We start from the raw sequence: 103,413 nt of genomic DNA on the forward strand, positions 1-103,413 counted from the left end.
TTTTTATAGCAACTTTCACATCCTCAGGGTTTATCAAAGCCAGTGAATTACTTTTTAAAAAACTATTAAGTAGACAAGTGTAGCAGCTCACCAATAGCATGTGACATAATATGCTTTTGGTGGTGTTGGTTAAGGATGAATGTTGGACAGTACACCAAGAAAACTCCCTGCTCCTCTTCAAAAATGTGGCATGAAATCTTCTACATCTGCCTAAAGAGGTACATGGGCATTGGTCAAACACTTCATCCAAAAAGACCTTCAACAACGCAGCACTTGGTCAGGACTATACTGAAATATCAATCTAGATTGATAAGGGTACTATAATTAACCTCAGTGCTTCTGAGTCAGGGAAGGAAGCTGAAAGGGTTCATATATCTTTTTATGTATATATGTTTGTACGTATATATTTATATATATGTGTGTGTATGTATCTATATATATTTATATATATGTATGTATATATGAAGTCAGATGAGGGCAGGGTTGTGGATAAAATGCAATTTATCCGCAGTCAAGACTCACTTATAAAAATATTTCAAAAAGATTCTAAAATAACATATGCCCAAACCTTTGACCTTCTGACTCAGAGGTGAGAATTCTATCACCATACCACACTGACATTTCTACTGAGCTCCAACACTAAAGGCTAAAATATTGGCAAGAGAACAAAAAGGAACCAAAGCAGAGACCAGAGATCTTGCTGCATCGCTTTGCCAGCAATTCAGCATTAATACAAAAGTTTTGGTGACTGTCCTGGGCACTGCATCTATGGTGGCCTCAGAAAGAGTGCAGTGCAGATTCACTGGAATGTTACCAGAGCTCCAAGGGTTGGATCATGAGGGGATTACATAAGGTAAGTTTGTATTCTCTGGATGTAGAAAGGCATGGGGTAATTTGATTGAGGTTTTTAACATTTTGAAAGGTGTTGATGATAATAGTTTGAGAGAAACTTCTTTCACTGGTGGACTGTCTAGAACAATTAGGTCATTCAGGAGAGATGTTTGGAGGCACTTCTCCATGCAAAGGACCGTAGAAGTGTGGAATTCTCTCCCACAAAAAGCAGTAGTTGCTCACTCAATTAATAATTTTAAATTTGAAATAAATAGATTTTTGCTACCCTAGTGTGTGAGGAAACTGATCCAGGCTAATGATCTGGGCACATGGGTTCAAGTCCCACCACAGCAGCTGGTGAAAGTGAGTTTCAATTAATAAATATGGAACTGAAAGCTGGTGACTATCATCGATTGTTGTAAAAACCCATCTGGTTCATTAGTGTCCTTTAGGGAAGGAAATCTGCCATCCTTATCTGGTCTGGCCTATATGTGACTCCAGACCCACAACAATGCAGTTGACCTTTAACTGCCCTCTGAATTGGCCTAGCATGTCATTCATTCAAGGGTAACTAGGAATAAGCAACAAATTCTGGCCTTGCCAGCAATGCCCACATTCCATGAAAGAATGATTTTTTAAAAAGGCTGTTGTAGAGAAAAGATTAACCCTAGTGATGGCTGCTGAGTTTGTGTGTAAGGAGCTTTGTCACAATGATGTCACCCACTGAGTGGAGATGAGTGTGAAGCATCTCACAGAGTAGCTCCAGATATGTCTTGGTCTTATTTAACCATTGTAAATAGTTAGCATGTAAATAAATATTTTTGCACAAAACACCAGTGCCTCCACCAAGATCTCTTCTAGAGTAAGAAGCCAACAAATCCCGAGATAAACCCTCAATAACACAGACAAGGGCCAGAATGCTGTGGAGGCGATGGGGGTGTCAGCCATCAGCTGGAGAGCTGGCAGGAGACTCGTGCTGCCTCCTTTAGGGAAGACCTGCCATATCCTGTTCCACTCAGGCATTTGGCAGGGATTAAGGACTCCAGGGGCAGCTCCTGATACAATATCCATCTGTGGCCTAGGATCATCACTGGATCCCAACCATTTCAACACTGTGACTGCAAGACAGAGGCTGGCTATCCCAGTTATGAGTTGCTTACCTCATGATACCCCAGAGCATCTTCCACCATCTACAAAATTCAAGTTGGGACTGGGATGCACACCATTTACCTGGGGGTGTGCAGCTGGAAGAGCATAGACGAAGCTCGACATCAATCCACTCAGTCAATGCCTTTGCTAGTGGACTCAATACCCACTTGCTACACCACCAGCACATTGTTGCTACAACATGTCCCATCTATAGGATGTACTACAGCCACTGATTTAGGTTATTTCAACAGCACCTCACAGTCCCATAATCTCTCTCACTGATTAGGGCAAGAGCATCAACCTCACAACAGCATAATTACCTCCACATTCCTCTCCATGTTACACACCACCTTGACTTGGTCATTTATTTCCACTCCTTCATTGTGAACAATTTGTAATTCCCTACCTAACACCATAATGAGAGCATCATCACGAGAGCTACAAGAGGTGACTCACCACTAACCTCTCAAGCTTACTGGAGTTGAGCAATAAATATAGCCTTGCTAATGTCACCCACACAAAGAGAAGAAACATTAAAAATGTGAACCCGTGGCAGATGTGAAGTAAACTACTTTCACTGATATCGAATAGTACACAAAGCTGGAGATAGCAAGCAAAAATATCTGGGTTTTTTTGTAAAATATATTTGTCAATTAACAGCTCCAGGGGTATACAATCTGTTTTGTGGATTAGCTGTGCTTCAGAATGTCTTTCTGTCCCTCCAAAGGCCTTTGGCACATCTTCTCAATTGCAAAGTTTCAATGGGCCTTGGATAACACCTAATAGTCTAACATGGCAGGTGACATGCCCATGCCGTATGTAGCAGAAGTCCACCAGCTTGGTAAGAGTTTCTTCATATGTGTTCAGGGTTCACATCACAAACAGATGTTAGGTCATTTGCTTATGCAACTATGGGGTTGCACACCAGTTTGAGGCCTCCTTTGAAAAATTGGATTATGTATGACTGCTGTGGTCAGTTTTTTCAGATGCTTGACAGGCAAACCAATCTTCCATAAAGGGAAAGGTAAAGTTTTAATTTCTTATTATTCACCTTATGGTGGAGCAAAGAGGACGCAAAGCATTGCTCCTGGTTCCACATTATTGCAGCCTCCAGGACTCTCCCAATCATCTTGGCCAGCTCCTGAGCCAACCAATCTTGGTGCCTCTCAAAACAGGACAGCTGCCTCTGGGGCCATGACTAGTGTTTGCTGCTTGCTGAATAACAAATAAGGCCAGTAGATTAATTTCCCAAGGTCCTGTGGCTGGCCTCTTTAGACATGTGCACTATGTGTTGTACATGGATTTTGCCCCTGCTGGGATCATGCCCAAGTCAACCGGTAGGCCTCTTATCACCCATATTAGTATTTATTTCTCTCCTATCACCTAATATAATTTTGTCTTTTGCATATCTCATTCTGTCCACCCATGCAGTTCTCAGGTCATTCCTTTTTCTTCTCCTATGTTTTTATTCTTCACATTATCTTGTTCTGCTTCTTTTTATATGCTATACATCAGTGATCTAGACACCTTGGTACAAAAACAGGCAGGAATTCTTCACTATTTCAATTTTTTTCAACTTTCAGGATGAGGGAGCCTCTTATATTCTTTGTTGTTAAGCCACACTGGGAACGCAACAAAGAATTAGTATTCTGCAACAAGTAATGTTGCCACAATCTTATGTCCAATCATAATGTAGTACAGGCACATTGAAGCAGCAGCCCACTGTGCCATCAGGCAAGTCCATGTTCAACACCGGCAGAAATCAAAAAATGTTATGAACCATTATCAACACCATTTACATCAAGTTCTATCACTGTCTCCAGAACACATTAAGTTTGGATAATGCAGCAAATGTTTCAGTGTGTAAACAGTTCCTACGGATATGTGCAGGCCCACACTTCTGTAAGATATACATCTCATACCTTCGGTACTCACATCCACTGTCAAATTCACTTACAAATGCTGTACCTTCAGTTTAAGTTACAAGTTTGTGCAGTATAACTAGTTGTTTTCATTTCATAGTCATAGAAAAGGCTTTTGAGTCCAGGGGTGGAATTTATGTTTTTGAAATGAAGTGCGGTGGCAAGCGGGTTCTGTGGCACATATCCCGCTTCTTGAAATGGTGGGAAATCGTGTCCGATTCTGTGCTTGGAGGTTCATTAATTATGCACAGGCAAGTATCTCATGAATGACCTGGTGGGTTGTGAGCTGATTCGTCCATCCCGCCATTACCTGGCGGGGTCGAAGGTCCCGTGCCATATTTGAAGCCAGCCGAGCCCACACATCTCACTCTCTCCAGTCCAGCTGTTTTCAGGAGACGTGTCGAGATGTCTGGTGACCACAGAAAGAAGGCAGCAAGCCACAAGAAGAAGGCTGCTCCCCACTTCTGCCCTGATACCCTCAAGCCATTGATACGAGGAGTGCAGGTGCATAGGGGTGTGCTCCAGAAAGCAAACCAGCCTCACCTCTCCAACCTAGGAGGCCATCGCTAAGGATATCAGTGCAGCTGGACATCGCAACCGCAACGTCATCCAGTGTATGAAGAGGATGAATGATCTCATCCACTCCACCAGTATAAGACATCCTTCAGCTCCCTCCAATATCAAACTCTCATTATCGCATCATGTAATCCAAGGGTTACTCTCTTCAGGGATCTCACACAACCATTAGCAGGTTACACATATCGCCACTGATTGTCTCACGGAAACTTTCACATCACAACCATCCAAGTTATGCTGCGCACATTCCACCCTCAGCCTCTTCTGGGGAGGGCTCACCACGCACAGGGGGCATGCACCTTTCCTAACCTAAGCTCCATCCCTTCTCATCACATGCCTTTCTATTGTCTTCACCCAGAGCAAGCTTGGCCACAACAGATAGGAAAGAGCGCAGACCAGGGAGGGATGGCTGATATTGTGACACTCATGGAATGTGAGGAGGATGCCGCCGAGATTGCTTTGGAGGACAGGGATCGCTCCTGTGGGGAAGGGGAGGTTGGACTGTCTCAGGAACCTAGTATGGATCACAGCTCCATTGGTTCATCACATCCTGACAATCACAGTGAGTGACATGCAATCTTATATTCCTCATGCTCATCTACTAAAACTCCATTGTCTATCTTATAGGCACCAGCAGATCAAGGCCCATAAGTCCTAGCCCCCAGACCATGTCCAAAGAGGAAGCTGAGAAAGAATTGTCACAGTGCACAACCCCACCCTCCACCAGTGCAGGTACACGCACCTCAGTGGGCCATAGTTCTGGATTAGGCTCAGGCTCACCCACTGGAGAAGATTTCACTGACATGTCCTCACGGCAGTCAGTGGCAGGGACAGTGCCAGGTCTCTGGCACTTGGAGGGCTGCTGGAGACCAGCCACCCGCTCAGTCCGAGTCAGATGATGAGCCTCTGTGAGTGGGTGCCAACTCAATGCTGGAGATGCAACAACACACAGCGGAACATCAGGCAGAAATTCGGCAGTCACTCAGCACGCTAGAGCAAAGGATGGGGGAGACCGTCCACATTCTGTCTGACATCGTGAGCGCCTCGAGGTCACCATGGGGAGGTTGGCAACCACCATGGATATCTTGGTCCAGCAGGTTTTGCTGGATTTGCGCTCGGCCCTGGACTCCATGGCAACGTACCCTGGTGGGTACCATCAATGTGTAGGTGAGAGGTGGATGAGGCACCTTGACCTCCTTCTAGGGGCACCTTCTCCTCATTGAGTCAGGGGGGCACCCTTGGGCACCAACAGAGAGGATGAGCATCAACCGGGCACCCTAGGGGCCTCCTCACAGGGTGCTCCAAGGGTGTCCAGTCACTCAGAGTCCCCTCTGCCTGTGACCCCCATCCAATCCTGCAACTCAGGCTGAGGAGGGTGCATCTGCCCCTGAGCAAGAGACCCTTATCAGGCTGGGGCCCTCCTGGCCTCAGGCCACGAGAGGATGTCCACAAAGGTCATCACAGACATCAGGACGTAGCAGTCAGCAGGCTGTCTTCACCTCTGCTGCAGATGTCGGGGCTGCACTCAAGCATAGCGCTAGAGTTAGGAAAGTTAAGAAACATTGAAATCACTTTTGGGTCACGGCTATGCTACCACTGTGAATATATTCCACTTTTGTAAATACATATGATGTTTGTGTGAATGGTCAACAGAAGACGTGATTATGTACATTTAAATCCTCTTATTTCAAAGTTTAGCCATCCTCCCACTCAGTGATAGTCTCCCTTTGTGAGATTCACATTCATGTGATGTCAACCTCACTGAAAATAGATTCCGTGCCCTTGTGTGATGAGAGGAAGATGTTAAAATCTTTATTGGGTGCATGTGATTTATGCCCTTTTAACCCTTCTTTCTCATGCTACACCATTGTGTGAGGGCAGCTCAGCAGCCTTGAGGGATTAGCAGCAGATATGTCTCCTCAGTGGTAGTGCCAAAGGACAAGACTTGGACAGGTGGAGGGGATCCCCAACCATGTCCTCATCTCACTGCACACTTTTGTTTCTCATTTATGTGGTGACGACTGCTTCAAGTAACTTTTCGCAGCTTTCTCGTTGTTGAGTGGACTCTCACTTCCCAGAGCAAGAACATACACAGGGCACTGCTCACCTTTTTAGAGATCATGGCCTAGTGAATCATGAGGCTAGAAGGTGCAAGTTTGAAAGCTGAACTAGCTCTCAATGTGACAGGTTGGACATCCCTTTCAATGCAATGGAAAGGCATTCAGGGCCAGGAGCAATGTGGCCACCTCCTGTAACCTTCACTTTACTCCACCTGAAATCTGGTAGTAATTAAAGAGTCATGGCACATCTCCCATGTCTTACTTCCTCTATGGCATCGTCACGTCAAACTGAACCTCATCACCTTCTTGAGGTTCCTGGGCCTCCTGATCTTCATCCTTAGAAGAGCTCTCATCCTGCTTCATTTCACCCTCTGGCAGTGCCAGGTTGTGAAGGGTGCAACACACAGCGATGATGCGTGAAACCCTATGAGTGTACGATAGTGTGCCACCTGAGTGGTCCAAACATCTGAAGCATTTCTTCAGAATGCCAATGGTCTGCTATGAGGGTCCATGTGGAGTTGTCAGCCTCTGAATAAATTTGAGGGTGACGCACCGGTGTCACCAGCCAGTGTTTCAGTAGGTAGCCCTTATTCCCAAGCAGCCATCCCTACAGAAGTTCAAAAATCTGAGGCACCTGGGAGTGACTCAGGATGTATGAGTCATGGCAACTCCCAGGGTACCTGGCACAAACATGCATTATGTGCTTCCGATTATCACACAGCAGTTCACATTGAGCAAATGGTAGCCTTTGCGGTTGATAAGTATTAGTGCCTGCTGCCATGGAGCTCTTAAAGCCACATGGGTACAGTCGATTGCACCCTGCACTCTTGGGAAGCCTGAGATGGCTGCAAAGCCATTGAATCTCACAGCCTGGCTACCTTCAGTGAGTGCAAACCTCCCATAATGATGTGCCTTGATGTATAGGGCATCTGTGACCTCTTTTATGCATCAATGTGTTGCGATGTGGTGGAGAGTGAGATGCCGCACAGGTCCCCTTTTGATCCCTGTAACGACCCGCAGACAAAGAAATTGGGCGCAACAGTCACCTTTAAGGTCACTGGCAGAGGATAGCTTTCCACTCCATGGGCCGTTAGGTCTTCACGAAGAATGTGCTCTACCAGAGCTCAGGACAAGCACAGACATATACAGAATTGTCTCTCTCACATTTGTAAATTGGCGAGTCTTCTTTGGTATATCCTAGGTCTGGCGAGTTGCCTCCATTATCAGGGTCTCTCCTCCTGACCCTCTTGTTCTTGCTTTGGCTCCCCTTGACCCTGGACCTCAGATGGGGCCTCCTCCTGGATCTGTGCTCGAGCATCACATTTCCATCCTTCTCCTCCTCCATTGCATTAGGACCCTCAAAAAGGCAGCTTTGGGCCCTGGATCCAAATTTGCTTTATCATTCTCTCTGAAAAGAAAGACTGAACATTACTGCGTCAACATAGTACAGCTCACAATCTGTCTCCAATAGCAACTGCAATGGTCCAGAGTGATTTCTGCCCTACTTGCATTGTCGCTGAATAAGCCTTGTATCTGAGGCGTTAACACACACATTGAGGTGACCAAGATGCCGTCCCTGAGACTTGACATCTGAATCCCTGAATGGTATGAGAAGGTTTGAATGACATGCGCTACCTAACCAAGCTCAGTATGCCAGATCAGAGATTGGAGCACTGAGTTGCTCATCATTAATACCTGGATGCCCTTTGGCCCATTATGAATGCCAATTCTGGAGAGCACATGGCAGTTCTCCATTGATGGGATGCCACATATGCTACACCTGTGCCTCCTTAACAGTTGCCTGCATTCCCAAATTTCACATTTCTATGTGTTAATGTTGAGATGCAGCGTCTGTGATGTAAAGCCGTAGACTCCCAAATATCCCTGTTACAATGCTGAAAAAGGCATAGTCCCAATGGCTATCTTCGCAAGGTCTTCCTCCTTTCTCTCAGCTCAGACTCCAGTTCACTCTTGTGACACCAAGTTAGATGATGCCCCCAGAAAAGGCACCTTACTCCAGCAATGTGCTCCTTCACACAGCCTCAGACCCCTCCTGTTCAGAATTGCTTCTATTTTTGATTTATAACTGTGCCATAACTCCAGTAGAGCAAGATGGTGGTTCTGCACTACTATTATGAGGCCAGCCTCGACGCTCTCTCTCTCTCACAATCCGCATCCCAGAAATCTACCTGGAACCTCACGGTGTGAAAGTAGAGCTCCTCCTGTTATTTCCAACCTCCCCCAGTAATACTGGATCCCATTGTTTTTGTGGTTGACGTTCACACCCCCCCCATCCCCACCTATTGACGTGCCTGTGCCCCATGTGGACCTCTACCCTCCCCAAATGGACGCTGTGTGTACGGTCATCTACCAAGGACAATACACCCTAGGACAACTTCACATACCTGCCCCTCCTTTATTATGTATTCCGCAAATACAGGCTGCAGATGCCTCCCACAACCATCGCCATACCATCTGCAGCACAGTACAGAGACAGACAAACCCATAGACAGCAACTGTGAAACAGCCCTGCGCACCAAGCTGAGCATTAATCCTATTGAACCCACAGCCCTTGCCCCTCTCTGGAGCGGGAGTACATTGTGCTCACCATGACTACTCCTGCAGCACGCCCGCTGCACCCCATTACTGTCTCAACTCTCTGACTCTTGACTGAGAGGTGCACAGGGTCCCAGGACTGCTTTCCAGAGCTGCTCTCCAGAGCCCCAGGAGTGTCTCCAATCTCTGATTCCTTTCCACAGAGCCCCAGGATGTCTCTACTCTCTCACTCCTGACTGTGCAAGCCCCAAAGGGCTTTGATTTTCACGGAGTTCCCCATTGCCCTCATGACTGAAGACTACCCTGTCTTCCTTCCCAACGCCCCCACCACCTTTTAAGTCTCCATGCAACCCCCTTGTGCTGCATTTTTCTATTCCAGAGTCTGCATGCTTCCCCTCCCATTCATACTGGTGGTATTCCATTCACCTCCTTGTTTGTCAGCATTGCAGTTTCTCCTGTTGGGCTCCAGCTTCCCATCCCTCAATCTCCCCCCTGACTGCCATCATTCCCCCTCTTCCCCCAACCACTTGCAAAGCCTTCCTGTCCCTCTGCCTTCCATCATATCCCCTCCCCCCACACCCTCTGCAAGGCCTCCTTTCCCCTTTGGCCCCTACGCCCCCCACAACCCCATCGAAATGCTGGCCTCTGAATGTTCAGTCCTGTAAGAGTAGTGCTACACAGTGGCATCCTTGACAACAGTGGCACCCACCCGGAGCAGACCAACCCTACAACCCGCCCTGTCGCAATACTGGTCTCTGTCTCACTGTTGAGCACTGCCTAACTACCACTGCACAATGGGTGTTCCTTGTGACTACAGAGGCAGCCACCTGGAGCAGACTAACCCTCCAGCAGTGTGGCGTTCCACTGGCATCGCAACGAGACCAGCGCAGTGGCAGGTAGGCTATGCATGTTGCTCACCTCGAAGTCACGAGCAAAGTGAGGTCCGGCCTGTGCATGCTACTCTTTTTCAAACGAGATTCATACCGACGTGATTTCCCACTGGCAGCGTGTGATTCTGGTGAGAAGCTAACTTAATGAACATTTATGAGATGGTAATAAATGCAAATGGCGTTCATACCACTACTCAGTGGGTACCCGGCCCGCCATTAACCCGCTATTGGGAGAATCGCGTCGGTGGGTTTCCGATTTTTTGGCCCCCGCCCACACAAAACCCGCCACAGGCAGGATGGGAAAGTTCCACTGTAGGTTTTTAAACTGGTAAAGGAATCGAATTACAGAACTTGTAAACTTTCAAATTACATGCATTAACTCAACTTAACTTATTCAGTGGTCTTGATCATAGACCTAAATTTAGAATTGTTGAGTTGTTGATCTTTTTCTCTCCCTTAAAAACGGTCAGCTTTTCCTTGCATTTTTTTTAAGGTTGCCATGTATCCTAGTAGATACAACTCTACAGCAAAACATAATTAGTCTTAAATTTGGTAATGAAGTGCCAATCTTATTCTGAGACCCCACACAATACTTTCTATAACTGACAGAAACATCACAATGGTGTAGGCATGCTTCCTATCTGAGGCTCAAGTTAAGATGTATTGTTGGCACTGAGTGGAAAGAACTTTATATGACATTACATTCAATCTTTACTGTAGTTCAGTAGGGAATTGATAAAGGTCTACCAAAATTGTATATTTTCATTGTCCCATCAAAGGAATATTATCTGAATCATTTCAAACATAAATGCATTGCCAGAAGTGATGTGAGGTATTACAAAAGTACTGTACTGCAGTTCAGGCAGGCCCTCAGAGGTTTCTGAAGAACAATAAGCCATGGAACACCAAATCAGAACTCCAAAAATATATTTTAATGTTTATATAACAAATTAAATACATTAGTGTTTATTCAAAACATCCTATACTGTATTTTCAGACCATTCAGAATAATTAACACTGGCCCATTTGCCATTTAAGTAGCAATTTCAAACAGTACAGACCAATAGGACAATCAACCATTCTCCCAGATATCCTCTGACCCTTGTAATGTTCTTTAAATTGACTTCCAAAAGGAAACATTAATATTAACATATTAGTTACATTAGAGTATGTGTACTGTCGATCACCACTTTACAATTTCTAACATTTTAAAAGGGTTATGACGGAGGCACAGTTTAAACTATGTTCTAACATACTTTTGGTTAACGGTCAAGACATATTAAAGACATTATTATAGCAACATCAGTACATTACAGGTCGAAGTTCAAGAGAACATTTCATGGCAACAATGTACAACACAGTTTTCAAATTAGTTGAATTGTACCATAGGGAATTGCTCTCAATTCCCTTTATGAGCTAATCTGCCACAACAACAGAATAATACTCTACAGCTATTCTCCAGTTAACTACAGGTAATATAAAATGATACTCGACTTTGACTAAAATGTAATATGCAGTTACCAAAGTCATTTATTGCACGCTTTGAACAGGAGTGCACGACCAGCTGTTGAATCTTCTGTAATAATCAGCATTATTTGTGTAATTATTGCAGTTTTATCTTGAGTTTTCTTTTTAATGCTGCATTTATAAAGATTCTTGGTCCATCTGTAGCAAAAGTACTACAGGGCTTTGGCTGCCTGCATGACCAGATTAAAATATCTGGGCTTTGATCAGTTAAATTCTCCATAACCAAAATGCAATATGACTTCAGACAGAAGACATACTGAACAAAAGAAAAATGCAGAAAAACAAGGCAAAGATAAACAGTTACAAATCTTCTTTAATGCAGACCTGAATCTCAGCGATATTTCTGCTGCTTCTAACAGAAAGGTGGCAAATGCAACTCTTTTGACTAAAATCTTTGTTCACTATTTCAGTCGTCCCCCATGAGATCCAAAGAATATTGAGATGCAGCAATGTTTAAAAAATGGATTAATAGTATAAACTATACAGTAACAAAAGTAAAACTAAATAAAAACATCAAAGAACAATGTATATAAACAGAAATAGCTAATAAGCAAGTGTGTTTTAACTAGAAAAGATTTAAGTTCTGATTTTTCCCACTAGTCTAAATAGGGATGTGGGAATTTTCTGTTATCTAGTCTCTCAATGAATTAAATAGAAATGAAGCCTTTAGACATTTATTGTATTTGAGGAAGTGGATAGACACTCCTCAGAAACCTAGTCAAACGTGTGCACCACTTCTGATATATGTGGATAACTTTAGCAATTGTGTTCAAAATACACAATATTTGGAGTGACCTTTCATGCATTTCATACCCTTCCCTTTCATTAGATTCAGGTTGAACAGCTGCATTTATCTTGTGGCCTATATTGGATCACCTCAACTAGATTAATTAATCGCAGTTTAATTCCTTGATCCAATTCCATCCCACATCCCTTATTAATGATAAATGAGCATGTTAAACTTACATAATCTTTGATATTACATGTGTACTGCACCCCACTTCAGATCTAAATGAAAGTATACAACCATCAAGAAGGGTTTATTAAGCTAGATGCTAGACTAGTTTCTAAAGAAACGCAATACATTAACTATCTCAAGCTGATGCCTATTAAAAAAAGTTTCATGTAATGTATTGTTATTAATTATTTTCAATACTGGGTACCATTTTCAATAGAGTTTTCTTTTCTTTGTGACCAATTCTTAAATAATGTTAAATAGATTAGTCATTAAGCAGTTTTCTCACTGCTAGGACCAGCTGCTCTTATAGTACTTATTGAACATAGCCAACAATAAACCATCAGGTTAGAAATTATTCAGTTTTCTGCTGAACTAACAAACCATTGTCCACAGTAACTTTGACAAAACAGAAACCACAATAATGGAACAGTTATGAGGCAACATTGGTCATTAAGGCTCTTGTTATGATGCTTGCTGATGCCATTTTGTGAAATAGGCAAATTTGGAAAAGGCTATCTAACATCCTCAGGCTCTATTTTGATAGGTTTCAATGCTTCATTCTTCTTTTCTGTGTGATTCAGGACCGTCTGACAAAACTCCTTCAAGGTGCCTATGTTTTCTGTTATACATAAAAAATAAATTAAGCAGTCTGGAGATAGATCAGTATTGATTATAGTATGCATTTCATACAAGAGATGGAGTCTGCTACCACTACCATTATCTCTGCAGATATCCTGATTGTAGCTTTTACCCATAAGCTGACATTTAAATGTTTGTGGCTTAACCACATTTAAAAACTCCCTTTTCTCCCCCCTCACACCACAAGTTATAGAAGGTGCATAAAATGTTACATTAACATAAATTGTTTATGCCATTATTTTTAGAAATGCCAATAAAATGAGCAGCATCTCATGTTCAAATTTAAATTCGCATCAGGTGGCCTTGGTCTTGATACTATTGAAATTGATTCAGTTTTGACAGAATTAAATATGCTGGTTATTGCTACAGTATTTTATATACATCAAAATTCTCTTTACTATATCCCAGAAATCCTGTGTGTTAGTGGAAAGATACATCACTTGTTGTCCCTTTTCTTCAATGTACTGAGGAAATATTACTTTTATATTACTGAAAGTATTACTTGCATTGATTTCCTGATCTGTTAATACCATTAGCAATTGGAGTTCATTCAAAGCTTCATTCACAAATTTGCTGGTGTGGCTGGGAGAACCAAGGCCTGTACAACCCAGCAGTGCTAAGAGCTCATTACTAATCTGAACAGGCAGCTGAGGAGTTGGCCAATCCATAGTTAGACCTAAGATGCCACCAAAATGAGGAATTACGGCAAAACCTTCACTCAAAAAGGTTTTGACAATAGCATTAGTTCACTTATAATACAGGGTTATCTTCAGTAGTACTTTTGACTATGGGACATAAAGGGTGTAGGATGCAGAATGCTACTGGTAGTCCCACTGGTGCCTTAGAAAAAAAAAGTTTTGATCTCAGTCAGCTCATTTGATGCAAGGGCGGGTGAGGTGTGTACATCTGCAGGTCCACGAAGTCAAGTTGTTTTGCATTTATTATGTTTCCAAACAGTAGCAATCAATTACAGAGTGAGTGGCATTGAAAGTCTGGGAGTAGGCTGCACACTTGTGCACAAGTCAGAGAATTGTATACGCTATGAGTAACACTTAAAATGCATAAGGCATTTTGGTAGCTGGCCATGAAAAACTGTGAGCCATAGTGCTACCTCTGTCAAGTAAGAAAATGCACAAACAACAAAATCCCACTCTTTCATTCTGAAGGGGCTTGACAGGGTAGACAGAGACATTGTTCCCCCTGGCTGGGGAAATCTATAACACAGGGACACAGTCTTAGGATAAAAGAAATGAGATGAGGAGAAATTTCTTCACTCAGAGGGCCGTGAATCTTTGGGTTCTCTATCCCAGAGGGTTATGGATGCTACATCATTGAATATATTCCAAGTTGTAATAGACAGATTTTTGGTCTCTCAGGGAATCAAGGGATGGGGAATAGGTGGAAAAGTGGAGCTGAGGCCAAAGATCAGCCATGATTGTATTGAATGGCAGAGCAGGTTCAAAAGGCATATGCTCTACTCCTGCTCCTATTTCTTATGTTATGTTCATTAAAAGGGATTTAATTAACAGGCCTCATCATCTTATTCACATTACCTGAACAGTGAGGCTCTCTTGGATTGCTTGAATAGAGTCTGCTTAATTCATTTGTCACTTGCTTAGCAAGCTGTAGATCTTCTCTTGATACCATTTGCTGCATTATTTGTCTACTCTGATGGTCAGAGATCCTGAGATTCAGTGGTTTTTCAGCTGAGGGCAAAAAATAGATAAAAATAGTGCAAATAAATACTTGCCGTTATTCGAATGTAAACATCATAAACATAAAAACAAAATACTGTGGATCCCAGAGATCAAAAATAAAAAGAAAATGCTAAAAATGCTCAGCAGATCAGACAGCTTCTGTGGAGAGAGTAAAACATTATTTATTTGAGCTTGAATTAGATCAAGGGTGATTTGATTGAGGGGCTTAAAATGTTAAAAGATTTGATAGTTTCTCCATATATAGCCTATTTCCTATAGTGGGGAAATCAAAGACAAAGAGACATAATCTTAAAATTAGAGCTAGACCATTCAGGAAGCACTGGTTTTACATAAAAGCTAGTAGAAATGTGTAAGATCTTCTCCCAAAAGACTGTGGGCAATTGGAGCTTTCAACATCGAGTGTTAGATTTTTGTTAGGTGAAGGCAGAAAGGGGATATGGGGGCAAAGGCAGATAAATGAAGTTGCGGTGCAGATCAGCCATAATCTAACAGAATGATAGAGCAGCTCAAGGGGCTGAATGGCCTAATCTTCTTTTTCCCAGAGTTGACATTAGGACGTTCTGATCAAGGGTCACCAACCTGAAGCATTGACTCTGTTTCTCCACAGATGTTGCCTCACCTATGCAGTCAGCTCACCCAGCTGTCCCTAACTGAAATAATGGGAGCAGAGGGTGGAACACAAAGCTAAATAAATTAGGATATTCACTTATGATGTGTGCAAGGCCCTGTTTTAATTTTAAGTTTCTATGTGCACTGATGGCAGTCTGTTGCACACACGTGTTGATGCCAAAATAACCAAGGAGCTCAGTACTCTAACTCCATTAGTTATCCATTACTGTACATTAGAGTGAGAATAGGAAGGTCTGAAAGCAGACTTTCACAATTTTTGGTGTGCCTTCCTAAAATGTTATGCCTGCAGCCACTTTCTTTGATGACACTAGAGGTTATAAAGTAGTATGGGATAGCACATTGCAACAAAATACATGCAGTGCAACAGAGTAGTGAGATGTAGGTCACACTTCAGAGTCTCCAGCTGTAATTCAATTACTGTTGCTTTTGGGAGTGGAGGCAATGAAGATAAATACTTTCCTCCAAGTGAAAAGGCAAAGGTCCTTGCAAAGTACATATGGGGTGGAAAAAAAAATCAAGATACACAGTTTGAGTGGCCACTAGGCAATATATCTACAGCAACAAATTTCATTTATGAAGCACTTTTAGAACAACACCCGAAAACATTGGGAACTGAGAAGGGAAAGGGCTAGAGTTAGAGAAAGTGGTTCATTGTCTAGATAACTGTCACTACTCTGCAGAATGGTAGAGCAATAAGGGGAATTTAACTGTGGTGAGGATGGTTGTGGTATGATGTGTAATGGTCATGGCAAATTTAGTTGTGGATAAAACAGGCCAGCCATGCACATGGATCTGCAACCCTCAGTCTTAAGGATGTAAAGAGGACAACTGTGCTGGGGAAACCATATAGGTCAGCTAACCACAAGTGACTTGGTGGGGTACAAGGACATCCAAGTCAGAACCAATCAAGCTTTAGATTTACAATGTAATGGTAGGCCAAAGACAGCCAAAGGACAAGGAGTTGAGAGGGTGTTAAAGGGAACTGAGGTTGAAGGATAGGTGGGTTGGAAATGGGCAGGAAAATATGGAAGGTGATCACAGATAGCCTAGCTAGTGCTTGAAGAAGAAAATGATCTCGAAGGAAAAGCCAAAAAGCAACATTGTGCAACTCTTAGCGGTTGCCAAGTCTCAAAGGTTATGATAGAGTGATATTCAGGGGTGCAACTTTGGCGCTGTGAGGAAAGGATCACCATCCACAAGTCTAGTTTCAGCAGAACTAGAATATCAAGAGATGTATTCAAGGTGAGGACATGGATGTGGAAGGCTTTGTTCATTTGGAATGAGTTTTCTGGACACAGAGCAGACTGGTAGCTGGAGACTCACTGAAGAGCTGAAGAAGAAAGTGGGGCAAGAAGGAATTTAATCAACCTAAAAAACAAACTGTACAAGGTGGTTGCCAGGAAAAGGAGATGAGACAGCTAGAATGTTCTGGAAGGGAAAATAATTGTTGTCAGTGAACGCAGCACACGATATCCAAGATGGAGCAGAAGGGCACAATGGGAACACGGAGGAAAGACTCATGTAGCAGCAGGTAAGTTTTGGAGCGGAATATGCAAATGAGCTGGTCATCCACAAGACTAAGCTGTCAACCCACTTTCTGACATGTCTTGGGTGCTAAAATATTATGTTTGTCTGAGATCTGAACTGTAGTTTCGGAGCTGAAGCTGTGAAAAGCTTCCATAAAATGTGCTGAAACAATCAATTTGCGGGCTGGCCACTTAAAAGTGGTTTCTAGTTTAAATCCTGAATAATACAGTGGTAGACATTATTACGACTCTCCAAAAAACATTCAACTATTTTCTCTCATTTGTCCCCTCCTTCGAATATGATCTCATACACAAGGCTGAGTGTCTACGTGATCGGTTCGTAAACTTTCATTTTCTTCTTCTTTTCCCCATTTAAAAAATGCCAGCTAGGAAACATGTGCAAAATGGCCTGTTATTTTCTTTCCCTTCTCTTCTGCATAAAATAATTCCAGTGCTTTGTGTAATTGCACAGCCTGTTGAACTGGATCTAATTTCATTCATCATCAAGATTGCTCCCAGCATGGCAAATGGTTTGGCTACACTGTACTGAGAAATTATTCTATTATATTCAAAGTGTACCTAACATTTTATTATTAGGCTTAGTATGAATAGAAAGAGAAGCCTGTTGTGAGGCCACAGGATTCCTATTAGACAGGTTGATGGTACAGGATATGTCCACACATTAGTTAATATAGACATGAATGAATGTATGTACGTATCTCTCTCCTCCATATTTTTTTTCTGCAAACCATTATAATAGAGCTGATGCCCTGATAATCTAATATGCCAATTAGATTTTGTACCTTGTCCATCCATAGTTTCTTCTGCAGGAGGGCTTCTGGAATTCTGCTCTTCAGAATACAGCCTGCAAGCTGTGGCAGATGGATGCCTCTCAGACATTTGTAACATGTCCTGACCTGTTTGTTCACGCACAAGCATTATGTATTTAGCTGCTATTGCTTCAAGTTGGACCTGAAAAGTGCAATGATATTTTAATATATTCCCTTTGATTTGAACAGCATTGCTTTAAAAAATAATCCGTCTCATTGAGAGACTGTCTTAACCAACTCCCACAATTTCTTCAAAACACTATTTGAAATTTTTATATCCACCATTTTATCCCTGAAGTGGAGAAATTTCTAATTCCCAAAATATGTAATGTTAAACATTTTAAAATTACATAATCCACAATAACATGATCAGATTTATTATTTACCTTGAGCCTTCTGGCTTACGTTCAGGCAGGTATATTTTTAAAAACTTACCTTGTATTTCCATTTTATGGCCTACAGATCTGGTATTCCCGAGTGCAGCTGCCTGTGTCAGTGAGAATTGAAAAAATCTGGTCTAGCAGTTGCAATAGCTTTTTGTTGGCATTGCCCCAAGGGCTATCATTATGTCATTGGCTGCTTTCCACAACCTATCATTACCTCAGTAGGGGGTTGTAAGTTCACAACTCAAAGAGGTTATTAAAGGATTAGCTATCTTTGATGTGGGGTATGACTCCAACTTTTTTTTTAAACAAGGGATTAAGTACTGAGGGAATTTAAATGTTTTGAATTGTTTTTCATGAATGGGAGTGCTTTTTTTATAACTATTGTAAAGGCTGTAATAGATATTTAGAACTTAATTTTATTTCAAAATTCGAGTCAATGTTTCAAGTCGGTGATTTTAGTCCTCACGATGGTCATCAAGCTGAAACTTGAAGCTCTGTTTTTCTCTTTTGCCTGACCTGTTGAGTGTTTCCAGTACTTTCTGGTTTGGTTAAAAATCCATCCAATTATTCTAATTTTTAAAATATAAACTGCACAACTAAATTAAAGCCCTTCAAATCAGGTGCAGATAAGGAATTTATTTTTACTGCCAATACAACCAGATATATTTTTGGACCACTCCCCCTATAACATTAGATGGAAAGTATTCATAAACTTTTTTTCTGCTTAATGATGCAATACACCACAATTTTCAACTGATCCATTTAACACTTAAATTTGAAAAGAAAACAATTATAATGATATAAATAGATGCTGTTTCCTTAATAGACTTCCGTTATAGGTCAACAGATAATAAATGTTAATTCAGAATTGTCCACTGATTTCTTCCATTTACATGTATTGTTGATTAAACAAAATATTTAAATGTTAATTACTCAATTCTGTTTGCTCATCAGAGGAACTGAGCAATAAATATCATTACAAACTCTCAAACAATACAAGAAACAAATATTCTGGCTCACCACGGGTGCCTGCCTTTTCCTCAAAGTTTTTTTTAATGTATTGTTCCTATTTTCAGACTGTGATCCTGGAGGGCAATTCTGTACATTGAGCCCCAATGCATTTCATGTTATGATTATACAGGTTCAACCACCCAGTCTATTGTGAGATCAAATTCAAATCACAAAGGTGTTAGGAGGCACCAGGCAAAGACCAAACATTTCATCACACTAGATGGGGCATTCCTACCTTCTCTTGCATGCCTCTTTACAACCAGTTAACAGCTACATTGGCAGAATCATATAACTGCACATAGATATAGCACAGCAGAAGGCCATTCAGCCTTTTGCATCTGTGCTGGCTCTTTGAAAGAGCTTTCAATTAATCCCACCACCTGGCTCTGTCCCATAATGGAGTAATTCCCTTTTGAAATTTACTATTGAATCTGCTCCCACCTCCTTTCAGGTAGTGAATATTTTTATTCATTTATGGGATGTGAGCGTTGCTGGCTCGGCTGGCATTTATTACCTATCCCTAATTACCCTCGAGAAGGTGGTGGTGAGCTGCCTTCTTGAACCCCTGCAGTTCCTGTGATTTAGGTACACCCAGAGTGCTGTTAGGAAGGGAGCTCCAGGATTTTGACCCAGTGACAGTGAAGGAATGGCAATATATTCCTAAGGATGGTGAGTGGCTTGGAGGGTAACTTCCAGAAGGTGGAGTTCCCATGTATCTGCTGCCCTTGTTCTTCTAGATGGTAGCAGTCATGGGTTTGGAAGGTGCTGCCTAAGGAGCCTTGGTGAGTTTCTGCAGTGCATCTTGTACATGGTACATAGTGGTGCCACTGTTCGTCGATGGTGGAAGGAGTGAATGTTTGTGGAAGGGGTGCCAATCAAGTCGGCTTCTTTGTCCTGGGTGGTATCAAGTTTCTTCAGTGTTGTTGGAGCTGCACCCAACCAGGCAAGTAGAGAGTATTCCATCACACTCTTGACTTGTGCCTTGTAGATTGTTTGGGGAGTCTGGAGGTGAGTTACTCGCCGCAGGACTCCTAGCCTCTGATTTGCTCTTGTAGCCACAGTATTTATATGGCTAGTCCAGATCAGTTTCTGGTCAATGGTAATCCCCAGGATGTTGACCGTGGGGGATTCAGCAATGGTAACACCACTGAATGTCAAGGGAGATGGTTAAAATCTGTCTTGTTGGAGATGGTCATTGCCTGGCACGTGTGTGGCACAAATGTTACTTGCCACTTATTAGCCCAAGCCTGAATGGTGTCCAGGTTGCATACGGACACTGCTTCAGTATCTGAGTTGTAAACAGTGTGCGCATATCCCCACTTCTGACCTTACGATGGAGGGAAGGTCATTGATGAAGCAGATGAAGATGGTTAGGCCTAGGACACTACCCTGAGGAACTCCTGCAGCGAAGTCCTGGGGCTAAGATTGACGTCCAACAACTACCACCGTCGTCAATTGTGTTAGATATGACTTCAACCAGTGGAGTTTTCCCCCGATGCCCTTCACCTTCAGTTTTGCTAGGGCTTCAAATTCATCTGCATTAAATTTCATCTATTATGTATCTGCCCATTTTATCAGTCTGTCTATGTCCTCCAGAAGTCTGTTACTATCCTCCTCAGAGTTTTCGTGTCACATTGAAATTATGCCCAAGTTCCTTGTTTTTATATCAAAAAGAGCTGTGGTTTCAACAACAACCCTTGAGGAACACAACTGCACACTTCTCTCCAGTCTGAAAAAGCTTCACTGGTACATTCTGCTTTGTTTCTTAGGTAATTACGTATCCACACAACTACTCTCCCTTTAATGTCACTGGCTTCTATTTTGCCAAAAAGTCTATTAAATTGCACTTCAGCAAACGTCTTTTGGAAGTCCATATACACATTGACCGGAATACCTTAATCAACCATCTCCATTACTTCTAAGCATTCGATCAAGTTTTTCAAACACAATTTCTTTTCATAAGTGTGTGCTGGCTTTCATTTATTAACACATATCTTTCCAAGTGGCAATTAAATTTGTCCCAGATGTGTGTGTTATAAAATACTTATGGATTCGCTTTTATGGTTACCCACAAAACTATTTTCATCCACTCACTTTGTCCCTTTTATCTCCCTTTTCAATTCTGTCCTGCACTTTTTGTATTCAGCTTGGTTCTCTCCTGAATTATGAACATTTATCATAAACATTCCTTTTCCTGTTTCATTTAAATTTCCATGAGGTATAAATTTGTAATGGGCAGTGGCACAAAACGGACAATTTCTGATCTGCCTCCCGTTATACATAGTGCCAGATATACAGTTCCATTGCAGTTGATACTGCCTGGGATGAATTTCTACCCCTTAATCTTTTGTCATCCAGGCGTACTAACTTTCAATGCCTTTGCTTTCCTCTTGATGGGAATGCATCTAGCCTGAACCTCATTTATGTCCTCTTTGAAGGCCTCCCATTGCTTATTTACTATTTTATTTGCCAATCTGTGGTTCTAATCCACCTGGCCCAGCTGCCTATTCAATTCTCAGAAACTTGCCCTTTTTCAGTTCAGAATTTTCACATTTGATTTTTCCTTCTTTTCCATAACTATTCTAAACCTACTGATCATGACCACTGTTTCCCAAATGCTCTCCCACTGATTCATGCTTCACTTGCCTCATTTCATTCCTCAAAATTAGATCCGATAGTGCTTTCTTTCTCATTAGCCTGAAAACATACCAAGAGTTTTCTTGTGGCGATTTCAGAGATTCCACTTCCTCATTTTCCTTTTTCCCAGTTTTTATTAGGATAACTGAAGTCCATCATCATTACTCTGCAATTCTTGCATCGTTCTATAATTTGCCTGTAAATTTGCTCCTCTATCTCCTTTCCACTATTTGGTGGCCTTTAGTATACACCCAGCAGCATGATAGCTCTACTAACCAAATAGATTTGGTCTTTGAACCCTCAAGTACATCATCGCTTTCTCATGCTTGATTAATGCTGCCACCCACGTCTCCCCCACCAATATTTTGCATCTTTCCTGAATACAACTGCAGTCAGGAATATTAATGGCCCAGGAAGCTGCTCAATTGTATCTCAAAGGCAATCAGCAACATGCAAGAAACGCTGGTCTTGCCAGCAATGTCCACATCCCATTAGTGAATTTTTTAAAATACTAGCCGTTAGGACAAAGAACAGAACCTACTCCTTAATTCCTGAAACTCTGTAGGACATTTTCTTACCTATGCTATTGGCTTTAACATTGACCACATCTTGTGAAAGCCTGCAAGTAGGCCCCAGCCCTCACCTGAACTTTACATGGTCCCAGGAAAGCTGAATTTAGGGAGAGAGTGAATAGGGGAGGGGGAGGAAATAAAAAAGCATAAATCTTCTGAAAAAAACCTCTCTCTAACTTAATTTCTTCCTCAATTCCCTGTCCATCACAACCTGGTATTTTGACTGTTACTAAGGGCTGTGTGATTCCTGTATACCTACTTCGGGAAGCTGCTCTATCTATTCTTTGATAAGAGGACATGAAAGTTGCACAAAACATGGGCTGGTGAGATAGTCCCACCAAAAGGAACACTTACAGAGGCAGTTGTGAGTGAAAGAAAGAGCATGGATGTGAAGATCTTCTCTTAGGCAGCTGATCGCAAGAAATAGAAGTGCAAAACATGCTTATGGACAAGACAGTAAGTTCAAGAAAGTAATCAGGGACAAAACACATCAAAAGGTTGAAACCGTTCCACAGAGGTATGTAACTTGCAATTTGATTTTTTTAGTTGCAACATTTTTGTGTGACAATGGAAGCAGCAGTTTGCAACGCATCACATATTAGGCATGTCATCGCCCTCAGCAACCTAAAGATATGACTCATGTGAATCATTAAAAGAGTCTGACATTTTAAATATCAGCCTAACAGATTTTCATGCTTTTCCTATTAAATGCAACATAAACCAATTCCTCTGATAGTAAACTAAGTGGAGTGGTCAGGTGTCACCAAGTGCCAGAAGTGCCAGAATGTGAACGTCAGAGCTGTTTTTGTAAACACCTTCTACAACAATTTAATTTTCAAAACAGTTAGATAGGTTCCACAATAAAACTAGGCATTTGAATTGGGATGGACAGAATCTTGCATTTTCTGCCAGACTAACAGCAATACACCACAGAAAATCTACAGCTCATATTTGTGTTACCCGATTAGCCAGTGACCAACCTAAATACTGTAGCAAGGACCAGACATGATGCATGCTTGTCCAGCAATTAGATGCAGCAAGTTATCAACCTCGGCCATGTTACTGGGGTAAAATACAGACAGAAACTAGATATTTCTCACAAGAAGCGTGAAGGAGATAGTGTGTGGCAAGTGACCCAACCACTCACGCATTCCTATTGATACAGCATGTACTGATAATTTCAGTCACAGATAAAGGCTTGAATTTCCACTCCTAAGTTGGGTAGCAGGAGTCGGGAAATTTCCTAGCCCGCTGCACCCACCCTCACTTAAAAGTGCCCAGAATGGCAGGATTTTTGTTTGGGGGAGTGGGGGTGCGGCGGGGGGTTTGTGGGGTGGGGGGTTTGGGAAGGTTGTGGTGACAGGTTCAGATTGGAGTCAGGTCCACTGTCCCCAGATGCAGATCAATGGCAGCTAAAGGGGCTCCTGAGTGCCAAGGCAGGCTGTTTAAAAGGCCCACCTCAGAGTTTTCTGGGACTTTATCCCAGATGTTTCTTAAACATTAGGAACATTAGGACCTCTAGTACTCACCCCTCACCCAATTGCCCCTCACACCCTCCCATGCCAACCCATGCCCCCCACCAACTCCCAAAGCCCTTCATACCCTTCATGCCAACCCAAGCCTCCACCCACCCACAATGGCCCTCATACCCTCATGCCAACCCATGCCTCCCCACCCACCCCCAATGCCAACCCCTAGCTCCCCACACACCCCCATGGCTCCTTATAACCATTATGCCAACTTAATGCCAACTCATCACTCCATCCATTCCCATGCCTGTTACAGCCCCATGCCAACTTAGCACCAACCTATGCCAACTCACCCTGTACCCACCAAGGGCAGGCCTCAGGTGTCAAGCTGAGATGAAATAAAGTTCCAAATATCTATTACAAAGTTCACTATATTTTTGAAGTGTCATTCATGAAAGCCCATTTAAAACATTTAAATTCCCTCAAGTATTTAATCCCTTATCAAAACAAATAGACTTGTGTTCATTATCCCACATCAAAGGCAGATAATCCTTTTCTAACCTCTTTTAACTGCCAAAGTCTGAACTTACGACACCCTCTGTGATAATGATAGGTCGTGGAAAGCAGCCAAGCACTACTAATGCTATAATGACACCACTTATGGTTATGTCAACAGTCTAACATCCTACAGTTACCTTAACCAGTGGCCCAGCTGATGAGCTTTTGTGACCATTCCCTGGGACAGATTTAGTTATTTCTTGGCTCGATCAATTATGACATCATCCCATGCAAAAAAAAAATGCCCTGCCCAGGTTTCCTCTTCCAATGGTATCTGCTGAACTCATCACAGAGTTCAAATCGCCCTGCTGAGTTTGGTTTTCCCCCATGTAGGTGTCATATTCCAGTGCCATTCCCCTCATTGCCACCCCCAGTGAAAATAGGGAACTCTCATCCTCATTTTGGAAGGTGCCCAAAGTCCTAATACTCCGCGAAGATCTAGGCAAATGTGTTTCAAAAGATGGCCTTGAAGTAAGTAAGTCATTATGGATGCAGGGGTCGGTCAAAAATAATTGTATTACAATGAGAGGTGAGCGATCTTTTCTAAATTAATTTTACAGAATAGCTTTTAAAAAATCTTTTTACTTCCTTTAAAACAGGAGCAACACATTTTGGTGAAATAGTTGATGGTATCATTAGAGAAGTAGAAATGCCAAAGAAATATAAACAAAGTATCTGTATTTAGCAGAAACACTTTGTAATTTTATTTTTCTTTAGAAAACTTTTTTAAAAATTGACTTTCTCTAGTCAAGTCTTAGCAGTTAATCGATCTTAAATTGTTAGGCCTAAACAACATACATTCACAAAATGCAGCTATTTAATAGCTACAGAATGCAAAATGTGGAAGCAGTTAAAGCTTCCCTGGAGAGCATGGTTTGCCAATCTCATCCATATTTGGAAGAGGAAACCTGGGCAGGGCATTTTTTTTTTGCATGGGATGATGTCATAATTGATCGAGCCAAGAAATAACTAAATCTGTCCCAGGGAATGGTCACAAAAGCTCATCAGCTGGGCCACTGGTTAAGGTAACTGTAGGATGTTCTTTTTAAAGAAAAAAAAATACATGGGATTCCAGAATTTTACCAGTACATTGGGAATCATATTTCAGGATTGCATATCAAAAAGAAAGAAAAACATGGATATGGAAACAAAATATTTGAGTGCATTGACAGCATATTCCGTTGCAAGTTGCTCCAAATCCACTGTCTGCATAATTCAGATTTATGCCATTGTTTCAGAACATTAGTTTGTTTGAGATCAGACCATGCAGCGCCAAGCCTCTCTGACTGGGTTTGTCTGCCTTTCAATAATAAAGGTGGAGTAACAATGAAGGGGCTTCAATACAGGTACTTCAACATTGCCACATCATTCAGTCCAGATTATGGGAACCCAGCTCACTTAAACTAGCAATGAATTGAAGCAGGTCTATGATGCTAACAGAATCTGATTCAGCACTGTAAACACAGGAGCTGACAGTCACTGCTTTATAATAATCTGAACTAAAGGAGCACCAGTGTGAGGTTGTAAGCAGAAACGAGTATCCTGGAATGGAATGTGTACTGAAACCTCCATAAATTACATTCATTTCTCAATAAATGTGTGACCCATTGAGTTAGTAAGCTCATGGGGGGTTAGTGTCCCATCGTCTTCAGAAACTTTGCAGCTTCAAGGCAAATATGTTTGAATGTAGTCGTGTTATTGGATGCATCTCATTCTTGTGGTCAGAGAAGTGTTATACATCATTATAGTGTCTGTACAGGCTTGTCAAATTAAGCCCAGTGTAGCAACAACCCCTTTTTGTCTAGTGCACATCCCCATTTTGCAGATAGACTTTATATTGGAACTAAATTTGGAAGCATTATGGCATGAATTGCCTTAGATTGTTGCTGCCTCAATCTCACACTTTCTTAATATAATTACCCACTTGTGTGTGTTTATGTGCAACAGATTTACACTTATGTTCCCTCGTGCTGGAAGAAACCAATGAAGTCTGATCAAGAATTGATTGTTACTTGATATGTTATTCACTGTGTTTAACAAAATTCAGCATTATGTGCACTTAGAGGGCACAGCCCATGTACATTGCAAAAATAGTGGTGTGAAGCCACATTTTATGTTATCACATAAACATGCAGACAATACTTGTGGATAGTAGCTTAGAAAATTAAATTGACTAGCACCACTCGCTCAGTCACCAAAATCATAAACCAGGCCTAGATTAGGCATCAGGCTTGATATGGGCACATCAAAAAGAACAAACATACATCTCTCTTAAGATTTAATTATTTAGATTGAAGTCAATGAAGCAAAATTCAGTTGGAGCTTAAATCTTTTGAAAACACATTCATTCCCCACGGAAACAGTTTTCCCTTGGTATTTTAACACATCCATATGCGGCGACATAACCTCACTCAGCAACGGCAGTGCATCTGACAAACAGCATTTTCCACTTTCTCGTTATAAATTTTCACAACATAGGACATTTCTAGAAATTTTAAGATAACAAGTGTGAAACAAAGGGCAGCACATTTTTTTTTCTGTAATTTTTTCCTTTTCCCATATAGGAGGCTGATTAATTCTTGACTTCACTGCTCAAATTCCACAACTGGTGCCATCTGTGATAATGAAATTCATATCCAGAGGGAGACATTGAAAATCTGCTATCACATCGATGTGGGTTTACTACAGATAGTCATTAACAGATCTTGAGCACTGCTGCTCAAATTATTTTAGAGCATCAGCCTATACATCTCAGTCACTAGTTAGTGTCACTAATTGTTCTCTGACTAATTTTTCTTCCTTCATTTTTTTCACACTCATCATTCTTACTCCAAATCACAGTATCTTGGTTCACCTTTTCTTTTGCAAAGGACTTCGAGATGCAGTTAGGGCTCTAGCTTTAAAGTAAAGCCTCAACATTTCTACTTTTGAACAATGGTAATATTATACTAAACCATAAAGCTTGTTTTGCCTTAAAGTATTTCTATGACTCAACCAACATTCATGGTATTTTGAGGGTGAAAGATTTAATCTTGACTAAAGTATGGCTGCAGAATGAACAAAGTAAGAATTTTTCTATTCTTGCCATATGATTCATTAGTGAGGGAAAAAAAAGGCCAATTTTTAATATATCTGCAGTTTGAAAAGGAAACCAGGTTGGGGAGTGACAGTTAACCCTGTGGAATGATACCCTGTTCATGTCATGCATAAGTCGGACATTCCAATTCATAACAGCCAAGGAGCTGCTAAGAAAAGCTATCTTGTTCTGCCATGCACATGATGTTGAAGTGTTGGAACACAGCCTGATTTATAATGAAATCCGTCATTAAATGATAGCAGAGCCATTCTTTTTTTAAAGACATATTATATATGGTATACATTCACATCGTGTCACAAGGCATCACAACTGTTTGCACTACACAAGGCTTGTATGGTGCATGTTAATTATGGGCTCATTTTTTATAGATTCTCAAATGTTACTGTCTGTGGCTTTCAGCAGCAAGATGATGCCTGGCACAGCCATCACAACCTGTATCATGGGAACAGTTCTACTTGCTGATTGCTCAGTCCCTTTGTAGGATGTACAATGTTTGCAGAAAGACATGTCATCATGATGAGGTAAACAAGTGGCGTAGATTTTCAAATAAAAAAGGACAAATAACTGAAATCAAAACTTGTGGTCTATGCCATTAAGGTCACCCTCACCCACTGCCTTGCAGAGGCAGTGCAGAGGTGTCAAATTGTATCAGGGCTTCACAAGAAAATCAAACCTGAAGGCTTTGTAATCACTTTCATGCTCCAAATGACGGTGTTCATGACATTTAGGAATATAAGAGAAAGCACTTAGTCACTAATGTTTTATATGGAAGTCAGTGTAGAGCCTTCAACATTGATTAATCGATCCACCGATGCATTCCATTGTTTAAAACATCTTCAATGAACAAAGATTTGCCAAATATTTACAAATTACATGATTTTAAAACTTTCCAATTCAGTACCTGAATATTACGAATCATGGCCTCATCACCTTTCATCTTGGCTAGAGCCATTTGCTCTTTTAATGTCTCTTGCCTCTGTTGCAAAATCTGTAGCGATTCTTGAACATGTACAGAACCATCCTGTAAAATGCAACATCAGTTAAGCACTTTACCATTACAAAGGGTTTTCACATGCACCAATTACAGTCAATCAGTAAAGGTAATAGCTCAGATTTTGTGAAAGGAATAAACCGGAGAGACTACCTTCTTAAAGAGTAAATCAGACAGCAATTTTCAACATCAGCAAATGCTTAGTTATACATGGAAATCAGGAAGTTGCTGTCCGATTTGCCTTGTTCCTCCACGAGCTTTGCTAGACTGGTACCTCACTGAAAGATTTGGCATTAAAATATATGAAGGATGTGAAGAAGCAATAAGACATTGAACATGCCAGAAAAGAGTTAAGCATGGTGCATTCAGGGTAAGTGAACTTTTAAATAGTGCGATGAGTCTTATTTACTGTCAAACACTTATCTGGAGCAGAAAATGTAATTTTGCAAATGCAGAGTCACTTTCCTTCAGAATAATTTTCCTTTCTTAATAATTCCTTCAGAATTTTAAAAATTAGAAATTTGCTTTTACTTTTCCCTTTGTCTTTTATCTCTCAATCAGATCTTTCTTTCACTTTCTGTAAGTGATTTTGTATTGAATTAAATATTCTAATTCATACTTCCTGGTATAGATCCTGTGTGTCTCAGTGAGGATTCTTCAATCTGAGTGGTTGAAGAGACAATATGTTGTGTTCCCTGCTTACACCACAAATTCCCATGATGAAAAGGATCTCTAGTAATCACAAATTGCAGCTCAAAGGCCCACATTAGCTCCAGAGAGCTATAAATAATCAGTTCCACAAAGCACAAGAAAAAGTCCAAATGGGATTTTACACATGTTAAAGAAGTACATTTTGGCTATAAATTCAGCATAGAGACATTTTGCAACCACTTTACACAAAAACTAGATTTCTTTCCCTTGCACTGTAAGAGGTCACATTCCTCTCCCTTAATGCAGGTCATTCAAACTGTGAACATGTCCAAAATAGTTGCCTGGAGTACTTCATGTTCAGCTCAGGATTCTGGAGAGGACACAAAGCAGTGGACATAACTGCCCTGGTGGAAAGCAAATTTTGTGACAGGTTACCAACAGAAGTTATGGAAAAATAACTCCTACCAAGAATCAGAAAAAACCAGTGAGCCAATCAAAATCACTCCTCCTGCAGTCCATATACAACCTAGCCCAGTGTAGATCTCCTATCTACCTTATTAGTCTCCCAAGGGCAATTTCTGCATAGATAATCCCTGATTCTGGCTCTCTAATTAGCCACTCATCTTAAAGTCTTCTTATATATCATGCTCTTATACAAGTAAGCTGTGCAATAGGGGTACACAAGATCATATTGCCTCTGCCCCTCACTCGCACCCCAGCCCTTTTGTGCAGCAAAATCTATGGGTCGAATCTTCTGAGGAGCGGCAATCACTTTTGGATTGCCACACTGCTCCTATTTACTTACCTCACACCGGAGCTTTGCATTTTTCACCCGGAATTCTGAACAGGGCCTCCTCAGAAAGTCCTGTTTTGCGAGCCCTTACTTGCAGTGCAGGATCACTGGGGGAAGCCAAGCCATGCCCCCTTTATACGGCATTAGCTGCCGCATTCCAGTAAGTTTCAAGGTCCCAAAGCCACGTTGAAAAGCTATGGAGAAAAGTCAAGTGGTGTAAGGTAAGTGGGTGAGGAGGTCGGGGAGAAAGTCGGGTGGTCGAGGCGGTGGGGTGGTCAGGTGAGGGCAGTTGGGGGGGGTCAGCAGGGAGTCCAGGTGTCGTAGCATAGTTACCCAGGAGTTAGAATTGGTTTTTATCCTTTAACCCAGGCTTGTCCAAGGCCCGGTCCACAAGTCGGATGCGGTACCCAAGGCATTTTCGTTGGTCGTTGGAGTCAATCGTCCAAGACTTCCCGGAGAGAGAGTTTTAAAAATGCTGAGAGCCTGCTCATCTAATCACAGGCTGGTTCCACCCTACATAGGCTCAGCAGTGGCTGCCTATCAGTAGCCAATGTAGGGTAAAACCACCTTGTGATTGGATGAGCGTCATGTCATCTGTTGCTAGGTAAGTTTTTAATATCTCCGTTTCTGGCCAGGGATCCCAGAGCAACAGGTAAGTTGACCAGGGAGCAGGTGCTCGGAGTGGGATTGGGGCTTGGAGCTGGCAGGTCGGGAGTGGGGTTGGGGCTTGGAGCTGGAAAGTCGGGAGTGGAGTTGGGGCTTGGAGCTGGCAGGTCCGGAGTGGGGTTGGGGCTTGGAGCTGGAATGTCGGGAGTGGGGTTGGGGCTTGGAGCTGGCAGGTCCGGAGTGGAGTTGGGGCTTGGAGCTGGCAGGTCGGGAGTGGAGTTGGGGCTTGGAGCTGGCAGGTCGGGAGTGGAGTTGGGGCTTGGAGCTGGCAGTTCTGGAGTGGAGTTGGGGCTTGGAGCTGGCAGGTCGGGAGTGGGGTTGGGACTTGGAGCTGGCAGGTCGGGAGTGGGGTTGGGACTTGGAGCTGGCAGGCTGGGTGGGGGTTTGCGTGGTGCTTGGATGCTCCGAGTTGCTTCAGACCTCCAAGTGAGACAAATTCTAAAATGTGGCCCTCTGAGCGAAAAGGTTGGACAAACCTGTTTTAAACTTTCCTGGGTAACTATTCAGGTAAGTGAGTCAGAACCATCTGAAATCTCCAACTCTAACTCAAAGTTTTGTAGGGCTCCAGACAGAGGGTCCAAACTTCCCAGACAATTCCCACATAGTCAGTGCACAGGGGCTTCTGAGGGGTCCCCCAGCGCATCTTGGGGTTACTTTTGGGGTATGACCACCTGGTGATCGGAAGTTCTGGCCCCCTGTGATTCTCACTTTATAATGTACAGCACCAATTCTTGTAAGGATCCTGCCAGGCTTCTCTGAACCCATCGCTGCCCTTTTCATAAGGTACCCAAAATGCAAACAAGACAACAATCTAAGCTAGGTTGACATAACTTTCTTCAAGGAGCTTCAATAAAGCCAAAACAGAGATCCTAGTATTTAATTAACTTTGCTGACAATTGCCCCACATTGTCTGCAAACTAAGAGAATGAACACCAGTAACAGGACAATAATTTTTGTTCCCAATGAAGAAAACAGCAGTTGCAGGTACAGAAGACTTTTGCATGAACAAATGGCTAGATCACCAATAGGAATATGGCAAAGGTGAATGACTTGACATTCTGCAGCCATAGCCTGGCAAAACAGGCTGCATGAGAACAGCAAAGTAAAATGGGCCTGCTCTGCATATTCCAAACAGTTCCAGTTCTAAACAGTATTAACATATGTAAACATAGACATGGATTACCGCAGTGTATCAAACAGAATAGGAATTTAAAGCTTGGCTGCTAAAATTTACTATTAGCATGACACTGATATTCAAAGTAGAAATGGAATTCTGCCCAGTGAGTGCATGGTTCTGGAAAGCATCCCTTTTAGCAACCCAGCCCTGAACTGCCAGGAACACAACAAGTTAAAAACAAGAGTCAATCCAGATATACGGACCTGTGACCTTTGTGTTATGAAGGAAACTTCCTAACATTCCACTACTGAGCCAATGAATCCTGAGAATCTCAAGAGCTTGTGAAATTAGAAGGCTGTCACTCTGCTATCTAATGTACTGCTACTACCATTGGTTTCTGATCACTTCTAAACCTTTATTTCACTGCTTGTGAATTCTCAGATTATTCAAGTTTGTTATTCAATGTACATCAGAAGAAAGTCCAGTTAAACTATTAAATGGAGGCACTATAGAAACAGGGTAACATTAAAGCTTTTCTGCTATTTTGTTCAGTTTTTCTACAAACAAAAATCAAAAACATGCAATACAACAGCTTTATATTGAATAAACTAGAAAATCACACTCTCATATCATGGTATGAGATGTACAGTTATATACTTAAGAGAAATAATAAAAGATGTCCTGCCCCACACACTCATCACCCATTGCTCCATGACTACACATTGGTTGCCTATCCTCCAATGCATTAAACTTAAAATACTTTTCTGGAAAGCACTCGATAGCCTTGTGCCACCCTATTTCTGCAGCCCGACTGAGTCTTATATCCTCTCCCACACCCTCTAACCTTTATATTCTTATCTAGTATGCTTCCTGCCACTCCTTTTGTCCACTTTTAGTGGCACATCCTTCAGCTAGCTTGACCCTACTATCTGTCACGCTCTCTGGAAACTCCTCTGTGTCTGCACCTCTCATTTGTGAAGCCCTCCTAATTTCTGCCTTCGTGGCTTGCCATCAATTCCCTTAGCTCCCTCCATCTATGAAATAATTGGGACATTTTAACATTAAATAACCTATGTTTGTAATATGTGGCAGTTAAAAAGTAGTAAGAAGTCATATGAATCTTAATGAGATTTTACCTCTAATGCTCCAGGATATTTTGATATATGTTGAAGAAAGGAAAGCTTTATTCTATTGCTTTGGTAAACTTCATCATAGTGAAAAGCAATGAATTGACACATGAAGATGTTCACATTGCTGTGGTATGATCACTGCACAGTTCAACATTTAGTTGTTAGAAAATAACACTTATCAATGTGTGTAAACTCTTGGATAGCATTCGACATCAACAACTGTCTTTTCAAACACTAACGCAACCTCGTATTTTTTTCTCTTAATTAACCACAGCCTATGGCAATTACACATGAAGCTACTTAAAAAAGATTTTTTTATACGTTGTCGACTGTGCCATTTTAACTGCATGTGCAACCTTTGCCCCAGTTATTGTACTCTATAGGATTTTTGATTTTATCAATTTGTACCCCACCCATGATCTTTGTGTAAGCCCCAACAGTATGAACTAATGCAAACAGAGTCCACATTCAGCACATTTGCACTCTGAAAAAATAATCACAGTTAATTACATTGGTAAAAGGACCATGATTTTGAAGAATGGAATTTTCCACTCAAAGAGCAAATTCCACTTCGTGCTTGGCCCATTTTGTACACTGGCAACATAGCTGTTGCCTTTTCAGAAAGAAAGTTTCTTTCCTTCACAAGCTGTATGCTTCAGTGCATTTGCTCCACTGTGCTACTCAGAAACTAGTGCGCATATCACATGAATGTTTGACACCTCCTGACATTATTTTAATGTGCCATCAAATTATGGTCAGAATCTGCACATATCATTCATTCCTAAGTGCCCCTTCCATGAATTTAAGGTATGAGAAACCTGCACACAAAATACTAAACCATTCATTACCTCCATTTTTATTCGTTTGGGAGACGATTCATCTTGTTCAGCACATCTAGACCTGCAGTTAAATACATACAAGCAGCTTTAAATAATCTAACAATGTGAAATGTTAAATGTCAGGTAAAGAAGAAAATAAAATACAAATTTCTAGAGTTTAAAAATGAAAGTCCTCACCTGGAGGTTTTATAGGTGTATTTGTAGGTTACTTCTCGGGAGACCTGTCGAGCTAACGTAAATAGTTCATCTCTCCGAGTGAGCAATGCGTTATCCTTTGTACAGAGTTGAGCAGCTGCTTCATTAACAGTTAGCTGTAAACAAATGACAAATGATGTGTTCGGGGCCACTTTAATGGATCAGCTGGTTGAAGAGTAAGTAGTGGGCCCATACTGAGCAGAAAGACTAAATCCCCAGTCCATAATGAGTCAGTTGGTCTCAGCTGGGGCTGTGGTAAAGGGCTCCTGCAACATCAATGGCTACTCTAAATAACTCATGGAGTGTTAAGCACTTTGAGATGTTTCTGAAAAACATGAAGCATTATATAAATGCAATCTAAGTTACAAACGGGGCAGGAAAAAATAATCACCAAAGGTCCCTTTCTGGATTGTTCTCCATTGAGCGCTTAGACTGGTTGAGAAAAGGGTAAGGCTGAGCTGCAATGCCCCTTTTGGGCAAATCGCCAGCCAACACTCAATTTCTAGGCTTACATACATCCACTTAGATGAAATAACATCTCATAGATGGCATGGTCAAGCAAGATTTCAATTCCATTTAGGATAATGAGAGAGAGGTGGCAAGAAAACTGCTGGCAAAAGAAAAGCATTAAGAAAAAGCTTTTCGACAGTGTTCAAAAAACCTCACCTTTTCACCATGAATTCGAATAAAAACAAACAGCATAAAACTAAAATTACGACCATATAGTCCCATAATGTAAAAGCAAAATATCGCAGTTGCTAGAAATTCTCAACAAGTCTGACAGTGTCTGTGGAGAGAGAAACAAAGTTAACATTTCAGACGCAAGGTCACTGGCCTGAAGCGTTAACTCTGTTTCTCTCTCCACAGATGCTGCCAGACCTGCTGAGTATTTCCAGCATTTTGCATTATTACTCAAATGATGTAACTTCAATTATATTTTCAAGGAAAGATGGCACAATGGTTAACAACACAGTATTTTCTGCAAGCATACATGTGTAAGTCATTGTGCAGTGGAAAATAGTCTTCCGAGGTTGGAACTGATGTATGTTATTGGGTAACAAACATGCTGGTTGCACCTCTACATTTGTTAGGATTCTTTTTACATTATAAGCAGTTCTTCAATTAAAACGTTGCTTTTAATAATGGGAAGAGAGGATCAAGACAATGAGTTCTTCAAAGTGTACTGCAGTTGAAATAGACTGAATACCTTATTAGGCTCAAGTAAATGAATGGTAAATTTTACATAAATGAAATTAAAATGTGCAATAGCTGTTTGTTAAAGTCAATAAATTTTTTAAAATAATTTTACACAGTCAATAGCCCAGATTTTGGTGCCTAAATGACAGCCAGTTTAACGGTGCCTGCGGTAAAGGAGTGAATCGTTCAGCTACTTGTGGTGAGGAAAAGATAAGTGATTTTCAAATCATCGCAAGTTAATGGACAATTTGCAAAGCTATAGTGAGGGCTTGATGCAAAAACAGCAACTTGCCCTCAACCTCCCAGTGAGTTTCATGAAATTGCTGCATTTGCGCATTAATTGATAATTAAACTCGCCACAGAAAGTTAAAGCTGCTATTTAACAGAGCAAGTATCTTTTTTTAAGACTAAGGAAATTTATATTCCAGGAACAGCGTTCAATCTCTTTATCCCAGAAAGGGAACAAAGTAAACTGTGGAGTCTCATTCCTACAGATGGTAAACTATTAAGAGATTTTTATTTTTATTACTTTTCCTTTCTTTCTTAATCCAATCTTTATTTTCCTCTTTCTATATTAGATGTCACAAGAATGTATCCTATTTCCTTCTTTGTTGTTCATTTCATTGGTTAAGGAGATAGACTATTGGCCCTGTTGTTCAATGTTCCAAATTTCCATTATGTTCTTCCTGCTGTAGCAGTTCACACTTCCAGCAACTTACAGGGCAAACATTTTTTGAGCTGAAGGGTGAGGGAAAATGCCCCCCTCCTCCAGCAAAATCTGGACCAATGATGAAAAACAACTTGCTTATAAGCTGTGTTCAAAGAAAGCTAAGTTTATTCTGGATAACAAAAATTCTTGAACATTTCTTAAATGTTTTCTTATCGATTCATTAATATTATATTGATAATTCTGCAAAAAGTGGAAAACGTTTCTTGACCTATTGTAATTTCTGCAGATTTTGTTGTAAAATGTGATTGGTTAACAAATATGAAGCCAACAAACACAATAATGCAACCCTGACCCCGAAAGTACTTTTGTTTACAATATACCGATATCCAATAAAATAGGCAAATTAGTGGGACTGATGTGGTTTTGACAAAACTATGGCTTTCTCATACCTGAGCACTTGTTAGGCCAGTACTAAAGTTTTTTTAGGCCAAAGTTAGCAGGGAATTCTATGCAATTTATCTTTTACACCACGTTCAGATTATTTTTATTGTTAATTACTCAGCCCAACTTTTATTGGAAAGTAAGCATAGAACACGAATGACTAAACTACTTGCTTTGCACATTCTTGTAACAGGTCTGAGTACCCAAGGCAGACAACACTCCCACCCACAATGAACATATGCACGAAGATCTGTCATTTCTAAACTAGGACGGGAGCTGAAATTCTGCCCACTTTCCAATACAGAAGTACATGCCTGGTCTGATTATTGTGGCGAAACACCAACATTAAAGAAGTCGTGGGCTCCACCTGTTTTACTGAAGGACTGCAGAATGCAAAATTCTGCAAAGGGAACATGTAAAAGAGTGGAGCATGAGATAGAGAAATTTCTGTACCTCGTGAAGTGTAAGATGCTTTCCATCCTTCCTTTTGGAATCAAACCGACCATATATTGCACTATATTTTCGGATCTCTTCTTCTTTGTGGGGGTCACCATCAGTCATGTCAAAGATATGGCTAATCATTTTTGCTAACTTCTTATTGGTTTTTAAAAATTCTTTTACTTCATTTCTGTCCGTTTTTGGAATGCCTTGAATCAAACGGTCAACAGATTCTGTAATTGCAATGACTGCAGCAGCATCAAGAATTTCACCATTTTCTTTTGGCGAAGATGGAGATGCAGGGTCAGCGGGGGAAAGACTCTGTTCACTCTCAGTAGTGGAATGTCCTTGCCAGAACCGTAGTTCACTGCATATTTGCAGTGGTGAATTCCCTGCCATGCCAGACTTGTTAGGTCCCACTCCCTGACCGCATATTGCAGCTAAACATTTTGGAAACTTCACAGGAGGATCCCGAAGGTTACTATTTCTTTCATTACTGTTAGAATTTGACCCAGGAAAAGCAGCTGAGCTCTCAGATATTTTGTACAGTGGGATGCTGCTGACTGGAAGAGAGTTCAGGGGTTGATTAAAGACAGAGGGATTTGTCACCCAGTCTCTCAAAGCTTTTTGCAACCTCCTGACATGCAGAGGTTTGCTAGCCATGCCAACCAGGGCCATGATCTCCAAGAATTCCTCCTCCCCTGCTTCACAGAGCTGCTGTACATCATCTCCCCCTTGCTGAATGAAAGCATCATAATAAGACAAGAGATTGGCTCGCTGTAGAATGCGATAGAGTTGCAGTTCACCAAGGGTCCTTGGTAAAGTAGTTGCCATGACCAAATGCAACACCTGTATTTAAAAAAAAAAATCAATTGAAGTTAAAAACCATTTGTAGAATAAATGTCAGACTTTGGCTGTTTACACAGTGAATTCTGAGTACATTCATACCACACTCCACCTCTGCTGTCTGTAGGTGGCACGATACAGGCTCCTCTTGTTTGGAACACAGACATTCTCCAACGATTACAGCCTGATAACTCGCACACAGTATCGTGGGATTACCCAAGTCTTAACTAAATGGCTTTTAATTTAATATTGTTCTTAATTTAAAGATATAATAGTAATATGCCCATTATATTGATCTGCACATGATATTTTCAGTATAAAAAATTCTACAACAGTATTTCTAATATGTTGCAATGAAAAATAACAAAGAAGAAATGGTAAGATTCCCTTCAAAGGAAAACTGAGTACTCCTTGGAAAAAAAATTAACTTTACTGTTTTTTGCCTTATTTTTATTAAAACAGTGTGTCGATGACAACAATATTGGCTGCAGTATTGAGCCAGGCACTGTGAGGGATTTGCATTTATCATAGCAAAGTCAACAAATCAGAAAGCTTCTGCACTCAGGCCATTTCAACTCTGTGTGGCAATTTAAAATCCTGTCACAAATTAAGCAACTCCCAGTGTTTCAACATGGTCTGTATGCAGGTGTGGTAACAAAAGCAAATAAATGATGCTGGTAACTCCAGGATCTGAGCGAGTGTCTGAACAGGTTGTAGCAGGGATACTGCAGGGAGTGTTAAACAGAGCAAAAAAGATATGAGCTCCCACCAAGTGGAAACATGTAGTTATCATCAAATTTCCATTTTTACATCCAAGAGGCCCAGTGATAAGTTATTGAGCTATTAAAGGATCAGTTAAATGCAACAGTTGCATTTCTCTGCTACTCAGTAAATATCAGCAATTGAACTTTAATATTTTTCATTATTTTTCTTGTGTGTCAAAAAAGGGAAAATGAACAAGCACATTATATAGGAACATAAGCAGATTATTCATCCTCGAGCCTGTACTCATCATCACCTTTCATATTTAAACACCAGTCAGCAGTGGAAATGAGTAGCAAAATGTAAATGTTAGTTTATTTATAAACCGTGGGAAGAGATACAATCGGAGTTTTACTTACAGAACTATAGACAAAAGATATATTATCTGCATTGTACTCATTTCTTTAAGATTCCTTCTCTAAAGTAAGAAACAACTAGGCTCACAACACTGGTCTGCTATTTTCTTCCTTCTCTCCGCCCTCCTAGGCAATTTGCATCAGCAAGTTGTCTCTGTCTTCTTCTACCAGATCTACAAATCCCTTACTATCCTACACTCTGATCTTACCAAAAGCTAAAGCGGATCAGTCTAGTTCAGTGGACATGCTCATCTCAGTACCCATATAAAGCCACACCAGAGGTATGCACTAGACATACACTCTATGATTTGCCAGATTACAGGAGTTCATATGAACAATGTTATGTCCAATAAAATATTTCAGCTGAAGAGATACACTTAAAGCATTTTGTGAATATATACATATTCTAGTTGGAGCTTGGGCCAAAACCAAAAATAATTCCAATTACTTAAGGAGTACCCCCCTTAAATAACTGATCTGTAGATTGGAAAACAGTGGAAGACAAAGTATAAACTTCTCTTTCAAAGAATCATGTAAAATACAGTTAACAACAGGAGTGCGTTGCAAGACTATAAGACACTAAAGTGGTAAGGTTCCTGTTGTCAATAGTTATAGCAGAATGTGCAGGAAGAAGCAATCCTTCATCTGAGTTACAAGCTCTATGTTAGAGCCCCGCTCCAGGACTTGATGGCCAAGGAACATGCATTCATAACACGGCCAAACAGGTTGAGTATCAACCAGCAAATCCTTCCAACAGACGCCAATGGTGGATGAGTAATGAGTAGTGAGTAATGGCAGGTGGTAAGAGCAGAAGAGATTCCTGGTCAGTCATGTGATGGAAAGAATGTTGGAGCCTCTATCATCACTATCCATTGCTCCAGACTACAACATGCATGTAAAAGTGCATGTTGCCACAGCAACCTGGACTCACTGAGTTAACTTTAACACATCACTGCCACATCAGCATACATGCTGAATAGAATTTCCTATCTTATCAGCATACATGCTGAATAGAATTTCCTATCTTATAAGGATACTGCATTTCTTCGGCTAAAAAAATCAACAGGATGGATTTCACCACCCAAAGACTTCAGGTATCAAACCAATAAAACAAAGTTTCAACAACTTTTAAAATTATTCAAATCCTTGATCATGTTGTAAACTCAAATATGCTCCCAGCCACTTTATAATGTACAGCATGAAAGCATCTGTCTGAACAGCTCCCCAGCAGCAGTGACTAGCCATCCAAATTGAGTGCAGCTTCCGGCTTGTCCTGCATGTATAACTATATCATACAGTAAATTCACTGTCTTGTTAAAATTAATAAAATGCAACTGATTTCCACCAGTTTTAAACTCCAATATAAATACCAAGTGCCACACTCCTCTCTGCTACTGAACATGCGCCAGCATATTACCTTAAACATTTTCATCCTCCTATCACCTTACTCTTTCCTAATCTGCAACCTCCATTTTATATTATTTTGACTGATGTCCTCTCTGCTGCTCGTAAAAAACCTTTAATTTACCATGCCCTGAATTCTGTAATACTCCATCCAGAAAACTCCTCCTCCTACTTCTGTCCCCACCTCTAAAAGCCTCTTTCTTTTGACCATGCTTTTAGCTAATTCCACATCCCAACTTCAGTTTGTTATCCATAAAGTATCTCAGCCACATGAAAAATACTGTAAAAAAGCAAGTTACTTTTGCTACAATTTACTCATTCAAAGAGCTCTCTTCTCCAGTTTTGATAAATGCTACCAATTTCTCTTATTCATGCCAATTTTGAGTTGAAACACTGGAGGTCAGATGCTTGTTTCCAACCAAAGTCAATTTTTATGGAGCACATTTTTCTGTGCAGGTTCTTCTATCTGTTCTCATAAAAAAAATGAGACCAGAGGAGAGGTTTATTTGGAAAATATATTATTCTTACAGAAGTGAGAACAGTTCATCAAAAAATCATACTAATCAATCAGTCTCCTGTGGTGTTGGACACAGGGACTCGACAAAGTGCAGACTTCAGGAGGCGTGGGGTTAAAGGTTGGGGATAATGGAACCAGGGTTGTAGATATATTCAGACAGATTTTGCTGCAGCAGGGATCTCATGGTGTCTGCTGTTAGTTAAACTTACCCCTGCACCCTTCAGCTTAAAAACACTTTGCTCACTAAGTTGCTGAAAGCATGAGTTGATAATGGTGCGGCAAAGGAAAGAGGGCTTCTGGGGCCCGAATAAACAGGACAATCAACAGAGTATCTTCCTTAAACATATTGGTAAAAGGATTGGTAAATAAACACAGGGGGAAGTGAGAGGGGGTGAATTAAAGGGGATGAATTCAATGTTAAAACATGTACAGAAAAAGCAATAAACTAAGGGGAAAATTCAATTGAGAGAAAGGAAAAAAATAACATTTTACATTTGTGGATTGTTATTAGGTAATTTTTAAAAAGGAATGGGATTCCACATTTCTAATGCTTTCAATGGTCCATTGGTAGTCATCAATGCTTACCACATTGTTTGAAGCAAAAGAGTACTTGCAGTTGTAAATTGCTAGCTTTAAATATCTGCACCAGACTTACACTGTGTGGAGTTGCTAATGTAAACACAGCAATTTCACAACAATGCAAAATATTGGGTTGAATTTTACGTCTCCTGGGGGCAGTTTTGCAAGTTCGGGGGATGGGGAGTGTAAAATTGGGCACCATGCCATAGGCACTGAATCCAGCCAAGCGGAGAGGGGGATGTGTGGGGGAGGCTCACCCCTGACATTTATGATGAGTGGGGGTCGAGTGGGGGTCGGGTGGGTGGGGCGGGGGCAGGAACACCGCCCCCTGTGTAAAATCCAACCTAGTGTCTCCACAAAGTTAACAGCAAAGCAGCACAATTTGGACGTCATGTTTTGGATATTGGCATTTCCCTTGTGCATTTTCCCCTTGCCTGAAGCTGCAGTACCATTTCTGCATAAATAATAGCAAGTACCATTAGCCTCACCATTATTTTTACAATAAAATCTGGTCTGGAATTTTAAAATATATTCAGTCCCCCATATTGAAGTAATATTTTGTGCCCTTATTTTTATATACTTTGATGTTATATTATTTATAGGGTTGTCAATTAATTGCAGTTAATTTCTGGTGATTAATACATTGACATTTGACATTTCTATCTCAGTAAATGTGAAAGTTATGGAAATATTACTGGGTTTCAAAAAAGAGATCTAATTTCCAAAACTTTGCTTTCAAACACCACCTAACCTTCCTCTTACGTTTTCAAATTTAAAATGACTTTGGTTTAGCAGAAGAAGAATCCTTTGGTGCACGACTTTGCTGTGACTGTTTCACAGCTGTTCAACTCTTAGTGGTGGGATGTGTAGGAATAGATGATAAGAAAATGAAAATAAAGGAGTCTGTCAGGGAGCACTAGAATTTGCCATTTGATTTTTTAAAATCCATTCCTAATTGTCCTTGGAAAGGTGGTGGTGAGCCACCTTATTGACAACTGAATGGCCTGCTAGGTCATTTCAGAGGTCAGTTAAGAGTCAATCATACTTGCTATGCTGTGGGTGGCAGGAAAGGCCAGGAGGTGGGGTGGTGTTATTCCAGGTTTGGTGAACAGATTAAAGGTGCAGGTTGAATTGCATATGGTAGGGTAAAGAGGCCAAATGTGGCAAATAAAGACATGGAGACATCCTTGTAAAAAAGTTAAAAACAAAAGTAGAAAGTAGGGCTATCAAACAATAAAAAATGTGATCATGGTTAATATGCTAACAATATTTAGCAGAAAGCACACAAAACGGAAATAAACTAAAGTATTATGGAATGAAGCACTAAAAGTGAAACATTTGGTTTATCCTTTAAAAACTTCTTGACAGTTCATTAGAGATAAAGACAGTTACTTGGACACAGTCAGAGTTCCAGTATCTTTCATGATAAATAATTCACTAGATGATATTTTCTATATAATTCCATGTAATATTAGCATCAGTAATAAAAGCTTGAATCAGATGGGCACAGTAAATGCATCAATTAAATGTGATTCAAACAAAGATTAATAGATTAAACATTTTAATCAGAGCATTAAATCACAATTATCTTTCTAATTGTTGGACAGCCCTTATTGCTCATTGTTCAATATTAAAACAAAACATTTGGGGGGCAGCGTTAATTCCAGCACAGAAATTACTTCTGGGCAGAGGTCAAGGCACTGGGAGGCACAAGGTTGAGGTGCGCCAACACAACCATTGATGAAAGAGCGTATTTAATGGCAAAAGTTATATCCACATAAGCATAAATGTGTAAAAAAAAGTGTCAAGTGGGTTTTGTGGACAGTAAGCATATGCAGATGAGTTTTGATTTTTAAAATCTAAAGATATTACGCACCTTTAGAAAACCACCTTTTTGGTTGGCATTAGATGTCACCTGCATTCTTTGTTGAAATAGGCATTAAGGAATTTGAGTGTGAGCATGTGACATCTAGTGTCAAAAAGCAGGACTTATACTGACTTTGTTGTAAGTACTATAATGATAAAACAACTAGCAAGAGGTAGAGGATAAGTTCTCCTCTCACCAGTTTGGAGTATTTATGCCAGTACTGAAACATGTACAGTGCTCAATATTAAGCTGCAGCTCAAGAACACTCATTTTCCTTTATTTTCTGGCTCATAAGCTGGAAATATGATAGACGAGGAGTAAAGGCATCAAAAATACATATTCATTTATTAATGTTAGTATTTTACACTTTTCTGTACTTTTTGCAACAGCATCATCTTTGATTTGCAACATAATAAAGCAATGCTGATTTTTTTTCTTCATTCTTTCATGGGATGTGGGTGTCACTGGCAAGGCCAGTATTTGTTGCCCATCCCCAATTTCCCTTGAACTGAGTGGCTTGCTGGGCCATTTCAGAGGACAGTTAAAAGCCAACCACATTGCTGTGGATCTGGAGTCACATGTAGGCCAGACCAGGTAAGGATGGCAGATTGCCTTCCGTAAAGGACATTAGTGAACCAGATGGGTTTTTACGACAATCAATGATAGTTTCATAGTCATCATTATTGAGACTAGCTTTATATTCCAGATTTATTAACTGAATTCAAATTCCACAAGCTGCCATGGTGGGATTTGAACCCACATCCCCAAAGCATTAGCCTGTATCTGGATTACTAGTCCACATTACGACTATGCCACTATCTCCCCCTGATGATCTCTGCATCATGCTCATTTTCTTCAAATTACACTGATGCCCACTACTACGTGTCCAGTGAACAATGACAGCTTCAATGACTAACTGCTATCTCTGTACCATGCTCCGAATAAGCGTGAAGGTCAAGAAACCTGGTAATCTAGTTATTTTGGTAAACCAATTTGCATCCCCTCCCTCTCCTGAAGACATGACAGCTCAGTCTAAGTCTGCCCTCACCCAAAATTCACAAGCACACATTTCAGCAGGGATAACTGGATAGCGAAGAGGAATGCAAATCTGCTGATTTCCCCTCCCTTGCCCAGGGACACTACAGGCTGATTCAAATACTCCCACTACCTCCAGTCCCCAGCTGACATCAGCAATTTCAGCACTATTAAATCAAGGTCCTTTTGGACTGTACAGCTCACTTTTATGATGTGTCATCATGTGCAAGGTAATTTTTGGTGCATATCAAAATGATGGTATAGTAGGCCATTCTGACTACTGTTTCTGTACCAATGCCACCTGTTCAAATGGAACTATCCACTCCAGTCCCATTTCTCTGAGAGATTTACAAACAAGTATTGTTGGCATTCACTACAATAAGCAGGCATATTCAGACCCAAATTGTGCAAGCAGTCTTCTCTCTCGCCACCCTACTTGGCGCACCAACCCCATTATGGTGTTATAATAATATTTGCAACACAGTTAAGGGGTGCTGGAAATTAATTGGTGATTTAAATACAGGTTAACCAACGTATGATTTCAAGTTATTGCAGCAACTGAAGAGGGCAGGGAATTAAGCTTCTTCTGCAAAATGACACTGAGCACCTGCCCACACACAAGCAGTGGCCAATGTGCATCTTCCGTCCTGAGCCGGACCTGTCTAAAGAGCGAGGCACAGCCTTCAGCCGCCGCTCCGATCATCTGCCTCTCCCACACTGTTTTTCTGAAGTCCAAATATTTTTCTGACCAATTTCAAACAAACCAAGGCTCAATTGGAAGAAACGTTCTACACAGATTTATTTATCCTCATCCTAGCTTTGTCCCATGAAGTGGGAAATGCGAAAGAAGCGGGGTTTAAAGCACCGACTAACTTCTGTGGTTTTGGGAAGAGTTATTTAAGAAAATTAAATGAAGAGCGAGAAATGTATGTGACATTATATGGTTTTGCAGTAGTAATGTAACTACTTTTAAACAAGTAGTGCGCAGATTGAACACACACCCACATGACAAATGTTAAATCTCACGCACACTGTAGTTAGTAAATAAAATGTTTGAATTAAAGATGATCCTGTCGATTCTGCCATCAAATTCCTTTTTTTCTCTCTCTCCCTCGCACTACTGCAGCTTTCACGCCTACTTGAGTCCATAGTATTGGAGCTCTTTGGGAATCACCCACACAAATACGAAATCCACCCTCTCCTTCCGGCATAAAGGACCGCACAAGCCGGGATTTGAAATAAAAAGTAAACTTCCTCGCCCCCCAGCAAAAAAAAAATACATCACCCCATCTCTGTCGGTGTATAATTAACATTATCTTGTGCATTAAGTACAAATGACAGAAAGAGCCCCATGTGCAGTGAGTTAACTGCAGAATGACGGCCGTACCTACCTGGTGCAGTGCGCGCTGCCGGCCTCCCTGAGCTTGTCTTCCGTCTCTCTCTCTCCTTTTCTCTCTCTCTCTCTCTCTCTTGTGTGTTATCCGGAGCAAAGTGAGAACTTTCTCTCTCTTTCTATGTTCCAGTCAGGACAGGACAGACAGGAGATGGGCTGCTTCACTCTGGCCGAGCCAATACTCCGGACGGGGGGGGGCGTGTGGGAGTCGGTGTGAGGGAGGCGGAGGAGACAACTCCTGGTCCGGACTCTACTGTTGCATTTGAACAGCAGGCGGACGCTGTCGCCTTGCCCGCAGCAGTCCAGATGCCTAACTTGCGCCCGGGTCTCGGGGGCTGTGATTTGGATGTTTTTTTTTCTCTCTCTCCTCTCTCTTTTCGCTCTCAACTTTCCCTTTGTGAGTGTGTGTGTGTATCTCTCTGTCAGCCTCCTCCCCCTCCGGCTTGTATGGGATATTCCGGTCTTGCTCATACTCACTCCCACACGGCCAGCGTGACGCAGATCCTAGCGTGGGAGGACGCGGGCCGTGGGAGGCTGGTGGAAGGAATACCAAACATAACTAGTGTAGCGACAAAATGCAATGGAGTCAGCTTGTTACCAGCTGAGCATGAGCTGCAGGGACTGCATGTCACTTCTATTTAAAAGTCTCCCTCTCTGTGAAAGTAAGGAAAACATATAGACGCTCTTTGCCGTGCGGTGTTCTCGCACGGTCGAGGAGGTCAGCCTGGTAACGGTGCACATGTGGTAACACCTCGCGCGCTGAGAGGAAGGTCTGCTCTCAAAAGATTTGGGGAGGGGAGGGGAGGTCCCCTAGTGATCGACTGACATAAAATGTGCAGTTGTGTGCTCATTAACTATTTCTACAGTTCCTTCCACAGGGGCAACTTTGAAACAGATGTCGGTGTCTTATGCCACGGTAAACACCCAAAGGACACAGCTGCGGGCAATGGGACCCTTAAAATGCAATGTATCCGGAGTTAGATTCGCCTTATCTTGACAGTACCATAATCCGAAGTTTGGAACAAGTTTTTATACGTGGTTTAATAGATATCCTGGGAATTCTGCAATGAATCCATCTCCAATTTACTCTGCTCCGAACTTGGTAGCGTAAAAGAGAAAATTGGCAATGTTCAGACGAATATTGTCACACAGTTCAGAAGCCATTGAGCGCATTTGTGTTACTCTAGCTTCTGCATTAACCAGCACAATGTGACTTAAGCCTTGTCAACCTCATGCAAGTGATTATCAAGATCTAGCTCTTTCTATATTGCATTACCTCCCTTTTTGCCATTTGACATATCACGGGCGAAGAACACATCACAGAAAATGGTGCTACAAATAAATATGACCAACCTTGTTCAGTTTCATAGCATTGGGGAAAACCACCTCCTCTTAGTACATGACTGCACAGACTTTTTAAAGCTTTTTTTAAACATAGAAAGTTGAAGCTAACTTGGCAAGCTCTCTGCAGTTGAAATCTGTGAGCCATAAATTAGTGCCAGCAATAGCATTTATTGGATATCTTGGTAAAAGTAAATAGTCAGCACTGTTTTAGATCTATTTGTGTAGTGGATTTGAATTGAGTTGGAGATGGTCCCTGATTTTAAATGTCACATTTATCTTATTTTGGCTGTTGATGAGGTTATGAAATGGTGGTCCCTCTCCCAATGTAACTATGCATCACAAAGCTGTTTCTCTATTATTGTAATTCTCTGGTTAGCAATTACTGTAGCTTCTCCAACTCAAGGGGGAAAACATACTAGATTTAATATATATTTAAGAGTTGAAAATGGGGAAAATAATGAGAGTTAAAATAGACAAATCACCAGAATCTGGTGGTTTCCACCCTGGGGTATTAAAATAAGCAAGGAAGGAAATTGTAAATACATTAGTCATGAATTTCCAAAACTCCCTTGATTCAGGAATCGTCCCTTTGGATTGAAAAATTACCAATTACCATTATTTAAGAAGGGTAGAAAACATAAATGTAGTAACTGAGGGTATAGCCTCTCCTACTGTCTTTCAGGAGTCATATGATTGTTCTTAGAAGCTCTGACCAATGAGCTCTAAGTGCGGGTAACCTGGGAGGGCGGGGTTTTCTCATCAAGGACCAGGTTCAAGTATATAGCATCTGAAAAGCTCTCTGTAATAAAGTTAATCTGTTTCACACCTTGCCTTGTGAATGCGAGTGCATCAAATATTAAGAAAAAAAGCAAAGAATACTCGCCAGTCATGCCACTCTTCGGCTGAATCAATCCTTATGATGCAACTAAGGAATACTGGAGCCATTATGTAGAGCGCCTTGGTTTTTATTTCGTAGCGAACAAAATTAACACAGAGGAGAGGCACTTTTGAGTGTAGCAAGACACAATCTTATCCACAGTCTGACGGCCCCAAGCCTGTCCAGTTCTAAGTCATGAATCAGAAGCTCTCTTGAAAACGCATTTTCAGCCAAAGCAATTCGTAATAATGCAGTGGTTTAAGCTTAATTCCAGTGTGAGGGCCTCGGGAGAGTCCATCGCAACCTATGTGGTGAAGTTGAAGCAGTTGACTGAACACTGCGACTTTGGAGACACACTAAATGATATGCTGCAGGACCGATTAGTTTATGGAGTTCACAACAACACCATTCAGCACCGTTTACTCACAGAAGTCAACATCGATTTGAAGCGCTCCATGGAAATAGCACTAGCCATGGAAAGTGCTGCAAGAGACTCGCAGGCTTTGCAACATGTACAACATGGTGTTCTTCGTGTGGAGTGGGAACCTACTGCCGAGCGTGGCACGAAAACCAGAGACACAGCAGCAAAGCAAGAGGCAATGTCCATTGTTAGTAACATGAAAAGGCCTAGTAGAAACATACTGCTCAATATTATTCAAGGAATAAACACTATTTCCTTGAAATCTGCCTGTTATAATTTCAGAATCCATCAGCATCCATCCATGAAAACAGGTATCTAACTACCAATCTGGTTACATGACAAAATCCTTGTTTAGGGTTCAAGTTTCAAAATAACATTATAACTGCTCCTTCTTTGAGTCTAAACTTGTGCAGTATCATGCCCACTGGAGTTGGACTATGTAGAAACTCTGAATAGGGTAGATTGTTATCTTCATCTTCATCTGTAGAATCCATGGTAATGTATTCTTTTAATTCACTTGACAGCTTTTCTAAAACTTTTTAATTCAAATCTAGTGAAAATCATTTTTAGCACAAAGCATAGTTTTAAAATAAAAAGTTGTATCAACTGATTGTCCCTGCCATTTTACCACACTTAACCAATTCCATCATCTCATCCACTCTTAATGCCACCTCTCCCATGCCATTCAAACCTTCCTCTGCCAAACCCACCCCTTTCCTTCCAACCCACTCTTGCCATCCCCAACAATCCCATCCTTCACAGGAACAATCTCTCCAACCCGGGTAACTTTGTTGTTAGGCCTCCTTTACCTTCCACTGTTTTTATTCTCCTCACCCCACCCCCAACCTCTCTACTGCCACCACCAACTGTTGACAGCTCAGCTGCACATGTGTCACGCACTGCAGTCCTCTGCATGCTCCACGTGCCTATTGTGCACCATTGTCCGCCAAATAAACCCACCGAGACTCGCCCCTTAAACTGACCAACTAAAGCAGTTGATTCAGACAAAAACTGACTATTATTATTATAGACAGCATAGCTGAAGGAGTAAAGACCAGATATGGGCTAAACGGATTAAATGACAAGGGCTGGTTGCATTGACTAGTTCTGTGCTGTCTTGAATATAGAAGATTAAGAGGTGACTTAATGATGTGTTTCTTTAAATTAATTCTTTCATGGGATGTGGGCCCTACTGACCAGGCCAGCATTTATTGCCCATCCCTAATTGCCCTCAAGAAGGATGCACTTGGGCAGGACAAACAAGGCACGGGAATACACGCTGAATGGTAGGAGCCTGGGAAGTACCGAGGATCAGAGGAACCTTGGTGTGCATGTCCAACGGTCCCTTAAGGTAGCGGGACAGGTAGATAAGGTGGTTAAGGAGGCATATGGGATGCTTGCTTTTATTAGCTGAGGCATGGAATCCGCATTATAGGAAGGATGTGATTGCACTAGAGAGAGTGTGGAGGAGATTTACCAGGATGTTGCCTGGGCTGGAAAGTTTTAGTTATGAGGAGAGATTAGATAGACTGGGGTTATTTTCCCTGGAGCAGAGGAGATTGAGGGGGAACATGAATGAGGTGTATTAAATTATGAGGGGCATAGATAGGGTAGACAGGAAGGAACTTTTCCCCTCGGTGGAGGGATCAATAACCAGGGGGCATAGATTTAAGATAAGGGGCAGGAAGTTTAGAGGGGATGTGAGGAAGAATCTTTTCACCCAGAGTGTGACGGGAATAAAGAACTCACTGCCTGAAAGGGTGGTAGAGGCAGAAACCCTCATAACATTTAAGAAGTATTTGGTTGTGCACTTGCGATGCCATGGCATACAAGGCTATGGACCTAGTGCTGGAAAATGGGATTAGAATAGTTAGGTACTTGTTTGACCGGCGCAGACTCAATGGCCTTTTTCTGTGCTGTAGACCTCTATGACTCTAGGGAGCTGCCTTCTTGAACCACCACAGTCCATGATGTTTAAAGGCATTGATAAGGTAGATAGACAGAAACTATTTTTTGTTTGGTGGGGTGTGTAGGAACAGAGGGGTAGTAACTTAAAGCTAGGCTGTCCAGGAGTGATACTTCACATAAGATTTTTCTCCCAAAAGGCTCTTGAGGATAGATGAATTAAAAATGTCAACACAGCTCGATAGATTTTTGTCAGGCAAGAGGCTTAGAGTTATGGAACCAAAAATGATAGGTGAAGTTAAGATACAGATCGGTCAAGATCTAACTGAAGAAGCTGAATAGTTTACTCCTGTACCTATTTGAACTTTGTTGTGCTCAGCTGAAGAAAATACTAGTAAATGAATCTAGACTATTATAAAGCATAAAAATACATTTTAAATATATCAAATTAAATGATTTAATCTGCTAATATGGAAGATTAGTACCACTACTGAGCATCAAATCCAGGCTAAACTGATAGAAAATGTTAGTTATCCTTCAATTTCATTGCTGAAAGGGAGTTATTGAAATAAATGTGGATAGTTTGTATCTAATTTGTATTAGGATGAATACACAGTACAAACTTTTCAAAATAAAGTGCTACATCTACAGACACATTGAGAGTCCAGAAAGTAGACTTGTGTAGGAATCTAAAATGTTTAGCTGGTAAAATAGTGAATGATCAACTGAAAAAAGGGTCATGACACATTGCTACTATTCATCTAATCTATGCTATATCAGAGCTGGGGATGTTTGATGCAGAGACTTGGTGGTAATATATTCCATGTCTCAATGTTTGTTTTAATTAATGCATACTTCAGCAACATCATCAATTAATTACAATCAAAGTGTAAAAGGGCAACTCATCAAACTGCAGAGCTTCCTCTTTGGTAGTGAAAAATCATGTCAAATGTTAAATTAAGTCAAGTATGCAATGTGACCATGTTGGACATTTTACTTTCAGTTGGCTGAAAAATAACTATTGGAGTAGGGTTTTATCTTCTCCAAAGCAATAATTATCTGGTAGGTTCTATTTCCAAAATGTAAGAGGGAAATTAAATTAAAATAAAAATGCAAGAGAAGGAATGGTGAAGAAACAGGTTAGGGGAACAAAGAGCATGAAGGGTGGGCAGGGATAAGCAGGGAAATTTTAAACTCCAAGGATGACTTGGTTGTGTCAAGTGGGAAGGTAAAAATATAAAATCTCAAATCCAAATCCACTTATGGTTTTAATGGAAACTGTTTGAGAGGTGGACACCGAACCTGCTCTCAGGAGTTGGGTAAGCCACTGAAACCTTTTAAGAAGTTTGTGTACCTTTAGTTTAGCAGTATTTTTAGTTTTAACTCATGGAAACTAGAATTGACCTACCTCATTAATCCCAGCACATAAAGGGAGGCAAGAAAGGCTAGATCCATCAGTTAAGTGATTTTACAGCACTACTTATGGGCCAAGAGGAGGAGTGCTTCATTCAGACCCAGCAAGGTTACCTGCATATGACCAGACCCTCAGGACTGGCTATACCCCATCCCCACAATGTGTACGCCAGCCTCTCCCCCGAACCACAATGTGAGGCTTACTTTTCATTTGCTCCCCAGCTGCTTTCCCACCTGACAGGCAGGCATGAAATCTGTTGAATTTTTTAAAAAAAGATGTCCTAGAGTTAAATTCTGTAGGATGTCTGAGAAATACCAAGCAGCCAAGCACCTTTGCCTCCACTCTGCCGCTCTTGACAGCCCCGAGGGGGCTAACATAATTTCTTTTTTAAAGTTAAAACATTTTTTGTGTTTATTTTGTAATGTTGGTTGGCTGCTTTACTGCAACATTATGTATTGATCTAACGTTATTGGCATGCAAGCTGGAACAGTTTTTTTTAAAAAGGGCCCAGGGCCCAGAGCCCATCCAGGAAGGCTAAATTTTTCTGGCACTTCTGGCAGTTCAAGAGTTAAAATAAAAAGTGTTATACCAGAAATGAATCAATTTTCTTTTATCTGACCCCTTACTTGCAGTAAGGAACTACTTGTTTTTTAAATACCCACCATAAACACTAACCACACTAAATAATGATCGACTAGTGTCTACTATAAGATTGGGAGTATATAAAAATGAGTAACCTGAACTTGTGACTTAGGGCTGAAGTTATGCTACAGAACGCTTACACCTATAGACAAACCTAAGGCCGAATTTGGAATTGATTAACCTTTTTCACTCGAATGCAGTAAAACAGGTTTCTTATAGATTTCTAGGAAATTTCATTTCGAGTTGAAGTAAAATCATTGCTGTCAGAGAACAGAAAGGATGCTTATTTTCATTAGGTGCTTCACCTAGCAGACATTCTACCAACTGAAATAAAGAGGTTTGGGTTACAGGTACACATGAGCTTGCAGTTTTCAGTTAAAAACCAAGCTGGTTAAAAACTTCAGCCATTAAATCACTGGGAACTCCAGTTTTGTAAAATATTTACGGCATATATTTGAATTCTAAGTGCAAGCTACAATTCAATATGGATTTGTAAAGAGCAGGTCATGCCTGATGAACTTGATTGAATTTCTTGAAGAGATTCATTCTTGAAGTAGTGGACCAGGGAATGTCTATTGATGTTAGTTATGGAATTCCAGAAGGTATTTGATAATGTCCCTCATAAGAGATTTAGCTAAAGTTGAAGTTCATAGACTGAAGGCAAATTATTGACCTAGTTAAGAAATTGGCTGAGCAGCAGGAGAGAGAGTTGGGATAATGGGCAGGTATTCCAATTGGCAGAATGTGACTAGGGGTGTCCTTTGAGGATCTCCAAGGGACCTCAAATATTCACTGTATTTATTAAAAACCTGGACGATGGAATAGAAAGCCACATGTCCAATATGTGGTAGACACAAAGATAGCAGTCTAGTTGGAAGCATAACCCTACAAAGAGATATTGATAGATTAATAAATGGACAAAACTAGAAAATGAACTTCAATGTAGGCAAATGTGAGGTCATACACTTTGTACCTAAAAAGAATAAAATAAGGCACTTTCTAAATGGCGAAAAGCAAAACATAGTAAAGGTCCAAAGAGACTTAGTGGATCCAAGTACATAGATCATTAAAATATCATGCATGAGTACAGAAAATAATATGAAATCTAGATCTAGAGGACTGGAATAAAATGAGGTAGGCGTCATGCTTCAGATGTACAAAACCATGGTTCAACCACTTCTGGGCCTGAATTTCACACTCCCCCACTGGCAGGTTTTCAGGCAGGTGGGAAAAATGAAATGAAGGAATGAGATTCCTTCTGGGTTCCCGTCCACCCCGACCTCACAGCAATTTCATGCTAGGGCGGGCAAGGCCTCAGATGGGACGTCCGCCCTTGCCCCAATTGAGGTACTTAAATGGCCTATTATTGGCTGCAGAGCCTCAATTTTTAGGCTGGCGGCAGGATTTACCTGGCATGGGGGAAGCCCAAAAATGAACAGGGTTAGCTCTTGGGCGGGAAGGGAGGGGAGCGTCACCTCCATCAGAAGCCACCTTTTGACTTTGGGCACCCCTCCCTTAAGGTCCAGTGGCCACTGAACCTCCCTCCTCCACCAGCCCCTCCCCTGACACCCCGATTGCCAACTTTGCACCCACCCTGCCCCCCCTAGCCCTTCCCTGCCCTCCACGTCCTGGGACTCCCTAAACTTGCTGTCCCCGTCCCGGTACTTAGGCTCAGGCATCTTCCTGAAGTTCCTCTTCTATCCACAGCAGCTCTTCTTGCTGCAGGAACCAGAGAGCTGCCAGCTAATCTGATTGGCTGGCAGCTCTCTAAGACGCGACTTCCTCTGGAATGAGGGGTGGAAGTCCGGCTGCAGCCAATCGACGCTCACTCGAGTGTGAAATGGCTGCAGGGCAGTCGGAGACTCTTCAGATGGCGGGAAGGGAAACATCGCCATCCAAAAGATTCAGGCCTTGGAATACTCTGAGCAGTTCTGGGAGGGAGTGCAGTTAGAGCTACCAGCATAAAACCTGGACTCCCATGATTAAATTACAAGGAGAGGATTGTAGTCATGGAATCTAGAAGATTAAGAGGTGATTTGATCAAAGTTTTCAAGATATTAAAGGAAACAGGTAAGGTAGATAGTTTTCTGCTAGTTAGCGGGGGGGGGGGGGGGGGGGGGTCTAGGACTAGGGGATGTAGTCTAATAATTAGGACCAGACCTTTCTGGAGTGAAATTAGGAAACATTTTCTACAAGCAAAGGGTAGAAGAAGTTTGGATCTCTCTTCCACAAATGACACCTAATGCTTGATCATTGTTAATTTTAATTCTGGTGTTTTTTTAACCAAAGGTAATAAGGGATATGAGGAAAAGGCACATATATGGATTTAGGTTGCAGATCAGCCATGATCTCACTAAATGCTGAGCAGAACAAGCCCAATGGCCTACTCCTGTTCCTATGTAATTATGTACTAACTTTGCTTCACCTAATTATAATTGCCTTACTGTATATGAGATTCCCAGAGATGTCCTGAAAGTTACTGGATTCGAAAAAGTGAATCTGTGATTATCTGAAAAGACATATATGTGGTTGTGGCATGTTACAATTGACTTGGGAGTTAGAGATGCTGTGGCATGTTGTAGTCTGGAGCTATGAATAATGATGTGAAAAGTTCCAAAGTTCTTTCCATCATATGGCTGAACAGGAATCTCTCCTGATAAAGGCAAAAAAACTGCAGATGTTTGAAAACTGAAATAAAAACAGAAAATGTTGGAAAAACTCAGCAGGTCTGGCAGCATCTGTGGAGAGAGAAACAGAGTTAACGTTTTGAGTCTAAATGACTCTTCTTCAGAGCTCTGTTTGGCCTCATTACGACGCACCTTCCTTGGCCATAAAGTCCTGGGTTGGCAATAACCTTTCAGCCAGCTATTGACAGAAAAAGAAATAAGGGCCAGAATTTTACATCCCATGTGTAGGGGTGCACCTGACCTATCCAGTTGTGAAACAGCGTGAGCTGACGTTGGGCGAGAGTCCCAACGTCATCGTGCACTCGCACAATATCTTGCTTGGCAGGCGTGCTTCCAACTGCCGCACGCGCCCGTCGACAATTAAGTGGGCAATTAAGCCCATTAAGGAGGCGATCGAAAGCGATTTTTTTTTGTGGCCCATTCACTTTTACGGTTGGTGGACGGGCTGATTGGCCAGGTGGCCTTTATCTTTTTACTCAAACCTCGATCCGGGGCGGGATTAAATCTTCATGGGGAAATAAAATAAAAAGAAATATTTGGGGATTGTTTTTTTATGAGGCATGCTTTCAGGTGCTTGATTGTGCTGCATGGACATTCTTTGAAGCACTTTTGTGCTTTCTTGTATTATTTGGAGGTCTGCAGCTCCCTGAGGCAGCTGACTGCCTTCAGGAAACTCACTGGAAGTGTTCACCAGCACCCGCAGTGACATCGGCGCCCGCCCTCTTCCTGCCCCCACCGGCAGTGCTGAGCCTTTCTCAGCGCGCGTTTCACACTGCCTGGCTGTTAATTGGCCAACCCATTTCCCATCTTCTCCTGCGCCCGCCAATCGCACGTGCCCAATGAGCAAAAAATTCAGGCCAAGGAGGTTAAAAAGGCCCCACATTAGGTAATATCAGATCAACCATCAATAACTCATGTTGGATGAGGATCAGTATTGTACTTTTCAAGATTCCACCAGATTCCATCTCCAACAAAAGTGAATTGTTTCAAACACTGATGCCTCTCAACCTGTGGAAAGCTTACCTCTTGGCTCTTTCAGCTGAAAATTTCTGGAATAGGCTGTTAATATGATTGCCATTTTGAGTTATTGCCTGAAAGGTTGGGCGGGATCACCCCAGATTTGCACTAGGTGCGGTACAAGGCGGGTAAAATGATGTTTTACCTGCTGGCTGTGATGATGGGTTTTCAAGCTGTATCGTCCCAAACCTGCCACATTATTTATGCATTCCTGGGAAACAAGCCATTTCCATGGCAGGTGGGATCTTATTTGCCTGCCTGCCATCACCTCTCCACTTCATCACGCAAGGCACCATATTCAAAGTCCAGCTGCGTGCACACATCTCAGTGCTTCTACTAAAGGGAAGATGTCCATGAAAGGCAAGAAGACGCAGCCCCCAGGTTTATTGACGTGTCACTAGAGTGCCTTTTGGCTCTACCCCTGCACTGGCTCCAGAATGGGCAGCGGTGTCACCAACCAGGCTTGGGAGGTGGTGACAGCGGTGTTCAGAGCCAATGCCCTTCAAAGGACAGCTCTTGCAGTGCTGCAAAAGGATGAATGATCTCCTCTGTTTCACCAGGGTAAGTCACTCTTCTCATCGCTCTCAACTCACACACTCACAAACCCATTCCACATCCACAGGGCTGTTCAAGAGATATCACCGTTCACTTTCTCATACCTACTGTCATTGTCCTTATCCCATCCATGGGACCACTCACCACCCACACATGCCACGCATACTTATCATTTGGCCTGGCAGATGTCCTGCTTACACTCTATCTATATTTATGTAGGACAAGCTGGCACACAAGAGGGAGAGGTCGCTGACTGGTGGTGGAATGCCCGAAATGAAGGTCCTCACAGACTTTGAAAACAGAGCTATCCAGCTGGCCAGTGAGGATCTGGACCGGTCCTGTGCTGACGGTGAGGTCAGCAGTGCTCTACCAAGTGAGGGCCCAGCAGTGCAACATCCATCAGACAACCATGCTGTGAGTGATGTGTCCTGTTTCACAGGTCACTGCCATGCACTAATTATCTCTCCTTGCTCTCACAGGCACATCTGGGAAACAGCCGACAGAGTCTATGACCCAGGGCTTCCAATCAAGCACCAAAGAAACTTCTGAAGAGGAACCTGGAGGAACCGTCCCTGAAGTCCCATCACAGCGCTCACCCACACCCTTCACCAACGCAGAGACACACACTTCGGTCGGACCGAGCTTTAGAATAGTCTCAGGATCACAATCTGGTGAGCACATCCCACTGCCTGATCCACAGCAGGTGGAGGCAGGGACTTCCCAGGTGTCTGGCACTCAGAGAACTGCTGGAGGCCAGAAATTTGCTGAGTCTGAGTCAGATGACGACCCTTGGACTCGGTCATGTCACAGTTGCTGGAGCTGCAAAGACAGGCTTGGGAACACCAGGAAGGGATGTCCACTGCACTCCTCAGATTGCAAGGCACGATGGAAGAGTCCATCCACCTTCAGGCTGAGGTGATAGCGCCAGCATGCCAAAGCACCAGGGTCAACATTGGTAGGTTGGAGACCTTGGCCGTGGAAACCTTGGTTCAGGACGTCGCTCCTGCCCTGCTGTGCGGGCTCAGCTCCATCGTTGATGCCAAGGTTTGCCTCCAGCAGTGTATACGCAAGAGGGATGCTGGGCAGTTCGGCCTCACTCCAGCTACCCCTTCTCCTCCAGTCAGCCAGAAGCCCTCAGGCACCCATAGGGAGGAGGATCAGCAGGTGCACATCCTGGGGCCATCAATCCAAGTGACTCCGGAAGTATCAGGCCCATCCGAATCCCCTCTTCCTTTGATCTCAGCAGCTCCAGCTCCACAGACTGAGGAGGGTGCCACTGCGGGACCCCAAAAGCAGGCCGAAGCCCTCCAGAGGACACCTGCCAGTGTCATCACAGGGCGTTGCAGTCAGCAGGCTGCCTCCACCTCTGCTTTGGATGTCCGGGAACACCGGCAGCAGGGTTAGGAAAGTTAAGGAAAATTAGTTGCACAGTCTTGGCATGAGTGTTAATCACTTGTACATACTATTCGCTATTGTCAATAAACTCCCAAGAATGTCTCCCTGCCTATGGCTCCTTGTTCTGATGAGCAGTGTTCTCATCACTCAGATTTTTGCACAAGATAAAGGCAGGTGTCTCAGTTCAGGGACTTTTCCCTGTGCTTTGTGCAGCCTTCAGACCAAAGTGATGGTCTGGCCTCACACTCTCTGGACATATCAGTGATGCCTGCACCTCGACGATGCTGGTCATTGCTGCCAGAATGTCGTGGGCAGGCACCACAGAGTTCCATCATTCTCTCTATGTGATCTCAGCACCTTTAAGGTGGGGTTGGCTCCCATCCCTTCATCATCCGTGACCAGTGACGCTGTGCTCTGAAGGGCTCAGGTGCTGAAGGCAGATGAAGGATCAGATGCTTCTAAAGCTTCATGGCTGCATCTCTATGATATGACCCTGATCACAGAGCATAAGTGAGCTGCCCTCAGCCAGGCAGGAGTCAGACATTCTCAGAGGCTATGTGAAGATCTATGGAGTGTCCTCACTGCATCTTGTCATCATCTTCCTGGAATTGAAAAGCTATTAGGACCTTTGCTGCGTCTCAATGACAGGGGCATTCTCACAGAGGGTATTCGCACTGCCATAAGCCAGACTGGAGTCAAAAGTTCACAGATGCAATGTGAGGTTCTATGGTGTCTCCATGGAGTGTCCTCACTGCATGTCGTCATCTTCCTCCACAAATCTAGCAGCTATGAGTGCCTCCCGAGCAAGCCTTCCTCATCTAGCCAGTACAAGGGCCTCATCCCCGGCATCGTTGCCTTCGAAGGCCTCCTCACCCTCACTCCCTCGGCATCCTCCTCATCAGAGGAGACCTCCAGATCCTCCAACTCCTCCTCAGCGAGCTCATCTCCCTGTTGCAGTGCCTTTCCCCTTTCAGTTACCCAAGAACTGCAGCCTAGCCAGGCAGTGAAGGAAGAGAAAGACTATGATGATGAAGAAACACAATGTCACTTGCCCTCAAACCCTCAGATACCAATTCAGACACTGACAATGTGTGTACTTTACAGGATAGTTTAGAGGCAGGATCTGCAAGTGTGAGACACCAACCAGGGGGAGGGGCAAGGGTAGCACAAGTGCCAGTTTGCTGAAGGATGAGGTCGCACACAAATTCTGCAGAGGACTCAGATGATAACTCCAAAAGTGTGGCCTACGGTAGAGAACTAATGGATATGCACAATGAAATGCCTGGTGCATTAGCAGGACTGCCAGAAAGCCTGCAGTCAACGTCGAGGAACATGAAAGAGACAGCACCAACCTGGCACAGGGCTTTGTGCAGAGCTCATCTGCTCCAGCATAGAAGCGGTGGCCAACTCCATGAGAATACTAACAGACGCAACCGTAAAGCTGCAGTTCTTGGGTATCTGAAAGGGGAAAGGCACTGCAACAGGGAGATGAGCTGGCTGAGGAGGAGTTGGAGGATCTGGAGGTCTGACAGGCAACTTTTCAGCTTCCATTGCAGCACAAGCAGAAACCACCCAACATCAGGTTGCTGCAGTTCAGACTGAAGTCATGCAAACTCAGGTGGAGGACATGGAGGCTCAAACTACAGCTATCATAGATGCAAGTACCATAGTTCAAAGAGGTTTGCAGGGTGTGCCAGCAGTCCTAGCAATCTGCCCTCGCATACAGTACTAGGATTGCTTCAGCATTGCCCAAGGAGAGTGGCATGGCACCTGTCACTCCACAGTGCCCTTGCTGTTGCTTTTCAGCCAGCCAGCCTAGATTGCTGTCATCATGCTGAGGTGATGCAGACCAAAGCTGGACCTTCTGGAGCCAGAGCTGATTGAACATACCCTGTAAATGACATCTTCAGTTTCCCCCACTGAAAATCAGCCTTTCACTTGCCATGCTGCAGCCAATACAGTAGCATTGCATTCAAGGACTAGGACAGGCAAAGGGCACACGGGAGACAGGCACTAAGGGAATACACAAGGGTGATTAGTTGACTTTTCAATGCAATATGGCAATGTTTTTATTTATAAATTTGGGTTGGGATGTTCTTTGTTTGTATTTGCATTGTGGCCAGGCAGATGCTTTTGGTCAGTGACAAAGGAAAGGTGAGTTGTGCAACTTTTGGTGATTGGAGAATTCGGGCTGCGTTCACCAGTATTGCAGTAGGATGAGTTGACTATGGACAGTCCGGATGGAAAGGGAATGTGTTGGTTGCTTCCTCCCTTCCTCCTCCTCCCCCTACTTTTCCTCTTCCTTATCCTCTTCCTCAGCTGGTGGTTATACAGCTGATGGCAAGAGCTATGCCCTTAAGATAGCTAGGTTTTGCAGCATGCAAGAGACCACAATGAATCTTGACACACACTCTGACAAATACTGCAGAGCTCCTCCAGAGTGGTCTGGTCTTAAACAAAAAGCATTGTTTAAGCACTCCAATTATCTGCTTGATCATATTCTATGTGGCAGCATGACATTTGTTATATGCATGTTGTCCACATGTGCATCAGTTGTGCACTGGAGTCAGCACATAGCCCTTGTCGCTTAGTAGCCACCCTCTGTTTTGTTATACACTCAAATGTAGTGCAGTAGACTGTTGCTGAATGAAGGCATAATATATGCCAGGGTATGGGGCATTGACCTCCATAATACACTGCATATGGTCACACCAATGGGGCATTGAGTGAGTGGAATCTCTTCTGGTTCTGGTTCATTTCAGAATTGAAATGCAGTGCCTGCAAAGAGAGATGTGCACAGTCAGTGGCACCATGGGGAAGCCTGCAAAGCCGCATGCTCACTCTGCTTACAATTTTCTGGCAAGCGAGACTGAAATGTAGTCAGGTTTCTTGGAATATAGAGTCTCCGCGAACTCCCCTGTGCAACAGTACACTGTAATCTGGAAGATGTTGCAAATGTTGCCTGCTGCAGCCTGGGTGGAGTTGGAGCAAAAGGTTCATGACCAAAGTCACCTTCACAAGTACTGACAATGCCATCCTTGACCTGTTCTGAGGTTACAGTTATGGCAGCAGCAGGTGGCAGATTTCAGCGAAGGCCTATTTAGGGAAGACAATACGTCTGACATGCTGTTGTTCACCAAGGTTCAGGACAATTGCTCCCTGGGCACCCTGATCGGATATGACCTTCTGCTAAGAGCCCTTCTCTCTTCCAACAGCTTGCCTATGTTGCCTCCACTTATTCTCCCTGTCATGATGTCACATGAATGTGAAAACTACTGCATCTATGCTAGGAGCAAGTGGTTTGCACAGAATCCTTGAAGGCAGGACTTCGTCATTCAGCATGTGTCACTCCACTATCTGTAGAGTTCAGCAACTTCAAACAACTCTGGAAACCAAACTCTTCTACAATCGCAGCAAGGGCCAGCATAAATCAATCAGGAAGTAACCTGAAAGTAGTTAATAAGCTCTTCAAATATTGCTGGTGGAAATTATTCCTAAACACATCTTAAGCTGTGCATGTTTAAGGGAGGACAATAGCTAGAGTTGAGCTCCAAAGTTGCAGGGCTGGCATCAAATCAGCTTTCCACTTTGATTATCACAACCTGAACACTTCCAGTGGATACTTCCTGCACACAGGCTAAACTTATTAAAGTGGCATCCAGTGCAGCCAGGACTATACGTGGGGCACTGTGCAGGCTAAAGATGCATTTTGAAGGTGGAACAGGCAAAATAAATGAGCATTACACAAACAAATTTTGTGGCCGAAGAGTTAGCCACATGAAGGCCAGTATGAGTTACAGGTGGGAGTTCCATTTCTGAAAGGAAACTAACAAATCTGTTGTCCTTTCCTATTTTAACTAGTGTCACAGTATGCAGCATCATTCCCGTCAGCTATTTTTGTTCCAGCTACTTCTCTTCCCATTTTTTCCCCTTGTTTTCTGACATTTTCTTTACTCAAAGCGGCAGTTCCTCTCATACCGAGCAGGATTACTATTGCAATAACACGTCAGCAGTCTCACAAATTGTCAGATTTATTAAATCCAATTTTGCAAGTTGCTATGGTGGGATTTGAACTCAAAACTTCTGTGTTGCTGGTCAACGCCAAACTACTACACCACTATAAACCATGAAGGTGACAGGTCTTTGTAATGCAGAGGAGCTCAGGTTGAATGCTCATTTCAGCGTTTATGTAGTAATTGATGTCACGCTTTCAGATAATGTCGGTGAAGGGCAGCATGTCAATAAGAAATAGGAGGGTTCAAAGGATAGATTCTTCAGGGTGGAAAGAGAAATTGCATGTTGCTAATTTCAATGCATCCCAATAACTGCAATGCCTTTTGTCCCACACTGCAGAAGCTGTAGCAATAGTGAAACATTGACAGAAATACTTGTTTTAGTGACCTAATTTGGTCTGATTCTAACCGCTATAATAAACTTTCAGTGAGCTACATAGATGTAGAATTTAGACTCCAATCGCCGGAGGTAAAGGACAATGTTATTTTCAGAAAAAAGCCAGGTTTGCTACAATGGTACCAGAGATGAAAGGCCTCAGTTATGTGGAGAGATAAGGGATACACTTCTTGGAGCAAAAAAGGTTAAGGGGAGATTGGTTAGAGGTGTTCAAAATCATGGAGAGATTTTATGGAATACATATGGAGAAACTGTTTCCAACAGAGTCAGTACCTCAAGGACAAATTTAATTGGCAAAAGAACCAAAGGTGAGACAGATGTGGGAAGGAAAGTTTACACAGTGAGTTGATATCATCTGGAATGACATCAGATTCAAAAATAATTTTGAAAATTGAGTTGGATAAATACTTGAAGTTGAAAAATTTGCAGGGTTATGGGAAAAGAGCAGGAGAGTGGGCCTAATTGAGTAATTGCTTTGAAGAGCTGGCACAGGCATGATGGGCTGAATAGCCTCCCTCTACCCTTATAGCTTGTTGCTCCTTTTGATTTGACTATCATGGTATGTTGTAAGTTTAATTGTGCTGATCTCATGACTTTACACACAGGCACTGGAGTATGCCCTCAGTTAATCAAATTAAATATAAAGTAATATAAATATAATCATGTACTTGCATTATGTTCTGAATGATCTTTGTGCAAGAGTTAACCAAATAATCACTCCCATAAAACGTTTTTGATTGAATGAAATACATATTGTTCTTGAATTAAGGTATTTCAGTTATAATGTACCTTTGATTTGAACTTGAAACCTATGCTGCATGTAGAACTATATTTCAGGATATGTATGTAATGCAAGTATGTATCCTATTTAAATATTCTCCAAAAAACAAATGCATGTGGAGCATAGCAAAATAATTAACAGGTAGATAGTGTTTTAATTAGCAACTGCTTGGTCATGATGGAGCATGACTCACCCAATGCAATCACAAATTTTAACTCCATCCTAGCTACTCGTTATTCTAATATGCACATATAAATAATATGTAATATTATGGAAATATTGCTAGTTCTGAACTGAAGTTGTATACTATGAATGACAGTTACAGGACATGTGTGCACAATAATCCTTTTTACTTTTGAGATGGGCAACATAATATATTTCATCACTCCTAAATGCTTAGGATCATCATTTAATGCTAAACCTTGGAGTTTAATTAATATTTGCATAACATGTTGAAGTTAAATCTCACCATGTATCAAATCAGACTTTAATATTTCTCATCAGTAGCAATTTCTGTTGAACAGTTCTTTTCACTGTTCTGATTATAACTGACCAGGAACAATTTGCTGCTGATGTGCTTTTTTCCCCTCTGTCACCATTAAATAAAAATTACAGTATAACGTAGAACCTGGGACAAACCTTACAAAATTTAACAAACTTTCCATGTGAGATTAGTCGAGATGACTGACACACTTCACTAAGATTTAATCTGCTTGCTATCTACTTCTGGTTCCCATAAGCACCTTTCCTTGTGAACTGCCGTGCAAACTATCGTACAGAACACTCAGAAAATTAAACTATCAAAGATAATAGACTTAAGAAAGTGACATCGCCATAGTTACCTCAGGACAGGCCGTCATAGAAGGTTAACTAAATATGGCTCATTAGTAAATCATTAGTAAACCATTAGCAAGGTGCAATTATCTAACGGTGATCATAATATGATTGAACCAAATGCTAGTTTTGAAAAGGAGGAATGCAAGACAGTTACCAAAGTCTGAATTTTACCATGAGGCTCAGGAACCTGACATCAGAACCAAATGGGATCCCCACTTGCTGGCAGCAGGACCAGTTCAGCAATATTCCTGGGCTCGCTGTCCAATTAAGAAGAATGGGTGGGATGTAGGTACTGCCGGCTCAAAATGGAGGCACCCTTGGAGGGGAAGTTTTATTTTAATATTCTGAATGGTCAAGGGGGAAGGCCCCACAGGAAGGAGGGGAAACCATCCAGATGGAGCATAAGGGCCACGGTGGATGCCTTTCCTCTCCACCGCTCCCCCTTTTGGGCAAGGAGTCTCTGGCTCCAATGGCCTTCAGGGCTGGCGCAGGGAGGCTGGCACAGGGAGGCCACCTCCATTAAGATGGTAGTTTCCCCATGCAGCAGGGAGGCTACCCTGCCACTGCCATCACCCTTAATAAGAGACAATTAATGAAATTGGTGTCTCCATGTGGTGGGCAGCTGAACTGGCTCCCAGCCCACCACTGCTCACATTTCCATGATGGCAGGAATGTGATGGGGAGTTGGCCTGGCTCCCTGTTATTTTATCAGCTCCCCTGCCCCCAAGCCTGCCACCCCAAGGGCCAGTAAAATTCTGCCTAAAGATTCCAGATTTTGGTGCAGCAACAATAACAGGAGATAGAGACTTACAGCACCAAACTGGTGAAATCTATTACTGAGTAAAACTACAGATGAATAGTGGGAGATGTTCAAAGAAAATTCAGCTTTTAATGCAGGACCAGTATATCCCCCTAAGGGACAATTGTGCTACTTAGCAAATAAAGCAGCCAAGGTTGACTAAAGAGGTGAGAGATGACATAAAAATTAAGAAAAGATCATACAAAAATGCAAAGAATAGTGCAAATTCAGAGGAGTGGGACAAATGCAAAGGAGGACTAAAAAGATAATTCTACAAAAAGGAATACATAAAGAAACTAGTGTAGGATATTCAGATGCTGTGGTAAATCAAGTACTGCGTATCTTTGAATGAAGTACCCTCCCCCTTCCCCCCTCCACCCCTCCTCAACCAGGAGCCCGCAAGCAAACTCAAAAGCATTTGCCTTGCGGGCTTCCTGTGTAACAACCTCCCCACCCAGCACTGGTAAGATGCACTTTAGTGGGCATTAATTGCCCATTTAAAGGTCTCAATTGCATCCTGGCGGGAAGGCCATCCTTGAGGCTTCCTGTCCTGACATAATCAGGTGGAGGCAGGAAGGCGGTGGTGTCCCCAACCGTACCCTCCAACCCCATAAAATGCCCCATCACCTCCAAACTCTTCCAGGGGGGAATTAAATTCCTTCCAGAGTGTAGGGATAATGGGTGTGTGTTTGAATTGAGAGGAAGTGACAAGTGGTGTCCCACAAGGATCTCTGCTGTGGCCTCAACTATTTACTGTTTATTAATGAATTAGATAACACAACTTGCAGCCAAATATCCAAGTTTGCCAATGATGTGAAGAGAAGTAATGTAGATGAGAGCATAAAAATAGAGACAGCAATAGTTTAAGCAAGGGGGGAAAACTGTGGCAGTGGATTTTAATGCATTATGGATGGTCAAAATGGAGGACTGCAAAAATTATAGGAGGACATTAAAGGACTTACAGAATGGGCAAATAATCGATAAATGAAGTTCAAGACAGATAAATGAATCACAAAAAGTTAGTATGCAGGTGCAGCAAGTAATTAAGATGGCTAATGGAATGCTATCCTTTACTACGAGAGGGATTAAACATAAAAGTAAGGATGTTATGCTTCAGTTATACAGGGCACTGGTGAGACCGCACCTTGAATACTCTGTGCAGTTTTGGTCTCCTTATTTAAGGAAGGATGTAAATGCATTGGAGGCGGTTCAAAGGAGGTTTACTAGATTGATACCTGGAATGAGTGGGTTATCTTATGAGGAAAGGTCGGACAGACTGGGCCTGTTTCCGCTGGAGTTTAGAAGAATGAGGAGTGATTTGATTGAAGTATACAAGATCCTGAATGGCCTTGACAAGGTGGACGTCGAAAGGATGTTTCCTCTTTTGAGTGAGTCCAGAACTATGGGGGGCAATATTTTAAAATTAGGTGTCGCCCTTTTAGAACAGAGATAAGGAGAATTTTTTTCTCTCAGAGGGTTGTGTGTATTTGGAACTCTCTGCTCAGAAGGTGGTGGAGGCGGGGTCATTGAATATTTTTAAGGCAGAGGTAGATAAATTCTTGTTAGGCAAGGGAATCAAAGATATCGGGGTTAGATGGGAATGTGGAAATCGAAACACAAGATGATCAGCCATGATCTTATTGAATAGCGAGTGGGCTTGGGGGCCAAACGGTCTACTCCTGTTCCTATTTCTTATGTTCTTATGTTCTAAATATGATATAGTAAACTTATTAGGAAGAATAGGGAAGTTACTTATTACTTGGAAGGTGCAATACTAGGTAGTTAAAAGGAACAAAGGGATATCAGAGTACAAATATATTAATCACTGAAAGTTGAGCGAAAGGTTAGCAAAGCCATAAAAAAAAAACAAGCATTAATGGAATTTAAAATTAGGGAAGTTATGCTAAACTTGTAGTCTCCTTTCATATGACTTTAGGAGTAGATGTTGTCATCACAGTTTTAATGTCAGATTCCCAAACCAGTTCAGTGCCCTCCTGGAAAGCAAATATAACCCCAGGATGTTGCCCTCAAACTTGAGTTGGGGATAAGAGGTTATTATTATGTGCTCCACAGTTTGGTCAAGGTTTCTGCAGTCACAGCCAGGCGAGGTTTTGAAGTGCCACTTGTACATCAGATGGCCACATCGGCCATGTCTAGTCTGTATTCTATTGAAAGTTGTCTACGTGCTGTAGGCAAGATTGAAGCCTGGTTGTTGAAATGGTGGATTGGAGGCTATGGGCAGAACCATCCAGATTTGCACTAAGTGTGGTAAAGGGCGTGAAAAACAATGTTTTACCTGCCAGCCTCGACGGTGGGTTTTCACGCCGTATCATCCGCTTCCTGCCTCATTAATTATGCAGCCACAGGAAACATGTCATCTCGCTGGCGGGCGGCCTCTGAATCGCCCGCTATGCCATTACCTCATCATTTCCTCACTTCGGGTGCCATGGTTAAACTGCAGCTGCGCACACAGTTCTCAATGCTTGCAGCCCATAACTGTTCCAGTGATATGGCCCTGAAAGCCAAGAAGGGTTCAGTGACCCTTCACTGGAATTCCTTTTGGAGGCCCGCCGTGATGTCCTCCATCCCACTCTGGCTGCAGGACATCCAGCCATCTCACCACTCCGGATAGGGAGGTGGTAGTCAGTGCCAACGCTGCACAGGAGAGGTTGGCCATCCAATGCAGAAAGAGGGTGAACAATCTCATCTGTGCCACCAGGGTAAGGCAACCATCTTATCACTCTAAACTCACACACTTACAAGGCCATCACACATTCACTGCCGGCTCAAGGGACATCATCACTCACTCTCTGACACACACCCTCATATCTCCATCTGGCCTCATCTCCTTTGGAGATTGGCTCCTCGGCCCTCAAGATCTTGAGGCCACTTGCACAGATCAATATGTTCCCCCACACACACCCTGGGATAGCCCCCTTCCCCAGTACAGCCCTCGCCTCACAGCTTCCTCCCTTGCCTGAGACCACTTCTCCCCCTTCCCCTGGCAAGCCATAGCCCTGCAGCCATTGAAAAGCCACCCCCATCTTTCGGCTGGTTTGGTGGGTAGAAATCTGTCTGTAAGCCCCCCTAAAAGTGATGTGGTGCTGCCCGTGCAGCCTGGTGCTGATGACTGCGAGTGCTGCCCGAAGCAAGGTAGGCAAACAAACCTCAAAGTCCTGAGCAAATTGCAGCTCACCAGGTGCATGTCACTTATGTACAGTTGTGAAATACATTGACATGCAATCATGCCAATGTGCCAACGTGCACGGATGATCCAATGTGGGGGTGGGATGATTCCAGCAGGCAGGGATTATAATGTGCGGCGGCGGGAAACGCGGCCCGCCATTGACGGGTGGAACGGTAGATCCCACATTTGTTTCACGATGGCATAAAACCAATTTTTGACCTTCTCGCCGTATTGTCTGCTCAAGCCACCAAACATACCTGCCGCCAACGGGAGCAGAAAATTCAGGCCAATGTGATTATTTGGGAGGGTGTTTCCAGACAGACTTTCCTCCAGGTTTCATCAGTGTGATGGAGTTAGAGATGGCCAATTCATACCGAAAAGGGGTTACGTAGAGCCCTGTGGTGAGCAGGGGGTGGAAGGGGATCTTGAAGGTCTCTGTGGGCGGGGAAGTCCAAGTTGCTGCTCACAGGAGTAACTTCTCTGTGTGTTGCTGCATGTCGTCAAATGAAGGGAGGGGTGATATTTGACAGGACTGGTAACTATTGAACTCGAGTTGATCTCAGAGTTCCATTGATTATCCTCATTACTGAGTGACGTTGTGTGCCAATGAGTTTAGTGCAACAACGAGGCCCATGTACTCAGAACCCAGATGTCAAGCAGACCACAGCTACGGCAGAAGTGCGGAGGATGGCAGATTTTGCACCCAGGTTGGGCCGGCGAGCTTGTGGATGATGTTCACACACCTCATGGTCTTTCCAGCAGCCTTTCAGAGATGGTGATGGTAAGTACAGGAGCGGTCAAGGGTCACTCTAAGATAGGTGGGAGTCGGGTCATGCCTCACTTTTTCTCCAAAGAAGCTGACATTTAGGGTGTTGCGTGCCTTGTGATTTTCAAGGTAGAATGCAGGGACAATGGAGATTGGCTGGGTTTGGTTGGAGTCTCCATTTATAGAAATATTCAACCATTTTTGACAGGTCGGAGTTTAGCGTGGCTTTCATATCCTGGAAAGATTTTTCCTGAGTTGCCAAGGCAATATCGTCAGCATAAATAAATTTGTGATGATGTGATGGGCGTGTCACTTATGTATATGTTAAAAAGTGTCAGTGCCAGGACCCTGCCCTGTGGGAGACTGTTGAGTATTTTTGGAGTGCTGACCTTGTCTCGTAGGTAGACCTTCATCCTTCCATTGCTCAAAAATATTCACAACCGCCGGAGTAGTTTAACACATAGGAACAGTTTCAGCATCAGTCCATGTTTCCACACACTATCATGGGCTGAGGAAAGATCTATGAAAGTGGCTCCAGTCTTGAGTTTGTGATTAAAACTAGGCTCAATGTTTGTAGTGGTAGCAAGGACTTGTGTACAGCAACTGTGTTGGGGCATAAAGCCAGCCTACTCTTGCGGGGAGGTATGAGTTGCTAAAAGCGCTAATCCTTAAACGAATGAGCCAGTCCAGAAGCTTATAGGTTGGACAGCACAGTGAAATGAGCCTGTGGCTCCCAGGGTCATCTGCTGGCTTCCTTGGTTTTGGCAGGGCCATAACCATCGCCTCACACCAGATTTGGGGACTGTGGCCATTCTCCACCACAGTTGAGAAAAGTTCAAATAACCATTGTTTTGCCAGTGAGCCAAGATGATGCAGAAGTCCTCTGGGATACCATCCTTCCTGGCAGCTTTGCCCGTTTTTCTGGTTCTAGGCAGCATCCAGTTCCACAAGGGCATCTGACAGTGGGGGAGACTCTGGACAACTCACCATTGCTTCTGAATTTTTTCTTGATCTCCTGTTTGTGCTGTTTATTGAGGGTTCCCTTTGAGTTGGCCAATAGTTTGGCAGCATCAGTATTTGCATTTACTTGTGGGTTAGCGGCCTCTGCTGGGTTTGATGCTCCAAGTTTCCTCTGGCGATTCCAGCCTAGACAGCTTGAGAGCATAAAGTCCATTGATTCCAAGCAGTCCAGCCAGCTTTGTCATCTTGTTATCCAAAAATTCAAGTAATGCTATGGCTGCTGCTGGATTTCTAGTTTGTTGGTATCGTTGAAAGAGGGCTTCACACTCAGAGCTCCAACAGGGATGTACGGCTCTCTGAAACCTAAAGGGAAGTTCTTCTTTGCTGCAGCAACCTGTAGTCAACCTTGGTTCGACCACCACACTTAAGAGTACTGAGTTCAGTTCTGGTCACCACATTATGAAAAAGAATTTGGACACATTGGAGAGGGTGCACAGGTGATTTACAAGGGTGATACCAGAAATGTATGGGTATACATATCAGGAAAGGATCGACAGGCTGGGTCTCTTTTCTCTTGGTGGGGTGTTGGGGTGGTAGGCTTGGGGGGAGAAAAAAAAGGCTGAGGGTGTGACCTAATAGGAGTCTTTAAAGTTATGAAATGTCTCGATAGAATGGATACAGAACAAATGTTTCCCTTATGTGGGGAATCCCCACAGCTAGAGACCATTGATATAAGATGGCCGCCAAGAAATCCAACAGGGAATTCAGGATAAATCTCTTCATCCAAAGAGTGGTATGAATTTGGAACTCGCTACCACAGGGAGTGGTTGGAGCGAGTAGTGTAGAGACATTTAAGGAGAAGCTAGACAAGCAAATGATGGAGAAGGGAATAGAGGGTTATGATGGTGGATTTAGATGAGGAAAGATGGGAGGAGGTTTGAGTGGAGCATAAACACCAGCAAGGACTGGCTAGGCAAATGTCCTGTTTTGTGGCAAATATCCTGTGTAAATGCAGGGCCTGAGATAAAGTGGTGAGAGTGGGACTAGAATCAGAAATTGAAAGTGGCAGAGCAGAAATAAAGCTTAGTTTAAATGAGTGGGGGAGTGAAACTAACATAAGGGAAATCTGGAAATGTTACATTACAGTGAGCAGAGCAGAGGTGCTGTTAGGGTGAGTAAACAGTAAGTAAGTAATTTGTTTTTTTTTTAAACATAAGCTGTCTTCTTCATTTTAATTCAGGCTATCAATAAACGCAAAAGACTAGAGGTGGCAGGGCAGGCTGTGCCTTGGGACTGCAAGAGTTGTGGGCAGCGAGACTGTCCTGGATTCCCACATCGGCAGGAAATGTCTCTAACTTGAGTGAATCTGGAACATAAGAAGTGTTTGGATAGTTTTGTTCAGAACATGGTCACACCACAGGGGAAAGCGCAGTTTCAGGAGGGTGTGGCTGATAGAGAGCTGGGCAGAGGGGGCTCAGGAGAGATTGAGAAGGAGGCACCATTCATACTGGTGCCTTAACAAGAAACTTTGTCTCTTTCTTTCAGGTGCTAAGGAGTGCAAGCTCCAACAACTCATTGATACCAACGCCCATCCAGGACCCTCCACCCCTTCCCGTCCCTCTGACCCCAACCTGTCTTCTAATCCCAGCCCTTGTATTCACCATACCCCCTGACCTTCCCTTCTCCAATGCTGAACGTTCAGTACTCAGCAAAGGGCTCAGTTTCATACCCTTACGCCCACACCTCAATGAATTCCGGGCTCGGCACGATGCTGAACTCTTCTTCCGCCACCTCCGTCTCCATGCTCACTTGTTTGGGCATGAGTCCTCTCCCTGTTCAACGGACCCTTTCACCCATCTCCAGTATTCTCCCTCCACCTGGACCCCTCCCTCTGGCCTCTTACCTGCTCTTGATCTTTTCATTGAGAACTGTCGGCATGACATCAGCCGTCTCAATTTCTCTGCTCCTCTCACCCACTCTAACCTCTCTCCTTCTGAACTTGCCGCACTCCGTTCTCTCAGGTCCAACCCTGACTTTGTTATCAAACCTGCCGACAAGGGTGGTGCTGTTGTTATCTGGTGTGCTGACCTCTACCTTGCAGAGGCTGAGCGCCAACTCGCAGACACTTCCTCCTACCTCCCCCCGAACCATGACCCCACCACCAAACATCAAGCCATTGTTTCCAGGACAATCACTGACCTCATCTCTTCTGGAGGTCTTCCCTCCACAACTTCCAACCTCATAGTCTCCCAACTTCGGACTGCCCACTTCTACCTCCTCCCCAAAATCCACAAACAGGACTGTCCCAGTAGACTGATCGTGTCAGCCTGTTCCTGCCCCATGGAACTCATTTCTTCCTACCTTGACTCCGTTCTCTCTCCCCTTGTCCAGTCTCTTCCCACCTATATCCGCGATTCCTCTGATGCCCTATATCATATCAACAATTTCCAGTTCCCTGGCCCCACCCGCCTCCTCTTCACCATGGACGTCCAATCCCTCTATGCCTCCATCCTCCACCAGGATGGTCTGAGGGCTCTCCGCTTCTTCCTCAAACAGAGGCCCAAACAATCCCCATCCACCACCACTCTCCTCCGTCTGGCTGAACTTGTTCTCTCACTGAACAATTTCTACTTAAACTTGTCTCACTTCCTCCAAATAAAAGGTGTGGCTATGGGTACCTGCATGGGCCCCAGTTATGCCTGTCTCCTTATGGGGTATGTGAAACATTCCTTGTTCCAGTCCTACTCAGGCCCCCTCCCACAACTCATTTGCTGGTACATCGAAGACTGTATTAGTGCCGCTTCATGCTCTCGTCTGGACCTGGAAAAATTTATCAATTTTACTTCCAATTTCCACCCCACCATCACTTTCACATGGTCCATCTCCAACACTTCCCTTCCCTTCCTTGACCTCTCTGTCTCAATTTCTGGTGATAGACTGTCCTCCAATATTCATTACAAGCCCACCGACTCCCACAGCTACTTCGACTACAGCTCCTCACAACCTGCTTCCTGTAAGGACTCCATCCCATTCTCTCAGTTCCTTTGCCCCCGTTGCATCTGTTCCAATGATGCCACTTTCCAAACGGTGCTTCTGACATGTCTTCCTTCTTCCTTGACCAAGGTTTTCCACCCACGGTGGTTAACAGTGCCCTCAACCATGTTCGACCCATCTCCCGCGCCTCTGCTCTCACACCTTCCTCTCCCTCCCAGAACCATGATAAGGTCCCCCTTGTCCTCACTTTTCATCCCACCAGCCTCCGCATTCAAAGGATCATCCTCTGCCATTTCCGCCAACTCCAGCATGATGCCACCACCAAACACATCTTCCCTTCATTCCCCACTGTCGGAATTCCATAGGGACCGTTGCCTCTGAGACACCCTGGTCCACTCCTCCATCACCCCCAACACCTCAACCCCCTCCCTCAGCACCTTCCCATGCAGTCACAGAAGGTGCAACACCTGCCCCTTTACTTCCCCCCTCCTCACCGTCCAAGGGTCCAAACACCCCTTTCAAGTGAAGCAGCGCTTCACTTGCACTTCCCTCAATTTAGTCTACTGCATTCGCTGCTCCCAATGCGGTGTCCTCTACATTGGAGAGACTAAATGCAGTCTGGGTGACCGCTTTGCAGAACACCTTCGGTCTGTCCACAAGGATGACCCAGACCTTCCTGTCACTTGCCATTTCAACTGCTCTTATGTCCACATGTCCGTCCTTGGCCTGCTGCAATGTTCCAGTGAAGCTCAACACAAACTGGAGGAACAGCACCTCATCTTCCAGTTAGGTACTTTACAGCCTTCTGGACTTAACATTGAGTTCAACAACTTCAGACCATGAACTCTCTCTTCCATCCTCACCCCTTTGTGATCCCCTTTTTTCAATATTCATTTTTTAAAAAAATTGATTTGTTTATTTTTTTTCCACTTTTTAAAATTATTATTATTTTCTAAATTTATTTCCATTTTGATTTATTGTTTTATCCCCAGCTTTAAGCCCATTTTCAATCTTTTTTCCCACCACCATTCCCCCCCGCCCCTCCCCCCCCCAACCCCACCCCCACTAGGGCCATCTGTTACTTGCTCATGTTCTTCTTTCCAGAGTGCTTACCCTGGTCCGGCCATTTACACATTCTGCTTTCTACTCTTAATGTCACCATTAGCACCACCTTTAGCCAGTATCACCACCATTAACACCCCTTTGACCTTTTGTTTATGACATCTTTTGCAATCTCTCCTTTGCCTCCACCTATTGTTGGCCTTCTATCCAGCTTCACCTGTTCCAGCCCCCTTAAACAGTATATATTTCACCACATTTCTCCTTCCCTTTAGCTCTGAAGAAGAGCCATACGGACTCAAAACATTAACTCAGTCTTTCTCTCCACAGATGGTGTCACAGCCGCTGAGCTTTTCCAGCATTTGTTGTTTTCGTTTCAGATTTCCAGCATCCACAGTATTTTGCGTTTACCATTCATACTGGTCCTGTCCAACAGGTATGATATACTGAAACAAAAACAAAAAATTCTGGAAATGCTCAGCAGGTCAGGCAGCATCTGTGGAGAGAAACAACGTTGATATTTCTGTTCGAGATGACCTTTCACCAGAACTGAAAAAAGATAGAAATGGAAGAGATTTTAGGCCAGTGGAAGGTGGGAGGTGGCAGGTGGTGAAGAGAGCAGGAAGAACATAAGAGAAGAAGGTCAGTGATAGGGTGGAGGGTAGGGAGATGGGGTGGTATGTAACCATTCACGCTTCATTTGGACACAACTGTGGTTTCTTTACTACACCCATTACCACTCTCTTTGGCTGTGGCATCATGAAATTGTTTGCCATTTAATCTCCCCTGCCCTCCACCCTATCACATTTTTTGCTTTTATTTCAGATTTCCAGCATCCACAGTATTTTGCTTTGTAGGTGTGATATACTCACTGACTGTGACAGCAAGGAGAAAGTCTGTGCGGTAACAGCCTCAATGCAGACCAAGGCACTTTGGCTTAGAGGGCTGTCCAAAGGATGGGGGGAGAAGGGGAGCCTAGAAATGTGATAATGATAGTGAATTCCATGTAAGGGAGATAGATGGCATCCTCTGCAGCCTCTCCCAAAGGTTAAGTTGGGTAGTGCCAGGATAAAGAATCTCTCAGTGCATCTGAAGAAGAACATGGAAAGGGAGGGGGTAAATTAAGTTGTCATGGTCTATGCTGGAACAAATGACATAGGTAGGAACAGTGAGGAGGTTCTGTTGAGGCAGTACCGGTTAGGAACCAAATTAAAAAAGCTGGACCTCAAGGGTAATAATCATTACACAAGCCATGTGCAAATTGACATAGAGACAGAAAGATCAAGTGAGTTAACACATGCTAAGGGATTGGTCTGGGATTGATGAATTCATTTTCATGGGGGACAGGCATCAAAACTGGGACAGGAAGGAGCTGTACCAATGGAACTCCATTTAAACTGGAGTGGGACTCGTGTCCTAGTGGGAAGCATAAATAGGGCTGTGGAAAAGCCTTTGAACCATGAAGATGGGGTAGGGGGTGGGATATCTACAAAGAAATCTGCTTGTGTTTTAGAGTTAACAAGTTTTATCATTAATCAATGGGTGTGTCTCTAGCTGATGTGATGCATTAAGTGTGTTAACATATTGGGTGGTGCCAAGCAGTTAGTCTGCTCATCACCTCTCGCTTTCAGTTCTCACTGTTGGCTAGCAGGACAAGTATTGTGAAAAAGAGAGCAGGGTGTGTAAAAGAGCCTCACCTACCAATACATAGCCTCTTCATCAGCAAGCCCTATGAAGTGCCTCCCCATGGCGACATACGTAATATGGGTACCCCAAGTCCCGAGCTAAGCTATAGGGGACCCAAAGGAGGCCTGGCCCCCAGACGCTTGGCATGCAGGCCCACCAGCGTGAGGTTACGCTCTAGTGTCCATGAGCCACACTCCCATCTATGGGTAAATAGCCCCACTGCTTTGTGGGTGACTTGGGAGAGAAGGCAGCTAAGGGAATAAACCCCAACAGAAAATCAAAAGTGGAATCCTGTACTTGCCACTTATCAAGCACCTTTCTGACAGCTCCTGCAGCAGAGCTGGTACCAAACAGTACTGGTTTTATCTTTTCCTTTGAACAATACTAGCAATGCTGAGAAGGGGTCCCGATACTTGGGTAACTCAGGATCTCCAGACTATTTGACCAGGCCTGTGCCCTGGAGAGGACACTCCAGCTTTGTGCTTTAACTTTGGCACAACACAGGAAGAAACAAATAAACAGCCACCGGTTATAAGTTCTCGTTCAACTGGTGTAGAGTATGAGCATCAGGGGTTACTTCTGATGGTGAGATCATTGTGTCTCATTGGATAACTGTTGGGCAGAGCCCAATCAATTAAGTGTTATCATGCTGCCATGATCTCCTTACTTCAACGGGTGCTTGGAGCTTAGAGAGTCATCTTTCGATAGGTGGGTCGATAATCTATGCACCATGCAAGACAAACTCAACCATGAAGACACCAGTTTTTTGCATTGCAAGCTGGAATGTAAGGACCATGTACCCTGGCATTACCAATGACCCTCTGCAGATTGCTGAAACACGCAATACAGCTGTGATTGACAAAAACCTTAAGGCTCAATGTGGACATTGCTGCGCCACAGGAAACTAGGCTCGCTCAAAGTGTATCCCCTAAAGAGAAACACCACACATAGCCCAAGTTGCAACATGTGAGCATGGGGTGGGTTTTGCAGTAAAAAAACATTCCACTCGTGATGATTGAACCCCCACCACAGCAGTTTCAGAGAAACTTTTTATTCTTTGCTTGTAAAGAAACGTGGGCCCAGTTAACCTCATGTGCATCTATGCCCTGACATGTACAAACGCCTCCACCCTAAATGTCAAAGATCAATTTTATGAGACATTTGACACTGCAATCAGCAGAACGCCCAGCACCGAGGGACTTTATCTTCTAAGGGACTTCAACGCAAGCATTGGTACCGACGAAAGGCAAAATACTGGGAATGCTGGAAATCTGAAACAAAAACTATAGATGCTGGAAAAACTCAGCTGGTCTAACAGCATCTGTGGAGAGAAAAACAGAGTTAACGTTTCGAGTCCATATGACTTCTTCAGAGCTGGTACTGACTACACTGTTACTGCTACATTAGTACTGACTACACTATTTGACCAAGCTTCATAGGACATCAAGGGATTGGTAAGATGAACAAAAATAAACAGAGGTTGCTATACTCTGATGAACAACTATTTCCCAAATCAAGCCACACCACAAGGAATCCTGGAGACATCTGAGATCACAACACTGGCACCAGATAGACCTTATCACCGGGCACACTGCCCTCAACTGTATCGTCATCACTCGCAACTAATCACAGTGCTGACTAGAGGGATTTATGAAGGAATTAAGAAAGTGATGTGCCCATCAGCAACCAAATAAACCCCCTTGAAGACAAAGACAGGGGCAATCATCACTGAACCTAGCAAGCAGATGGAATGGTGAGTGGAGCATTACATCGAACTCTACACAATGGAGGACATTGTCACTGAAGAAGCTCTTGGCCTCATTCCAAATTTTCCTGTCATGTAGGAGCTAAACAGTGATCCCACATAGCAGACCTCAAAAAGGCCATAGACCATTTTGCCAGTGGTGAAGCCCCAGGAAATGATGGCATTCCACCTGAAATCAAAGGGGAAACTGGCACTGCTGTAGCATCTTCATGAATCTCTGTCTGTCTGCTGGAAGGAAAGCTCTGTGTCTCAAGACATGCGTGATACAAACATGATCACCTTGTACCAAAAGCAAGGGGGATCACAGTAACTACAACAATTACCGAGGCATCTCCTTGTTAAGTATTGTGGGGAATGCCTTTACATGCGTTGCTCTCACCAGATTGCAGACCCTGGAATCACTAACTTATCCTGAGTCTTTGTGTGGCTTCAGAGCTGGCAGATCAACCGTTGACATGGTTTTCTCACTTTGGCAGTTACAAGAGGAGTGCTGCGAACAGCACAGACCACTCCACTCTACATTACCTTCATAGGCCTCATCAAGGCCTTTGACCTTGTCAGCAGACACGGACTTTTTTAAACTGCTGGAATATTGGCTGCCCTCCTGGACTCCTGGGTGTCCTTTCTTTTTTCCACAAGAACATGCACAGCTTCCATCAGTTACAATGGAGCATTGTCAGAGGCTTTTAAGATTAGCAGCAAGGTAAAGCAAGGCTGCATCCTGGCGCCAACTATCCTGGGCATATTCTTCTCCATGCTGCTTCTCCACCTGCATACCATGAGCTGATAACAAGCTGTCCAACTTGGCAAGACTGTATGCAAAGACCAAAGTGAGTAAAGTCCTAGTCCATGAGTTGCTGTCTGTTGATGACATCCCACACTGAAGTTCACTTGCAGCAACTGGTAGATCAGTACACCCAGGCCTGCAAGGAGTTTGGAGTGACAATCCTGACAATGTCAGGAAGATTAAAGTTATGGCCCAGGAGGTAGAGACACCACCTTCCATCAACAACAACAACCTCACTCTGGTGGTCGTCAACAGCTTCACATACCTTGGATCAACAATCACCAACGACCTGTCCCTTGAAGTCAAAATCAGCACCAGGATTGCCAAGGCCGCAGCTGTTATGTCAAAGTTGAGAAAGTGAATGTGGACCAACAGCAAACTAACTGAAAATTGAAAGCCCCGTGTGTACCAAACTTGTGTCCTCAGCATCCACGTTTACAGGAGCGAGACATGGACAACTTATGCAAGCCAAGGAAAGCAGTTGAACAGCTTCCACCTCAGCTGCCTCAGACAAATATTGGGCATCTCCTGGCAGGACAGAATGCAAAATATGGGAGTACACCAGCATGCAGGGATCCTCAACATGTTTGTCCTCTTGAGTCAGCAGCAACTCGGTTGGCTGGACATGTGCAATGAATGGATGAAGACTGTATTCCCAAAGACATGCTCCATGATGAACTTGCTATTGGTACGAGACCAACATCTGCAATACAAAGAGTCTGCAAACGAGATCTCAAGTTGACCGGGATCGGAATCAATGTATTGGAAGTCCTTACTGCTGACCGGAATGTCTGGAGATGAATAGTTAGGAAGGTTGTGGAAAAGCAAGGGTCAAAAATGACGAGATGGCAAAAAAAAGACCCCCGTGGAAGAAAAAGCATCAGTCGACCTCGGGACAACACTATTCACCTGTGCCAACTGTAGAAGGCACTGCCTCTCATGAGTCGGCCTCTACAGCTACAACAGACAATATTCAATCCAGAAGTAATGCAGTCCATCGTCTCCCGAGACACACTGATGCCTACTACTAAATCGATGGATGCGTGTGCCTTAGCATAGCTCAATGCATTTGTATTTAATGTTCTGATGAAAGGTCATTGGCCTGACACGTTAACTCTGTTTCTCTGCACATATGCTGTCTTACCTGCTGAGTTTTTGTAGCATTTTTTGTTCTTATTTCAGATTTCCAGCATCCACAATATTTTGCTTTTGCATTTGTGTTCAACTTTGTATGAAGGTGATAGGCCTCTGTCTAAAATTCCTCTTAATTCACTTCAAGAAACATTTTGAACAAATGCTTGAACTATTTCTAATAGTGCTTTCATTTATCAGCCTCAGAACTGCTGTACCAGATCATTTACTCCAATTTATAAAAAAATGTTAATACATCAATAGGATACAGCTTTAAATTTACTTCCTAAATTCTCATACTTTAATTTGCAACTCAAGTGCTGGCGTGATATAGAAAAACTTGCATTGGACCCTAAAAATGCAACATTTCAAACAGCATTGTCAAATTGAAGCCAGCCTCCCTTCAGAAATATAGACCCTTAAGCAGGTTTACCTCAACTTACACATCACACTGAGACTAGAAGTGAATTGACTGATGAGTAGCTCCAGTGGCAGACTTGATATATAATTCTCAATCTAATCATCTACAATAGTAATTTTAATAAAGACTAATTTATAATGTATAGAGGCATGGTTCAAGTGGAAAGCCACATATTAATTCAATAAATAAAAGTCTCATGTTCAACAAACTAGACACAGTATATTCTGTGAACTATTTAATTTCTGTCCGTCATCTGACTGAAATAAGTACAGTTGTACCAAACCAACAAATCAAATATATTACAAAATAAGTTGAACTGATTTGCATTCAATTGCTTTAAACCTATGGGAATAACAAAGACCTATTAGATTACTAGAGGTTGTTTTCATGAAAAGCAATACTGATGATCCTACTTACCTCAGAGAATACTGTAGTATGTTTTATCTAGGCAGAAACCTGAATTATACTATTAAGTTACAATTATGATAGTGATCGCTGTCAGCGAATGCCAAAGAAATTATTCATAAGTATTTTAGTCAGTACCTGAAAATTGCTCCTCTAGTACCCCTGGCTTCAATAGGAAATGGCAATTCAACTCCACCCAACCCCACCCACTCTCTCTAGCTGGTACCTGACTTTGTATCTGAACTTGTAGTTCAAAGGAAGGAATGCGACAACACCCCATTAAAAGGTTAGCATTTTTGTAATTCAATTTGCTGCATTATTTATTAGTTACATTTATGAAAAAGAACATTGTGAACTGCCTTATTTCATTTGAACACCATTTCTATTGAACACCAATGATTAAATTGCTTAATTGCAAAGTGAAGATCATTATACTGGCTCAAAAAACTGAAGACTGACTTTTTCCAGAAAAAAAATAGAATCAAAATTAAGCTCATGTGCGACAGGCAGACTGATTAAAGTGAGAGACTATGTCAACTGCTTCGCTGGTTTATTGTGATATAAAATAGTAATTAAAGCAAGTCAGCTGACAGAAAAATATTACCTGTCATAAAATCGGCATTTGATTAGAAACACATGGCACCAGTGACTAATAATTTACACCATAGATCAATTGAATATCTTAAGAAGCAGCTTCTTCAAGGTCATCAGATGAGTTTTAATTCCTCAGCTCCCCATCCAAAATGTGAATCACCTCATTTATTTTGTCATCCTTTTTGTGCAATGAACCAGGAGGTTGTTTCTTAGTGACAACAATGGTGAAGATATCTTTTGTGCGCTACTATAATGAAAATGTGTGTTGGCTCTTTATTAATTCATTTAAGATCTTGCAACAACAATGTACAGAAAAAATGTTCAATTTAATTTAAAGTCAATATGACTGTAATCAATTTTTAAAATTTATTCTCAGGATGTGGGCGGCACCAATAAAGTCAACATTTACTTACTGAGGTGGTGGCGGTGGGCCACCTTCTTGAACTGCTATAGTGGTTTCATAAAACCAAGTGTCTTGCTTCATAGGACAGTTAAAATTCAAACAGAGCAGTCTATATAGGTCAGATCAAAGAAGAGTGGAAAGTTTCTTTCCATAGGGGACGTTCGTGAACCAGTTGTGTTGTTGGTGACTGATTGCTTCATAATTTTTTTTTTAAAGTCAACTTTTAGTCCAGGTAATTTTAAAATGGAATTTAAATTCTCAAATTGCCATGGTGGGATTTGAACTTATTTATTCACTGCATTATCAGTCAAGTTCTCTGGATTACTAGTCCTGTAACTATACCCTGCTGTTTAATTAAATAGAGTGCCCATTAGTTAACTCACAAAGAAAATCACATTTGTTTCAAATTACATTGATACAAATAAACCAGACGGTATATATAAAGTGTCACAGCAATATAAAAGCACAACACATTCTTAACATGCACTGTACCACTAATGTATGCTATTTTGTTTTTAAACAGTAAGAACAAGAACTTGCATTTATGTAATGCTTTTAACATAGTAAAGTGTCCCAACGTACTTCACAGGAGCATTATCAAACAAAATTGGATACTGAACCACATAAGGAAACATTGGGGCTGATGACGAAATGCTCAGTCAAAGAGGTAGGTTTTCCAGAGCATCTTAAAAGAGGAACAAGAGATAGAGAGGCAGAGAGGTTTAGAGAGGGAATTCCAGGAGATAGGACCTCGACAGCTAACTGCCAATGGTGGAGCCATTAATATCAGGGTGCCTAAGAACCCTATGGCTGGGGGAGCTATTTTTAATAGGGATAATCTATTCTGAAGGAAAAGATGGGAAAGTAAAGTTCAAGACATCACGTCTGCTGACTATTTTCACAAGGTGACTGCATATGGGTTTAATAGCTTACTCAAATATTTAAAAAGCTGAGACAATGTAAATAGCTATACATTTCATTTCAGCCAGACATATGAAACAACACCAGAAAGACAAAAGATGAATCAAACATGGCTATGAAATGAGGAGGGAAAATGTTGAATATGAAAGGGAGTATTCACTATAAAATTTGTGAAGACAATTAATGTCTGAACTTGTTAGACCAAAAGGTTGTAGATTTGTCAGAAGGAAGACACAGCTATATTCTTAAAGTTTGATTTAAACTTGTGTTACAAATGCAAGGTTTTATAAGATGGTTATGTTTTAACCTGTCTCATTAAATTCAAGGTATATGATCTCCCACTAGTTCTGACTGATAAGTCTGTGTGTCCTGGTTACATGTGCCCCAGGTCAAGTCCTATTGAAACCCAAATGCCAGCTCTCACGCCTGGATATGTGTGTTGTGTGGAGAACAGACTCTCAGGCAGTCAGATTCAGGAATGGGAGTGAGAAGAAAACAGCAGCTACTGAAAACAGAAGGGCTCCTTAGTGGCCTAAGTAATGTTTAGTCGATGTTTTTAGGTTTTTTTGTTCCAATACAAGTGTTAAAACATGAAATCGTGTCATGTGATCCTTTTGAGTCAGTCACTGGGAATTCAAATCTCTTTTTTAAAAGTTACCAGTCTCTAAGATGTTCATAACACTTGCTATCCCACTGCCTCCCATATATCCGCAAATATTGATCTTGCTTGTAAAAACAATCAATAAGGCTTGGGTTATGAAGTTGGTTTATGTCAGATGGAAAGAGATTGTTCATGGGCTTTGTATTGAGATGATGCCATATGTTGCCCCAATATAATTCTGGTAAATAATTATGAAGTTGAATGATTAGAGTCCAGGTATTGCACCATGGCTGACTTTAGATATATTAATAAGTCTGAAAAGATTAATTAATGAATGAACTGACACATCAGATGTAAACCTCAAACAAATTACAGCAACAAGCACAAACTAGAGGATTACCCAATTTTGTACCATAGTCCTGTGGTTTTTTGAAAGTAAACTGAGCAGATTCTAAATAGGATGTTTCCAATCAGAGGAGATTTTTATCCCATCAGTCTGGGGTCATTTGAATCTAGGTTCCAGCAGAGAAATCCCATGACAAATCCAATACACCACCCAGTTCCTGAACTAGCTTTCTTTTCTTTACTTTATACTGAGAATTTGAAAATAATGATTTTTCCTATGAATAACAAAAGTGGAACAAAATGGCTATCAACTAGTGTAAGAATTATACCATTATCCCAGATCTTCTGAGTTTTTCCAGCATTTTCTGTTTTTATTTCAGATTTCCAGCATCCACAGTATTTTGCTCTTATACCATTATTCATATTTGGATGGAACTTTAAAATATTTTAAATGCAAAACTTTTATTTAATATGTTCTATTTTAATGCACTAAGTAGTGTTGCTGATATATTTGTAAAGAAAGATGCAAGAATGAAAATATTAAACTGTAATATTCTTTGATGTTCATCATAAAAATCCACAAGCTAAAGGGTTGATTTCCTAGATTACATTCAGGAATCTACTTAAGTAACTGGACTATTTTTGCAGCTACTTACCAGTGATGAGTGAGGGGTTATCTTTTTTATAGTCCCAATAAAAAAAAATTGTAAGAGTTCTCTCAGAGACATAGAACAAACATTTTTCAAAAATATTTCATGAGAGATGAGCAACCCTTCACCCTCTACTTGTGATTGAGTTCATAACAGGGGGACATAAATATAAGACAGTCGCCAACAGTTCAAACAAAGAATTTAGGAGGAATTTCTTTACACAAAGAGTGGTGAGAATTTGGAACTCACAGCAACCTGGAGTGGCTGAAGCAAAAGCTATTGATGTGATGCATGCATGAGGTGGAAGGAAATGGAGGCATATGGGACAGTATAGGAAGAGGTAGTTAGAGTGGAAGGAAGCTCATGTAGAGTATAAATTCTGACATATACCAATTGGGCCAAATGATCTGTTTCTGTGCTGTAGATTGTATGCAACTCCATCGAAACTTGTAAACATTTTCACTCTAAACACTCTCTTTCCAATAGTAATTAGCATCTTACTGATTTCCGATTTACAGCTGTAATATCTTCTCAGCAGAATAAATACATCATGCATAAAAGTGTGTCTTTGTAAAAGGAAAAGAACTTGCATTTATATATTTTATAAAGCAAGTTATCATCTGACTTACCACGAACAACACTGTAGAAGATTCACTGCTAAGAGATAAAAATTGTCATTCCAAGAACAATCTCAATTGCAAGCTGTCCAGAGAGAAAAAAAGCCAAATAGATATAAATGGTGGAGCCTGGACTTTTAGTAAGTATAGTATGACAGTGAATGTTAGAAGATGGCATGTGATCTACTATGTGGGCTGTAGGGAAAGAAATGCCCCAATTGTTTTACAGTGAAGTCCTAAGTGAATGCGAAAAGGCCTTGCTTATTTCACCTTAGATAGACTTCTGTGGAGCTTTATTAGCCTTCATTATGAAAAAGTTGTTGTTTGGTTACAGAAAGGAACAGTATCTTTTTGGTCCCACCTGATCTTCCCAAGTTACAAACCAATTGCAGCTGAGCATGCAAATGGGTGCCATTCTCTCAGGACTCTGTTAATCAGCATTAAGCAGCATGGAAGTTCCATTTTCCTCCATGGGACGTGGTTCTGAGTATTGCTGCAGTTAGTATCAAGGTGCCTGACATCAGGGACTGAGCAACATGGGAAGTCAGAACTCCACCTATGTTGATGCTTTGCTACAGTATTGTCCTTAGAATTTAAACTACATTGATCTGGGGTCCTCCATTGTAGAGTCTGCTCAGTTACATAACCTTGTGAGACAGTGGTGTAGCGGGTAGTATCACTGGTTTATTAATCCAGGAACCCAGGCTAATGCTCTGGCGTTATGGGTTCAAACCCCAACAAGGCAAGTGAAATATAAATCTAGCTCTAGGACTACCATCAATTGCAGTTAAAACCCATCTGGTTCACTTATGTCCCTTTAGGGAAGGAAATCTGACCTACATGTGACTCCAGGACCAGGGCAATGTGGTTGATACTTCGCTGCCTAGCAAGCCACCCCGTCCAAAGACTAGTAGGAGACAACAAATATTAACCTTGACAGTGACGCCCACATCCAATGAAAGAATTTTTAAAAAGCCACATCTCGGCTACTCAATGTACACGCTTGCTATTAACACTTCAATCAGGATTTCAAATCTATTGCTCAGATCCGGGGGGAAAAAAGTAACAATTTTAGTGATTAAAGAAGAGTAATTTTCAATTGTTTCTAGAATATAACGTTGGATTTCAGATTATGTGCATTGTATAGGATTATTTCTCGGAAAACTGTAAAGCCGCTGATTGACGACCTCACCCCGATCTATATCAGAACTATTCAGTTTCAGATGTACTCATCGTTGGGATAATATTGTGTAAATAAGCTTTTCTCCCTTCCCAAAAGTGAAAGGTCAGAGGCTCAGAAGTTTACTAAAGAATCGGTTACCCAATACCTTACCCCTTTTCAAAAGTGACGCTCAGTTGTTCAAGCAGTTCAGCCGTGGCCGAAGTAGAGGGGTCGTTGAACACCTCACACCGTCACAGAAACCCGTGGTTTGTGTCCGGATTGCTGCACATCCCATGTAAAAGACCATACACGTGTTACTGTGTATCTGCCGAATAGACTGCAGCAGTGCCCCTGTCGCATCTGTGTTGCTGGGTCACAGTAAACGTTGCTAAACACATGTGGTGCAATACTGCATTAGTAATCTGTTCAGAACCAGTTCCCCTAGACAGGTGCAGGAAGCTGCGGGGGTGGGAGGGTGTACTGAGAGGGCATGATCCGCCTCTGAATTTTCTTGCGTGCGTTTGATGAGGAAAGAGAGCCACCTCCACAATTTGATGGTTTCACAACTCTGCGCCTGAAGTTTTCAAGGTTACAGGTGTTTTAATCCAATCATTTCCCACAACAAAAAGACCAGCTATAAAGAAATATTACAATGTCAAAGGGATTTTAGATCGAGGTCAACATTTAGCATGGATTTCGTGATAATTTCTTGTTCAAAATAAGTATTTAGTTAGTAGTAATTCATGCTTAGGTAATTAAAATTAATTTAGCTGAAGAAATGCATACTTTCCTTACAGGAGTTCCCTCGCCACTCAGATTGACATGTAGTAAATAGGTCCAATGAATGGATAGAGAGTCCAAGGGTGGCAGTGTTGAACTGGTGAGGTGAACGATGATTTCTACAGATTAAACTAGGCGTGGAGAGCACTCCACCTTGTCTACAACACACCTTACTCTCTGAATGCAATTACCCTCCAGCAGTTTTAAATCAGTTGTTAATGACCGATCTGTCAAGTTCAAACAACAACCACTTGTATTTATTATATAGCGCCTTTAACATTATACAAGTAGTCCTAAGATAAGGCAGCTCACAGAGGCATAATATAACAACATGACACTGAGTCACATAAGGAGACATTAGAACAGATGACATAAATTTTGGTCAAAAAGGTCGATTTTAAGGAGTGTCTTAAGGGAGGGAAAGGAGTAGAGAGGCGGAGAGGTATAGGGAGGGAACTCCAGAGTTTAGGTCTCCACCATTTTAATAATATTTTGCTAATAAAATATTTGCGTTTCAGATTTTTTAATATTCGCCGACACAGAGTAGGGTGAGGGAAATTGGAAACGAGCTACCAGATGAAAGACTTCTGTCAGTGCTATTATTTCGCATGTGCTGTACCTTCTGTACTCAGTACGCTGTGGTACATTACATAACCATCGCTTTCAGCCTCCCAGCCCGCTGACGTGGAATCCTGGGAACTCATGTTAAATTAGAAATCAAAAACAAATCCCGGTTAATACTCTGTGGTGGGCAGACATCAGAAACCTTGGAAAAATCTCTGCCTGTTAAAAATGAAGTCTTTTTTTTTAAAGAATGTCCACTTCTGGTTGATCTACCGTCAGTTTGATGTTATTTTATATATAATATATAGAGTACGATAATGGTCATCAGTATATTGTTAGAATTTGCCAGTATTTAACTGTTAAAAATAATATAACAAGAAATAGGGGCACTTGTTGCTTTTGGAACCTTCAGTAGCTTTGACATTTTAAAAAATACACAAGCGTATGTAGGGATTCATATTTTGAAAGGTACATATGGTATTTCAATTGAACTTGCATGTATGTGTACGTAAGGGAGATGGAACTTCTCTGCAGCCGCACCCAGATAGTTTTAATCACCCACCAAAATCAATGGATTATTACTCGACTTTTACTTTGCGCCTGAGAACAATGCACAGAACCGTAAAGGTCTTGGCATGTTCGGGAAGCGGATTAAAAAAATACACCGGCTATAAAGTCGATTGAAAAATAAATACACAATAATACTCTTAACGTATTTATTTGGATTGTGCGGTTCATTAATACCGGTGTTTCCGTAAGTCTGAAACGTTAACCATACGTTTGAAGAGCAAAGCACTTTTTTCCTCCCTGTAACCTGGAGATGCAGAATATCAGCTCTCGACAGTACACGGCATTGTATTAGTGACCAATGTTCACAATCGTGACGCGGCACTGGGATAAACGAAGCATGATAGCAAATCTCAGTTGTTCCTGTCCCACTGTTCGGCCTGTGCATGTTATATACTTAACGCCATAAACATTAATGGTCACATGAATCTGAATAATTATACAATCGTCCAAATGGTTCTTTGCCGCATCCTTCTGTCTTTCGGGATTTTTAAAGATCGGATTTTCTTCCGAATTTCAAACAGCGAAAACACCAGTCAAGTTGTTCGATGCCGGGTATGTTTCCCACCAGTTTCTGCTTTAAGTGCTAATTTGAGGCCCAAGTGTTTGAAACATGACTTTCAAAAGAAAACAATCTCTTGGACAGTCCCGCTTCCTTTGACGTTGTACGCCAACCTACAAATGCCTCGGAATCCAACGCCAACGCTTGCCCGTTTGAGTAAGCTGTGTGTGTGGTACAGGGGGACACAGCCAGAGAGGTAACAACCAGTTCAACCTCATTAAACCGATACACCGCGGATTGCAGTGCACCCAGACTCCCCTACCCCAATCCAATAAGTACTTTCAGCTAGCGAATTTAGGGAATCCGGATCGTGTTCCGGCCAGCTAGCCAGACGTTTGTTTTCTTCTCGCTTTGTGCAAGTTAGCAGCAATTCAAAGGGGACTGGAATCTCAATCATGAATGTGGAGGTGAGCGTTTATCATGGGGCATTTCCCACACAGACACCTACACACCGCTGCCCACGTAGGAAAAATGTCTGGTTGTTTTTAACAAGAAGAACAATATAATGAAAAAGAGATGGCTTAATGATCTGAATGTTCATCCAAACATTCTCCTTCTTCACTGTGGGTCGCAGTGGGCTGTTTATCCGCGCGACGTGCAGATGTTGAAATGCAAATGAATGTTATTCATTGTATCTCTTTGCTAATATTTTGAAATTCCCTGCAGCCATTCAACTTTGTAGCTAGGTGGGGGACCCTTCGCGTATGCTCAATACATTAAAATATTTACATTCGCAAGATGCATCGATGCTTCAAATCCGTGGGACTCATGAAGAAAGTGGGAGTTTTGCATGTATGAATTTGTAAGTACTTAGCAAGGTTCAAGATGCTGAGAGAAGGTCAATCCTGTAAATGCCTCGTTTAAAGCTGTGTAATATGCTCAGTGATATTGTACAGTAATCATAACCACATGGACACATTTCTATATAACTAACATGCTATTATGTATAGCAACTAGGCATAGTTATTTTAATCAACTCAATGCAGTTGTTTTTAAACAACATGGTAAGGTTATATATTACCAACATAGCTTGATTGTTATGCATAACCTACATGGTATAGATTCACATTATATCTATATATATAAATATATAAAGACCAACATGAGTATAGTTGTTATATATATCCAGCATGATACAATTGTTATATTTAACCAACATGGTATTGTTATTTTTTTAGAACTAACAGGATATAGCTGTCATATATAACCAACACGTTACAGCTGTTATATTTTTTTTAATTCATTCACGGGATGAGGGCTTTGCTTGCTGGGCCAGCATTTATTGCCCATCTCTAGTTGCCCTTGAGAAGGTGGTGGTGAGCTGCCTTCTTGAACCCCTGCAGTCCATGTGTTGTAGGTACACCCACAGTGCTGTTAGGAAGGGAGTTCCAGGATTTTGACCCAACAACAGTGAAAGAATGGCGATATATTTCCAAGTCAGGATAGTGAGTGACTTGGAGGGGAACTTCCAGGTGGTGGTGTTCCCATCTATCTGCTGCCCTTGTCCTTCTAGGTGGGAGTGGTCATGGGTTTGGAAGGTGTTGTCTAAGGAGCCTTGGTGAATTCCTGCAGTGCATCTTGTAGATGGTACACACTGCTGCTACTGTGCATCGATGGTGGAGGAAGTGAATGTTTGAGGATGTGATGTCAATCGAACTGCTTTGTCCTGGACAGTGTCCAGCTTCTTCGGTGTTGTAGGATCTGCACTCATCCAGGCAAGTGGGGAGTATTCCATCACACTCCTGACTTGTGCCTCGTAGATGGTGGACAGGCTTTGGGGAGTCAGGAGGCGAGTTACTCGTCGCATGATTCCTAGCCTCTGACCTGCTCTTGTAGCCACAGTATTTATATGGCTAGTCCAGTTCAGTTTCTGGTCAATGGTAACCCCTATGATGTTGATAGTGGAGATTCAGTGATGGTAATGTCATTGAACATCAAAAGGCGATGGTTGGATTCTCCCTTGTTGGAGATAGTCATTGCCTGACACTTGCGTGGCGCAAACGTTACTTGCCACTTGTCAGCCCAAGCCTGGATATTGTCCAGGTCTTGCTGCATTTGGACATGGACTGCTTCAGCATCTGAGGAGTCGCGAATGGTGCTGAACATTGTGCAATCATCAGTGAACATCCCCACTTCTGACCTTATGATGGAAGGAAGGTCATTGATGAAGCAGATGAAGATGGTTGGGCTGTTATATATAACTAACATGTTATGGCTGTCATATATAACCAACATGCTATGGTTGTTATATATACCCAACATGGTACAGCTGTCATATATATCCAGCATAGTATGGCTGTTATATATAACCAACATGGTATAGCTGTCATATATAACCAAAATGGTACAGCTGTATTATATAACCAACATGGTATGGCTGTAAAATATAACTGACATGGTATGGTCGTTATATATGACCAACATGGTATGACTGTAATATATAGCCAACATGGTATGGCTGTAATATATAACTGACATATATGGCTGTTATATATAACCAACATAGTATGGCTGTCATATATAACCAACATAGTATGGCTGTCATATATAACCAACATGGTATGGCTGTCATATATAACCAAATAGTACGGCTATTATATTTAACCAACATGGTACGGCTGTTATGGATAACTAATATGGTATTGCTGTCATATATAACCAAGTGGTACGGCAGTTACATATAGATAACATGGTATGATTGTTATATATAACCAACATAGTACAGCTGTTATGTAAAACCAAATGGTATGGCCATAATATATAAACAACATTGTACGGCTGTTATATATAAACAACATGCAATGGCTGCTGTATAGAACCAACATGGTACAGATGTTTTATATATATTGGCATCTTGCAACAAGCACAGTGATTTGGATTTTTTCTTTACCCTGCAGGTTGTAATATTTTTGTGGCACAATTACTGGAAATACAAATTATTATTGAGGTCAATGAGGCAGCTGGACTCTCCCGAACATTGGGTCTAATTATTTATCTCCTTCTACATTAAAATCATGTGAGCCACTGCCATCTCCACTTCCTTCCAATCACAAACTCAACCCCACCTCTCCATTGGTACTGCCTGCTCCCCAATCACTGCTCACTCTCACACCAATCCAGACTGCTGTTACTTTTCCTCCTGATGCCAGCCATTGAAGCCCCTCTCCGGAAGCCCAGAGATATTTCTCCACTGATACCCCTTTCTGGTTGCCACCCTCACCCCCCCCCACCTCCACCTCCCAGAGCCCCCTTTAATGACTTCAGCAGCAGACACAATGTTCTCTTCGTCAAATTCTCTGCTATGATTTGCCTGGGGCATTCAGTAGATGTCTGTAGCACCTGGTTCAATGATAATGAGGCCCAAGGCCCAGCTTTGCATGTGCCACAGGCCCATCCATTCAGCTGCAGGGGCAGCTCTCCTTTTTGACGTGCTCAAATTGCCAGGCCCTTATGTTTAAATATTTATAATTAACCAGCATTGTGTCCACTTTAAATTAGTTACTGAGCACCTAGGCCTCACCAGTATAGAAAACATTTTATAATGTGCCACAGAAGAAACTTATGACAAAGGTAAAACCATATGGGGGTTATGAGGAATTTGGTCAGATGAATGGAGAAATGTTTGGACAATCTTTGCCACAATTTGTCATACCTCCCAGAATTTCAATGTTATGAACTCATATCTCTTAAATTTACAGAATGTTATGGTCCCAGCTGGACAAGCCAGATCTCAGGATGGAACCCAGCTTGACAGATCCTACCTTTTATTTTTTGTTTAGATACATGGAGAGTGGCTACTGAACAGAGTCACAGGAGTCAGCTGATGAACTTTTAACAAAAGAATAAAACTTTTATTAAACAAGATGAACTATATTTCAATACTCCTTCACCCACAACTATACCTTACAGATTTGAAAGGATAACACAAGTTACAAAAGCTATCTTATATTCTAATGTTCACAGTAAGTACACAGTCCATGTAAACCAATAGGCGACCTGTGGTTAGGCACACCACACTCTGAAATCAAGTGACAGATGCCACCCCAAACAAATGCTATGGATCTCTCATCAACTCCTTCCTGCAGACGCTTGTCACACCATGAGCCAACCGGTCTCACTGAACTCTGTCTTTTGCACGAGTGTTTCCAATCTCCACTCTCCAAGAACTTGCTTTGGAATCTTCTCCCAAACTGATACCTTCTCTCAGACGTCTTCTGCAAGAGTCCACCTCCAAGGTTTTGAACTCCCCTTCCGATGTTCCTCTTCCCTGGATCACCATGTGCATTCAAGCTTCCTTCCATGCGCTCTCTCTCACTGACTCAGTCATGCCAACAGAACACCACAGCTTTGCATGCCCATAGTAAAGAGTTACAGACCTTCAGCTGTCCCCTTGGATCTTCTGGTTTCTCACAAGCCTATAGTGCTTTAAGTCTGTTTCCTGCAGCTTTCTCCCTTCAAACTTGGAGACTTTCTTTGCTCTTCACTCTTAACTTCACTTAACAGGACCTTTTCCAGGCCTGTCCTTGTCCTTTGACTTAACTGTACTCTCGGGGCCTTTCCTGATCCATTCCTTAGTTTTGGGGACTTATTTGGTTTTTGGAACCTGCTCCTTGCAGTTCTCTCTCATGTCCAGCCTCTCTGGAATCCTGGCTTCAACTGAACTAAAATTGCTTTTCTGGTTTTCTCTGTCTCTGTGGGTCCCTCACTCTGGACCCCTGTTGCGAGGCAACAGCACTGTTTTTTTTCTGCCTTGTGTTTGTTTTAACTTCCTTTCAAGAGTCATAAAATCTCATTACAATGCAGGCACAGAAACAGAGCCTTAGACCTGCTGTCTCCATTCTAAATGAAACTAGATCCCAGGTTTCACCTTTTTAACCCACAAATAGAAAAATATACAATAAACTTATAGCTAAAACTTAACTCAAAGCTATGATTTATTCCTAACACCCACAGATACAAATACAACTTACTTAAACTATCTCTATTTCAGAACAGGAAAGCTTATTTTTTGCTGGGAGTTGGGGGGGGGGGGGGCGGTGGGGGGGAGGACAGAATCAACATAAAATCAAATTATTTGATATTCTTCTGATTTGTTCCCCAGTGGTGGCTAACTTAATTCTGCCATTGTTCTGTTAAGTCTTTACTTTATCTCATGTTAAAAAGCATTGTATGCCCTAAATTTCTTTTTCACATAGCTCTAAACTTTCATAGAATCATAGATTGGATACAGCACAAAAGCAGGCCATTCAACTCATCATGTCTGTGCCAGCTCTCTGCAAGAGCAATTCAGCTCATCAGACTCACCCCCCGCCCTCATGTTCTCCCAAGACCTGAGCTGACCTTCCAGATCAACTTTGATATTGTCTGTGATTTTCCCCAACACTGTCCATCACCATTCCCAACTCTGAGTCATTCAGATTCATTTTTCTGTCTGCATCCCACCATCTCATGTTCCTATTTCCCAGCTCTCAGCTTTGTCCTTTTCATTCCCACATATTCTTAGTCCCTGACTTGCCTAAGGCTCCTTAGCTATCATCCTACCTCTTTAACAATACCACCGCTTTCTTTTCTCACCTTTGCAAAAGAAGGATTGACACCATCTAAGCTGCATCATCAGCATTTCTTTTGCTCTGTGTTGACTCACCAGCTAACAAGCAGTCCTGCTGTTCCCACCTGCATAAATTCAAACTAGCTGCTCTTAACATGTCTTCCCAGAATATTGCACCCACCATAGATAAAATGCACGGTTGAATGAATACCACCATGCTTCTCAACAAAGTATTTTATTCACCCTAAGAAATATAGGTAGGACATCAAGCATTAGACAAAATGGAAGAGTATAAAATTGTGTTTGAGCCAATGCTGGTGAGCTTTTCATTGAGGGAATGCTTCAAATACTATATCCATATGAAAATTGCTATGCACTTTAGTCACAAATTGATTTCCTACAAATGCCTCACACAATTCCCTAAAAGCAAGGGGTTAGCATTAGTCAATATTTTTTTTCAAACTGACATTACATTTTCTTCTTTCACAGTCCCTCAGTGACACTGAGAAATGCACAGCTAATAAGGCAAGGCAGCAAACCTATATCCAGATTTCTAACAATGTTGCTCCATTTTTTCAACTTTCGTGTGGAATTAGCCCAAGGAGGAGGAAAGTTAATGGAGTCAAAAAGTCATAGAGAATAACATACAGAAGGAGGCCATTCATCCCATTGAGTTCATGCCAGCTTGCTGTAGAACAATCGGGTCAGTCCCATTTCCCCACTCTATCCCTGTAGCCTTGCAGGTTTATTCACTCAAGTGTCCACCCAATTTCCTATGAAATCATTGATCGTCTCTGCTTCCACTTCCCTTGTAGGCAGCGAGTTCCAGGTCATTTCAGTTCGCTGCGTAAAAAATTTCTTCCTCATATTTCCCCTGTATCCCTTGCCGAAAACCTTAAAACTATGTCCCCCTTATCCTTGTACATCAGCTCTCTGTTTAGCCTATAAAAACCTGCCTTAATCTTGTATGCCCGAACAAATTTCCTCAATCTCCTTTACTCCAAGGAGAACCCCAGCTTCTCCAACCTAACCTTGTAGCTAAAATTTGTCATCTCCAGAACCATTCAGATAAATGTCCTATGTACTCTCTTGAAGACGCACACATACTTTCTAAAGTGTGTTGGCTAGAACTAGATGCAGTACTCTAGTTGTGGCATAACCAGAGCTTTGTAAAGAATCAGCTTAATATCCCTGCTTAAGGGAAAGCTCTTTTGTTCAGATGAGATTTTTAAATTAACTTTAAGCTTAATGTAATATTTTTTTAATGTCAATTTTCCTACCAGTATAGGAAGCCCTAGAGCAGTCTCCTTTCTGCTAAACTACTTTAGTGACATTAATTAAAAGGAACAATATTTGTGTCCCAGAGTGGCACAATTGTGGGGCCGAACATGATGGGGGGTGCGGGGGAGGGGAAGGAACTTCAAACCAGCCACCAGGTCACCCCGCAGATGTCCAATGCTAGAAAACCATGCTAAAGGGAATGGAAATATTTTAGAATGGATATGTAATTGGTTGAACAATAGAACCAGAGGGCAGTGATACAGTAATATCATCACCCTTGGGCACTTACCAATGGGGTCTTATAGCAGTCTGTTTTGTAACTTCCTTTGTTCAATATCTTCATAAATTATATGGAGTTGGGAATCACAAGCACAGTGACTACATTTTCAGATAAGAAAAGGACGTAAGAAATTGGAGCAGGAATAGGTCATTCAGCCCTTTGTGCCTGCTCTGCCATTTAATAAGATCATGGCTGACCTTCTATCTCAGCTATACCTCACTGCACTTATTCCCATATCCCTTGATTCTCTTAGTACCACAAAATCTGTTGACCTCTAACTCGAATATATTCAATGGCTGAATATCCACTGCGGCAAATAATTTCAAACTTTCAGAACCCACTGAGTGAAGAAATATTGAGACTGTGACCCAGCGGGGGGAAATATTCTCCTGGCATTTTACATTGTCAAGCCCCTTAAGAATTCATATGTTTCAATAAGGTCACCTCTCATTCTTCTAACTCTAGGGAATATAGGCCGAATCATCGTAGGTTAATTCCCTCAACCCAGGAATCAGTCTAATTAATCTTTTTATTCACTCCGTCTAAGGCAAGCATACCCTTCCTTAGGTAAAGAGACCAAAACTGTACTCAGTACTCCAGGTGTGCTTTCACAAAGCCCTACACAATTACAGTAAGACTTCCTTACTCTTATACTCAAATGCTTTTATTACAATGGCAAACATACTATTTGCTTTCCTAATTGTTTGCTGTATCTGCATGTTAACTTTCTGCGATTAGTATGCAAGGGCACTCAGATCCCTCTGAAAATCAACCTTTCTCAGTTTCGCTCCATTTGAATATCTTCATATTTTCCCACATTTCATTCCATCATGCTTGGCCACTGATTTAACCTGTCTAAATCCTTTTGCAAACTTTTTGCATCCTCCTCACTTACCTTTCCACCTAACTTTGTATCATCAGCAAGCTTGGTTACATTACACTTGCTCCCTCCTCTATGTCATTGATATGGGCCGTAACTTCCAACTAGCATCAGAAAGTACTGGCCTGCAGGAATTAGAAGAAATAAATACTTATTTACCTGGTCTTGAAAATTACGTTGATGCTTCTGTTCGCCGGAGCTGCTTGGGGCCTGCATCGAAAGACCAGTGAAATGTAGGTCCAGTGGATTCAAGGAAGCCATGCCCCCCTTTTTTACAGCACTTGCTGCCGTAAAGCAGGTAAATTTAAAAGGCCAGGGAAATTGACAGGCCAGGGAGAAGATAAGTGTCTAAAATAAGTGGATAGGGTTTGAGGGGTGTGGGTGTCCGAGGGCGGTCCGGGGGCATGGGTCGGAGGTCTGGGGGTCAGTCGGGAGTCCAGGGGGGTGGTGGGGGGGGTTGTTTTGAGGTCCTGTGGGGGAGGGGGAGATTGGAAGTCCGTGGGGGGGCGGACTCCAGGTCGGGGATGGAGGTTGGTCGGAGGTCCAGGGGGAACGTGGGGGGAGATTGTTGGTGGGGGGGTGGTTTGGAGGTCTGAGGAGGTTGAGTCTGAGATCCAGGGGGATGTCCAAAGTTGATGGGGGTAATGAGGAGAGGGGGGGTGTCCGTCCGGCAGGGCTTGTGGATGAGGTCCGAGGTCCGGGGCGGGGGCGGTGTGGGTGGGAGTCAGAGGTTCCGTGGGGGTTTGTGGGTGGGGGGGGGGGGTGGTTTGAGGTCAAAGGGGCGAGGTCGGAAGTCCATGAGGTGTGGGGGGGTGTCCGAGTTCAGGGGCGGAGGCAAGTCAAAGGTCCACGAGGGTGGGGGTAGTGGGGGGGGGGGGGTCAGAATTCTATGGGGAGTGGGGATCTCCAAGGTCCTGAGGAGTGGGGGTGACGAGGGATCGGAGGTCTGGCGGGGTCTTGGGGGGTGTTGTCTGAGGTCAGGGGCATAGGCCTGTCGATGGTCTGGAGGCTGGTGGGTGGAGATGATGGGGATGCGGAAGTCCATGGGGAGAGGGGGAGGTCCGATGTCTGAGGGGGCTGGGTGCAATGCGGAGGACCCGCAGAGTGTTAGACATCCAGGGGGGTTCGTGGGGGCAATCCAAGGCCGGGGTGGGTGTGTAGGTTGGAAGTCCGTGGGGAGTCGGGGGGAGTCCGAGGTTAGGGGCAAAGGTCATTCGAAGGTCTGGGGTGTTCAGAGGTCCTGGCAGTTCATGGGGGTGGGAGTCTGAGGTCGGGTGGGGTGAGGTTGGAAGTTCCTGGGGAGTCCGGGGGGTCCAAGGTCTGGGGGCATTGGGGGTGTCGCAGATCGAGGTGGTGGGGGGTGTCGGAGGTCGTGGGGAGTGGGAAGTGTTGGAGGTCAGGGGGAGTCATGGCTATCGGAGGTCGGGGGTTGTGGGGGAAGTTGGGGGAGTGGGGGTTCTGAGGTTGGGGGTGTTGGAGTTCGGGGGATGGAGGGTGTCAGAGGTCGAGGGTGCGGGATGTCAGAGGTCAGGGGTCAGGGGGGTGTGGGTAGTCCATGGGTGGGGCTCAAGGGTGTTGGGGGAGTCCCGTGGGATTGGCCTGGGCCTTTACAATCGTTACTCAGAAGTTAGAAAAGGTTTTAATTCTTCTTTTTCTGAGTAACTATTGGTACAACCCTGGCAGAACCATCCAAAGTTTATGATTTAAGCAGCATTTTTGGATGGTTCACAGCGCAGCGCAATTGTCCACAGGAAGTGTGAACTTCTGAGCAATTGCCATGCAAACCCTTACCTGGGAGCTCCCCAGAGAGATTCCCCAGTGCATCTTTGGGTAACCCCCCAAATCTGGCGAAGTTACGGGCTGTAGACTGTAAGTAGCTGAGGTCCAAGCACTGATCGTTCTGGTATTCCACTAGTTACCTGAAAATGATATGTTTATTCCCACTCTCTGTTTTATGTCCATTAGCCAATCTTCAGTCCATGCTAACAACCCCATTCCCCTAATTTTATGTAAATGGTACAAAGCTAGTGAAGATGGTGAACTCTAAAGATGTACAGGAAGATTTAAAATATTCTTGGGAATTGCAAAGTGCTTCACATGGAGTCAAAAAAAATCCAGGAAGGAACTGTTACTTAAGCAGAAAGAAAATAATGTGCATGGAAAATAAAATAGATCTGGGGACTCTGATTGACAATAAATTGAAGCTATCATAAAAATGTTCAGCGGTAGTGAGTAAATCAGATTTTAGGAGGTCAAATTAAAAGATCAATATTGAGACAAGATAGAATAATAATTCTGTCACTTTATAAATCATTGGTATGACCGCACTTTGATTACTGTGTACAGTTCTGATTGCCTTACTATAGAAAGAGTATTGTAGCCATTGAATGAGAACAGGGGAGACCAACCAGAATGATTGAGGGGGGTGGAGGAATTGGATTATGAGGAACAATTCTGTAAAATGGGCATGTTGTCACTGGAAAAGAGAAGGTTGAGTGGTTATGTGATTGATGCTTTTAGGATTCTAAAGGAACTAGATAATGTTGACCATGATAAGCTTTTTTAGAATAGTAGACTCGTTGTGCATGGAAGGGAGTAAATTCAAAGCTAATCTGTGGAACCACTGGCCTTGATATTAACCCCCCCCCCCCCCCCCCCCACCCTACATTGGGTGGGGGAGGGGTGGTGGTTACTGTGGGAGATTAAAAAATTAACAATTGGATAATATGTTGCCAACCTGCTGCATATGCATCTGTCACTGTTGTTATGGCCGTGGGTTACATGCCATGAATTTGACCCATCTCAAAGAAGCATAACACTATGTTATAATATTTAAATTAGGCTCCCACAGTGTTTCCAAGGCTTTCCACCACTGCAATTTCCCCATTCCTCATGTCTAGGTCTGCTGTAAACTAACTGAAAGAAATTGATTGCCATAATTAGTCAACAACTTCATTATTCTTCTATCACGTTACCAGCACAGTCGAAGGCAGATGGATGGATCTTGATCTTTTTTCATCCAGCATTTCTAATGTTCCTAAATATGGCTCCTCATCCTGTTAGCAGGCTTATAAATCATGAAAATCTCGAATTTCTAAACCAGCCAAAAATTTGGCTTTTTAATAATCAAATAAGCTCAAAATAGGTTTATCTTGTACAGGGGGAGTACATTCATTAAAAATTACTCCCACTGGATTTGCTTTCCCCTTTAAATTAAAACACCCACACCAGCCTGCACAGAAAGTCAATAACAAGGCCACATGATTTTAAATATCAGATCAGTGGTTGAGTCATGGATGAACTAAACTATACCAATCCTTCATATCAGATGTAAAGTGTGCTTCTTCAGAAAACTAAGTTGTTTGACCTTAACTTAATCCTTAATACACTCGCCAACATTTTCTTGCATTACACACCAAGATTTTCTTGTGTTGCATTTTCTACGTAATAGCGTAATAATCAGTGGCCTTCATGGTGACTCACCTCTTCGCCTGTGGATAAATTGGAATTGAATAAACACTTGAAGGGGAAAAATGCAGGGCTATGGCAAAGAACAGGGAGGTGAGACTCATTGGATAACTCTTTGACAGAACTGGCATAGGCACAATAGACAAATGGCCTCCTTCTGTGCTACATCATTCTATGATTCTGTGTCCAAGCTGTATGAGTAGCCTTTCAGCAATTTGGCCCACTACCATTTCTCTGAATCCAAGTTTGTTTCCCTCTGGAAAGAAATGAGAAACGGCTTTTCTCTGTGCAGCACCTAAAATTGAGAATTCACTATTCAGGGCATTGTCACTGTCAAAGAAAGACCTATCACCTCAAAGTACAACAATGCACTGCCTGTTATTTTATTTTCAGAACAGTACATTAATTGCTGTGTGTCAAAACTTCATATTCAGAAGCTAAGGTCCAGCACATAAATGAGGTAAGGAAAAATAATTTACAAGCCCCCGGTAGCTATAGAATGCCTCCACTGCAGAGATAATCTAATTGCAGGGTGGCAACTGTGTATGGGCAGTTTGCTTTATAAATGTGGACATAGGAATTTTTAATGGGAAAATGTTGACAGGAAGTTGTACGTAGGGCTAAGCTTTCTGATATATTAAGACAAGGTCCCATGGCATTATGGTAAGTTAGGATGTGGTATCTTTAATCTGTCTCTGCAATCTTCTCTCTCTTGCTGTTTTTGCCTCTTCCTCCATTTTCTGTTGATTTTCATTCTGTCTTTTTGGTTGTGTATGGCATCCTGTAGCAAATAAAGGAGCCATCGAAAGCTTTAGGCTACATTTAGGGTTGGGGCTACAAGAAAAATATCCCCCTCAGTGCCTTACTTCCCATTTCCTCCCCCAGTCACTCATTCTTCCCTCCACCACATTGCTTACATCATATCCCTTATCTCTTCTCACTGCCCTCTCCTACATGCCATTTTTTTTACCTTCACAACGCCCATTTCTTTCCTTTTTAACTGCCTGCTCAACTACTGCACGCCGCCCATTGCTGCACTGTCACTCACCTCACTGTTAGCCCTCCATACACTCTTCGACATTCACTTGCTGCCCAAATGGCATTTGATGAGAGACCAGAGGTCCACTCACCCTGTTTCCCCCCCACTGTTTTCTCCTCTTACATTCCATTCCTATCTGTCTCTCAAAAAGACTGTACTTTCAAAATTTAACTTGTCAATGGGGTTGTGAAATAAGACTGAGGAAAGAAACTGACTGCCTGCCTTTCTCTCTATCTCATAGGTCCTTAGTGGGTTAGATAATTAGTTGGCTTCAAAACTTAAGTGATTTTTTTAACATCACTATCTCAACTCACTCTCAGACCCTAGTGTCTCACTCTTCCATACTCTCTTCTCAACACCACTATGTGCCTCCTCTTTCTCAGTTTTAAATATTTGATCGTGTTATAGAATGCAAAACAGAAGTGACAAAATGTGTGTAATTTTTTCTCATTCTCCCACACACAAGTTTACCTACACATACAGAGCTCTTTTTTTTAAAGACTCAACAAATTTTACATGTAGTTTTTAAAATTCATTCTCTAGCTTATTTCAAAATAATTGCTAGAGTTGAAGAAAAATATTCTTTATTACAGCTTTCCTTGGAACAGTACTTGATACGTCCGGGGAAACTAGATACACTGCACATGCTCAGATCGTACAATCCAAATTCAGCTCATAGTCACAGCTCTAGGCAAAAATATCCACCCCAAGCCCAAGAGAGTTGCTGAGGCTTTCAAGTAAAATCTTTAATGTGGACATTAGAAGACACTAAAGATGCTTCAATCCCATTGTGAAATATCTAATTTTTGATTTTTAGCATTTTGTTAAAACTTTTTTACACCTTAAAATGGTATTACAGAGGGGGAAAAACAATGATTTTTCAGAGACCATTTGGAGAAAATTGTGGGAACTGGGTGGTTATGTTGCACTATCTATGTGGCAAGTTTACATAAGTATATGGTCCAGATTTTTTGTTCGGAAGAAATGAATTATGCTCATTGTCATTACACTTTTGCTGGCCCACAGATTTTCTGTAGACATTTACACCATGATTTGAAGTTATTAAAGAGTGAAAACAACATGGGGAATATTTATGAAAATGACAAGAACTGGTGTGTCTCCTCAACCAATTAGAATGAAGAATCCTTACTAAGATACACAGGACAGCATTTAATGGAGGCGATGGGGGTCTCAGCTGCTGGCTGGAGAACCGACGAAATCCGGACATCACCACTTTTAGGGAAGGCCCGCCAAATTAAGTGCTACTCAGGCACTTGACAGGCCAGCGGCAGGCCTTCCCCAGGATCAAGGGCCAGAATATTGCCGTCGGTGTGCAGGGGTGGGCTTGACACGCCGGCGTGTAAAATGACGCGAGATGACATCGGGCGTACGTCCCAATGTCATCGCGCGTCATTTCGATATTGCGTTCGGTGGCCACGCGCCCGCAGAACTGTCAAAGGCCTATTAAGGCCATTAAGAAAATAATTGACCTCATTAACAATGTTGCCTGTCCAATCTTAAGGTTGGTGGGCAGGCAAAGAGTCCAAGTGACCTTTGCGTTTTCCAGGAAATCTCATCCACGGGCAGGATGAGTTTTCCTGAAGGTTTTATAAAATTAATAAATGAGCTTGGTAAACTTGACAAAGATATCCCAGCTCATGTGACACTGTCACACGTGGGGACATGTTTAAATAACTTTTTATTTGAATTTTAAAAAACTATTATTGTCTATTCAATCTCCTTGAGGCAGCTCCGTGCCTCAGGGAGATTGCTGTGCTCTTTTGTGCGCATGAGCGAAAGAGCGCAGGCCCTGACTCTCCCTCCTCCTCCCACCTGCACGGTTAGCACTGAGCGCTACGGAATGTGTGTTACACTGGGCGGGCCTTAATTCGCCCACCCATGTAAAATGGCAGCACGCAGCTGATCGCGGGCAGCGATTGACTCCACGCCCACCCGCTCCCACCCAGCCCGCCCAACATAGGTAAGATTCAGCCCAAGGACTCTGGGAGGTGGATGTCCTGCCCACCATGAGCTTCCAGCCGATCAGAGGCCAGCAGCTCTATTGAACTGCAGTGCCACTGGGGAGTCAGTGTTTGCTGCTGGTATGACACCCACCTGAGGCCTATGATCATGGATGGACCCAGGCACTCAGGTGACTGATGGGGGGATGGAGTTTGTATGGTGGAGATCATGGGGGAGGATGGGGTTGGGGGGTGGGGGTCAGCAGCAAGGGCAGAGGAGTGGCTCTCAGCTCTCCCCCCTTTCCCAATGCCCCATCCCTCGAATGGACTGTGAGGGCCTTTGAACGAAGAACCTCTTCTGGGAGCTGACAAGAAATCCGTTCAGGTTTGCTTGTTGTACTTGCTGCATGGCGAAACCCCTGCCCACCACTGGGTTAATACCAGTGGTGGTGGGATGAGGCCTTTAAGTGGGCATTAATTGGCAATGGGGCGGGAAGGCTGTCCACAGGCCTTCCCATCACAGATGTGATCAGGGTGGAGGAAGGCCCCTATCCATCACCCTCCCATCTGATAAATGCCCTTCTCACCACAAAACTTGCCATGGGGGATGGCATTAAATTCTGCACACAGATTCTAAACCAAGAATTGTAAGTCAGAATATTTAATTCAATGTAAAACCATATGCAGAAAGCAAAATTAAAAGAGGGAAAGAATGATGCAATTAAGAGAGAGATTAAAGAGACAGAAAGAAAAAGTTAAAAAAAATTTCAAAAATATTTAAAATCTGAAATAATGAGATTTCACACTTGTAAAAATAAATCAAGCCAGAGAGGTTGTTCAACAGTAATTAAGACCTATCACATTTGGAAATCCCTCCCAAACTGCACTGTTGCCAAACCTACACCAATGATTATCTCCAACAAGAGAGAACCTAACCATCTCCTCTTAACATTCAATGGCATTGCTGTTGCTTGATCCGCCACTATCAATATCTTGCCACTATCAATATTGTGGGATTAACATTGACCAGAAACTAAACTGGACCAACCATATAAATACTGTGGCTACAGATGCTGGCAATTTTGAAGTTAGTAACTCCCCAAAGCCTGTCCACTATCTGAAAGGCACAAGTCAGGAATGTAATGGAATGCCTGGATGAGTGAAGTTCCAACAATACTCAAGAAGCTTGACACCATCCAGAGCAAAGCAGTCCTCTTGACTGGCACCCCATCTACTACCTTAAACATTCACTCCCTCCACAACAATGCACAGTGGTAGCAGTGTGTACCATCTACAAGTTGCAGTGCAGCAACTCACCAAGGCTCCTTCGACAGCACTTTCCAAACCCATGACCTCTACATTCTGGAATGACAAGCACAGCAGAAACATGGGAATGCCACTAACTGCAAGTTCCCCTCCAAGCTACACACCATCCTGACAATATTGCTGTTCCCTCACTGTTGTTGGGTCAAAATCTTGGAATTCTCTCCCCAGTCACATTGGTGTACCTCCACTA

The 103,413-nt window shown here is 42.5% G+C and overlaps 1 protein-coding gene across 3 annotated transcripts; it reads right to left on the reverse strand.

The window, feature by feature from the left end:
- Nucleotides 1–10,894: 10,894 nt before the first annotated feature.
- On the reverse strand, nt 10,895–85,354 carry LOC144686544 (NGFI-A-binding protein 1-like). Of its 3 annotated transcripts, none has more exons than XM_078551870.1 (8): nt 85,139–85,354; nt 36,686–37,519; nt 33,907–34,040; nt 33,739–33,790; nt 28,444–28,563; nt 17,786–17,954; nt 14,662–14,814; nt 10,895–13,088 (listed from the first exon to the last, which is right to left on the reverse strand). In XM_078551870.1, the coding sequence occupies exons 2-8, from the start codon at nt 37,502–37,504 to the stop codon at nt 12,982–12,984; spliced, it is 1,554 nt and encodes a 517-aa protein (XP_078407996.1). In that variant the 5' UTR covers nt 37,505–37,519; nt 85,139–85,354; the 3' UTR covers nt 10,895–12,981. The 3 variants fall into 3 exon arrangements, with proteins under 3 accessions (XP_078407996.1, XP_078407995.1, XP_078407997.1); XM_078551869.1 differs by lacking the exon at nt 85,139–85,354 and adding an exon at nt 45,428–45,621; XM_078551871.1 differs by lacking the exon at nt 85,139–85,354 and adding an exon at nt 40,338–40,457.
- Between the last annotated feature and the right edge of the window lie 18,059 nt (nt 85,355–103,413).

This window comes from Cetorhinus maximus, chromosome 11 (genome assembly GCF_964194155.1).
Source record: "Cetorhinus maximus chromosome 11, sCetMax3.hap1.1, whole genome shotgun sequence".
Taxonomy (NCBI): Eukaryota; Metazoa; Chordata; class Chondrichthyes; order Lamniformes; family Cetorhinidae; genus Cetorhinus; species Cetorhinus maximus.

What these genes read in the sequence shown, in the direction of transcription:
- LOC144686544 (XM_078551870.1), bottom strand. Translation starts at nt 37,504, where the DNA reads ATGGCAACTACTTTACCAAGGACCCTTGGTGAACTGCAACTCTATCGC. An exon ending in AGCATCTTACACTTCACGAG is followed by an intron (nt 34,041 to 36,685) that starts GTACAGAAATTT and finishes ATTTGTTTACAG; the next exon opens with CTAACTGTTAATGAAGCAGC. An exon ending in CCATGATTCGTAATATTCAG is followed by an intron (nt 17,955 to 28,443) that starts GTACTGAATTGG and finishes TGCACTTTTCAG; the next exon opens with GTCCAACTTGAAGCAATAGC.